The sequence below is a fragment of the Nerophis ophidion genome, linkage group LG14 (genome assembly GCF_033978795.1).
Source record: "Nerophis ophidion isolate RoL-2023_Sa linkage group LG14, RoL_Noph_v1.0, whole genome shotgun sequence".
NCBI classification, from domain to species: domain Eukaryota; kingdom Metazoa; phylum Chordata; class Actinopteri; order Syngnathiformes; family Syngnathidae; genus Nerophis; species Nerophis ophidion.
This window is the reverse complement of record NC_084624.1, coordinates 47,051,095-47,163,716: the sequence shown is the minus strand read 5'-3', so window position 1 is coordinate 47,163,716 and position 112,622 is coordinate 47,051,095. Positions and strand designations below refer to the sequence as shown.

At 39.6% G+C, this 112,622-nt stretch overlaps 6 protein-coding genes across 7 annotated transcripts; 2 read left to right on the top strand and 4 right to left on the bottom strand.

The window, feature by feature from the left end:
- Window positions 1-3,032: 3,032 nt before the first annotated feature.
- Window positions 3,033-8,475, bottom strand: zgc:113691 (uncharacterized protein LOC503529 homolog). The gene has a single exon (XM_061921141.1). The coding sequence runs from the start codon at window positions 8,118-8,120 to the stop codon at window positions 7,383-7,385; it is 738 nt and encodes a 245-aa protein (XP_061777125.1). The 5' UTR covers window positions 8,121-8,475; the 3' UTR covers window positions 3,033-7,382.
- Window positions 8,476-13,543: 5,068 nt separating this feature from the next.
- On the bottom strand, window positions 13,544-35,344 carry yipf1 (Yip1 domain family, member 1). Of its 2 annotated transcripts, none has more exons than XM_061920888.1 (10): window positions 35,269-35,344; window positions 34,930-34,991; window positions 32,276-32,421; window positions 30,224-30,304; window positions 30,066-30,153; window positions 29,828-29,944; window positions 29,579-29,745; window positions 27,743-27,925; window positions 21,696-21,802; window positions 13,544-17,937 (listed from the first exon to the last, which is right to left on the bottom strand). In XM_061920888.1, exons 2-9 carry the CDS (start codon window positions 34,958-34,960, stop codon window positions 21,716-21,718), a joined length of 900 nt encoding a protein of 299 aa, XP_061776872.1. In that variant the 5' UTR covers window positions 34,961-34,991; window positions 35,269-35,344; the 3' UTR covers window positions 13,544-17,937; window positions 21,696-21,715. The 2 variants fall into 2 exon arrangements, with proteins under 2 accessions (XP_061776872.1, XP_061776873.1); XM_061920889.1 differs by having other exon boundaries at window positions 35,166-35,313.
- Window positions 35,345-37,846: 2,502 nt separating this feature from the next.
- lrrc42 (leucine rich repeat containing 42) lies at window positions 37,847-55,366 on the top strand. Its single transcript, XM_061920886.1, has 7 exons — window positions 37,847-38,487; window positions 48,768-48,899; window positions 48,967-49,088; window positions 51,733-51,818; window positions 51,883-51,996; window positions 52,083-52,167; window positions 54,982-55,366. Exons 1-7 carry the CDS (start codon window positions 38,084-38,086, stop codon window positions 55,281-55,283), a joined length of 1,245 nt encoding a protein of 414 aa, XP_061776870.1. The 5' UTR covers window positions 37,847-38,083; the 3' UTR covers window positions 55,284-55,366.
- Window positions 55,367-55,430: 64 nt separating this feature from the next.
- Window positions 55,431-66,589, bottom strand: tmem59 (transmembrane protein 59). Its single transcript, XM_061920887.1, has 8 exons — window positions 66,374-66,589; window positions 66,147-66,252; window positions 61,992-62,086; window positions 61,699-61,851; window positions 61,560-61,629; window positions 61,365-61,485; window positions 58,130-58,247; window positions 55,431-55,928 (listed from the first exon to the last, which is right to left on the bottom strand). Exons 1-8 carry the CDS (start codon window positions 66,527-66,529, stop codon window positions 55,767-55,769), a joined length of 981 nt encoding a protein of 326 aa, XP_061776871.1. The 5' UTR covers window positions 66,530-66,589; the 3' UTR covers window positions 55,431-55,766.
- A 1,800-nt stretch (window positions 66,590-68,389) lies between these two features.
- Window positions 68,390-80,927, top strand: tceanc2 (transcription elongation factor A (SII) N-terminal and central domain containing 2). Its single transcript, XM_061921140.1, has 4 exons — window positions 68,390-68,780; window positions 69,187-69,328; window positions 74,789-74,982; window positions 80,568-80,927. The coding sequence occupies exons 1-4, from the start codon at window positions 68,682-68,684 to the stop codon at window positions 80,754-80,756; spliced, it is 624 nt and encodes a 207-aa protein (XP_061777124.1). The 5' UTR covers window positions 68,390-68,681; the 3' UTR covers window positions 80,757-80,927.
- Window positions 80,928-81,650: 723 nt separating this feature from the next.
- On the bottom strand, window positions 81,651-101,915 carry cdcp2 (CUB domain containing protein 2). The gene is made up of 7 exons (XM_061919519.1): window positions 101,849-101,915; window positions 96,128-96,475; window positions 95,714-96,055; window positions 92,302-92,658; window positions 88,900-89,078; window positions 88,523-88,828; window positions 81,651-82,230 (listed from the first exon to the last, which is right to left on the bottom strand). Exons 1-6 carry the CDS (start codon window positions 101,913-101,915, stop codon window positions 88,526-88,528), a joined length of 1,596 nt encoding a protein of 531 aa, XP_061775503.1. The 3' UTR covers window positions 81,651-82,230; window positions 88,523-88,525.
- Between the last annotated feature and the right edge of the window lie 10,707 nt (window positions 101,916-112,622).

Genomic DNA, 112,622 nt, shown 5'->3' with positions numbered 1-112,622 from the left:
GAAAAAACACTTAATGGAACGGTTTAAAAGAGGAGAAAACAGGGAAAAAAATGAAAATTAAATTTTGAAACATAATTTATCTTCAATTTCGACTCTTTAAAATTCAAAATTCAACTGAAAAAATTAAGAGAAAAACTAGCTAATTCGAATCTTTTTGAAAAAATTAAAAAAAGAATATATGGAAAATCATTAGCAATTTTTCCTGATTAAGATTAATTTTTTACAATTTTGATGACATGTTTTAAATAGGTTAAAATCCAATCTGCACTTTGTTAGAATATATAACAAATTGGACCAAGCTATATTTCTAACAAAGACAAATTATTATTTCGTCTAGATTTTCCAGAACAAAAATTTAAATAAAAAAATTCAAAATACTTTGAAATGAGATTTAAATTTGATTCTAAAGATATTCTAGATTTGCCAGAATATTTTTATTTTATTTTAATCATAATAAGTTTGAAGAAATCTTTCACAAATATTCTTCATCGAAAAAAACAGAAGCTAAAATGAAGAATTAAATTAGAATGTATTTATTATTCTTTACAACAACAAAAAAATACTTGAAAATTCATTTAAATTGTCAGGAAAGAAGAGGAAGGAATTTAAAAGGTAAAAAGGTGTATGTGTTTAAAAATCCTAAAATCATTTTTAAGGTTGTATTTTTTCTCTAAAATTGTCTTTCTGAAAGTTATAAGACGCAAAGTAAAAAAAAAAAAAAAATTATTCAAACAAGTGAAGACCAAGTCTTTAAAATAATTTCTTGGATTTTCAAATTCTATTTGAGTTTTGTCCCTCTTAAAATTAAAAATGTCGAGCAAAGCGAGACCAGCTTGCTAGTAAATAAAAATAAAAATAAAAAATATAGGCAGCTGACTGGTAAGTGCTGCTACTTGAGCTATTTTTAGAACAGGCCAGCGGGCGACTCATCTGGTCCTTACGGGCGACCTGGTGCCCGCGGGCACCGCGTTGGTGACCCCTGGTCTATACCATTCCTGATCTGCCGCTTGTTGCCACCTAATCTTAGGGCAAACATTGTTTAAAAAAGACAAAATGAACGGCTAAATGGGAAATACTTTACGAAACATAAATAGATCTTCTTTTTCGGAATTTTAATACATCCATTTTCTTCTGCTTATCCAAGGTCGGTTCGCTTGGTCAGCAGCCTAAGCAGAGAAGCCCAATCAATCAATCAATGTTTATTTGTATAGCCCTAAATCACAGTAGTCTCAAAGGGCTGCAAAAGCCACAATGACATCCTCGGTTCAGAGCCCGCATAACGGCAAGGAAAAACTCACAACCCAGTGGGATGTCAACGTGAATGACTATGAAAAAACCTTGAAGAGGACCGCAGATGTGGGTAACCCCCCCTCGAGGGGAGACCGGATGCAATGGACGTCGAGTGGGTCTAGCATAATATTGTGAAAGTCCAGTCCATAGTGGATCTAACATAATAGTGAGAGTCCAGTCTATAGTGGATTTAACAAAATAGTGTGAGTCCAGTCCATAGTGGATTTAACATAATAGTGAGAGTCCGGTCCATAGCGGATCTAACATAATAGTGTGAGAGTCCAGTCCATAGTGGATCTAACATAATAGTGTGAGAGTCCAGTCCAAAGTGGATCTAACATAATAGTGTGAGAGTCCAGTCCGTAATGGATCTAACAAAATAGTGAGAGTCCAGTCCATAATGGATGTAACTTAATAGTGAGAATTCAGTCCATAGTGGATCTAACATAATAGTGTGAGAGTCCAGTCTGTAATGGATCTAACATAATAGTGAGAATTCAGTCCATAGTGGATCTGACATAATAGTGTGAGAGTCCAGTCCATAGTGGATCCAACATAATAGTGAGAGTCCGGTCCATAGTGAATTTACAATAATAGTGAGAGTCCAGTCCATAAGTCCATAGTGGATCTAACATAATAGTGTGAGAGTCCAGTCCGTAATGGATCTAACATAATAGTGAGAATTCAGTCCATAGTGGATCTGACATAATAGTGTGAGAGTCCAGTCCATAGTGGATCCAACATAATAGTGAGAGTCCGGTCCATAGTGAATTTACAATAATAGTGAGAGTCCAGTCCATAAGTCCATAGTGGATCTAACATAATAGTGTGAGAGTCCAGTCCATAGTGGATCTAACTCCTAGGGGAGGCCAGATGCAATGGACGTCGAGTGGGTCTAGCACAATACTGTGAAAGTCCAGTCCAGACTTCCCTCTCCCCAGCCACTTCGTCTAGCTCTTCCCGGGGGATCCCGAGGCGTTCCCAGGCCAGCCGAGAGACATAGTCTTCATAACGTATCCCGGGTCTTCCTTGTGGCCTCCTACCGGTTGTACGTGCCCTAAACACCTCCCTAGGGAGGCGTTCGGGTGGCATCCTGACCAGATACCCGAACCACCTCATCTGGCTCCTCTCCATGTGGAGGAGCAGCGGCTTTACTTTGAGTTCCTCCCGGATGGCAGAGCTTCTCACCCTATCTCTAAGGGAGAACCCCGCCACACGGCGGAGGAAACTCATCCCGGTTGCTTGTACCCGTGATCTTATCCTTTTGGTCATAACCCAAAGCTCATGACCATAGGTGAGGATGGGAACGTAGATCGACCGGTAAATTGAGAGCTTTGCCTTCCGGCTCAGCTCCTTCTTCACCACAACGGATCGATACAGAGTCCGCAAAACTGAAGACGCCGCAGTCGACCTCACCATCCACTCTTCCCTCACTCGTGAACAAGACTCCAAGGTACTTGAACTCCTCCACTTGGGGTGAAATCTCCTCTCCAACCCGAAGATGGCAGTCCACCCTTTCCCGGGCGAGAACCATGGACTCGGACTTGGAGGTGCAGATTCTCATCCCAGTGGCTTCACAGTCGGCTGTTTTTGATAAATTTCTTTGACAATGTTTAGTCATTTTAATGACAAAAACAACACAGACTGAATTACAAGGTAATTTACTTACAGCAGGGGTGTCCAAACTTTTTCCAATGAGGGCCGCACACTAAAAAAATCAAAGCAAGCGGGGGCCATTTTGATATGTTTTTATTTCAAAAACCAATACAATATATGTGTAAAAATATACATTTAGGCTTCCACTCAGGCTTGATCCCAGGGACCTCAAAGGATTTTGGTCAAAAAAATATTTAAAATGTGTCATTATTTTGTATTATTGGTTTTCAAGGTTTATAGGCCTACTGAAATGAGATGTTCTTATTCAAACGGGGATAGCAGGTCCATTCTATGTGTCATACTTCATCATTTCGCCATATTGCCATATTTTTTCTGAAACGACCTATTAGAGAACATCGACGATAAAGTTTGCAACTTTTGGCTGCTAATAAAAAAGCCTTGCCTGTACCGGAAGTAGCAGACGATGTGCGCGTGACGTCACGGGTTGTGGAGCTCCTCACATCTGAACATTGTTTACAATCATGGCCACCAGCAGCGAGTGCGATTTGGACCGAGAAAGCGACGATTTCCCCATTAATTTGAGCGAGGATGAACGATTCGTGGATGAGGAAAGTTAGAGTGAGGCACTGGAAAAAAAAAATTAAAAAAGCGACGGCTCCGGGTGGCGGCAGTGGGTGCATTTCAGATGTAATTAGACAGATTTACTAGGATAATTCTGTAAAATATCTATATAGTAATATATAGTATTTTAGTGAGATTATACTGTCATACCTGAAAGTCGGATGGCTGCGGTGAACGCCAGTGTCTCTGAGAGACGCAGAGGAGCCAAGATCACAGCTGCCTTTTTGACAGCTACAGGAGGAGGTCCCATAATCCACTGAAGTGTCCAGTAAGAGCCGACTTAATATCACGATTTTCCCGTAAACTTGCTGGTTTACGTAGAGAAACATGTTCGCTTGACCGCTCTGTGTTAAAGCTTCACAACAAACAAAGAAACACCGGCTGTGTTTCGGTGCTAAAGGCAGCTGCAATACACCGCTTTCCACCAACAGCATTCTTCTTTGACGTCTCCATTATTAAATTAACAAATTGCAAAAGATTCAGCAACACGGATGTCCAGTTATATCTGTCAATTTAACGTCATTAAAGATTTAAGTTGTATGCCCTTTTTGTCAAAGAAAATCCTGTTTTGTTATGGAAAAAACAACAACAAAATATGCAATAGTTTCCCCCAATCGAATTTTAAAGTGGAATATTTGAGATTATAAAATAATTGGAGCCATAAAAATGTCAACACATTGATTTCATTTTGTTATTATTTTTTAGCAATGACGCACACAAAAAAATCGCACTAAAATTATTGGGGATCCAAAAGGGTCCTACTCATTAAAAAAATATATATATTTTTTTTTACTGTTTCCTTTAAACACAATTGTCTTAAAATCACCTTCAGATCCATATGTCAATTATAACTTTTATTGTTGTTTATGTTTTTTTTTTGTTCTTATTAGGCCCTTCTTTAGAAAAAAAAAACAACTTAGTTTTTTATATGGCAAACACAAAATATGCAAGATTTTCCCCCAAAATATCTCAAAGTGGAATATTTAATGTGACATTGATTTTGATTACCGTATTTCCTTGAATTACTGCCTGGTCCAACTCGCTTCCCAAAATAATTAGCGCATGGTAAGTAGTACCGCCGGGTCAAACTCGTCACGTCACGAGTGACACTTCCCCTGTCATCATTTTCAAAATGGAGGAGGCTGATTTCAATACCGGTAATTTGAAATTGCATAAAGGGAAGAAGATTAAGAGCTATTCGGTAGAATTTAAGGTCCAAGCTTACATCACACTCAAATTTTTACTGCATACTTTTGGTAAGTGCCGGAATGAGAAGAGGTTTTAAAATAATTAGCGCATGCTTACTTTTACCGCATGCCTTTGGTAAGCGCAGGAGTGAGAAGAGGTTTTAAATTAATTAACGCCAAGGAAATACGGTAATTATTTTTTTTTTAAAGAAAATACCACTTTTTCTGTTTTTTATTTTTTTAAATCGTATTTTTAGAATGTGCTGAAGGCTGGGATTTGAACTCACAACCTACCGATCACAGGGCGGACACTCTAACCACTAGGCCACTGAGTAGCTCCAGATCTATCTGTCAATTATAACTTTTATTGTTGTTTATGTTTTTTGTGTGTTCTTATTAGGCCCTTCTTTAGAAAAAAAATAATAATTGTTTTTTTATATGGCAAACACAAAATATGCAAGATTTTCCCCCAAAAATATCTCAAAGTGGAATATTTAATGTGACATTGATTTTGATTACTTTTTTTTTTTAAAGAAAATAACAGCCTGCATGGCAGCTTTGTGTTATTAGAGTAAAAATTGCAACATTTTCTTGTCACATTTCCCCTGTTTACTCTTTTATACCACTTTTTCTGTTTTTAATTTTTTTTATCGTATTTTTAGAATGTGCTTAGGGCCGTTAAAAAAATACCCACGGGCCGCAAATTAAAATTAAAGTTAAAGTACCAATGATTGTGACACACATACTAGATGTGGCGAAATTATTCTCTACATTTGACCCTTGATCACCCCCTGGGAGGTGAGGAGAGCAGTGAGCAGCAGCAGTGCCACGCCCAGAAATCATTTATGGTGATTTAACCCCCAATTCCAACCTTTAACGCTGAGTGCAAAGCAGGGAGTTGATGTGTCCCATTTTTATAGTCTTTGGTATGACTCAGCCTGGATTTGAACTCACGACCTACTGATCTCAGGGCGGACACTCTAACCACTAGGCCACTGTGTAGATCCAGATCCATCCGTCAATTCTAACTTTTAGTGTTATGTTTTTTGTTTGTTTTTATTAGGCCCTTCTTTAGAAAAAAAAACAAATTTGTTTTTTATATGGCAAAATATGCAAGATTTTCCTCCCAAAATATCTCAAAGTGGAAGATTTAATGTGACATTCATCCCTACATCTGTAAGTGAAAGTTAAAGCTCTACTATGCAAAGCGAAAGCCATTTATCAACAACATCCAGAAACGCCGCCGGCTTCTCTGGGCCCGAGATCATCTAAGATGGACTGATGCAAAGTGGAAAAGTGTTCTGTGGTCTGACGAGTCCACATTTCAAATTTTTGGAGAAATATTCGACATGGTGTCATCCGGACCAAAGGGGAAGCGAACCATCCAGACTGTTATCGACGCAAAGTTGAAAAGCCAGCATCTGTGATGGTATGGGGGTGCATTAGTGCCCAAGGCATGGGTAACTTACACATCTGTGAAGGCACCATTAATGCTGAAAGGTACATACTGGCTTTGGAACAACATATGCTGCCATCTTTTTCATGGACGCCCCTGCTTATTTCAGCAAGACAATGCCAAGTCACATTCAGCATGTGTTACAACAGCGTGGCTACGTTAAAGAAAAAGAAGAGTGCGGGTAATTTCCTGGTCCGCTGCAGTCCAGACCTGTCTCCCATGGAAAATATGTGGTGCATTATGAAGCGTAAAATAGGACAGCGGAGACCCCGGACTGTTGAAGGACTGAAGCTCTACATAAAACAAGAATGGGAAAGAATTCCACTTTCAAAGCTTTAACAATTAGTTTCCTCAGTTCCCAAACATTCATTGAATTTTTTAAAAGAAAAGGTGATGTAACACAGTGGTGAACATGCCCTTTCCCAACTACTTTGGCACGTGTTGCAGCCATGAAATTCTAAGTTAATTATCATGTTTATGAGTTTGAAAATCAAATATGTTGTCTTTGTAGCACATTCAACTGAATATGGGTTGAAAAGGATTTGCAAATCATTGTATTCTGTTTATATTTACATCCAACACAATTTCCTAACTCATATGGAAACGGATTTGTACTAATAAAAGTGCCAATCAATTGTTTTCAATAGGCGTATGATATCAAACTCCTAGTTCAGAAGGGTTAAATGTGTATTACATTTGTATAAAAGCAAATGCCATTGCATATATATAAACATAAGCACTCTTGTAAAGATGAACTAACGGGGCTATGAATGAGGCAGCTGCGACTCTCTTGTCTCCTCCGTGGCTTCCCTCAGAGACACTGGCGGTCACCACAGTACTCCGACTTTCAGGTATGACTATATAATCTCACTAATACACTAGTAACACAATAAGCAGATAAGGGATTTTCCAGAATTATCCTAGTAAATGTGTCTAATAACATCTGAATCGCTCCCACTGCCCTTTTTTTTTTCTTCTTCTAGTCCTTCACTCTCACTATCCTCATTCACAAATCTTTCATCTTTGCTCAAATTAATGGGGGAATCGTCGCTCTCTCGGTCCGAATCGCTCTTGCTGCTGGTGGCCATGATTGTAAACAATGTGAGGAGCTCCACAAGGCCACTGAGTAGGTTAGAGTGCCGCACTTTGGACACCCCTGACTTACATCTACACAACAACATACATGTATGAATAAGAGCAATGTGCAGAAATCAGTTCTGAATCCCTTTAATCGTATCATGCATGAAAGACTTCTCGTCATAATGATACCCCATCCCGTAAAAATCCACAGCCGTCTTTTGGTCGTTGGTAACGGACTTGGACTCAAAAGCATCGGCCGGAAGCTTTTGTGTTGAGCTGATGGACATGTCCGTCTGGACGGCTTTATGGACGGTCGCTTTCTGTCCCGTTTTGAGCGCGATGGCGGGCAGAGGCTTCTGCTCCCGCTGGGTCTTCTTGTCCTCCCACAGTTTCAGCAGACGGCGCTGGTTGTTGGTCATGTCTTTGAGGTTGTGCTGCAGGGACTGCACCTGCTCCTCCAGAAGCGTCTTGGAGGTGACCGCCTTGGCCAACTCGGACGTCAGGTCGTCGACGGTCAGGCTGAGCTTCCCGGTCTTCTCCACCAGGGCGTCGCACTCTCGCTCCTTGTCGCGGAGGTCTTGGATGACGTCCTTGGTGGTCTTGCCGTGGAACCCGGGGCTGCACTCCAGGCCGATTTCCGTCCGAAGCGCCTTCGCTTGCTTCCTCAGCTCCTTGTGGTCCGAGGTCAAGGTCTTCAGTTTCTGCTTGAGGGCCTCGGTGGAGCGCGTCCTCGACTCGTGCTGCCTCAGCTTGTCCCTGAGGACGCTCTCCCTGTGCACGGCGTCGTCCCGTTCCTTCCTGCACTTCTCCAACAGCTTTAAGGTCTCAAATTTGGACGTTCGCTCGCCTCTGCCGTTCGAAGACGCCATCCCAGCGAAAACGATTCACAGCACGGAAACAAACCCAACCTCACAAAGACATTTTCGGCTCTGTATTAGTCCGTCCTTGAGCATTGTGCGGTGAATTCCGCCACCGACGGCGAGGCGAGCCTGATACTGAAGCAGGGGACATTCCTCCCACAGGGTTTTCTAGCAGTGTAACTCAAAGCTGGGGCTAGAATGACCATTAATTAGGACACCAGCTTGGACACAGTTTCAAGTGACAGAATTGATGTTAATTCATCTAAAAACGAATTATTTTTTTTCTGTCCTGTCCAGGTTCTCAGGCAAATCATATAGTTGACAGCTGTTCAGGTTTACTTTACAAAAGAGAAGTGTGGGCTGCTTCTCTTGTTGCCTTATTAGGGTCCTTGGCCCATGGCAAAGGACTCCACAGGAGTGACGAGGGGAGGACGCCATTATGAATCCAGAAGTGCTAGAAAACTAAGTTAGAGGTAAGAAGTGCCATAATTGACCCAGGTGACGAGGGGAGGACGCCGTTATGAATCCAGAAGTGCTAGAAAACTAAGTTAGAGGTAAGAAGTGCCATAATTGACCCAGGTGACGAGGGGAGGACGCCGTTATGAATCCAGAAGTGCTAGAAAACTAAGTTAGAGGTAAGAAGTGCCATAATTGACCCAGGTGACGAGGGGAGGACGCCGTTATGAATCCAGAAGTGCTAGAAAACTAAGTTAGAGGTAAGAAGTGCCATAATTGACCCAGGTGACGAGGGGAGGACGCCGTTATGAATCCAGAAGTGCTAGAAAACTAAGTTAGAGGTAAGAAGTGCCATAGGAGTCCTTTGCCATGGGCCAAGGACCCTATTGAAACTGCTGTGTTTGATTATTATTCCGCACCTACGCGCTGTAATTTGACCCCCTTAACATGCTTCAAAACTCACCAAATTTGACACACACGTCGGTATAGCAAACATTCCCAACATATTAAGCAACCAATCCCCCAAAATGAAAATTGCGCTCTAGCGCCCCCTAGGAAAAAATTACAGACAAAACTGCATGTAACTTCTGTTAGGAATGTCATAGCGACATGAAACAAAAACTCCCATGTAGGTCTGACTTAGACCCAATTTTCATACACTCACTTCTTTCAGCAAAAATCTACAGGAAGTTGGCAAAAACCCCTTCAAAATAAAATTTTCGCACAAAATGCAATTTTTGCCTCTTTGCGCTGTAATTTGACCCCTTTTAAAATGCTTCAAAAGTCACCAAACTTGGCGCACACATAAGGACCGGCGAATATTGCGATCTAATGAAAAAACCAAACCCCAAAACTCAAAATTGCGCTCTAGCACTATTTTTGAATAAAACACTGAAAAAACTGCTCCTAGGAAGAAAACACAGACAAAACTGCTTGTAACTTCCGGTAAGAATGTCGGAGAGACATGAAACAAAAACCTCTATGTAGGTCTCGCTTAGACCTACATTTCATAGATTGACAACCCCCAACAAAAATCAACAGGAAGTTTGCAATCCCCCCTTCAAAACAAAAGTTTTGCAAAAACCGGTCACCTTTCTTCAAACATTATCTCCTCTGAGTGCGTTTGTTGTTTTGGCTTCAAAACTCGCACAGGAGAGAGATTGAACCCTTCTGATTAAAAGTATGATAAGTTCTCAGGTTTTGATTTTACGTGCCTTCAAAGAACCCCTGTGCAAAGTCTCCTAAAAAATGTCATTTTTGCCTCTTTGAGCTGTTATTTGACCCCCTTAAAATGCTTCTAAACTCACCAAACTTGACACACACATCAGGTCTGGCAAAAATTGCGATCTGATGAAAAAACCTAACCTCAAAACTCAAAATTGCGCTCTACCGCCCCCCTAGGAATACAACACGGACAAACTGCTCCTAGGAAGAAAACACAGACAAAACTGCTTGTAACTTCCGGTAGGAATGTCAACGAGACATGAAACAAAAAACACTATGTAGGTCTCACTTAGACCTACATTTTAATAATTAACATACTTTAGCAAAAATCAACAGGAAGTTTGATATTTTCACTTCAATACAACAACTGCATTACTTTCACAATGCATTAGATTCTCAAAATATTGTCTCCAAGGCGTCTTCTAACGCTTATCCGGCCGTGGGTCTCGGGGGCAGCAGCCAAAGGCGGACCCGACCAACGCTGCTTGCAGCTTTAATTTGTATTTGACTTTACTAAATGTATTTATATTACAGATGCGCGGATAGGCAATTATATCATCCGCATCTGCATCACCAAAGTCGTCATCCACCCGCCATACACCCGAACCAACATTTTATCAGGACCGTACCCGCCCACCAACCGCCCGCTGAAATACATCAAGGGTTGGCCGCCTTTACCACTCACAGAGCTATTTAAACCTGTTTCAAAGAGCAATGATGACGATTGGACTAACCAATAGCGTTCATCCAGATGACAAGAATACGGGCGTGCTGTGAAGCCATTGCCTTTAACACCTTTAACAAACAACATGTACGAACCTGTGTGTAGCTTCCGCAATTACACGTACAAGATTGAAAGGCATACTGTGTGATATAAACAACTTTAACACTTACTAATATGCGCCACGCTGTGAAGCCACACAATACAAGATTGACAAACGCATTTCGGGAGAATATCCTCACAGGAACACAACAAATACCCACAATCCTTTGTATCCGTGAAACACCTGAATATGTTTTACACCCCCGCCCACCTTACCGACGCACGGGGGGGAGGTGGCGGGGTGTATAAAATAGTCAGGAAGTGTCATGCATACAAATGATTCTGGGTATTTGTTGTGTTACTGTGAGGATGTTCTCCCGAAATGTGTTTGTCAATCTTGTTGGGTGTGGCTTCACAGCGTGGTGCATATTACTAAGAGTGTTAAAATTGTTTATGTCACAACCATTAGTGTACTTTGTGTCGCCCAGTATGCCTTGCAGTCGTGTGCGTGTTGCCGTGGAAACCACACACAACATGATGCTAGACTGACAAGCAGATCGTACATGTTGTAGTAGGCGACAAAGCCAATGGCTTCATAGCACGCCCTAATACTTATTATCTGAGTGACTGCCAGCAGTCATTCAAGAGAATAATAGCGTCTCTTATTGTCTTCTTCGCTTAATGACGCGTGTCTTAAATGGCTCTTTGAAAAGACAAAATATACTGATCACAGAACCACGCATATCAAATATTTCCGGATGGTTCAACCGCCACCCGCCCGAATCTAATTAAAAATCTATTTTTTCGTCATGTCACCCGCCCGACCCGCGGTTTATCCGCGGACTCCGCGGATGAGACCGCAAACCGCGCATCTCTAATTTATATTATTATTTGTAAAAACCGGAGCAGGAGGAAGATAGAAAGAGAAAAAAAAGGAAGACAAAGGGGGGAAATTGTGGGGACAAGAAGGGGATAAGACAGAGACAACAACAATAACAATAGCGCAACATCAGCAAATAGGATATGTACAAATACGATGGTAAAAGTGATACCAAAGAAGCAGTTAGCGAAATAAACAATAATAAGTGAATTTAATTATATTTATACAGCGCTTTTCTCTAGTGACTCAAAGCGCTTTTACATAGTGAAACCCAATATCTAAGTTCCGTTTAAACCAGTGTGGGTGGGCCCTGTGAGCGGGCGGGTAGAGTGTCTTGCCCAAGGACACAACGGCAGTGACGAGGATGGTAATAGAAAGAAGCACCAGTGTGACCCCAGGACGCAGGGAATGTAGGTAATGTGAAGGTAAAGATATGTTGAATGGGTGAAGGCAGGAAACACCAGCAAAAGTCGGTCCCGTCCATCGCTGCTTGCAGCTTTAATCATTATTTGAAACTTGATTTTGCATGTCACTATAAAGTTATATAAGCCTTGCTTGTTCAATATTCGATGCAAAACTTGTTTGGGTCCCTATTAAAAGGTTAAGTTGTTTAAACTTGGCTTTGTTCAGTTTTATATTTTGGCCCCCTCTGTATTTGAGTTTGACACCCCTGACTTACAGCGTGTGGAGGAGCGGACGGCGTCCACAAAGTACGCCCGAACATGACATGACTAACCAACAATGTCCCCCACAAAGAAGGGTAGCGCCCGCACAATTTAAAATAGTCTGGATTGTGGAAACAAAGCAGTTTGCGGGGAATAGCACTCAAAGGATCTTTCTCTCTGGCACTCATGGAGGGCGGACACTCCCCTTTCCTCTCCTGCTTGCTTCTTTGACTTAACTTTCTTGTTGCCTCTTTTTGCACTATCCTCTCCAAATCTAAACATTGGAACTATTTAACTGGCCTCAACAAAATTGACAAGATCTTGGGTTTGGGGGAACCTGCTGTTGTGACGAAGCGGTTGTTGCTGGACACACCACGGACTCTTGGGAGAAGAAGGAGTGGCGCGTGCCTGGCGACCCTTTTCTGTCGAGGACGTGAAGATATCCACCTATTGGGAATTATGACAACAGGACATCTGCTGACTGGAGTAAATGTTGCTCTGGTTTGTCGACAAATTGGAAGTTGCTGGCAGTCTTCAAAGTACCCCAAAGCTGCCACAAATGATTGGAGGATGCGGGAAGAACTGTGGATCGCATCGGACTGTCTACCCCGCAGTTTTTGAGAACCATTCATAGACAATTTAGATTGAAAGGCAAATTTTATTTTCACCCGCAAACAAAACATTCTAAGTTGGATTGTTTCCCTGCCGTCGAGACTCTCCAGAAGGACAGTGCAGCGAAGACACAACAAACTCCCTTCTTGTCTCTCATGAACACACACCTGTTGTTGTTGACTTTAGACTAGCGACTGCACAACAGCGGAACAGAGACACACTACTAAAATATACGCCATACATACACACCCCACACCCCCAACCCAACGCCCTCGACGCAAATCCCATAGGATTGATAAATGGATGGTCAGCGCCTGAGAGCTGCGTCCTGCCACCATGACCCCGCACTCCCTTCCCTCTGTTGCTAGATATCTCGAGATGTACGTTGTAATATGTATATGTGCTTTTATGGAGGTTTTTTTCCCACTCCAGACTGGGCCCCCTTAGGAGCCCAGTCTAGATTGTATTTTTTTTACTCATCCTTCCCCAGCGTTTACCGTTTTCCCATCTTTTACCTCGCCTTGTGGCGACCCATCAGCGTTCCTGTTCTGTAACCCTGTACACTGTTTGTTTTTGTCTGATCTTCAACGGGTTTGTGCTGAAAACAAAGTTTCGTTGTATTTGTGCAATGACAATAAAGACCTACCTATCTATCTTTCTAGGAAGAAATGAAACAGCAACAGGAAAATACCAACAAAACAGGAAAAAACACTAAAATAGGAGCACAAGACAAGAACTAAAACGCTACACATAGGAAAATGGCAAAAAAGACCAAATAAGTCAGGGTGTGATGTGACAGGTGGTGACAGTACACCTACTTTGAGACAAGAGCTATATTGATGCATGGTCTTTTATTCTTTAAAGTCAAATCCAACAATTGCAAGAACAACTTTTTTTTTTATTGTCAACTGAGTTTCGTTTTTTTTAGTGATTTCTGCTGGTGGTGTCCCTCAGGATTTTGTCAATGAAAAAAAAATGTGTTTTGGCTTAAAAAAGGTTGCATTCAGTTTGCTTAATAATCAATGATTAAAAGCAAGGAATCCACATTCTTTTGTTGCAAGACTTTAAATGTCCATTAATTAGTTCCCTGAATATCACCGATTTATTGTTTTGTTTTTAATCAACACAAAATAATCAAACAAAACATGCGCAGAGGAGCACAAGAGCCACACTGGGAGAAAAAGGAAATATTTATTGCATGACAATAAATTAAGTGAATGGAAGACTAATGCTGTAATGTTTACATGAAAAAAAATCACACATACAGCGTCACCTGCTGTTTGGAGATAAGAGCTGTCTCTTGTTGTATTTTAAGTAGCAAGCAAACATCCGGTTTTACTCACGAGCAATAGCGTATTGCAAGAAATCGACATAACTTTGCCTTCCAACTAATGGAAGGGAGAAAGTGAGTGTGAAAGATAGTCCTGAGAAGCAGCAACATTAGTTTGAGATACGAGTTTTTGGAGTTAAGAGCTCAGTCACAGAACCAATTAAGGGTATGTTAAGGTACTACTGTCCCGTATATCCATCCATTTTTCTACCGCTTGTCCCTTTCGGGATTGTGGGGGGGCTGGGTGCTATCTCGGCAGCATTCGGTAAATATTTTTTCTTACTTGAAAAAAGGCATAATATTGCATCTGTCCATCCATTTCCTACCGCTTGTCCCTTTTGGGGTTACAGGGGGGTGCTGGAGCCTATCTCAGCTGCAATAATGAAGTAATATTCTGGCAAATAAGGCATGGATTCTAATTTATACAACTCATTAGATCATGCTTGTAGAATTGAACAATTGTACAGTGTTATTGTTGTATAATTAGTCATTTTATTTGTAAAATGTTGAGGTTTGGGAGGGATTGTTGTATACTTATTAATTGTATTTGTAAATTGTTGAGGTTTTGGAGGAATAACATTAAGCCTTGCTCTTAAATCACAACTTTTTCCTAATTAAATGAATATTGCTCTTAAAAGTGTGGCCCTGATACTCCTTTGTACTTATGGTATTTGTTGACAGTGTTAATAATCATATTATCCATCCATCCATCCATTTTCTACCGCTTGTCCCTTTTAGGGTTGCGAGGGGGGGGGGGGGGGGGGGGATTCTGGAGCTTATCTCAGCTGCAAGAGTAAAGTAATATTCTGGCAAATAAAGCATGGATTTTAGATCATGCTTGTAGAATTGAACAATTTTACAGATTTATTGTTATATAATTATTCATTTTATTTGTAAAATGTTGAGGATTTGGAGGAATAACATTATGCTTTGCTCTTAAATCACAACTTTTTCCTAATTAAATGAATATTGCTTTGATAAGTGTGGCCCTGATACTCCTTTGTACTTATGGTATTTGTTGACAGTTTTAATAATCATATTATCCATCCATTTTCTACCGCTTGTCCCTTTTTGGGTTGCAGGGGGGTGCTGGAGCCTATCTCAGCTGCAAGAATTAAGTAATATTTTGGCAAATAAGGCATGGATTCTAGATCATGCTTGAAGAATTGAACAATTTTACAGATTTATTGTTATATAATTATTCATTTTATTTGGAGGGATAACATTATGCCTTGCTCTTAAATCACAACTTTTTCCTAATTAAATGAATATTGCTTTTATACGTGTGGCCCTGATACTCTTTTGTACTTATGGTATTTGTTGACAGTGTTAATAATTATAATATCTATCCAGCCATCCATTTTCTACCGCTTGTTCCTTTTGAGGTCACGCGAGGGTGCTGGAGCCTATCTCAGCTGCAAGAGTAAAGTAATATTCTGGCAAATAAGGCATGGATTCAAATTTATATAACTCATTAGATCATGCTTGTAGAATTGAACAATTGTACAGCTTTATTGTTGTGTAATTAGTCATTTTATTTTTTCAAATGTTGAGGATTTGGACGGATCGTTGTATAATTATTTATTTTATTTTTAAATGTTGAGGTTTTGGAGGGATAACATTATGTCTTGCTCTTAAATCACAACTTTTTCCTAATTAAATGAATATTGCTCTTACAAGTGTGGCCCTGATACTCCTTTGTACTTATGGTATTTGTTGACAGTGTTAATAATCATATTATCAATCCATCCATCCATTTTCTACCGCTTGTCTCTTATGGGGTTGCGGGAGGGTGCTGGAGCCTATCTCAGCTGCAAGAGTAAAGTAATATTCTGGCAAATAAGGCAGGGATTCTATCTATATCATGCTTGTAGAATTGAACAATTTTACAGATTTCTTGTTATATAATTATTCATTTTATTTGTAAAATGTTGAGGATTTGGAGGGATTGTTGTATAATTATTTATCTTATTTGTAAATTGTTGAGGTTTTGGAGGGATAACATTATGCCTTGCTCTTAAATCACAACTTTTTCCTAATTAAATGAATATTGCTTTGATAAGTGTGGCCCTGATACTCCTTTGTACTTATGGTATTTGTTGACAGTGTTAATAATCATATTATCCATCCATCCATTTTCTACCGCTTGTCCCTTTTGGGGTTGCGGGTGGGTGCTGGAGCCTATCTCAGCTGCAAGAATGAAGTAATATTCTGGCAAATAAGGCATGGATTCTAATTTATATAACTCATTAGATCATGCTTGTAGAATTGAACAATTGTACAGATTTATTGTTGTATAATTAGTAATTTTATTTGTAAAATGTTGAGGATTTGGAGAGATAACATTAAGCCTTGCTCTTAAATCACAACTTTTTCCTAATTAAATGAATATTGCTTTTATAAGTGTGGCCCTGATACTCTTTTGTACTTATGGTATTTGTTGACAGTGTTAATAATGATAATATCTATCCATCCATCCATCCATTTTCTACCGCTTGTCCCTTTTGAGTTCGCGCGGGGGTGCTGGAGCCTATCTCAGCTGCAAGAATGAAGTAATATTCTGGCAAATAAGGCATGGATTCTAATTTATACAACTCATTAGATCATGCTTGTAGAATTGAACAATTGTACAGATTTATTGTTATATAATTATCAATTTTATTTGTAAAATGTTGAGGTTTTGGAGGGATAACATTATGCCTTGCTCTTAAATCACAACTTTTTCCTAATTAAATGAATATTGCTTTTATAAGTGTGGCCATGATACTCTTTTGTACTTATGGTATTTGTTGACAGTGTTAATAATCATATTATCCATCCATCCATCCATCCATTTTCTACCGCTTGTCCCTTTTAGGGTTGCGGGGGGGGGAGAGATTCTGGAGCTTATCTCAGCTGCAAGAGTAAAGTAATATTCTGGCAAATAAGGCATGGATTTTAGATCATGCTTGTAGAATTGAACAATTTTACAGATTTATTGTTATATAATTATTCATTTTATTTGTAAAATGTTGAGGATTTGGAGAGATTGTTGTATATTTTTTTATTTTATTTGTAAAATGTTGAAGTTTTAGAGGAATAACATTATGCTTTGCTCTTAAATCACAACTTTTTCCTAATTAAATGAATATTGCTCTTAAAAGTGTGGCCCTGATACTCTTTTGTACTTATGGTATTTGTTGATAGTGTTAATAATTATAGTATCTATCCATCCATCCATTTTCTACCGCTTGTCCCTTTTGGTGTTGCAGGGGGGTGCTGGAGCCTATCTCAGCTGCAAGAATGAAGTAATATTCTGGCAAAAAAAGCATGGATTCTAATTTATACAACTCATTAGATCATGCTTGTAGAATTTAATAATTGTACAGTGTTATTGTTGTATAATTAGTCATTTTATTTGTAAAATGTTGAGGTTTGGGAGGGATTGTTGTATACTTATTAGTTGTATTTGTAAATTGTTGAGGTTTTGGAGGAATAACATTATGCCTTGCTCTTAAATCACAACTTTTTCTTTATTAAATGAATATTGCTTTTATAAGTGTGGCCCTGATACTCCTCTCTACTTATAGTGTTTGTTGACAGTGTTAATAATCATATTAAATAAATTTGAATACATTCATCAGCACAGAAGATTATGTGGTATCCCAAAACCATACACATTAAATAAATAGATGCCTCCAAAAGATGAGTTATTTTGGCTGATTAAGGTCAGAAGCCCCCCCAGTAGAAACAACATACTTGGTACCAGTGTTCATTGTCAGCCATGTAACCAGGCATGGAAGCCAGGCTTTCAGGTCTTGGTCTAGTTAGTAGGTGCGAGTGCAGGTGAAATCCAGACAGCCTGTGACTTCATCACCACAGCAACCCGATTCTCAGTAGTGAGGCAACAGGAGAACCTGCAATATGGGAGAGGAGAGGGGAAAAAAAAAAAGCACTTGATGAGGCAGAATTCATGTGGGGAAGTGAAGTGTTGAATTGCACATGAACTTGAGACGGGAGAAATGGGCCACAAAGTTTGGAGCAAGTGAGGTTAACATTTGGCCATTAAACTGTTGTACATGTATTTAACCCTTGTGTGATGTTCCTATTGTTGTTACTCAGCCAGTCTGGTGGATCACACACTTTTATGTTCAAATACTGAACAGATATTTGTTTACCTTATCCCGAATAAACATCACATGTTTAAAATCACTTTTAAACCGTCTTGGGCACAAAAAAGCAAGCATGTTTGGCAGTAAACTTCCCCAATTTAAATGAGAACAGGATGAAAAGAATTTTATTTGGCTCACATCTAAACCAGAATGCTCACCCCGGTGACCTCGACCCCCTCATGCCTTATTTGATCAGAGATCATTATCCATGCGTTTGTTACGCCTCGTCTCGATTACTGTAACGTATTATTTTCGGGTCTCCCCATGTCTAGCATTAAAAGATTACAGTTGGTACAAAATGCGGCTGCTAGACTTTTGACAAGAACAAAAAAGTTTGATCACATTACGCCTGTACTGTATATACCTTTATATACATATATACATACATATATACCTGTACTGTATATACCTTTATATACATACATATATACCTATACTGTATATACCTTTATATACATATATACATACATATATACCTATACTGTATATACCTTTATATACATATATACATACACATATACCTATACTGGCTCACCTGCACTGGCTTCCTGTGACTATAAGGTTTTACTACTTACGTATAAAATACTACACGGTCTAGCTCCATCCTATCTTGTCGGTTGTATTGTACCATATGTCCCGGCAAGAAATCTGCCTTCAAAAGACTCCGGCTTATTAGTGATTCCTAGAGCCCAAAAAAAGTCTGCGGGCTGTAGAGTGTTTTCATTTCGGGCTCCAGTACTCTGGAATGCCCTCCCGGTAACAGTTCGAGATGCTACCTCAGTAGAAGCATTTAAGTCTCACCTTAAAACTCATCTGTATACTCTAGCCTTTAAATAGACCTCCTTTTTAGACCAGTTGATCTGCCGCTTCTTTTCTTTCTCCTATGTCCCCCCCTCCCTTGTGGAGGGGGTCCGGTCCGATGACCATGGATGAAGTATTGGCTGTCCAGAGTCGAGACCCAGGATGGACCGCTCGTCGGGACCCAGGATGGACCGCTCGCCTGTATCGGTTGGGGACATCTCTACGCTGCTGATCCGCCTCCGCTTGAGATGGTTTCCTGTGGACGGGACTCTCGCTGCTGTCTTGGATCCACTTTGAACTGAACTCTCGCGGCTGCGTCGGAGCCACTATGGATTGAACTTTCACAGTATCATGTTAGACCCGCTCGACATCCATTGCTTTTGGTCCCCTAGAGGGGGGGGGGGTTGCCCACATCTGAGGTCCTCTCCAAGGTTTCTCATAGTCAGCATTGTCACTGGCGTCCCACTGGATGTGAATTCTCCCTGCCCACTGGGTGTGAGTTTTCCTTGCCCTTTTGTGGGTTCTTCCGAGGATGTTGTAGTCGTAATGATTTGTGCAGTCCTTTGAGACATTTGTGATTTGGGGCTATATAAATAAACATTGATTGAATGATTGATTTAAACCCCCACTTACAAAGCTTGTTTTTTTTAAAATCAACAATAAATCTAAATTGGAACAGCAGATTAACTCTGTTGTATGATCCAGTTTTTATCATACAAGACATTTAGCAAAAATGCAATCAATTTTATTTTTATTTATTTAAGCACGTTTAGACTACTGCAACTCCCTCCATGTTGGTAAGAACTCAATCTCTCAAACCCAAAAACTCAAACTCAAGAACCTCAATCGCTCGATTGCAGCTAGTCCAAAATGCTGCTGCTCACCTTTTAACTAGGCCAAAAAAACATGAGCACATTACCTCCATTTTAGCATCCTTTCACTGGCTTCTGGTTCTTTTTGTGAATTAATTTTAAAATGACATAATAATTAGACATTATTTAAGACTTTATCGTGCCCGGAAAAAGGACAGTTTGCCTTTTCTGTGGGATTAATGAGATTTAAAGGTCTATTGTTAGTCCGATGTTGATGTGATAAAACCTCTTGATGATGTCAAACACGTAGCGATACAATATACTGTCTCTCACAATTGAAGTGTACCTATGATGAAAATTACAGACCTCTGTCATCATTTTAAGTGGGAGAACTTGCACAATCGGTGGTTGACTAAATACTTTTTTGCCCAACTGTACATTCTTGGCAGGCATTCACATTTTGCCACCACACCCCTAAAGGGACATGAGGGAAAGTCCTAGCTGGAAATACAGCCGAATTAACTCCTGAACTGGCATTTTCGCACACACCTCAAACCAGCCGCACACATCCGATGCTTTCTCGTGCGCACGAGATATGTATAAAAAAATGTATAAATACAAATTTTCCCCATGTCCCTTTAGGGCAGGGGTCGGGAACTTTTTTGGGCTGAGAGAGCCATGAAAGCCAAATATTTTAAAATGTATTTCCGTGAGAGCCTTATAATATTTTTTAACACTGAATACAACAAAATGCGTGCATTTTTAAGTAAGACCAACATTTTTAAAGCATAATAAGTCTCCTATCCCTTTTATTCTGAAGCTAACCAATAATAAATAAAACACTTCTCACCATTAATGCGACTTCTTGAACAGGTGTGGTAGAAAACGGTTGGATGGATTAAAATGCATGAGAATGTTTTATATTTTGAATGTTATTTTTAACACTGTGATTATGTTGGAATAATTATGCATATATTATCACACAACCTTTTATGCTTAAGGGCCGTTGCTATAGTTATTGTCAATTGTGCTGAAGTGGTATTTTTCTTTGTCCGTGCAAAGCTGGCAATCCAAATAGATTGCAAGCCAGTCTGGTATCAGTGTCTGTGTCCAGGAACGGCCTGCTGACTACCAATGGTGACGTCAAGAATCCTGAACACTTCCGTTATGCTGAGGAGACCAAAGTGGCGTGGGAGGAAGGAAGACTGTCGGATGACCTTGTTGAGGAGCAACGTTTTGACGCAGACAGAGCAGAGACAAGGCGATATCACCAGCGTCAACACATTTGCATTTTTGTATAATCATATATTGTGTCTAACTGGAGTTGTCGAGATTACCCCCTTCCCTCAGCGACAGCGACAATGATGTAAACAGGGACCTCACAAATAGATAGAGGAATCACGCGGGCTGGACTTTTAGAACGTAGTTTGGATCTGTAACTAGAATACAGCCCAAAACACGTGTCTCCTCATTGAGCCAAATTGAACTCTGTCTCTGCATGATTCCTTGCTTCTCGTCTGTTTAACAGATGTCATCAGTGTTTGAACCTGACAGATTACCAGCAAATATATTAATTTCTTATCATGTTAAGCAATGTCTGCTAAGATTGATCTGAGAGCCAGATGCAGTCTTTAAAAAAGCCACATTTGGCTCGAGAGCCATAGGTTCCCTACCTCTGCTTTAGGGGCTCCGTAGGATTAAGTATTTCAAAACAACATTTTACTGAGAGTAAATATTTTTATTTTCCTTGGCATCCCTTTAATTATGTATAAGAATTTAATGTCTACAAAGTAAAGCCTGTGCCTCACCGGCCATGAACCACACCGCACGTCCTTCTTTGGAGCTGATAGTGAAGAAACGCACAATATGGACAATATGCGATGTGAATACCTTTAAACAATGGCAGCTTCTCATGTTGTGGCATGTGCATGGACCCCTGCTGTCGGTACCAACTTATCGGGTATCATCACCGGCGCTGCTTTGCTGAAAAAATAGGCCTAAAAAAAAAAAAAAGGAGAAAGAGATCAACAAAAAGGATCATGGGCAAAGTTTCATGTTGTCAGTGTAACTTGCAGACGCGGCATTAAAGTGAAGACTAATTACACCACTCCGAGGAGACATGCGACACCGCGGACTTGACACAGCTGAGAGCATCAACATACTAGAACAGGGTCACAGTTTCCGACGAAAGCCAGGTCAACGTGACAGGGTCACTTCCTACAGACACGGGACCAGCAGGACGATGAGTCGGCAGGTTGAATGAGTCGCTCGGTTGAGATTAATTGTATTCATTAAAATTTTAAAAGGTGAGGCCCATTTAATAATAATAATAATAATAATAGATTTTATTTGTAAAAAAGCACTTTACGTTGAGCAAACAACCTCAAAGTGCCTCAGTGTCAAAAAATAGTAATAATAAAAATAAATGAAATATAAAACTAGAAACAGCCCAATAGCTACAGCCAGCATGCATGTCTATAGAAAGGCTTTTTTAAAAAGATGGGTTTTTAAGCCTTTTTTTTAAAAGCATCCACAGTCTGATGTGCCCTCAGGTGGTCAGGGAGAGCGTTCCACAGACTGGGAGCAGCGGAGCAGAAAGCCCGGTCTCCCATTATTCGAAGCTTTGTCCGTGGAGGTTGCCCCTTCCTTTCGGAGGGGCAACGGAAAACCTAACGAGAAGCGTAACACTAAATGAGGAACTAAATTGATCTATTATTAAATGTGAGGTATGGATGGAAGTTGACTCTTACCTATTTTAAATTTGACATTATTACAGTTGTGATCAAAATTATTCAACCCCCACACAATTTTGGTGTTTTAGCAAGTTGGACATTTATTCCGTATTTTGTTTATAGTCATATCAAATAAAGATGTGTCAAATAGACAAATGCAACTTAAATTGTAACACTGTATTTTACAAAATAGCAAAAGAGGACATTTTTCTTAATATCTCATTGACAAAATTATTCGACACCTTGAAGATCATAACTCTTAAGAACAGAATTTGAATAAGGTCTTTTCAATCAGGTGTTGAAAACACCTGTAGATGTGATTAGAACCATAACGAGCAACAATTAAACTGATTGAAAAAGACTGTGATGCTCAGCTTCTTGTAGATGGTCAATGGTGTATTTGCAACATGGTGAAGTCCAGGGAGTGGTCAAAGAAGTCAAGAGAGGAGGTCATTTCTCTTCATAAGAAAGGATATGGATATAAGAAAATAGCAAAGACATTGCACATTCCAAGAGACACAGTTGGGAGCATAATTTGCAAGTTTAAAGCTAAAGGCACAGTGGAAACACTACCTGGGCGTGGTAGAAAGAGGATGCTGTGTGCGTACAGTGGTGAAAAACCCCCGGGTAACAGCTGAGGAACTACAACAGGACATTGCAGAGGGGGGAACGCAGGTTTGGTCCCAGACAATAAGGCACTACGAGATGAAGGCCTCCATGCCAGGACTCCCAGGCGCACCCCACTTCTGACTCCCAGGCACAAGAAAAAAAGACTCCAGTATGCCAAAAATCCTCTGGACAAACCCCAAAGGTTTTGGGAAACTGTTCTATGGAGTGATGAGACAAAAGTGGAAGTCTTTGGGCCTATGAATCAACGTTATGTCTGGAGGAGAAAAAATGAAGCTTACAAAGAGAAGAACACCTCGCCTACTGTTAAGCATGGTGGGGGGTCAATCATGCTCTGGGGCTGTTTCTCTGCCTCAGGTACCGGGAATCTCCAGCGCGTTCAAGGCATCATGAATTCTATTTCCTAGCAGGATATATTAGCTGCAAATGTCATGAAGTCAGTGAGGAAGCTGAGGCTTGGGAGACGTTGGACCTTCCAACAGGACAAGGATCCCAAGCATACCTCCAAATCAACATCAGAGTGGTTGCAGAAGAAGGGCTGGAAGACTCTGGAGTGGCCTTCACAGTCGCCAGACCTAAATCCTCCAGAAAAGCTGTGGTGGGACTTGAAGAAGGCAGTTGCAGCACACAAGCCCAAGAATATGAAGGAACTGGAGGCCTTTGCCCAAGAGGAATGGGCTAAAATAGCTGTAGATGCTTGCAAGAAGCTTATGTATCACCTTTGAAGGATGTCATTACTGCCAAAGGCTGTTCTACTAAGTACTAAAGATGCATGGAACTAGGGGGTTGAATCATTTTGTCAATGAGATATTAAGAAAAATGTCATTTTTTGCTATTTTGTAAAATACAGTGTTACAATTGAAGTTGCATTTGTCTATTTGACACATCTTTATTTGATATGACTATAAACTAAATACGGAATAAATGTCCAACTTGCTAAAACACCAAAATTGTGTGGGGGTTGAATAATTTTGATCACAACTGTAAATGTATTTATATTATCATTTGGTGCAGCCGGGCCGGAGCAGGAGGAAGATAGAAAGAGAAAAAAAGGAAGACAGAGGGGGAAATTGTGGGGACAAGAAGGGGATTCGACAGAGAGACAAAAACAACAACAGCAAACACAACAATAACAACAACAACAATAGAGCAGCATCAGCAAATATGATATGTACAAATATTATGGTAAAAGTCACAGCAAAGAAGCAGTTAGCGAAATAAATAACAGTACAGAAATGACAATGAGCATTAATACAATACAACTGGAACAATACAAATACCAATAGAAATATCACCATTGATAATGAACAATACCAATAATTTACCTCTATTATCAACAATACACTTGTTCAAATGCAACAATACATACACGTAACGATAAGTACAGATACAAAAGAATGCAGAAAAATGGAGGAGAAAGAAAGAAGCAACCTATATAAACCTTGTAGAATGTTATAGTAAAAATAGGTTAAGCTTTGTCAGTATGCCATGTGTTACCCAGTTTACCCTAGGGCAACAACGTTAAAGTTATGTTTGATGAAACATGATTATGTGCATGAGTGTATGTATGTATATGTACTTGTATATGTACAATACATGTGTGTTTGTACAGTGAATGTATATGTACAGTATGTGTATGTTTGTATGTATATGTACAGTACATGTATGTTTGTACAGTGAATGTATATGTACAGTATGTGTTTTTATGTATATGTACGTGTACAGTATGTGAATATGTATGTTTGTAAAGTGAATGTATATGTACAGTATGTGTATGTTTGTACAGTGAATGTATATGTACATGTATGTGTATATGTATGTCTGTACAGTGTTTATGTATGTGTACATGTATATTTGTACAGTGAATGTATATGTACATGTATGTGTATATGTATGTTTGTACAGTGAATGTATATGTACATGTATATGTAAATGTATGTTTGTACAGTGTTTATGTATATGTACATGTATGTTTGTAGAGTGAATGTATATGTACAGTATGTGTATGTTTTTATGTATATGTACATGTACAGTATGTGAATATGTATGTTTGTAAAGTGAATGTATATGTACATGCATGTGTATATGTATGTGTGTACAGTGAATGTATATGTACATGTATGTGTACATGCATATGTACATGTGTATGTTTGTACAGTGAATGTATTTGTGCATGTGTAAATGTATGTTTGTTCAGTGTTTATGTATGTGTACATGTATGTTTGTACAGTAAATGTATATGTACAGTATGTGTATGTTTTTATGTATATGTACATGTACAGTATGTGAATATGTATGTTTGTAAAGTGAATGTATATGTACATGCATGTGTATATGTATGTGTGTACAGTGAATGTATATGTACATGTATGTGTACACGTATATGTACATGTGTATGTTTGTACAGTGAATGTATTTGTGCATGTGTAAATGTATGTTTGTACAGTGTTTATGTATGTGTACATGTATGTTTGTACAGTAAATGTATATGTTCAGTATGTGTATGTTTTTATGTATATGTAGATGTACAGTATGTGAATATGTATGTTTGTAAAGTGAATTGTATATGTACATGCATGTGTATATGTATGTTTGTACAGTGAATGTATATGTACATGTATGTTTGTACAGTGAATGTATATGTACATGTATGTGTATATTTGTACAGTGAATGTATTTGTACATGTGTAAATGTATGTTTGTACAGTGTTTATGTATGTGTACATGTATGTTTTTACAGTGAATGTATATGTACAGTATGTGTATGTTTGTACAGTGAATGTATTTGTACATGTGTAAATGTATGTTTGTACAGTGTTTATGTATATGTACATGTATGTGTATATGTATGTTTGTACAGTGTTTATGTATATGTACATGTATGTTTGTACAGTGAATGTATATGTACATGTATGTGTATATGTATGTTTGTACAGTGAATGTATATGTACATGTATGTGTATATGTATGTTTATACAGTGAATGTATAAGTACATGTATGTGTATATGTATGTTTGTACAGTGAATGTGCGTGTGGATGTACGAACTTTGAGTATGTAGGTATGTACTGTCTTTGTGTGTGTATGTGGGAGCGTGGGTACCTATGTATGTATGAATAACGGTGTGTATGTGAGTATATGTGTATTTGTATGTACAATATATTTGACTCCCAGAAAATGTACTTTAAGATGCATATTCCTATAATTTCGCAGCGATTTCACATGCCTGAAGTGTCTTGACACTTAAAAATTATCAACAAAGTGCAATGCGTAAAAAGCAGCAACAATTGAAAAATAGACAACAATGATATAATATAAAACGTGCATGTTAACACAAATTAATAATAACACATATTTGTTTTTAAATGTATGTATATTTTTTTTTTTGCGTTTTCAAACAACATATGCAGCATAGTATATTATGCAAATGATATGATGATGTATATAAAACCACGCCTCCACCGCCACTAGTATTTTGGCAATCTGGAAGAAATCCTGATACTTGCTCATTCATCATCTAACTCAGGGTCGGGAACCTTTTTGGCTGAGAGAGCCATGAAAGCCAAATATTTCAAAATGTATTTCCGTGAGAGCCATATAATATTATTTAACACTGAATACAACTAAATAAGTGCATTTTCAAGTAAGACCAACATTTTTAGAGTATAAAAAGTCTCTTATTCTTTTTCATAACATTGTTATTCTGAAGCTAACCAATAATAAATAAAACGTCATGTCTGTTGATCATGTTTTTGTTTGGCCATGTGCTGTTTGTCTCTTGGACTCTTTAAGTTCCTGTTTTTTTCCACTCCCTTGTCTGGTTTCCTTGGTTACTCATTTTGTCCACCTGTCTCTGGTGGACAAAATGCCCGCTCACCTGCTTCCCGAGCACTAATCAGAGGCAGTATTTAAGCTTGTCTTTGCCAGTCAGTCGCCCTGGCGTCAATGTGATCTTTTCTTGCTCTGTGCTGACTTGTTTCATGCCTTGCCATAGTTTCGTGCTTCATGCCATGCCAAGTAAGTTTTGTTTGATTTATGTTCATAGTCTGTTTATGCGTTAGCTTTCTTCCTTAGCCCAAGTTGTGCCTCCGCTGTGAGCGATTTTTGTTTGTATCTTTTTTTAGTTTAAATTAAGTCATGTTTTTACCTAAATGCCATGTCCCGAGTAGTCCGTCTGCCTTTCTGGGAGAACGACCCCCCCCATCGTGACATAAAATACTTCTTACCATTAATGCGACTTCTTGAACAGGTGCGGTAGGAAACAGATGGATGGATTTAAATGCATGAGAATGTTTTATATTTTGAACGTTATTTTTAGCACTGTGAATTCCTGCGGAATTATTCCTAATTATCGCGTTAAGCAATGTCAGCTAAGATTTATCCGAGAGCCAGATGCAGTCATCAAAAGAGCCACATCTGGCTCTAGAGCCATAGGTCCCCTACCCCTGATCTAACCAAAAAGGGCTCGGTTTTCCTTTGAGGCTTTCTAATGCATCACAGAGTATGATCAAAGACATACAAAATGAGTTTCCAGCTTTTAAAAAAAAAACAGCATCCTGACAATTATCGCCTGTCTTACCTTGCATCCGACGGCGAGCAGGGCGTTGAGCACCACGATGGCCGACATGACCGCCGCGATGATCTTGGGCTGGTCGTCGCGCACGGCGGGCCAGAAGGTGATGACCAGGACAGAACCGGACAGGAAGAGGGCCACCAGGATGGAGAGCCACCTCAGCCACTCGAAGGGGAATATCCACAGAACCTAGTTGGGATAACATGATCAAATGTGTATACATTAGAGACACAGATGTCCTGTGCAATGGTAATGTACTTTCTAAAAGTATCCACATAAAGTTTCTTATTGGCGCAGGACTGACGGAACATATAAATTAGGGCTGGGCGATGTACTCGATATATTGCGGGTTTGTCTCTGTGCGATATAGAAAATGACTATATCGTGATATTCGGGTATACGTTCTCACGCAGTTGCTTTTAACTGCGGGCATTACACTGCAGGCTCTTCTCACTCTCTCTTGTCTCTCCTTCTCACAGACAAGGGCAACTTTTTACATACGTCACATCAGGGGCGTCACTAGACCTAATACTGTACTGGGGCACACCTGGGGCACAAACAATTAATGTGAACGTGCAAAGTGCGCAAGCAAAAACATTTTTAGCACTTATTTATCATAAAAAATACATAAATAGTGCTTTAAACTATGAAATCATATCAGATTATGTTGTATGGATCTTTGATGAACCACCTGAAATTAACTCATGCATTTGACCTACTTGTGCACTTTTTTACTCCAGACTTCTAAACTGCTACTGGTAAAAGCAAAAAGGAAGAGCAATGAATCTTTTTGAAATATATATTGCAGTAATCATCTGCAAATTTAACATCTACAAAAGTAAAACAAAAAATAAAGCACCCCTACATCTCTGGGTTCTTTTATATTATTTAATTTCCATTTAGGGCTTCACGGTGGCAGAGGGGTTAGTGCGTCTGCCTCACAATACGAAGTTCCTGCAGTCCTGGGTTCAAATCCAGGCTCGGGATCTTTCTTTGTGGAGTTTGCATGTTCTCCCCGTGAATGCGTGGGTTCCCTCCGGGTACTCTGGCTTCCTCCCACTTCCAAAGACATGCACCTGGGGATGGGCCCCTCCCACCTCCAAAGACATGCACCTGGGGATAGGCCCCTCCCACTTCCAAAGACATGCACCTGGGGATAGGCCCCTCCCACCTCCAAAGACATGCACCTGGGGATAGGTTGATTGGCAACACTAAATTGGCCCTAGTGTGTGAATGTGAGTGTGAATGTTGTCTGTCTATCTGTGTTGGCCCTGTGATGAGGTGGCGGCTTGTCCAGGGTGTACCCTGCCTTCCGCCCGATTGTAGCTGAGATAGGTGCCAGCGCCCCCCGCGACCCCAAAAGGGAATAAGCGGTAGAAAATGGATGGATGGATGGAATTTCCATTTATGGTAATGTGGCTAATCCTATTTCAAATACACAAAACTATAAAATATACACAAAACAATAAAGCCAGAGTAGTAGAATAAATGAACAACTGTTGTGTGTCTGTACAGGGAATCATTTTCTGAGAAGTAAATTGTAACGTCTCCTTTTCATTTTTGCAAAGTGGTCAATCACTCTGGACAGACATGGAAATATTACAGTAACTGTTATACAGTTGACCAGTGGTTCCCAACTGCTGGGTCGTGGCATAAAAGTGGATTGTGTGTCATTTTCAGTGAGTCGCAGTCACATGTGTGCATGAAAAAAAAAAAAAGTTTAGGGAGAAAAAAATCTAATTGTGGCAACAAAACCAGATATTTTTAGCCATTTTTCTAGTGACTATTAGTGAGTATTTTAACAAAAGGCAAACCGACTAACAAGTTGGAGGACACACTTACCACTGCAGGAATGTAGATGGACAGGGAGTATCCGTACACACAGACAATCTCCATAAAGGAATATGACACCAAGTTCATAATCTTGTTGCTTCTCCAAAGCAGGAAACCCCAAACAGCGAGCGGCACCAGCCAAGCGTAGCTGAAGATGGCCGTGGCAGCTATGGTCACTGAGGTAAAACATTTACAGCTCATTTAATGGGATTTTAAAAAAAGCTTCCTCTGGAAACGGATCAAGAAAACTATTATTACCTTTTCCAAACTCTGGGCTGTACTTGTATTCTGGTTTGCCCAAGTTAACCAGGAAGGTGGATATGTTTCCACTGATGGCGATGGCAAATACAAGAGTCGTGCAGATCCAGAATGGCCCTGAGAGGAAAAAGAAGGATGAAATCAAACAAATTGATTCAATATTAAGACATAGAAGCTGAACATTTCTGATATCGTCAACAAGAAAAGTGATCTGGGTGGATGTGTTGTGCAAGCGGACCATAGAGATCGGGGTTTCGGCGAAGGTAGACTTGAATGAAGTTCTTTCCGGGCCATGGCAGAATGGAACCAATTATTCTCTCCTTGACCTGAAAAGACACATGCGTCTATAATCATCAAGTAACACTTTCCTTCCGTTTTAATGGAAGTTATACTTACATGACGCGTGTCCACGTTGAAAAACATTTGGTAGTAATCAAACGTCCAGAAAGGGACACTTTTCTTCTGCCCGGAGAGAAGCTTCAAATATAGAAAACAAATATCATGAAACTGATATTTTCACCTACACTGCAAAAACTGAAATTAAATAAGATTAAATATCTCAAATAAGGGTGATATTTGCTTATTTTGTGTCTGATAAGATAATTATTCACACTAAGCAGATTTTATGTTACAGTGTTTTACTTGTTTTAAGTGTTTTGGTCCTAAATGATCTCAGTAAGATATTACAGCTTGTTGAAGTGAAGTGAATTATATTTATATAGCACTTTTCTCTAGTGACTCAAAGCGCTTTACATAGTGAAACCCAATATCTAAGTTACATTTAAACCAGTGTGGGTGGCACTGGGAGCAGGTGGGTAAAGTGTCTTGCCCAAGGACACAACGGTAGTGACTAGGATGGCGGAAGCGGGAATCGAACCTGCAACCCTCAAGTTGCTGGCACGGCCGCTCTACCAACCGAGCTATACCGCCCCACAAGATGCTGAGATGTGATGACCTATATTGAGTAAAACATGCTTAGAACTAGAATATCAACTGTTGCAAAGCTGTGTCATCAACACTCACAAGTATAAAACCGCTTTTTCAAAGTAGTCATTTTTTATTTCATGTGTGAAACAAAAAAAATCATGACTTTGACACAATTGTGTCTGATAATTAAAACAGTTGACAGCCAATTGTACTTTGCCGTTTTATTTTCAATGAAACAATAGAAAATACGTACTCATATAGCAGTACAGTTGATATTTAAACATTTAATATGTGACATTTCAAACTATTTTGAAAAGAAACAGTTCATACACATGCAGGTAAATTTTTCAAAATTATAATTTAAAAAAATGTGCCTGTATATATATGTAAATGTAGATATATGTATATATATATATATATACATATATATATATATATGTATGTATACAAAATGGATACATGGATGATACAGCAGAGGATTGTGGTCGGATGAAACCAAAGTAGAACTTTTTGGTATAAACTCAACTCGTCCTGTTTGGAGGAAGAAGAATACTGAGTTGCATCCCAAGAACACCAAACCTACTGTGAAGCATGGGGGTGGAAACATCATGCCTTGGGGCTGTTTTTCTGCTAAAGGGACAGGACGATTGATCCGTGTTAAGGAAAGAATGAATGGGGCCATGTATCGTGAGATTTGGAGCCAAAACGTCCTTCCATCAGTGAGAGCTTTGAATGGTTGACCAAATACTTATTTTCCACCATAATTTACAAATAAATTCTTTAAAATTCCTACTATGTGAATTCCTGGATTTTTATTTCACATTCTGTCTCTCACAGTTGAAGTGTACCTATGATGAAAATTACAGACCTCTGTCATCATTTTAAGTGGGAGAACTTGCACAATCGGTGGTTGACTAAATACTTTTTTTGCCCCACTGTATGTATGTATGTATGTATATATATATATATATATATATATATATATATCCCTCGTGGACTTATTGACCGAAAGAGCACGCATTTGGCGCGATGATGTCATGTTGTCGATTGGAAAATGCATTTTTAGACAATATAATATGCCTGAGCGGCTAGGAGACCCCGAGAGTAACAAGCGGTTGTCTTGTTGCATTTCCACAAAGAACAATAAACTAGTTTTTGGTATAAGTTTGCTGATTTTAAGAAATGTAATGCCAAGCGCATATCATTATGTCAAGATTATGGCACTAGCATTTACTTAATTTAAGAATATTTTTCAACATATTGAGCAAAAAGGTCTCATTTTTTTTTCCACCAAGAAATGTGCACTCGTTATTAGTGAGAATATGCTTATTTAAAGTTATTTTTGGGTTCATTGAGGTTAGCTAATTTGACTTGTTTTGGAAAGACTTGACAAGCCAAAATTTCTTGTTCAATTGGCAGATAATTTTGCTGAGTTCAAGTAAAATACCCCTAATTTTTTCACGTTTTTGATCACTGTTGCAGTGCAGTTAATGTTTTTTTGTATTTTTTTGCTGTCCAAACCTCCGATTTGTCGTCACTTGCAAGCGGGTCGTCATCAGGAGCGAGACCGGGGGTCTTCCTCGACGTGTCAGAGTTGATGAAATCGTCCTCAATGCTGATGGAGGTGGAATCTTTGTCAGCTGCTAGCAGACTGCTCTCCTCAAATTCTAAAATACAGCAAATTCAGCATTTTTTTTTTCAAAATTGGCAATATTTACTATTACTTTCCACAGAAAAGTATATTCATGTATAAATATGAAAAAAGCAGGGGTGTCCAAACTTTTTCCACTGAGGACTGCACACTGAAAAATGTAAACATGCGGGGGCCGTTTCGATAGTTTTCATTTTCAAATCATAACAATATATATGGATTACATTTTTATTTTTTTTTACCTTTAAGGCTCCCGGGGACCATAAAGGGTCTCTGTCATAACCATGTTAAAAATAAGTCAAAATATTATTTTTATTTGTCATGTAACGCTTACGGTAAATATCAACTTCAGGTTGATATAAAGTTAAAAAGTTTTATGCCTTTTCAGTCAAAGACAACTTTGTTTTTTTAATAAAACTGAAATATGCAGCATTCCCCCCATTGCCCAAAACATTCAGAAAACAATGTTTGATCTGAAGTAATTAGAGCCTTAAAAAGATCAATAAAGCAAGATGCCATTGATTTAAATGTATTATCATTTCTGAGTAACCACAGTGAATAAATAAATAAAATCCCACTGAATATCTTTGGGGTTCAAAAGGTCCGTCACTCATAAATGTATTATTTTTTGTTTTACTTTCAACACTTAAGTTACGAGATCAACTTCAGATATATTGGTCGATTTTACATTTGAACTATTATTTTTTTTTTTTTTCTATGCTCTTTTGTTGAAGAAAACATTTTTATATGGCAACCACGCAATATATGCAATAGTTTTCAAAATAAAATATTTTAAGTGAAATATTTGGAGCCTTGAAAAGGTCAATAATTCATTAGAAGATTTATTTTTTTAAACTTTTTTTTTGAGCAATGGGAAATAAAAGCAAAATAAAGACAAAAGAAAAAAAAACAGCCTGCATGGCAGCTTTGTGTCAACGTCGCAACTTTTTCCTCGTTAGATTTCACCTCATTCCACTTTTTTTAAAGGCCTACTGAAAGCCACTACTAGCGACCACGCAGTCTGATAGTTTATATATCAATGATGAAATATTAACGTTGCAACACATGCCAATACGGCCTTTTTAGTTTACTAAATTGCAATTTTAAATTTCCCGCGAGGTATCCTGTTGAAAACATCGTGGAATTTTGACGCGTGTTTGTGACGTTATTGGTTGGAGCGAACATTTCAGCCAAGCACCACACACGGCTAAAAGTCGTCTCTTTTCACCGCATTATTATACAGTATTTTGGACATCTGTGTTGCTAAATCTTTTGCAATTCGTTCAATTAATAATGGAGACGTCAAAGAAGAATGCTGTTGGTGGAAAGCGGTGGATTGCAGCTGTCTTTAGCACCGAAACACAGCCGGTGTTTCTTTGTTTGTTGTGAAGCTTTAACACAGAGCGGTCAAGCGAACATCAATCAATCAATCAATGTTTACTTTTATAGCCCTAAATCACTAGTGTCTCAAAGGGCTGCACAAACCACAACACAAACCACTACGACATCCTCGGTAGGCCCACATCAGGGCAAGGAAAACTCACGCCCAGTGGGACGTCGGTGACAATGATGACTATGAGAACCTTGGAGAGGACGAAAACAATGGATGTCGAGCGGGTCTAACATGATACTGTGAAAGTTCAATCCAAAAAGGTTCCTAAACAGCCGCGAAGGTCGAGTCCAAAGCGGATCCAACACAGCAGCGACATGAACATGTTTCTCTACGTCAACCAGCAAGTTTTTGGATGGGAAAATTGTGATATTAAGTCTGCTCTTACCGGAGACATCAGTGGATTATACCTCCTCTTACTGCAGCTGTCAAAAAGGCAGCTGCGATCTTGGCTCCTTGGCTTCTCTCAGAGACACCGGCGTTCACCGCAGCCGTCCGACTTTCAGGTATGACTTTACAATCTCACTAAAACACTATTAAAACAATAAGCAGATAAGGGATTTTCCAGAATTATCCTCGTAAATGTGTCTAATTACATCTGAAACGCTCACACTGCCGCCGCCTTTTCTTTTTTTTCACTCTAAATTTCCTCATCCACAAATCTTTCATCCTCGCTCAAATTAATGGGGAAATTGTCACTTTCTCGGTCCGAATAGCTCTTGCTGCTGGAGGCTATGATTGTAAACAATGTGAGGATATGAGGAGCTCTAAAACCCGTGACGTCACGTGCACATCGTCTGCTACTTCCGGTAAAGGCAAGGCTTTTTTTATTAGCGACTAAAAGTTGCGAACTTTATCGTGGATGTTCTCTACTAAATCCTTTCAGCAAAAATATGGCAATATGGCGAAATGATCAAGTATGACACATAGAATGGACCTGCTATCCCCGTTTAAATAAGAACATTTCATTTCAGTAGGCCTTTAATGTTTTTTTTTTACATTTTTTGCAATAGCATTTCCAGAATGTGTGGCGGGCCACTAAACAGTTAGCTGCGGGCCGCAAATGGCCCCCGAGCCACATTTTGGACACCCCTGAAGTGAAGTAAAGACTTGGAGATAAATGACGTCACCCACCTTGGAACTGAAATGGGTCCTTTGCTGCCATTTATACACGATTACGTACAGTCCAGATCGATCTGTAAGAAAGGTATCATTGGCTAAATATTTCGAGTAACACCGAAGTAATGACTAAGAAATATATATATTCAGAGAGTTATTTCATAGACGATGTCAATTCGAATACAAGTAACTATACGAACAAGTTAAGTGTTTCATGTTGGCTACGTGCAGGAAAAAGTGACGTTACGTACCTTATTAAAGACCATACAGCAATATTATTGGGTGTATTGATGAACTAAACACCGAAATTCGACAGCAATATCAAAAACTATTATAAAAAAATGCACAATTTACCTGTTTGCGTTAGCTACGTTGACGGAAGCAGGACCAGGAAATGCCGTGTGTAAATATGTCCGCTTCCGGTTGAGACCTTTCAAAGTAATTGCTTGAGATCAATTTAAGTCAGGGGTCGGCAACCCAAAATGTTGAAAGAGTCATATTGGACCAAAAATACAAAAACAAATCTGTCTAGAGCCACAAAAAATTAAATCCACATTACATACAGATAGTGTGTCATGAAATATAAATTGAATTAAGAGGACTAAATGAGCTCAAATATAGCTACAAATGAGGCATAATGATGCAATATGTACATACAGCTAGCCTAAATAGCATGTTAGCATCGATTAGCTTGCAGTCATGCAGTAACCAAATATGTCTGATTAGCACTGCACACAAGTCAATAACATCAACAACACTCACTTTTGTGCATTCGTTAAAAGTTTGGTGGACAAATCGAGAAAAAAATTGGCATAAAACACGTCTTAGAAAGTCGGAGAAAGTTGTACATGTAAACAAACTACGGTGAGTTCAATGACCGCCAAAATGAGTAGGACAAAACGGCGCTCGCCAAATACTCGAATCAGTGAAGCATGTTTGATATAAACAGTGTGCTTTATAACAATTAGGGAGGTTTGTGTCATGTTTTTCTTCCTGCAGAAACCATATTAAAACAAAACATGTATTGTTTTCCCCTCATTTCTTTTCATTTTTCTTACATTTTTGTAAAAGCTCCAGAGAGCTGAAGAGCCACGGGTTGCCGACCCCCGATTAAGGTCATACATTTTGTAAAATATGACTAACAAATATTAAAATGTATTTTTATAAGTGACACTGGTTGTTTTCGATGTTGTATGTAACGTTTGGTGACGATAAATGAGTTGTTGTTTTTTTAAGTTATGACTTCTATTGTGACGACCAGGAAATGCCGTATGTAAATAGGTCCGCTTCCGGTTGACCTCTTTCAAAGTATTTGCTTGAGATCATTTTTAAGTCATATATTTTGTTAAATATGACCAGCAAATATTAAAATGTATTTTTATTAGTAACACAAGTTGTTTTCAATGTCGTATGTAGCGTTTGGTGACGATAAATGAGTTGTATTATTTAGTTAGGACTTTTATTGTGACAACAGTGAACAAAACACCTTCAACTTGTTATGTTGTGCAAACATTCGGACCTGGGAATAAGGACAAAAACCACATAAATAAACAACACTTTAACGCATGCACGGGCGTACGTGGAAAAAAAAGAACCAAGATCCCATCAAGGCTTCTTCGTGTGGGGGGGAGGAGGGTTGTGATGTAATGCGTGCTCTTTCAAAGTAATTGCTTGAGATCACTTTTAAGTCATATATTTTGTAAAATATGACCAGTAAATATTAAAATGTATTTATATTAGTGAAACTGGTTGTTTTAGATGTCGTATGTAGCGTTTGGTGACGAAAAATTAGTTGTATTATTTAGTTAAGACTTTTATTGTGACGATCAGGAAAGGCCGTGTGTAAATGTGTCCACTTCCGGTTGAGCTCTTTCAAAGTAATTGCTTGAGATCACTTTTAAGTAATAAAAGACAATACAGCAATATTATTGGGTGTATTGATCAACTTAACACAGAAATTCCACAGCAATATCATAAATATTACACAAAATGCACAATTTACCTATCACGTTCGCGTTAGCTACGCTGACGGGAAATGCCGTGTGTAAATATGTTCGCTTCCGGTTGAGGTCTTTCAAATTAATTGCTTGAGATCAATTTAAGTTTCACCTTTTGTAAAATATGACCAGCAAATATCAAAATGTGTTTTTATAAGTGACACTGGTTGTTTTCAATGTCGTATGTAACGTTTGGTGACGATAAATGAGTTGTATTATTTAGTTAAGACTTTTATTGTGACGATCAGGAAAGGCCGTGTGTAAATGTGTCCACTTCCGGTTGAGCTCTTTCAAAGTAATTGCTTGAGATCACTTTTAAGTCATATATTTTGTAAAATATGACCTGCAAATATTAAAATGTATTTTTAATACCTTATTAAAGATTATACAGCAATCTTATTGTGTGTATTGATCAACTCAGCAAAAAAATTCCACAGCAATATCATAAATATTACACAAAATGCACAATTTACCTATCCCGTTTGCGTTAGCTACATTGACGGAAATCAAACCAGGAAGTGCCGTGTGTAAACATGTCTACTTCCGGTTGAGGTCTTTCAAATTAATTGCTAGAGATCAATTTAAGTTTCACCTTATGTAAAATTTGACCAGCAAATATTGAAATGTTTTTTTGGATTGTGACAGTTCTTGTTTTTAATGTCGTATGTAACGTTTGGTGACGATAAATGAGTTGTATTATTTAGTTAGGACTTTTATTGTGACGACCAGGAAATGCCGTGTGTAAATATGTCCGTTTCCGGTTGAAGTCTTTCAAAATAATTGTTTGAGATCACTTTTAAGTCATACCTCTTGTAAAATATGACAAGCAAACATTAAAATGTATTTTTTATAAATGACACTGGTTGTTTTTAATGTCGTATGAAGCGTTAAGTGACGATAAATGAGTTGTTTTTTGTAGTTAGGACTTTTATTGTGACACCAATGAACAAAACACCGTCAACTTGTTATGTTGTGCAAACATTCGGACCTGGGAATAAGGACAAAAACCACGTAAATAAACAACACTTTAACGCATGCACGGGCGTACGTGGAAAAAAAAAGAACCAAGACCCCTTTAAGGCTTCTTCGTGAGGGCGGGGGGTGATGTAACGCGTGCATGAATTAAGTAGCTCGGTGCTAATGGCGTCAAATGTTGTGGTAAAGTTGCAATAATGGCCTCCAACATGGACAGCGGCGTGGTCTACGTGCGGGAACGAGGAAAGCTGCGGCGTGTGGGCGACATCGTCCTCGCGCCGCCCAAGCTGCAGGCGTCGTCGTGCAGGAGGACAAACCCGTTCGTGCAGAGGAAGGAGCACTTTGTCTTCACCTACAACGCGGAGGGCAGCCTGAGGTACAGCAGCAAGTCGCTCTTCGACATCGTCCTCCTCTTCGTGGCGGACAACGTCCACCACGTCGACTCCCTGGTGGGCTTCCCCGAGCAGATCGGGGACAGACTCTTCGCAGCCGCCGAGGAGAACCGGGTGTTTCTCAACCCGGACGTGTCCCCCAAAGCCCTGCAGGTCTTCAGCGATGCCTACGGAGGAATGGTGCTGGGCTCTCTGTGTCTCAGGAACAGGTCAGTTTCAGTCTCAGTCTTTTTTTTTTTAACCTCAACAACATTATGAATGAATGAAATGCTTATATGAGGTCGGGTCGCGGGGGCAGCAGCCTAAGCAGGGAAACCCAGACTTCCCTCTCCCCGGCCACTTTGTCCAGCTCCTCCCAGGGGATCCTGAGGCGTTCCCAGGCCAGCCCAACATGTCTTGGGTCTTACCCGTGGCCTCCTACTGGTCGGACATGCCCTAAAGGCCGACTGAAAGCCACTACTAGCGACCACGCAGTCTGATAGTTTATATATCAATGATGAAATATTAAAATTGCAACACATGCAATTTGGTTTACTAAATTGCAATTTAAAATTTCCTCGCAAAGTGTCTTGTTGAAAACGTCGCATGACGTCACCGACTATTAGGAAATATTAGCGCTGTGCACACACACACAGCTAAAAGTCGTCTGCTTTAACCGCATAATTACACAGTATTTTGGACGTCTGCGTTGCTGAATCTTTTGCGATTTGTTCAATTAATAATGGAGACGTCAAAGAAGAAAGATGGAGTTGGGAAGCTTTAGCCTTTAGCCACACAAACACACGGTGATTCCCTGTTTAAAATTCCCGGAGGTGAAACTTTACTATGGATCAGAGCGGTCAAGCGAACATGTGTAGTGAGTCTTATTCTGCGTTGTGTAGTTTTTTATAAGTAGGAGACACTCCACCATTCCGTCGTTTCATCTTTTATTGGCCACCTTTGTTGGAAACATGAAACACATATACAGGTCTCTACTTTTCAAAAGTCCGATAGAAGAGGAAGTAAATATCCGGAAAAAACGCAGAGTCAATTCCTGCACCGGACATCCGGTTCTTCAAAATAAAACCAATACTTCAAAATATAACACCCTGTCTCGTTCATTATATAGCGCAACAACATCACACTATTACACATGGATCCTGACTACATGTCAACCAGCAGTTTTCGGTGAGAAAATTGTGGTAAAAAGTCGCCTTTTACCTGAGATCAGCTAAGCTTGTGCCGTCCGTACAGCTGCCGTCGACCTCCATCAGACACTTGTGGACACACCCTTCCGACTATCAGGTACTGTTAAACTCACTAAAACACTAGCAACGCAATAGAAAGATAAGGAATTTCCCAGAATTATCCTAGTAAATGTGTCTAAAAACATCGGAATCCGTCCCAATGCAATCACATTTTTTTTTTTTTTACTTTTTTTTTTTTTTCCTAGTCCGTCGCTATAAATATCCTCAAACACGAATCTTTCATCCTCGCTCAAATTAATGGGGAAATTGTCGTTTTCTCGGTCCGAATAGCTCTTTTTGTTGGTGGCTCCCATTAAAAACAATGTAAACGGGTGATGTCATCGTCTGCGACTTCCAGTAAAGGCAAGGCTTTTCTGTTAGCAACTAAAAGTTGCAAACTTTATCGTGTATGTTCTCTACTAAATCCTTTCAGCAAAAATATGGCAATATCGCGAAAATTATCAAGTATGACACATAGAATGGACCTGCTATACCCGTTTAAATAAGAACATCTCATTTCAGTAGGCCTTTAACTAAACACCTCCCTAGGGAGGCGTTCGGGTGGCATCCTGACCAGATGCCCGAACCACCTCATCTGGCTCCTCTCCATGTGGAGGAGCAGCGGCTTTACTTTGAGTTCCTCCCGGATGGCAGAGCTTCTCACCCTATCTCTAAGGGAGAGACCCCACCACTCATTTCGGGCGCTTGTACCCGTGATCTTGTCCTTTCGGTCATGACCCAAAGCTCATGACCATAGGTGAGGATGGGAACGTAGATCGACCGGTAAATTGAGAGCTTTGCCTTCCGGCTCAGCTCCTTCTTCACCACAACGGATCGATACAGCGTCCGCATTACTGAAGACACCGCACCGCCGCGGCTCCCGTGGGAGATTATCTAATTTCACCTACTTGGGATAAAACATATTTATTGCAAACCAGTAACTATAGTCTGCAAATGTGTTGTTGTTGTTGAGGTTTTGTGCCGTCTAAAGCAGTGTTTTTCAACCACTGTGCCGTGAGATACAGTGTGGTGTGCCGTGGGAGATAAGCTAATTTCACCTACAAACCGTGGGGCGGTTTAGCTCGGTTGGTAGAGCGGCCGTGCCAGCGACTTGAGGGTTGCAGGTTCGATTCCTGCTTCCGCCATCCTAGTCACTGCCGTTGTGTCCTTGGGCAAGACACTTTACCCACCTGCTCCCAGTGCCACCCACACTGGTTTAAATGGAACTTAGATATTGGGTTTCACTATGTAAAGAGAAAAGCACTATATAAATATAATTCACTTCACTGTTTCCATATGAGTTGGGAAATTGTGTTAGATGTAAATATAAACAGAATACAATGATTTGCAAATCCTTTTCAACTCATATTCAGTTGAATATGCTACAAAGACAACATATTTGATGTTCAAACTGATAAACTTGATTTTTTTTTGTGCAAATAATTTACTTAAAATTTCATGGCTGCAACACGTGCCAAAGTAGTTGGGAAAGGGCATGTTCACCACTGTGTTACATCACCTTTTCTTTTAACAACACTCAATAAACGTTTGGGAACTGAGGAAACTATTTGTTGAAGCTTTGAAAGTGGAATTCTTTCCCATTCTTGCTTGATCTACAGCTTAAGTTGTTCTTGTTGTCGTATTTTACGCTTCATAATGCGCCACACATTTTCGATGGGAGACAGATCTGGACTGCAGGCAGACCAGGAAAGTACCCGCACTCTTTTACTACGAAGCCACGCTGTTGTAACATGTGGCTTGGCATTGTTGTGCTGAAATAAGCAGGGGCGTCCATGATAACGTTGCTTGGATGACAACATATGTTGCTCCAAAACCTGTATGTACCTTTCAGCATTAATGGTGCCTTCACAGATGTGTAAGTTACCCATGCTTTGGGCACTAATGCACCCCCATACCATCACACATGCTGGCTTTTCAACTTTGGGCCTATAACAATCCGGATAGTTATTTTCCTCTTTGTTCCGGAGGACACCACGTCCACAGTTTCCAAATATAATTTGAAATGTGGACTCGTCAGACCACAGAACACTTTTCCACTTGGCATCAGTCCATCTTAGATGATCTCGGGCCCAGAGAATCCGGCGCCGTTCCTGGGTGTTGTTAATAAATGGCTTTCGCTTTGCATAGTGGAGTTTTAACTTGCACTTACAGATGGAGCGACCAACTGTAGTTACTGACAGTGGTTTTATGAAGTGTTCCTGAGCCCATGTGGGGATATCCTTTACACACTGTCGGTTTTTGATTCAGTACCGCCTGAGAGATCAAAGGTCCGTAATATCATCGCTTACGTGCAGTGATTTCTCCAGATTCTCTGAACCTTTTGATGATTTTCCGGACCTTAGATGGTAAAATCCCTAAATTCCTCGTTGAGAAATGTTGCTCTAAAACTGTTCGACTATTTGCTTACAAATTGGTGACCCTCACCCCGTCCTTATTTGTGAATGATCTAGCATTTCATGGAAGCTGTTTTTTTTTACCAAATCATGGTATTTTGGTGGCTTTTTCTTTTTTTTTTTTTTGGTATTTTCCTGTAGCAGTTTCATGTCTTCCTTTTGAGCGATAATTTCCGCATCTACTTATTATAGCAATCAAAAATATTTCGGTTGTTTTTATCCTTCTTTGTGTGGACATTGTTGATTGTCATGTCATTCTCCGACGTACATAGTCTTTGCTGTCGTCCAACATTCTGTTTTTGTTTACTTTGTAGCCAGTTCAGTTTTAGTTTCGTTCTGCATAGCCGGCCTTCCCTAAGCTTCAATGCCTTTTCTTAGGGGCACTGACTGTTAGAATAATTTTATCTAAGTTATCACAAAACTTTGTGTTACATTTAGTCTTAAGCTCGCCCGGCGGGAGGACTAAAGCTGTCTTTGATCTTACCAAGCAGAAAGCTTGTAAAACTCCACTGTGTGGGATGGGGGGGCGACATGAGGGTGTCGGTGTCTTTGATGTAATTTAATCCACAGAAAGATATTGTCTTGACCTGAGATCTACAAAGCGGAGAGGAAGCAGGGTCAGACCTCCCTCCAGGCCCCTTTTCTTTGAACTGTTTTACGACCTTTTCTCTGAACTGTCTTGTAACCAAAAGGCATGGCTGTTTACGACCCCCCTCCCTTACAAACAGCTGTTGCTATGTAATCAGGGAAAGTGCAAATATTTCGTCCAACCCTGGTGACACCGTAAAAGAGTACAGGTGTACGCCTTTCTCCTCATTGAGCCAATTTTAATTCGATCTCTTTTTAATTCCTTGCTTCTTGTCTTGTTTAATAGATGTAATCAGCGTTTTTGGTTTAAGCATTAGACACGTTTTTACCTGCACCCTGCCTCCCGCTGTTTCCCACATGTACAAAGCAATTAGCTACCAACTGCCACATACTGATATGGAAGAGTATTACTCGGTTACTCTGTCGAGCTACCACGAATTGATTAACGTGGAACCCGACTTAAACAAGTTGAAAAACTTATTTGGTTGTTACCATTTAGTGGTCGATTGTACGGAATATGTACTGTTCTGTGCAATCTACTAATAAAAGTTTTGATCAATCAATCAAAGCCCAAGTTTTGTGTTTGATTAACACATGGTTGTAGGGCTAGACATTTATCGCACTAGGCAAAGATCCTATTTGTGACAGGAGTGATCTGCCATTTTTAAAGACAAACTGCAAAAAGAATGTCCAATGAACCTCTGTGACAGGAATGCTTTTTAAAGATGGTCAAAGATCCTCTATTTGACAGAAATGATCTGCAGTCTTTGAAGACTTATTGGAAAGAAAACTTGTCAAAGAGGACAAGTGTGAGCACTCTGCTGTTTTAAAGGACTTACTGCAAAAAAACTCCAACCTGTCAAAGATAGTGACAGGAACACTGTGCTGTTTTTGAACGTTTACTGCAAAAACACAAGTCAAAGATCCTCTATTAGGCAAAGATCATTTTTCTGAAGAGTAAACCACTGTTTTTAAGGACCTTTTGCAAAAACACTCGTCAAAGATACTCTTTATCAGTGTTTTTCAACCTTTTTTGAGACACATTTTTTTCTTTGAAAAAATCCAGAGGCACGCCTCTAGCGGAAAATATAAAAAAAATTAAACTCAGCAGCCGTTATTGACAGTAAAAAGTCGTTCTGGCAATTGTTGGATATGAATTCAAACCCTAATTAAGCATGCTCTTGTCTCAAAGTAGATGTACTGTCACATGCTGTAAGTCTTTGCTGTTGTCCAGCATTCTGTTTTTGTTTACTTTGCAGCCAGTTCAGTTTGGCTTTCACTGCCTACTTTGTCTTGTTATATTCTTATTTTACTGTTATATTGTTATTCCCATTGTTTTTATTCTTTTTGTAATATTTCTCTATTTTGTTTCCTTTTAAACCCCCATTATTTACTTTTTTCTTTAAATTGATCTCAACTCTGTACACTGCTGCTGGAATTTTAATTTTCCTGAAGAAACTCTCCTGAAGGAATCAATAAAGTACTATCTATCTATCTTTCTATCTATCTATCTATCATCATACCGTGACTTATTTGGAGTTTTTTTGCTGTTTTTCTGTGTGTAGTGTTGTCTATTTCGTTGTTGATTGTCATGTCATGTGCGGATGTACTTTGTGGACGCCGTCTGCTGCTCCACACGCTGTAAGTTTTTGCTGTCGTCCAGCATTCTGTTTTTTGTTTATTTTGCAGCCAGTTCAGTTTGGCTTTCACTAAAGGCCTACTGAAATGAGATGTTCTTATTTAAACGGGGATAGCAGGTCCATTCTATGTGTCATACTTCATCATTTCGCCATATTTTTGCTGAAAGGATTTAGTAGAGAACATCGACGATAAAGTTCTCAACTTTTGGTCGCTAATAAAAAAGCCTTGCCTGTACCGGAAGTAGCAGACGATGTGCGCGTGACGTCACGGGTTGTGGATCGCCTCACATCTGAACATTGTTTACAATCATGGCCACCAGCAGCGAGAGCGATTCGGACCGAGGAAGCGATGATTTCCCCATTAATTTGAGCGAGGTTGAAAGATTCGTGGATGAGGAAAGTGAGAGTGAAGGACTAAAGGGCAGTGGGAGCGATACAGATGTTATTAGACACATTTACTATGATAATTCTGGAAAATCCCTCATCTGCTTATTGTGTTACTAGTGTTTAAGTGAGATTATATGGTCGTACCTGTACAACCTGAAGGTCGGCCCCGCACCTTTTTTCAGCACCAGTCGACGGGTGGTGGCGATGCCCATCTCTGCCCTTCGCAAGGGACCCTCTTCGAATCACGATCTTTCGAAATGATCGCTGCATAATACACTCTACTTTGTGTGTGTGTGGTCCAATCCAACCGTGTTCGCTTGACCGCTCTGTTCTATAGTAAAGCTATACCGTCATCTTTTGGGAATGTACACAATGAAACACCGGCTGTGTTTGTGTTGCTAAAGGCGGCCCACCTACAGCTTTCTTCTTTGATGTCTCCATTGTCAATTGAACAAATTGCAAAAGATTCAGCAACACAGATTTTTGCGATGAAAACAGACGAGCTAATAGCTGGGAACGATGCTGGAACAAAATGTCCTTTACAATGCGTGACTTCACGCGCACGCGTCATCATACCGAGACGTTTCAGCAGGATATTTCGGCGCGAAATTTAAAATTGCAATTTAGTAAACTAAAAAGGCCGTATTGGTATGTGTTGCAATGTTAATATTTCATCATTGATATATAAACTATCAGACTGCGTGGTCGCTAGTAGTGGGTTACAGTAGGCCTTTAAGCTTCAATGCCTTTACTTAGCGGCACTCGCCTTTTGTTTATTTTCGGTTTAAGCATTAGACACATTTTGATCTGCACGTTGTGATCACCACAACGCATGTTCCCGACATCCAATTAGCTACCTGCTGCCACCTACTGATAATGGAATAAATAAATAAATAAATAGGTCAGGGGTCGGGAACCTTTTTGGCTGAGAGAGCCATGAAGGCCAAATATTTCAAAATGTATTTCCGTGAGAGCCAGATAATCTTTTTTTTTTAACACTGAATACAACTAAATGCGTGCATTTTTAAGACCAATATTTTTAAAGCATAATAAGTATCTTATTCCTTTTAAAAATGGTAAAAAAAAAAAGGTAAATGGTTGTACTTGTATAGCGCTTTTCTAACCCTTTTTAAGGAGCCCAAAGCGCTTTGACACTATTTCCACATTCACCCATTCACACACTGATGGCGGGCGGGAGCTGCCATGCAAGGCGCTAACCAGGTCCCATCAGGAGCAAGGGTGAAATGTCTTGCTCAAGGACACAACGGATGTGACTAAGGTGGCAAAACGTGGGGATTGAACCAGAAACCCTCAGATTGCTGGCACAGCCACTGTCCCAACTTCGCCAAGATAATAACGTTGTTATTCTAAAGCTAACAAATAATAAACATGATACTTCTTACAATTAAAACGCGACTTCTTGTACAGGGGCGATAGAAAATGGATGGTTGGACAAAAATGCATGAGAATTTTTGTATAATTTGGACGTTATTTTTAATTACTTATCGTGTTAAGCAATGTCAGCTAAGATTTATCTGAGAGCCAGATTCAATCATCAAAAGAGCCGCATCTGGCTCTAGAGCCATAGGTTCCCTATTCCTGAAATATACTACCGTTCAAAAAGTTTGGGGTCACATTGAAATGTCCTTTTTTTTGAACGAAAAGCACTGTACTTTTCAAAGAAGATAACTTTAAACTAGTCTTAACTTTAAAGAAATACACTCTATACATTGCTAATGTGGTAAATGACTATTCTAGCTGCAAATGTCTGGTTTTTGGTGCAATTTCTACATAGGTGTATAGAGGCCCATTTCCAGTAACTATCACTCCAGTGTTCTAATGGTACTATTTGTTTGCTCATTGGCTCAGACGGCTAATTGAGGATTAGAAAACCCTTGTGCAATCATGTTCACACATCTAAAAAACAGTTTAGCTCGTTACAGAAGCTACAAAACTGGCCTTCCTTTGAGCAGGTTGAGTTTCTGGAGCATCACATTTGTGGGGTCACTTAAATGCTCAAAATGGCCAAAAAAAGAGAACTTTCATCCGAAACTCGACAGTCTATTCTTGTTCTAAGAAATGAAGGCTATTCCATGCGAGAAATTGCGAAGAAATTGAAGATTTCCTACAACGGTGTGTACTACTCCCTTCAGAGGACAGCACAAACAGGCTCTAACCAGAGTAGAAAAAGAAGTGGGAGGCTGCGTTGCACAACTGAGCAAGAAGATAAGTACATTAGAGTCTGTAGTTTGAGAAACAGACGCCTCAAAGGGCCCCAACTGGCATCTTGATTAAATAGTACCCGCAAAACACAAGTGTCAACATCTACAGTGAAGAGGCGGCTGCGGGATTCTGGGCTTCAGGGCAGAGTGGCAAAGAAAAAGCCATAGCTGAGACTGGCCGATAAAAGAAAAAGATTAAGATGGGCAAAAGAACACAGACATTGGACAGAGGAAGACTGGAAAAAAGTGTTGTGGACGGATGAATCCAAGTTTGAGGTGTTTGGATCACAAAGAAGAACGTTTGTAAGATGCAGAACACCTGAAAAGATGCTGGAAGAATGCCTGACGCCATCTGTTGAGCATGGTGGAGGTAATGTGATGGTCTGGGGTTGCTTCGGTGCTGGTAAAGTGGGAGATTTGTAGAGGGTAAAAGGGATTCTGAATAAGGAAGGCTATCACTCCATTTTGCAACCCCATGCCATACCCAGTGGACAGCGCTTGATTGGAGCCAATTTCATCCTACAACAGGACAATGACCCAAAACACCTCCAAATTGTGCAAGAACTATTTAGAGAAGCATGCAGCTGGTATTCTGTCGGTAATGGAGTGGCCGGCGCAGTCACCAGATGTGAACCCCATTGAGCTGTTGTGGGAGCAGCTTGACCGTATGGTAGGCAAGAAGTGGCCATCCAACCAATCCGACTGGTGGGAGCTGTTTCTAGAAACGTGAGGTGCAATTTCTCCAGATTACCTCAACAAATGAACAACTAGAATGCCAAAGGTCTGCAATGCTGTAATAGCTGCAAATGGAGGATTCTTTGACGTAAAAAAAAAATAAAATTTCAAATACAAATCATTATTTCTAACCTTGTCAATGTCTTGAGTCTATTTTCTATTCATTTCACAACGTATGGTGGTGGATAAGTGTGACTTTTCATGGAAAACACTAAACTTTTGAACGGTAGTGTAGGTTGTACCTTTTAAGGTACTCAAAGCGCTTTGACACTACTTCCACATTCACACACTGATGGAGGGAGCTGCCATGCAAGGCGCTAACCAGCACCCATCAGGAGCAAGGGTGAAGTGTCTTGCTCAGGACACAACGGACGTGACGAGGTCAGTACTAGGTGGGGATTGAACCAGGGACCCTCGGGTTGCGCACGGCCACTCTGCCACTGCGCCGCGAGTCTCGCACGGTTACTCTGCCGCTCTCCAGACAGCACAGACACTCAATAAAAGCACATTGTTTGCGGATGGTGAAGAAGGAGCTGAGCCGGAAGGCAAAGCTCTCAATTTACCGGTCGATCTACGTTCCCGTCCTCACCTATGGTCATGAGCTTTGGGTCATGACCGAAAGGATAAGATCACGGGTACAAGCGGCCCAAATGAGTTTCCTCCGCCGTGTGGCGGGTCTCTCCCTTAGAGATAGGGTGAGAAGCTCTGCCATCCGGGAGGAACTCAAAAGTAAAGCCGCTGCTCCTCCACATGGAGAGGAGCCAGATGAGGTGGTTCGGGCACCTGGTCAGGATGCCACCCGAACGCCTCCCTAAGGAGGTGTTTAGGGCACGTCCAACCGGTAGGAGGCCACGGGGAAGACCCAGGACACGTTGAGAAGACTATGTCTCCCGGCTGGCCTGGGAACGCCTCGGGATCCCCCGGGAAGAGCTAGACGAAGTGGCTGGGGAGAGGGAAGTCTGGGTTTCCCTGCTTAGGCTGTTGCCCCCGCGACCCGACCTCGGATAAGCGGAAGATGATGGATGGATGGATGTTTGCGGATTATAATTACTGGTTTGCAAAAAATACTTAAAACCCAATTAGGTGAAATGACATCATCTCACGGCACAGTTGTTGAAAAACACTGCTCTATATGACCGGAGTGCTCCGGGCCTCTAACAAGATTTCGAAACGAAGTCAAGAGCTGCTCTGACGTAATTCCCGGTCTTTGTTTTGGCCAGTAGAACAGAAGAAGCACGAAGTACTAATCGAATGACATCTACTCATGTTCCCTGCAGGTTTCCTCTACTCAGCGAGAGGATGGATGACATCAAAACATTCCAGAGTTTGAAATGTTTAGACCTGTTCGGCTGCAGATTAGGTGACAATCACGAGATCTTCCAGCACCTGACGTCCACCTCTCTGGCAAGGTGATGAGCGCACCACCACTGACCTTTTCGTTGACCCGAAGATAAACGCCCGGTTTCTGCCCTCCAGCTGCCTGGTACAGCTCTTCATCGGCGCCAACGGCCTGTCAGACGTGGGCCTGCAAAGACTGACGGCGCCAGTAAGGATGAAGAGGAAGGGACTGGACTGCCTTCAGTACCTGGATGTGTCACGTCAGTCGACATTTTCATTACGTCACACAATAAACCGCAACGACATTATCTACTGACCAGCATCTACACCACAACATCAGGGAACTTGTGTCCTTGTAAAATGACCATATTTGGTCATTTTTTGTCCTACAGGAAGTAAGAGTTAGAAGCTTCTTGTTACACAGATATTTGGGGGTGTAACGGTACACAAAAATGTCGGTTCGGTACGTACCTCGGTTCGGTTCATTTTCGGTACAGTAAGAAAAAAAACAAAATATAAATTTTTTGATTATTTATTTAACAAATTTGCTAAATCTTCCCCCCAAAATATTTTGATGTGAAGTAATGGGAAACTTGGATAGGTCAATAATTCATAATAACATTGATTTTGATTCAATATTATGTTCTGAGCAATGACAGTTTGAAAGAAGTGAAGTGAATTATATTTATATAGCGCTTTTTCTCTTGTGACTCAAAGCGCTTTACATAGTGAAACCCAATATCTAAGTTACATTTAAACCAGTGTGGGTGGCACCGGGAGCAGGTGGGTAAAGTGTCTTGCCCAAGGACACAACGGCAGTAACTAGGATGGCACAAGCGGGAATCGAACCTGCAACCTTCAAGTTGCTGGCACGGCCGCTCTACCAACCGAGCTATGCCGGTGACATTGCTTAACACGATAAGTAATTAAAACAGCTTTGTTAATTAGACAACGTTGCAACTGTTTCTAAATTACATTTAGCCTTTAAGCTTTTTTATTTCACTTTTGTTTATTTTAAAAGTATTTTTAAAATGTGCCATGGGCCTTTAATACATTAGGTGTGTGCCGCAAATGGCCTCCGGGGCACACTTTTGACACCCCTGCTATGGATATTAAAAAATGAAATCAGAGCCTGGCGACGCATGCGCGTTTATCATAACTCTCTCGCTCTGTCTGTCTCTGTCCCTCCCTCACGAATGCTGCTGTGTGCACAAATTGTCTTGTTTTGAACCCCTTCTTCACCTTGAACGTACATTGAAAATACACGCAACCCTAACTTAAAATGCCGAACATTCGAGGCATTTAAGAAACTCCACCCGGACAGCCCAGCAAAAGAGGACATGTCCGGTGAAAAGAGGAGGTATGGTCAGTCTATCATAGCCCAGTCGTTGCTAGCATGCCATGTGTTGTTGTTTTTTTGATTGATTGAAACTTTTATTAGTAGATTGCACAGTACAGTACACCCCAATAAGTATTTCAACCTGTTTTAAGTCGGGGTCCACGTAAATCAATTCATGGTGCCTCGTAGGGGTGCAACCGATCAAAAAACTCACGGATTGGATAATTTTTTTCGGATCAGCAAAAAAAAAAAAGACAAGACAAATAAACAGAAGTTTTGCCATTTTGTGTTGTAACACTTTTAAATTAAAATATATAAAATCTAGTTCAAGTGCACAAGGCATAATATCTTCTTTTTAAAATAATTAATGAAAAACTGTGCCACATAAAAAGGGATTTCTCCTTTCCTCCACTGCTTGTGTCAGTACCTGCACAAGGTGACTCAGGTAGAGGGGGCGTGTCTTCTCATCTCCCACTCTGCTGTCATGAAATGATGATAATTTTGCTTAGTTCGAATAAAATACCCCTCATTTCTGTAATTTTTTTCTTGTTTTTGAACACTGACTTTTTGCAGTGCAGTATTTACATGTCCGAGAGGTTGAAGTGTGATGATAATCTGTCATTGTCTTTCATCTTCCCAGAAAAGAGGCGCCATAGATTAATTAAATTAATATTTACAATGGGCAAACATTTTTCAAGCGTAAAATATACATGTAGAATGTCTACAACTTTTATTTTTCCCTATAATTATTATGAATACACTGCAAAAAGTTAGTGTTCAAAAACAAGAAAAAAAATACAAAAATGAGGGGTATTTTACTTGAACTAAGTAAAATTATCTACCAATAGAACAAGATAATTCGGCTTGTCAAGACTTTCCATAAGAAGTAAAATTAGCTAACAATCAATGAACCCGAAAATACCTTAAAAAAGTATATTCTCATTAATAACAAGTGCACTTTTCTTGGTAGAAAAAACATTTAGACCTTTTTGCTCAATATGTTAAAAAGTATTCTTAAATGAAATAAATCCTAGTGCCATTATCTTGACATAATAATATGCGCCTGGCATCATGATTTTTTTCATGCTTGAAATAAGAAATATTCTAATTTCAAGCACGTTTTACTCAATATAGGTCATCACATCTCAGCAACAAGCTGTAATATCTTACTGAGATCATTTAGGACCAAAACCCTTAAAACAAGTAAAACACTAACATAAAATCTGCTTCGTGAGAAGAATTAAAACAGTTGACAATAATTTCTAATGATGTGCTTCTAGTTTCTACTTTTAAGTATGTGCGTAAACGTCAATACAGATTTTAATTTCTAATTTGTGCTTTTTGAAGAAATCACAAGTTGATTAAAAGTTATTGGAAAAAAATAAGTCTCAAAACATTGCAACGTTTGCCATAACTGTGTGAAAAAGCTGCTGCGAATTCAGGCACTTTTGGCCGCAACTAACGCAAAATAATTCGGCAGAATCTTGGAGGGACTGACTACATATTTTTCTGTTAGGTGTTTGATAATATTGTGTGTTAAAACATGCATTCTCTTTCCAATCCAGACAATCCGATCTCAGAAAGGGCTCTCAGGTATCTTACATGTCTCCCCAAACTTGAAAAACTTGACGCTTCCGGGACAAGTATGAAGGTGAAGCTTATTAGCGTCATTATTTGTGTCGCACTTGGGATTAAACATTTATAGTTTCCTGCAGTTTGGAGCGGTATTGAAGTCGACCATTTGGGAGATGCTGGGCCTGACTTACTCGGAGAAACCACTGGACGCCTTTGATCACTCCGCATGTAAAACACAAGGATGGGCAGAACAGGTCATTAAAAAAAACAAACATTGTTTTCCTAGGTTTTTGCTGGTTTGTGTGATATCTCATAAATAAAACGTGTTGATGATTACCAGGTGGTGAACCAGTGGGAAACCAATGCAGGGCTAATGCCCAAACAGAAGAAATTGGAAGAATCGAGATTGTCAGCGCTCTGCTTCTGTAAGTCTAAACTATATTGTTTTATTTTAGTAGAGTATTGGTGTACTTAGTTTAAATTAGAGATGGGCACTTTGCGTAAATTTACTATCAGGGAATACAAAGTGCAACATGGCTGACGGGGAGAAGACTTTAATATAGTATTGGTCTACTTCAGGGGTGCCCACACTTTTTCTGCAGGCGAGCTACTTTTCAATTGACCAACTCGAGGGGATCTACCTCATTTATATTTATTTATTTATGAAAGAGACATTTTTGTAAACAAGTTAAATGTGTTTAATGATAATACAAGCATGTGTAACACATATAGATGTCTTTCTTTCACAAAGACAAGAATATAAGTTGGTGTATTACCTGATTCTGATGACTTGCATTGATTGGAATCAGACAGTAATGATGATAACGCCCACATTTTCAAATGGAGGAGAAAAAAAGTTGTCCTTTCTGTACAATACCACATGAAAGTGGTTGCTTTTTGGCATCTAATTCATCCAGCTTCCATACACTTTACAAGAAAAACATTGGCGGCAAATTCCGTAGCTTGCTTGATTGACATTCACGGCACCCGAGGGTCTTGTGAGATGACGCTGGCTGCTGCCAGTTCATTATTATGAAAAAATGACAGAGAGGAAGGCCAGAAACACTTTTTATTTCAACAGACTTTCGCGCCGTCCCTTCCGTCAAAACTCTAAAGGCCAACTGCACATTTCCTATCTTCACAATAAAAGCCCTGCTTCATGCTGCCTGCGCTAACAAAATAAGAGTCTCGGAAAGCTGGTGTGCACAAGTGGTGTGCACGCCAGCTTTCTGAGGGATCGCTCGTGCACGCCAGTTTTCCGAGACTCTGTATTTAGTTAGCGCAGGCAGCATGAAGCAGGGCTTTTATTGTGAAGATAGGAAATGTGCAGTCGGCCTTTAGAGTTTTGACGGAAGGTACGGCGCGAGAGTCTGTTGAAATAAAAAGTGTTTCTCGCCTTCCTCTCGGTCATTTTTTCATAATAATGATCTTGCAGCAGCCAGCGTCATCTCACAAGACCCTCCGGTACCGTGAATGTCATTTAAGTGACGTCTTGGTGAAGATTGATGATCACTCATTTTTAGGTCTATTTTTTTAAAAAGCCTGGCTGGAGATCGACTGACACACCCCCCGCGGTCGACTGGTAGCTCGCGATCGACGTAATGGGCACCCCTGGTCTACTTAGTTAAAATTAGAGATGGGCACTATGAGCAAATTTACCATTAATTGTTAAATTCTTTTTAAGATATGGTCGTTTTTATGTTTAATAATGTATCAAAATAATATTTTTAGAGGTGACTTTTTTTCCCTATAAATCTGCCGAATTTGTGACGTTTATCCCAGTTGTGTTGTCAGCGGATATCTGCATGTATGGTAGAAATTTACCTGCATTGTGGTTTGACGCTGTAGTCAATAAGCTTCCTATCTATCATGCTTATGTGGGCCTACCGAGGATGTCGTGGTGGTTTGTGCAGCCCTTTGAGACACTAGTGATTTAGGGCTATATAAGTAAACATTGATTGATTGATCTTTTGGGGCAGACTGGCTTGTACATGCACATGCACCCTCCGCTGTTGCCATTTCTAATAAAAAATAGCGTACAGTTTTAAATCATCTGTCAGTAGAATCGATTTGGAGACGCTAAAAAGTACAAGGCTGACGGGGAGAAGACTTTTTAATATAGCGGAAAACAGGCTCATACAGAAGGGAATTCAATCAGTTTTCAATGATTCCTTCCCGACTCGCCGTGGTCCTGCCCCCAATAACCAGTGAGTGTCACTGAATCATCATCGTTCAGTGGGACACATGGTCAACTTTGTCGTTTGTTTACTCGGTATCTGTGATTCACGTCGTCAGACACTTGTATCTAAGTTATCACAAAACTTTGTGTTGCAATGAGTTCCCGGCGAGAGGACAAAAGCTGTCTTTGATGTTACCAATCAAAAGGCTTGTAAAACTCCACTGTAGGATGGGAAGCAACATGAGGGCGACCTTTTCTTTGACTGTTCTGTAACCAAAGGCGATGGCTGTTTACGACCTCCTCCCTTAGAAACAGCTGATGCCATGTAATCAGGGAAAGTCCAAATAAGAGGAGGCGTACAATCTTTCGTCAGTGTGTTGAGACACTGTACCCTTGCCTACGCATTTCTCCTCATTGAGTTAAATTTGATTCTGTCTCTGTTTAATTCCTTGCTTCTTGTCTTGTTTAATAGATGTCATCAGTGTTTGAACCTGACAATTGCATTTATACTAAGAGGAGCATAATTACATATTAAATGGTTTATTCTCTTAATTTAACTAGCCTAGCATGAGAGAGTCATTGACCGAGTTAATGGCGACAGGAACCCATGAGTGCCGATTCAATTAAAAAACTAGCGGGTTTTGAACAATTCGTTAATGACTTGCACGTCACTAGTGGCCACCGTAATTTATAAAGTTTAGCTCATGACGCATAAAGTTAAAAGATGCGTACACATTACTGGATACTAAGCCTTTTTGACTTTGTATGTTTAAGTAATATGTAACTATAGTTATTTGATACTTGTTTATGTTGACAAATGTGGGCTGTTTTAAACTGCAATATTTTCCAATTAAGGACACTTATTACATATATCTAGCTTGTGTGCTTAGCTGTTGTGTAGCTGCAAGCTCCTTGTACCCTAAAGCCTACCCTGTTTTACTTGACTAAAATACAAGGAAAGACCAACCTTATGTGTTTGGTGAAGGGTGTTTTGATGTTAAAATACTTGTTCTCAAGTCAATAAATAATTGAACTATATCACTAACTCTTTGTTCTTTAGTCGGAAGGCAGAAGTTTGTCCGAGAGGTGCTGAACGCCGCCTCCTTGTCGCGTGAGAAACAAGCAACTGCAGATGCCACCTCGGAGAAGGAGCAACGCCTGCACTTTTACAAACCTCCAGGAGGAAGCGGCGGCCCCACAGACAACAACACTTCCTCGTCCTCAACTAACGACCAAGATAGGACGTCCAAAAGGAAATGCTTGCCGAAAAGATGGGGCGGCTCGAAGACAAGTCCGCCGCCGAATCGCGTGTCCTCGTCAGTGCTGACCGCGGCAGACATGGACTTGTTGGACAGCTATTGAGACGTCTGTTTTTTTTTATTGCATTGTTTTACATTTTTCTAATGTTTTTTTTCTTCTTTAAATAAAGCTATTTTGTATGCTTGTTTTGTTGTACTTCTACTCATTATGTCAGTATGATGTACTGAAATATTTTAAAAGGAAGTTCCCTTTTTTCGAAATTTAAAAGCATTTTATTAAATATGTCATGTACACATCACAAGAACAGGACACTGCTACCATATTGCCTCATTATACCAAACATTGTCTGTATAACCAAAAGTTACATATTTTCAATAAAATAAACCAACACACAAAATTAAAGGGAAGGTAAACACTCGCGTATTTTAAGTTTTGTACTGTTTTAGTACCATAATGTGGCCCACTTATGATTTGTATAGCATTAACTCAATCATAGAAAATGTTTTGCAAGTACGGTTTCTTTCATAGCACAAAAAGTTGCAGCAGGAATCAACTTATTAAAAAAAAACAAAAAAACACTAGCTTTTAAATGTCGGACTGACCGAGGTTCACCTTGGCAGGGAGAGGCCCTGCCTCTTCCTCATCTGCTGCTTCCAGACCTTTCGCAGTGATGACCAGGGAGGACGACAGGTAGGGAATCAGTTTCTTCTCCGTGATGTAGTCCCTATCGCCGTAAATGCTCAATTTCTGAAAAGTTGGAAACATCACTATTATTGTGGTGTATTTTCGCCTACTCCACTCACTCATTTCATAGTAATGATTTATTAAACTGCAAAAACTGAAATTAAGTAAGATTAAATATCTCAAATAAGCATACTTGCCAACCCTCCCGGATTTTCCGGGAGACTCCCGAAAATCAGCGCCTATTCCGAAAACCTCCCGGGACAAATTTTATCCCGAAATTCCGGCACAGCTGGAGGCCACGCCCCCTCGAGCTTCATGCGGACCCGAGTGACGTGTCGACAGCCTGTTTTCACGTCCGCTTTCCCACAATATAAACAGCGTGCCTGCCCAATGACGTCATAACTGTAGAATGATCGAGGGCGAGTTCTTGGTTTCTTATGTGGGTTTATTGTTAAGCAGTTTCATTAACGTCCTCCCAGCGCGGTAACAACACACAACAACAGCAGTCACGTTATCGTCTACCATAAAGCAGTTCGTCCGCCGTAGACAGCAATGTTGTGACACTCTTAAACAGGAAAATCTACTGCCATCTACTGTGCATGCATACGTCACAATAACATCTACGGCTATTACAGCCCTGTGAAATTTTTTTAATTCAAGTACCCCCTAATCAGAGCAAAGCATTTTTGGTTGAAAAAAAAAAAAAGATAAAGAAGTAAAATACAGCACTATGTCAACAGTTTCTGATTTATTAAATTGTATAACAGTGCAAAACATTGCTCATTTGTAGTGGTCTTTCTTGAACTATTTGGAAAAAAGATATAAAAATACCTAAAAACTTGTTGAAAAATAAACAAGTGATTCAATTATAAATAAAGATTTCTACGCGACCCCAAAGGGAATAAGCGGTAGAAAATGGATGGATGGATAGCTGGAAATATACTCTTCCCCTCTTAACCATGCCCCCACCAACACCCCGCTCCCCGCCCAACCCCCGACTACGCCCCCCACCTCCGGAAATTGGAGGTCTCAAGGTTGGCAAGTATGCAAATAAGGGTGATATTTGCTTATTTTCTGTCTGATAAGATAATTCCTCTCACTAAGCAGATTTTATGTTAGAGTGTTTAACTTATTTTAAGGGTGTTGGTCCTAAATGATCTCACTAAGATATTACAGCTTGTTGCTGAGTTTTTATGACCTGTGTTGAGTAAAACATGCTTGAAACTAGAATATCAACTGTTGCAAAGCTGTGTCATCAACACTCACACGTATAAAACTACTTTTTTAAAGTAATAATTATTATATTACTCTGGTACTCTTGTTTTGTTCTGTATATTGTACAGTATTTTGTATATTTTACAGGATTTCTTATTGGTTTTATTGGGTAGTAGTCTGTTTATTTCAATTCTTACTTTTTATCGTTATTACTACTTGTGTGCTTTATTTTTATTCCATATTTGTTCCCACTACCGCACCTTAAGTTGGAGTCCTTAATCTCTAGTTGTATGCAAATATAATGACAATAAAGTCTATTCTTCTTGTATTCTTCTATAAATACTGCTCCATTACTGATAAGAAAACAAGGTCTGAATGTCATTAAAACAATTGTGGGGCGGTATAGCTCGGTTGGTAGAGCGGCCGTGCCAGCAACATGAGTGTTCCGGGTTCGATCCCCGCTTCCGCCATCCTTGTCACTGCTGTTGTGTCCTTGGGCAAGACACTTTACCCACCTGCTCCCAGTGCCACCCACACTGGTTTAGATGCAAAAATTAGATATTGGGTTTCGCTATGTAAAACGCTTTGAGTCACTAGAGAAAAAGTGCTATATAAATATAATTCACACTAATTCACAATTACCTCCATCTTTTGACACTCCTTCAACTCCTGTCCTTACGCGCTAAAAATATTTCATTAAAAAAATGCAGGAGTGATGTGACGTGAAAATCATGAATGTTTTAAGTTTCAAATGCCGCATTATACTGTAAAATTTGAATACCTTAGTATTTTTTATTCTTTAGGACCAGTTTACTTTTTAAAACACAATCACAATTTTCGACAGGATATATACTGTGAGTAAGGGGGTCCCCCACTCCATCTCTCCCTCAGTTTGGGTCTCCGTGGCGTGGGAATGTCTAAGGTACACGTATTAAAAAGTAAAAAAAAAACTTCTATCTCTCTGTGATTCATCACAATTAATTACAAGTTAACTATGGACCAAATGCAATTAATCTCCTGTTTTAATAAGAGATGAAAAAGGTACCGACCTCAGGAGCCACGTGCTGGTCCACAGCGGTCGCCACAGTGGCACAGCAGATCCAGATGAGGACCATCACCGACAAAACCAGAGTGCTGGTAAGAATCCAGCCTGGCAGCCAAGGGTTCCTGTACAACACACCATGGAGAAGCAAAAGAAGCAATGTTGGAACAATGGCAAGGAGCAAACCACTCAGCCAGCTTCAAAGGGGAACTTTTCGTATTGTTCAATCCCGGGATCGGGATCTTTCTGTGTGGAGTTTGCATGTCCTACCTGTGACTGAGTGAGTTCCCTCCGGGTACTACGGCTTCCTCCCACCCCCAAAAACATGCACCTGGGGATAGGTTGATTGGCAACACTAAATTGGCCCTAGTGTGTGAATGTGAATGTGTGATGTGACGTGGTGACTAGGGTTGGGTATCGAGTATCGATTGGAACCGGGACTAACTTTCCGATTCTCCTGGAATCGTTCAAAAGTTTAAATTTTGATTCCTAGTTTCGATACCCAGTCCGCCGACCGGAAAAAAATAATAAGTCCGCCGACCGGAAGAAGAAGCCGCTGAACACCAACGAAGAAGCGCCCACCGCCGGAAGTGTTAGCATAGCCGAGCGAGTCAGTCAAGCATGGATAGCGGGCGTCGGCGGTCGAAAGTGTGGCTTTATTTTACAAAAAAAAAATGAAATATCGGCGAAATGTAACACGTGCGACAGGACTGTTTCGTGCTTAGGAGGGTGCACGTCGAACATGATGAAGCACCTCCGAGTTCATGGAGTACAAATAAACGCGTGTCCCGTCTTTGACGCGCTACGCCGACCGTCCTCCTCTGCCTCTTCCCCTGGCTCCGGCTCCGACGCCCAGCCTGGCACCTCTGTGACTGCACTGCAGTCCGAATCCGGTAAGTAAAACAATATATATGCAATAAATAATGTGATTTGCGCCAACGTTGAGGCAGCTAACAAATTAGCCCGCATATTTTTTCATAGACAATTTACAACCTGCTAGCCAGGCTCCGCAATGTGCTCAGCGTACTCCGTTCACCGTAGCGGCAATGGGGAAGATGTCGGTGCCACAGACGGAAGAGTGCCACAGAAAGGTCACTGCACTCATAGTCAAAAGACTGCATCCCTTTTCAGAAGTGGAATCTCCAACATTTAGGTTAGTTAAGCAATAACGTTAGAGTTAAGCTAATTGATACTGGGCTAAACAGTAACAGCAACATTACATGTTTGTTTATGTTTGCAGGGATATGGTGAAAACTCTCAACCCAAAATACATACCACCTTCCAGGGACTACCTGCCAAACACGTGGTAAAAGAAGAATCGGAGTCGAGAATCGCCAGGAATCGGAATCGAAACAAAGAATCGGAATCGTTCGAATTCAAACCATACCCAACCCCGGTGGTGACAGTACACCTTCTTCGAGACAAGAGCTATAGTGTTGCATGCTTGGTTATGCTTTAAAGTCGTATCCGACGACTTTTTATTTTCAATATCGAGTTTCATATTTTAATGATTTCTGTTGGTGGTGTGCCTTTGGATTTTTTTCAATGAAAATAATGTGCCTCGGTTCGAAAAAGGCTGAGAAACACTGAGTTATTGTGTACTAGTAATGACTTTGTTTTGATCAAACACGTGTTTGTAATAAGAGAAAATAAGGAACTAGTTTAAATATCGTGTTGATATTGTCAAACTGTCAGAAGCCCTCAACATGAATACATTGAAAAATATACAGTGAATACAAGTGATCGTTATCGACTAGGGATGTCCGATAAAGGCTTTTTTGCCGATATCTGATATTGTAAAACTCTTAATTACCGATTCCGATATCAACCGATACCGATATATTCAGTCATGGAATGAACACATTATTATGCCTAATTTTGTTGTGATGCCCAGCTGGATGCATTAAACAATGTAAAAAGGCTTTCCAAAATAAATCAACTCAAGTTATGGAAAAAAATGCCAACATGGCGCTGCCTTATTTATTATTGAAGTCACAAAGTGCATTATTTTTTTAAACATGCCTCCAAACAGCAGCTTGGAATTAGGGACATGCTCTCCGTGAGAGAGCATGAGGAGGTTGAGGTGGACGGGGTGGTGGTCTGTATAGTGGTGTCTCAGAAGAGTTAGTGCTACAAGGGGTTCTGGGTATTTGTTCTGTTGTGTTTATGCTGTGTTACGGTGCGGATGTTCTCCCGAAATGTGTTTATCATTCTTGTTTGGTGTGGGTTCACAGTGTGGCGCATATTTGTAACAGTGTTAAAGTTGTTTATACGGCTACCCTCAGTGTGACCTGTATGGCTGTTGACCAAGTATACTTGCATTCACTTGTGTGTGTGAAAATTCGTAGATATTATGTAACTGGGCTGGCACGCTAAGGAAGTGCCTTTAAGGTTTATTGGCGGTCTGTACTTCTCCCTACGTTTGTGTACACAGTGGCGTTTAAAAAAGTCATACATTTTACTTTTCGAAACCGATAATTTTGAAACCGATACCAATAATTTCCGATATTACATTTTTAAGCATTTATCGGCCGATAATATTGGCAGTCCGATCTTATCGGACGTCCCTATTATCGACCAATCGTGGATGATTGGCAGCATAAAAGCCTCATCGGAACATCCTGACTGACATTAACCTCGGTGGTTAGAGGTAATCTTGTGGTGTAGATTTTTATAAACTCCACTAAAAGGGAGTGGCTGCATTTGAATAGGAGTTGTCAACAACTTAATCATCTCAATCATCATTTTTACTTCTGTACAGCACTTGGTGTTGCAACTTGACTGTGCATAAAACGCCATCAATTTTCTACCGCTTCTTCCCTTTTGGTGTCGCGGGGGCGCTGGCGCCTATCTCAGCTACAATTGGGCGGAAGGCGGGGTACACCCTGGACAAGTCGCCACCTCATCGCAGGGCCAACACAGATAGACAGACAACATTCACACACTAGGGCCAATTTAGTGTTGCCAATCAACCTATCCCCAGGTGCATGTCTTTGGAAGTGGGAGGAAGCCGGAGTACCCGGAGGGAACCCACGCATTCACGGGGAGAACATGCAAACTCCACACAGGAAGATCCCGAGCCTGGATTTGAACCCAGGACTGCAGGAACTTTGTATTGTGAGGCAGACGCACTAACCCCTCTGCCACCGTGAAGCCCCTGTGCATAAAATGCGCTGTATAAATATTTGGTGTATTTGATATATAAAAACGTAATCATTCTGGATTCAAGCATGTTCGCCAACCTTGCGAGGCAGCTGAAGAGGGTGTTCTCGCCGTAGCTGCGATCGACATTCAAGTCCCGGTCTCTCTCCTGGATGAGCGTGCGCTGGTAGTCTTTGTAGACGGGACTGCTCAACACGGAGACTTAAAAAGGTGGGGACGATATAGAATAAATTGACATTGATTCGTGTGGTCGTCACAAACACCGACTGACTTACTTGTCTTCTGTGGTTCCTGCTCCTCCTCTTTCTCCATTTCAAACTGGGAGAACTTGAATTGAGGCCCAGTCTGGCAATCGAGGCAAACACTCGTGTTTTTTTATTTAAACACCTGACGTCTATTACAGTGCCTCCTCACCTGGAAAATGACCACTTTTCCGTCATCCGCCTGGAGGTAAAACGTCCACGTGGAGGTGATGAAGCTGTGGGCCTGACTCATCATGTCGTCCCAAAACCCTCGCACCAAAGTCAGCGGGTACAGCAAGTGAATCCTCGGCACCATGGCTTCCAGCTATACATAAAAAAAATAAATTAAAAAAAAGCTCTGAACTGCTGTGAGAGGAAATACTTGACAAAATGCAAAAAAGCTCAAAACCTTGTAAAATTACTGTAAATATTAGACTGAACTACCCCGGATTTGATGTACTGTACCTGTTCGTAGCGTTGCTCTGCAAAGGGAAGCTGGTTCTCACAGCCCAAGTTGCACGCAAACTGCTCATTAGTCTGTGAGTAGGCTTCATGGCAGGCTATAAAACAGCATTACAAACAAAACAAACAATATGTTAAAAAAGCAGCGTTGACGCGTGCTACTGCAACAAATCCTTTATGCGTTGTGTGCGGTAAAGACGTGACGTTTGCGAACGAGTCAAATTGTTGGACGGCTCTTGAAAGTGAACGATGAGAACCGATTCGCAGTTGCGAGCTATTATGTTTACAAATTACCATTACAATGACAAATGTGAAAATGAGTCAGGGTCAGAGGAATCGCAGCATTAGAGTCACTTTTCTAGTTCAATCTTGTAAAGAAGTTGAAGGGTGGTACAATTTTGAATTCACATTTTTATCTTGTACTATTTTTTTTTTAATGTTGATAATTTGATACACATTGAGACACATTATTCTTATTTATTATTTGCATATTTTTCAGTACCTGCGATCCAAAAAGTTTGTAGGGGCCCAGGCTTAGACCGATTGCCCCCCCATTGTTTACCTGTATCTCAGCTTTTTTTGTAAGGGGCGCCGGAACTTGGCAGACCCGTCAGCAATCCTGTTCTGTCTCCCTGTTTGTCTGATCTTGAACGGGATGGTGCTGAAAATTGTAATTTTCCTGAAGGAATAAATAAAGTACTATCTAATCCAGGGGTCACCAACGCGGTGCCCGTGGGCACCAGGTAGCCCGTAAGGACTAGATGAGTCGCCCGCTGGCCTGTTCTAAAAATAGCTCAAATAGCAGCACTTACCAGTGAGCTGCCTCTATTTTTTAATTGTTTTTATTTACTAGCAAGCTGGTCTCGCTATGCTCGACATTTTTAATTTCTAAGAGAGACAAAACTCAAATAGAATTTGAAAATACAAGAAAATATTTTAAAGACTTGGTCTTCACTTGTTTAAATGAATTCATTTATTTTTTTTACTTTGCTTCTTATAACTTTCAGAAAGACAATTTTAGAGAAAAAAATACAAGCTTAAAAATGATTTTAGGATTTTTAAACACATATACCTTTTTAAATTCCTTTCTCTTCTTTCCTGACAATTTAAATCAATGTTCAAGTATTTATTTTTTTAATTGTAAAGAATAATACATTAATTTTATTTAGCTTCTGTTTTTTCGACAAAGAATATTTGTGAAATTTTTATTCAAACTTGTGATTAAAATTCCAAAAATATATTTTGGCAAATCCAGAAAATCTGTAGAATCAAATTTAAATCTTATTACAAAGTGGATTTTAACCTATTTAAAACATGTCATCAAAATTTTGAAATTAATCTTGATCAGAAAAAATTACTAATGATGTTCCATAAATTCTTTTTTTATTTTTTTCAAAAAGATTCGAATGAGCTAGTTTTTCCCTTCATTTTTTCCGGTTGAATTTTATAGTCGAAATTGAAGATAAACTATGTTTAAAATAAAGTGTTTTCATTTTTTTCCTCTTTTAAACCGTTCAATTAGGTGTTTTTTCATCATTTATTTTCTACAAAAAGCCTTCCGTAAAAGGAAAAAAAATGTACGACGGAATGACAGACAAAAATATCCATTTATATATATATATATATATATACTGGCTCACCTGCACTGGCTTCCTGTGCACTTAAGATGTGACTTTAAGGTTTTACTACTTACGTATAAAATACTACACGGTCTAGCTCCATCCTATCTTGCCGATTGTATTGTACCATATGTCCCGGCAAGAAATCTGCCTTCAAAGGACTCCGGCTTGTTAGTGATTCCCAAAGTCCAAAAAAAGTCTGCGGGCTATAGAGCGTTTTCATTTCGGGCTCCAATACTCTGGAATGCCCTCCCGGTAACAGTTCGTGATGCCACCTCAGTAGAAGCATTTAAGTCTCACCTTAAAACTCATCTGTATACTCTAGCCTTTAAATAGACTCCCTTTTTAGACCAGTTGATCTGCCGTTTCTTTTATTTTTCTCCTATGTCCCACTCTCCCTTGTGGAGGGGGTCCGGTCCGATCCGGTCGCCATGGATGACGTACTGGCTGTCCAGAGTCGGGACCCAGGATGGACCGCTTGCCTGTGTATCGGCTTGGGACATCCCTGCGCTGCTGATCCGCCTCCGCTTGGGATGGTTTCCTGCTGGCTCCGCTGTGAACGGGACTCTCGCTGCGGTGTTGGATCCGCTTCGGACTGGACTCTCGCGGCTGTGTTGGATCCATTATGGATTGAACTTTCACAGTATCATGTTAGACCCGCTCGACATCCATTGCTTTCCTCCTCTCCAAGGTTCTCATAGTCATCATTGTCACCGACGTCCCACTGGGTGTAAGTTTTCCTTGCCCTTATGTGGGCCTACCGAGGATGTCGTAGTGGTTTGTGCAGCCCTTTGAGACACTAGTGATTTATAATAATAATAATGGATTAGATTTATATCGCACTTTTCTATTGTTAGATACTCAAAGTGCTCACAGAGAAGTGGGAACCCCTCATTCATTCACACCTGGTGGTGGTAAGCTACATCTGTAGCCACAGCTGCCCTGGGGTAGACTGACGGAAGCGTGGCTGCCAGTTTGCGCCTACGGCCCCTCCAACCACCACCAATCATTCAGTCATCATTTATTCACCAGTGTGAGCGGCACCGGGGGCAAGGGTGAAGTGTCCTGCCCAAGGACACAACGGCAGCGATTTTGGATGTCAATAGGTGGGAAGCGAACCTGCAACCCTCAGGTTTCTGGCACGGCTGCTCTACCCACTACGCCAGGGGTAGGGAACCTATGGCTCTAGAGCCAGATGCGGCTATTTTGGTGACTGCATCTGGCTCTCAGATGAATCTTAGCTGACATTGATTAACACGGTAAGTTATAAATAATTCCGCTGGTAATCACAGTGTTAAAAATAACGTTCAAAATATAAAACATTTTCATGAATTTTAATCCATGCATCCGGTTCCTTCCGCACCTGTTCAAGAAGTCGCTTTAATGGTAAGAAGTATTTTATTTATTGTTGGTTAGCTTCAGAATAACAATGTTATTAAAAAGAATAAGAGACTTATTATACTCTAAAAATGTTGGTCTTACTTAAAAACGCACGCATTTAGTTGTATTCAGTCTTAAAAATTATATTATATGGCTCTCACAGAAATCCATCCATTTTCTACCGCTTATTCCGTTTTGGGGTCGCGGGCGCCTATCTCAGCTACAATCGGGCGGAAGGCGGGGTACACCCTGGACAAGTCGCCACCTCATCGCAGGGCCAACACAGATAGACAGACAACATTCACACACTAGGGCCAATTTAGTGTTGCCAATCAACCTATCCCCAGGTGCATGTCTTTGGAAGTGGGAGGAAGCCGGAGTACCCGGAGGGAACCCACGCATTCACGGGGAGAACATGCAAACTCCACACAGAAAGATTCCGAGCCCGGGATTGAACCCTGACTACTCAGGACCTTCGTATTGTGAGGCAGACGCACTAACCCCTCTGCCACCGGCTCTCACAGAAATAATTTTTAAAATATTCGGCTTGTATGGCTCTCTCAGCCAAAAAGGTTCCGGACCCCTGCACTACGCCATGCCGCCCCTTAATTAATTTAGGGCTATATAAGTAAACAATGATTGATTTATACATATACAGATTTATTTATTTAAGGTAAATTGAGCAAATTGGCTATTTCTGGAAATGTATTTAAGTGTGTATCAAACTGGTAGCCCTTCAAATTAATCAATGCCCAAAAAGTAGCTCTTGGTTTCAAAAAGGTTGGTAACCCCTGATCTAATCTATCCATCCATCCATCCATCCATTTTCTACCGCTTATTCCCTTTCGGGGTCGCTGGCGCCTATCTCAGCTACAATCGGGCGGAAGGCGGGGTACACCCCGGACAAGTCGCCACCTCATCGCAGGGCCAACACAGATAGACAGACAACATTCACACTCACATTCACACACTTGGGCCAATTTAGTGTTGCCAATCAACCTATCCCCATCTAATCTATTAAAAAAATATTAAAACGCCACTGCAGTAAACAACATAAATAGATATAAGCTTGTACTAAACGAAACGACACACAATAAAGCAGATAACGGAAGTCCGGGCAAGAGAAGAAAAGAAGGTCAAGGGTTCATTTGCAGCTTACTTGATTTACAGTCGGATTTGGTTTGGTTCAAATCTTTGCTGTCACGCACAAACTGGCAAATGGAGAAGAGTCGGCAGCCTCGCTGACAAGCATAGAGTTCCTCCTCCTAGGAAAAAAAAACAAAACAATTTAACCGCAATTGCTTGACATTGTTTGATTAGGACACAGACGGCGGGAGCTAAAACTAGCCGCGGTCACTTTTTGGAAGCTAATTTGACAAGACTCACCCTCGGGTATGTGTGTAAAGTGTACGTCATTTCACACGACCTAATGCAGGACACCGTGCTCCCCAGCACGCTGTCGAACACGTCAGAGGACGCCAAAACGCCCGCTAGGGAGACAAAAAGTCCCAAAGTGACGAAGAGACAGGACGTCTTCCCCATTTTGTCTGCGAAACACCAAACAACAACAACGCCAGCCACTTCCGCCCTTCCTTGCCCCCTCGAGTCATCGCGGGAAGATGACGTCACGCGAGACTTTGAGGAGAACGCTGCGTTTCGTTTGACCCGGGGAAATGATCAGAATTCTGCTCTTTTTGATTTTTTTAGTGTGATTTAAAAAAAAATCTTATATTTATAAATTTCAACATTTACAAACAGACCAGAAACAATAAACAAAATAAGTACAAAAATAGTACGAAACAGCACAAAAACAGCCCAAAATATAACAGTGCCAGGGAGTTGTAAATTCAAAGTAACTAAAATAGAATACAAAAAATAAATAAATAAAAATATATATAAACATATATATATATATATAAATGAGACCATAAACCCTTATGGTAAATGTTTTTTTTTTTTACATTTAATTTATTTAAATCAGATTATTAAAATGTGTAAACAATTTATCAATTTCATTTGCTCCCGCTAAGATTTGCATTTCCGATTCCCCAAAATGCAACACCAGTATAACACTGCGAGCTTTGACACCATAAACCCATACGGGAAGAAAAAATCTTATTTGTTTTACATTTAATGTATTTAAATCGGAATGTTTACATGTTTAAACCATTTAACTAGCTCTACATTATTTATAAATCTCATTTCCACCCGCTAAAGTTTGCTTTTCCGATTCCCCAAAGTGCAACACCAGTAGCACAACACTGTGAGCTTTGAGACCATAAACCCATACGGGGAAAAAAAAACAAAAAAACAAATTTTACATTTAATTTATATAAATCAGAATTTTTACATGTTCAAACCATTTAACTAGCAGTGCATTATTTATAAATCTAATTTACCACCGCTAAAGCTTGCATTTCCGATTCCTCAAAATGCAACACCTGTACAACACTGCGAGCTTTGAGACCATAAACCCATACGCAAAAAAATATATATATATATTTTTTTTACATTTAATTTATTTAAATCGGATTTTTACATGTTTAAACCATTTAACTAGCAGTGCATTATTTCTGAACCTAATTTCCCGCCGCTAAGATTGCATCTCCGATTCCCTAAAATGTATCACCAGTAGCATAACACTGCGAGCTTTGAGACCATAAACCCATACGGGAAAAAACATCTTATTTTTTTACATTTAATTTATATAAATCGGAATGTTTACATGTTTAAACAATTTAACTAGCAGTGCATTATTTATACATCTAATTTCCCCCCGCTAAAGTTTGCTTTTCCGATTCCCCAAAATGCAACACCAGTAGCATAACACTGCGAGCTTTGAGACCATAAACCCATACGCAAAAAAAAAAGTTTTTTTTTTTTTTTTACATTTAATTTATTTAAATCGGAATTTCTACGTGTTTAAACCATTTAACTAGCAGTGCATTATTTCTGAACCTAATTTCCCGCAGCTAAGAATTGCATTTCCGATTCCCCAAAATGCAACACCAGTAGCATAACACTGCGAGCTTTGAGACCATAAACCCAAAAGGGAAAAAACATCTTATTTTTTTACATTTGATTTATATAAATCGCAATGTTTACATGTTTAAACCATTTAACTAGCAGTGCATTATTTATACATCTAATTTCCCCCCGCTAAAGCTTGCATTTCCGATTCCCCAAAATGCAATACCTGTACAACACTGCCAGCTTTGACACCATAAACCCATACGGGAAAAAAAAAATCTCATCTTTTTACATATGATTTATTTAATTCGGAATGTTTTAATGTTTAAACCATTCAACTAGCAAACTAGCAGTGCATTATTTATAAATCTCATTTCCCGCCGCTAAGGGTTGCATTTCCGATTCCCCAAAATGCAACACCAGTAGCATAACACTGCGAGCTTTGAGACCATAAACCCATACAGACAAAAAAAACTTTTTTTTTTTTTTACATTGAATTTATATAAATCGGAATATTTACAAGTTAAACTATTTAACTAGCAGTGCATTATTTATAAATCTCATTTCCCGCCGCTAAAGTTTCCATTTCCGATTCCCCAAAATGCAACACGGGTAGCACAACACTGCTCGCTCGCTTCTAGCCTCAGCGTTCATGCTTTTGTGTATTTGCCATAATTCTCAACATAAATGGGAATTTAAGTAATTCCCTAATTCGTGCTTCAAGATGGACAAGTATGTGGTGCGACTACCTACGGGGGAGAAGCCTAAAAAGTCGAGGAGCAGCCACAAGGTTTACAAGCAAACCACCATAGAATCGCTCAGGGTGAGTTAGGACTTGCATTGATGGCCTCCATCCATCCATTTCCTACCGCTTCTCCCTTTTGGGATGGCGGGGTGGGGGTGGGGGGTGCACTGGAGCCTACCTCAGCTGCATTCGGGCGGAAGGCGGGGTGCACCTTGGACAAGTTGCCACATTATAGCAGATGGACAACATTCACACAATAAGGCCAATTTAGTGTTGCCAATTATGGCAAATTCCATATAAAAGTTAAAGTAGCAATGATTGTCACACACACACACACACTTGGTGTGGCGAAATTATTCTCTGCATTTGACACATCGCCCCTTGTGAGTCATCCCCTGGGAGGTGAGGGGAGCAGTGGGCAGCAGTGCTGGCCACGCCCGGGAATCATTTTTGGCGATTGGTACTGAGCTTGTGTTTTCTGCAGAGGGTGGTCGTCATCGAGGACATCGTGCGCTACAAGTCCACGTTGGAGCTGCCAGGACAGAGCAGGGACAACATACTGAGTGCCTTGACTGAACTGAGCAAGAAGCTGCCATCCAGGGAGGTGCTCAGGACCACTAAGATAGGTAGGCTGTGTTTATTAGTACTATTACTACTATTATTACCGTATTTCCTTGAATTTAAAACCTCTTCTCACTCCGGCACTTACCAAAGGCATGCGGTAAAGGCAAGCATGTGCTAATTATTTTAAAACCTCTTCTCACTCCGGCACTCACCAAAGACATGCGGTAAATTTAGGCCTGCGCTTAAAAATTGGAGTGTGATATAAGGATACCATCAAGAAAAACACATTTAATTAAAAAAAACGTTATTATGGTCTTACCTTTACTTATAAATGAAGTCCATGCGCAGCTCCTTCAGATCAAAAGCATCGATAACTTGTTTATAGAAGTCTTCCTTATCTTTCTTCAGTTTTAAAAGTCTCTGTCTGGATGGAGATCTTCCTTTATTACCTCCTGCTTCGATTGAAAGTCCAGTTTAGAAAACCGTTTTATTTTAGATATGTAATCCCCCATGTTAAAAGTGCAAGCGAGAGGAAAAAATCAACACACGCTGCTTGTTGTCACTTCTTCTGCGGCCGAGTAGTCGCAAGAAGGATCACTAGCGCCCTCTACCACCAGGAGGCGGGAGTCATTTAATGACTCATATTTGACACACGCAGCTACGGTATATCAATAAATCAGCTTCTTACTGTTATTTTTAGCATATTCAATAGCTCTTAATCTTCTCTTTAGGCGATTTCAAATGATTGAAATCAGCCTCCTCCATTTTAAAAATGATGACAGGTGAAGTGTCACCCGTGACGTGACGAGTTTGACCCGGTGGAAAGTCTAGGCATATGCTAATTATTTTGCGAAACGAGTTTGACCTGGCGGAAATTCTAGGCATGGGCTAATAAAATAATATTTTGCGAAACGAGTTTGACCCGGCGGTAATTCTAGGCAGGCGCATATTATATACTCGGCGGCAATTCAAGGAAATACGGTATTATTATTATAAATCCGTTGCAATTTTGAGATTCATCAACGCATGGGCAGCACGGTGGAACAGGGGTTAGTGCATGTGCCTCACAATACGAAGGTCTTGAGTAGTCCGGAGTTCAATCCCGGGCTCAGGATCTTTCTGTGTGGAGTTTGCATGTTCTCCCCGTGACTGCGTGGGTTCCCTCCGGGTACTCCGGCTTCCTCCCACCTCCAAAAACATGCACCTGGGGATAAGTTGATTGGCAACACTAAATGGTCCCGAGTGTGTGAATGTTGTCTGTCTATCTGTGTTGGCCCTCTGATGAGGTAGCGACTTGTCCAGGGTGTACACGCCTTCCGCCTGAATGCCGCTGAGATAGGCTCCTGCACCCCCCGCCACCCTAAAAGGGACAAGGGGTAGAAAAGGGATGGATGGATGCATTGATCGATCCATCCATCAGGGTTTCCTACACATTCATTTATTTGTGGCAGCCCGCCACAAATAAATAAATAAAAATAAAAAAAATGTTGTTTTTTTCCGGCTTTTGACTCGCTCAACCAAAAGCAATGGGACTCTGTCTGTGAATGGAGCTTGTAGTTACATATGATATAAATATGTAAATATTATATAAATATGTACATAAAGTGTTGTAATTATATTCCAACTCCGCGTTCTTCCAACATTAATGCAGTCACATCATGCATTTAACATATTTTCATTATACAGCGTGTCCGAAAATAAATCGTCCCGATACCAGTATAATTTCGATACTTATCAGTAGTGTTCTAAATAAAAGGGACCACAAAAAATTGCATTATGGGCTTTTTTTTATTAAAAAATCTTTCCGGTACATTAAACATATGTTTCTTAACGCAAGTTTGTCCTTAAATAAAATAGTCTACCAGATGAGTCGCCCGCTGGCTTGTTCTAAAAATAGCTCAAATAGCAGCACTTACCAGTGAGCTGCCTCTATTTTTTAAATTGTATTTATTTACTAGCAAGCTGGTCTCGCTTTGCTCGACATTTTTAATTCTAAGAGAGACAAAACTCAAATAGAATTGGAAAATACAAGAAAATATTTGAAAGACTTGGTCTTCACTTGTTTAAATAAATTCATTTATTTTTTTACTTTGCTTCTTATAACTTTCAGAAAGACAATTTTAGAGAAAAAATACAACCTCAAAAATGATTTTAGGATTTTTAAACACATTTACTTTTTTACCTTTTAAATTCCTTCCTCTTCTTTCCTGACAATTTAAGTCAATGTTCAAGTAAATACATTTTTTTATTGTAAAGAATAATAAATAAATTGTAATTAAATTTTTCATTTTATCTTCTGTTTCTTCGATGAAGAATATTTGTAAAATACTTCTCAAACTTATTATGATTAAAATTCAAAATAATTATTCTGGAAAATCTAGAAGAAATAATGATTTGTCTTTGTTAGAAATATAGCTTGGTCCAATTTGTTATATATTCTAACAAAGTGCAGATTGGACTTTAACCTATTTAAAACATGTCAACAACATTCTAAAATTAATCTTAATCAGGAAAAATTACTAATGTTCCATAAATAGTTTTATTTAATTTTTTCAAAAAGATTCGAATCAGCTAGTTTTTCTCTTCTTTTTTTCGGTTGAATTTTGAATTTTAAAGAGTCGAAATTGAAGATAAACTATGTTTCAAAATTTTATTAAAATTGTTTTTCCTGTTTTCCCCTCTTTTAAAAAAACATTCAATTAAGTGGTTTTTTCATTATTTATTCTCTACAAAAAACCTTCCGTAAATAATTTTCAAACTTATTATGATTAAAATTCTAAAAATTATTTTGGCGAATCTAGAAAATCTGTAGAATCTAATTTAAATCTTATTTCAAAGTCTTTTAAATAAAAAAAAAAAAAAAAAATTTGTTCTGGAAAATCTAGAAGAAATAATGATTTGTCTTTGTTAGAAATATAGCTTGGTCCAATTTGTTATATATTCTAACAAAGTGCAGATTGGATTTTAACCTATTTAAAACATGTCATCAAAATTGTAAAATTAATCTTAATCAGGAAAAATTACTAATGTTCCATAAATTCTTTTTTTTTTAATTTTTTCAAAAAGATTCGAATGAGCTAGTTTTTCTCTTCTTTTTTTCGGGTGAATTTTGACTTTTAAAGAGTCGAAATTGAAGATAAACTATGTTTCAAAATTGTGTTTTCATTTTTTTCCTGTTTTCCCCTCTTTTAAAAAAACGTTCCATTAAGTGTTTTTTTGATCATTTACTCTACAAAAAACCTTCCGTAAATACTTTTCAAACTTATTATGATTAAAATTCAAAAAATTATTTTGGCAAATCTAGAAAATCTGTAGAATCTAATTTAAATCTTATTTCAAAGTCTTTTAAATAAAAAAAAAAAAAAAATATCTGGAAAATCTAGAAGAAATAATGATTTGTCTTTGTTAGAAATATAGCTCGGTCCAATTTGTTATATATTCTAACAAAGTGCAGATTGGATTTTAACCTATTTAAAACATGTCATCAAAATTCTAAAATTAATCTTAATCAGGAAAAACTACTAATGTTCCATACATTTTTTTTTTCAATTTTTTCCAAAAGATTCGAATGAGCTAGTTTTTCTCTTATTTTTTTCGGGTGAATTTTGAATTTTAAAGAGTCGAAATTGAAGATAAACTATGTTTCAAAATTTTATTTAATTTTTTTTTCCTGTTTTCCCCTCTTTAAAAAAAAACGTTAAATTAAGTGTTTTTTTCATTATTTATTCTCTACAAAAAACCTTCCGTAAATACTTTTCAAACTTATGATTAAAATTCTAAAAATTATTCTGGCGAATCTAGAAAAGCTGTAGAATCTAATTTAAATCTTATTTCAAAGTCTTTTAAATAAAATAAAAATTAAAATTATCTGGAAAATCTAGAAGAAATAATGATTTGTCTTTGTTAGAAATATAGCTTGGTCCAATTTGTTATATATTCTAACAAAGTGCAGATTGGATTTTAACCTATTTAAAACATGTCATCAAAATTCTAAAAGTAATCTTAATCAGGACAAACTACTTATGTTCCATTCTTTTTTTTTTTTAATTTTTTCAAAAAGATTCGAATTAGCTAGTTTTTCTCTTCTTTTTTTCGGGTGAATTTTGAATTTTAAAGAGTTGAAATTGAAGATAAACTATGTTTCAACATTTTATTTTCATTTTTTTCCTGTTTTCCCCTCTTTTAAAAAAACGTTCCATTAAGTGTTTTTTTGATCATTTACTCTACAAAAAACCTTCCGTAAATACTTTTCAAACTTATGATTAAAATTCAAAAAATTATTTTGGCAAATCTAGAAAATCTGTAGAATCTAATTTAAATCTTATTTCAAAGTCTTTTAAATAAAAATAAAAATCTAGAAGAAAATAATGATTTGTCTTTGTTAGAAATATAGCTTGGTCCAATTTGTTATATATTCTAACAAAGTGCAGATTGGATTTTAACCTATTTAAAACATGTCATCAAAATTCTAAAATTAATCTTAATCAGGAAAAACTACTAATGTTCCATATTTTTATTTTTTCAAAAGTTTTTCTCTTCTTTTTTTCGGGTGAATTTTGAATTTTAAAGAGTCGAAATTGAAGATAAACTATGTTTCAACATTTTATTTTCATTTTTTTCCTGTTTTCCCCTCTTTTAAAAAAACGTTCCATTAAGTGTTTTTTTGATCATTTACTCTACAAAAAACCTTCCGTAAATACTTTTCAAACTTATGATTAAAATTCAAAAAATTATTTTGGCAAATCTAGAAAATCTGTAGAATCTAATTTAAATCTTATTTCAAAGTCTTTTAAATAAAAATAAAAATCTAGAAGAAAATAATGATTTGTCTTTGTTAGAAATATAGCTTGGTCCAATTTGTTATATATTCTAACAAAGTGCAGATTGGATTTTAACCTATTTAAAACATGTCATCAAAATTATAAAATTAATCTTAATCAGGAAAAACTACTAATGTTCCATATTTTTATTTTTTCAAAAGTTTTTCTCTTCTTTTTTTCGGGTGAATTTTGAATTTTAAAGAGTCGAAATTGAAGATAAACTATGTTTCAACATTTTATTTTCATTTTTTTCCTGTTTTCTCCTCTTTTAAAAAAACGTTCAATTCAGTGTTTTTTTCATTATTTATTCTCTACAAAAAACCTTCCGTAAAAGGGAAAAAAATGTACGACGAAAAGACAGACAGAAATACCCTTTTTAAAATATATATATTTATTTATTAAAGGTAAATTGAGCAAATTGGCTATTTCTGGCAATTTATTTAAGTGTGTATCAGACTGGTAGCCCTTCGCATTAATCAGTACCCAAGAAGTAGCTCATGGTTTCAAAAAGGTTGCTGACCCCTGCCATAAAACCCTAATTTAATCCCACCTCTTTTCTATTAATCGATTTTACTGACACATATTATCACTTCATATTCTCATATTGTAACACAATTTACATCAAATTACGACAGTTCCCTTTACAACCCGCCCTTACCCGCCGAATCAGTGTCCCCGTTAAAATCTTACGCGTCTCCTCAGGTCACACCGTCAACAAACTGCGGAAGCATCCGGACCCCGAGGTGAGCGTTGCGGCCGCCAAGGTTTACACAGAGTGGAGGACTTTCATCGAGGAGAATTCCGATAAGCCGTCCATCGAGGTGCGCTCGGACAAGCAATCAGAGGGGCTCAGGAGCAACGCCAGGAGGCTCATGGCCGAGGCCCTGGAGATGAAGGTGAGGACAGGCGTGACCACATCCACTGTCGAGGATTCTTCAAGTGCATTTTGGTTATGTTTATATATTTAACGCCCGGTATGTGCACTTGCACACAGAATTACCGACATCCCATAAACAGATAACACAATACATAACACTGTTTTGATGGTACATTAAATGTTATGTTGTATTTTATTAGGGACCAAATGTCCCTTTGGGACAGAGGAATTTCTAGCCGTTTATTCTTTCTTCCTTATCATTCCGCAGATTTAAGTTGTAATTTGACCCCCTTAACATGCTACAAAACTCACCAAATTTGACACACACATCAGGACTGCCAAACATTGCGATTTAATAAAAAAAACCTAACACCAAAACTAAAATTTGCGCTCTAGCGCCCGCAAGGAAGAAAACACAGACAAAACTGCCTGTAACTTCCAGTAGGAATGTCGTAGAGACATGAAACAAACACCTCTATGTAGGTCTCACTTAGACCTAGATTTCATACACTGACATCCTTCAGCAAAAATAGACAGGAAGTTTGCAATTCCCCCTTCAAAACAAAAGTTTTGTAATAACACTCACCTTTGCCCCTTTGAGTTGTAATTTGACCCCCTTACATGCTTTAAAAATCACCAAACTGGAGACACACATCAGGACTGGCAAAAATTGCGATTTAATCAAAAAATCCAACCCCAAAACTCAAAATTGCGCTCTAGCGCCCCCTAGGAATAAAACACAGAAAAAACTGCTCCTAGGATAAAAACACAGACAAAGCTGCCTGTAACTTCCAGTAGGAATGTCGTAGAGACATGAAACAAAAACCTCTATGTAGGTCTCACTTAGACCTAGATTTCATACACTGACATCCTTCAGCAAAAATCAACAGGAAGTTTGCAATTCCCCCTTCAAAACAAAAGTTTTGTAAAAACACTCACCTTTGCCTCTTTTGAGTTGTAATTTGACCCCCTTACATGCTTTAAAACTCACCAAACTGGAGACACACATCAGGACTGTCAAAAATTGCGATTTAATCAAAAAATCTAACCCCAAAACTCAAAATTGCGCTCTAGCGCCCCCTAGGAATAAAACACAGAAAAAACTGCTCCTAGGATAAAAACAGACAAAACTGCCTGTAACTTCCAGTGGGAATGTCGTAGAGACATGAAACAAACACCTCTATGTAGGTCTCACTTAGACCTAGATTTCATACACTGACATCCTTCAGCAAAAATAGACAGGAAGTTTGCAATTCCCCCTTCAAAACAAAAGTTTTGTAATAACACTCACCTTTGCCCCTTTGAGTTGTAATTTGACCCCCTTACATGCTTTAGAAATCACCAAACTGGAGACACACATCAGGACTGGCAAAAATTGCGATTTAATCAAAAAATCCAACCCCAAAACTCAAAATTGCGCTCTAGCGCCCCCTAGGAATAAAACACAGAAAAAAACTGCTCCTAGGATAAAAACACAGACAAAGCTGCCTGTAACTTCCAGTAGGAATGTCGTAGAGACATGAAACAAAAACCTCTATGTAGGTCTCACTTAGACCTAGATTTCATACACTGACATCCTTCAGCAAAAATCAACAGGAAGTTTGCAATTCCCCCTTCAAAACAAAAGTTTTGTAAAAACACTCACCTTTGCCTCTTTTGAGTTGTAATTTGACCCCCTTACATGCTTTAAAACTCACCAAACTGGAGACACACATCAGGACGGGCAAAAATTGCGATTTAATCAAAAAATCTAACCCCAAAACTCAAAATTGCGCTCTAGCGCCCCCTAGGAATAAAACACAGAAAAAACTGCTCCTAGGATAAAAACAGACAAAACTGCCTGTAACTTCCAGTGGGAATGTCGTAGAGACATGAAACAAAACCTCTATGTAGGTCTCACTTAGACCTAGATTTCACACACTGACATCCTTCAGCAAAAATCAACAGGAAGTTTGCAATTCCCCCTTCAAAACAAAAGTTTTGTAAAAACACTTACCTTTGCCTCTTTGAGTTGTAATTTGACCCCCTTACATGCTTTAAAACTCACCAAACTGGAGACACACATCAGGACTGGCAAAAATTGCGATTTAATCCAAAAATCTAACCCCAAAACTCAAAATTGCGCTCTAACGCCCCCTAGGAATAAAACACAGAAAAAAACTGCTCCTAGGATTAAAACACAGACAAAACTGCCTGTAACTTCCAGTAGGAATGTCGTAGAGACATGAAACAAAAACCTCTATGTAGGTCTCACTTAGACCTAGATTTCATACACTGACATCCTTCAGCAAAAATCAACAGGAAGTTTGCAATTCCCCCTTCAAAACAAAAGTTTTGTAAAAACACTCAGCTTTGCCTCTTTGAGTTGTAATTTGACCCCCTTACATGCTTTAAAACTCACCAAACTGGAGACACACATCAGGACGGGCAAAAATTGCGATCTAATCAAAAAATCTAACCCCAAAACTCAAAATTACGCTCTAGCGACCCCTAGGAATAAAACACAGAAAAAACTGCTCCTAGGATAAAAACACAGACAAAACTGCCTGTAATTGTTCCAGTAGGAATGTCGTAGAGACATGAAACAAACACCTCTATGTAGGTCTCACTTAGACCTAGATTTCATACACTGACATCCTTCAGCAAAAATAGACAGGAAGTTTGCAATTCCCCCTTCAAAACAAAAGTTTTGTAAAAACACTCACCTTTGCCTCTTTGAGTTGTAATTTGACCCCCTTACATGCTTTAAAACTCACCAAACTGGAGACACACATCAGGACTGGCAAAAATTGCGATTTAATCAAAAAAATCTAACCCCAAAACTCAAAATTACGCTCTAACGCCCCCTAGGAATAAAACACAGAAAAAACTGCTCCTAGGATAAAAACACAGGCAAAACTGCCTGTAACTTCCAGTAGGAATGTCGTAGAGACATGAAACAAAAACCTTTATGTAGGTCTCACTTAGACCTAGATTTCATACACTGACATCCTTCAGCAAAAATCAACAGGAAGTTTGCAATTCCCCCTTCAAAACAAAAGTTTTGTAAAAACACTCACCTTTGCCTCTTTTGAGTTGTAATTTGACCCCCTTACATGCTTTAAAACTCACCAAACTGGAGACACACATCAGGACTGTCAAAAATTGCGATTTAATCAAAAAATCTAACCCCAAAACTCAAAATTGCGCTCTAGCGCCCCCTAGGAATAAAACACAGAAAAAACTGCTCCTAGGATAAAAACAGACAAAACTGCTTGTAACTTCCAGTGGGAATGTCGTAGAGACATGAAACAAAACCTCTATGTAGGTCTCACTTAGACCTAGATTTCACACACTGACATCCTTCAGCAAAAATCAACAGGAAGTTTGCAATTCCCCCTTCAAAACAAAAGTTTTGTAAAAACACTTACCTTTGCCTCTTTGAGTTGTAATTTGACCCCCTTACATGCTTTAAAACTCACCAAACTGGAGACACACATCAGGACTGGCAAAAATTGCGATTTAATCCAAAAATCTAACCCCAAAACTCAAAATTGCGCTCTAACGCCCCCTAGGAATAAAACACAGAAAAAACTGCTCCTAGGATAAAAACACAGACAAAACTGCCTGTAATTGTTCCAGTAGGAATGTCGTAGAGACATGAAACAAACACCTCTATGTAGGTCTCACTTAGACCTAGATTTCATACACTGACATCCTTCAGCAAAAATCAACAGGAAGTTTGCAATTCCCCCTTCAAAACAAAAGTTTTGTAAAAACACTCAGCTTTGCCTCTTTGAGTTGTAATTTGACCCCCTTACATGCTTTAAAACTCACCAAACTGGAGACACACATCAGGACGGGCAAAAATTGCGATCTAATCAAAAAATCTAACCCCAAAACTCAAAATTACGCTCTAGCGACCCCTAGGAATAAAACACAGAAAAAACTGCTCCTAGGATAAAAACACAGACAAAACTGCCTGTAATTGTTCCAGTAGGAATGTCGTAGAGACATGAAACAAACACCTCTATGTAGGTCTCACTTAGACCTAGATTTCATACACTGACATACTGGAGACACACATCAGGACTGGCAAAAATTGCGATTTAATCAAAAAAATCTAACCCCAAAACTCAAAATTGCGCTCTAGCGCCCCCTAGGAATAAAACACAGAAAAAAACTGCTCCTAGGATGAAAACAGACAAAACTGCCTGTAACTTCCAGTAGGAATGTCGTAGAGACATGAAACAAACACCTCTATGTAGGTCTCACTTAGACCTAGATTTCATACACTGACATCCTTCAGCAAAAATCAACAGGAAGTTTGCAATTCCCCCTTCAAAACAAAAGTTTTGTAATAACACTCACCTTTGCCTCTTTGAGTTGTAATTTGACCCCCTTACATGCTTTAAAACTCACCAAACTGGAGACACACATCAGGACTGGCAAAAATTGCGATTTAATCAAAAAAATCTAACCCCAAAACTCAAAATTGCGCTCTAGCGCCCCCTAGGAATAAAACACAGAAAAAACTACTCCTAGGATAAAAACACAGACAAAACTGCCTGTAACTTCCAGTAGGAATGTCGTAGAGACATGAAACAAAAACCTCTATGTAGGTCTCACTTAGACCTGCATTTCATATATTGACAACTCCCAGCAAAAATCAACAGAAAGTTTGCAATTCCCCCTTCAAAACAAAAGTTTTGTAAAAACCGGTCACCTTTTTTTCAAACATTGTCTCCTTTGAGCGCGTTTGTCGTGTCGGCTTCAAACTACCACAGGAGAGAGATTGAACCCTTTTGATTAAAAGTTGATGAAAGTGTTTTTATTTCTTATTATATTGTATATGTATTGTGTTTTTTTCTCTCTTTTTCTTTGAAATTTTAATTTTACTGCATTTTTCAAATCATGGCCAGGGGACTACAGATGAAAACTAGCCTTCTGGCTAATTATGGCTTTTTTTTTTTTTAATCATGTGTAGTCATTTGTTTTATGAAATTGCATTGTCCCCTTTGAAATAAACAAATATTAATCTTAATCACAAACACTGATCCCCTCTAGCTGACATATTTATTTTTGGTCCTCTGGGTGACAGCCGGCTAGTAGCTAACTGTATTGATTGATTGATTGAAACTTTTATTAGTAGATTGCACAGTACAGTACATATTCCGTACAATTGACCACTAAATGGTAACATTGATATTTACTCCGTCTCTTCCGCAAATGAGATAAACAATATTGATATTTTTCGATAATGTGTTAATAGTTTCACACATAAGTCGCTCCAGAGTATATGTCGCACCCCCAACCAAACTATGAAAAAAACTGCGACTTATAGTCCGAAAAATATGGCATATATACTACTTATTTTGAGCATCCCTATTGTTGATATTGTTAAACTGTCAATAGCGCTCACCATAATAAATAAATGGAAACATTTCCAGCTAATGATCAGAAATGGGCGGTATAAAACCCTGATCGGAACATCCCTAGTTCATATCGAGCAGCAACCACATGATACAAGTCGTCTTTTAGAGATTTGTGTTAAAAGCAGACCGTTTGTTAAAGCAATATTAATTAATACAATCAATATTAATACGTTTTTTGTTCTCCTACCAGGAGGACAGCGGACTGGTGGACAACATGGAGCGAGAAGTGTTCCACCAGAGCGGCAGATTGGTCAGCAGCTCATACAGGAGGACAGTCAGAGCGCTGGTGTTCGCCTTTAGGCACCAACCTGACCTCAGAGCTCTCGTGAAGAAGGACAACGCCTCAGTCGGCCAGCTGGTGACCAAATATAAGAAATAGCCTTTTAATAGATTTAAAAACCTCATTTTTAAAACCTATTTTTTATTTAATGTCATGCTTCCTGTAATAGGTTTTTATCGTGCGCTTGTTTTTATACTGTACAGAAAATGTGAATTGAAAAAAATACACTATTCAATAGGAACATTTGCAATAATAAAATCATATACGGTACATTTTTGATTTGTACTGTATATATTTTCTGTTGTGTGAATGTTGTCTGTCAATCTGTGTTGGCCCTGCGATGAGAGGGAGACTTGTACAGGGTGTACGCTGCCTTCCGCCCGATTGTAGCTGAGAAAGGCACCAGCGCACCCCATGACCCCAAAAGGGAATAAGCGGTAGGAAATGGATGGATGGATATTTTCTGTAAATGGAAGATGCAAAAAAACAACTCCATAGCCTTTCATTACAACTTATTCATATTTTGTATTGAATTACACCCTAATTACCATAAACATCTATTAATCAGACATGAAGCAAGGAACCTTGCGGAGACAGAGTTCAATTTAGCTCATGAGGAGAACGCATGGGGCTGCACACTTAGTCACAGTCTCGCCCTACGCTCTAAGGCAGTGGTTCTTAAACTTTTTTCAGTGATGTACCCCCTGTGAACATTTTTTTAATTCAAGTACCTCCTAATCAGAGCAAAGCATTTTTGGTTGAAAAAAATAGATAAAGAAGTAAAATACAGAACTATGTCATCAGTTTCTGATTTAATAAATTGTATAAAAGTGCAAAATATTGCTCATTTGTAGTGGTCTTTCTCGAACTATTTGGGTGAAAAAAAGATATAAAAATAACTAAAAACTTGTTGAAAAATAAACAAGTGATTCAATTATAAATAAAAATTTCTGCACAAAGAAGTAATCAACTTAAAGCGCCCTCTTTGGGGATTGTAATAGAGATCCATCTGGATTCATGAACTTCATTCTAAACATTTCTTCACAATAAAATACATCTTTAACATCAATATTTATGGAACATGTCCACAAAAAATCTCATAGTTGCATTTTATTTTCACAGTTTATGAACTTACATTCATATTTTGTTGAAGTATTATTCAATAAATATATTTATAAAGGATTTTGGAATTGTTGCTATTTTTACAATATTTTTGAAAAATCTCACATACCCCTTAGCATACCTTCAAGTACCCCCAGGGGTATGCGTACCCCCATTTGAGAACCACTGCTCTAAGGTACAGCTCCCGCGTCACTCTATTTATTCAGGAGTTCCATAGTCAACATCACTAAGGCCGCCTCCAAAAGGAATGCTCACATATATTATGCAAAGCAGGTCCAGTACGCACGATATGTGATGGAATGTGCTGGGCCTCGTGATTTCCTTGTTTTTTGCTTCGTCTGCGTGCTGTCATCTTATCTTCGTTGAGGTCCTTGAAGTCCTTGGCTGTTAGCGGGCTAAAACAAAGATGACATCTGCGGCTGAGGTCCCCCCTCAGACAAGAAGTTTTGTCCTAGCACAGATAGAATAAATGTAGCTTGAGCACAATAGCTAATAACTATAACAACAGACTTTAAGCACACAAAAGTTGTGTGATAATATACATACATGATTATTCTAACAATGCGCCAATCAACACTACACAATTAATTTAAAAGCCATAAGAAGAACCTTAAAATTGATCCCGAAACACTTGGGGAGCCAATGCAGGGATTTTACAACTGGTGTAATTTGAGCCCGCCTTCTGGTCTTCGTCCGGACACGTGCCACTGAATTTTGGAGTAATATCAAAAGGTGCAATAACATTTTTAGGGAGACTAGTAAGCAGGGCGTTACAATAATCTTCAAGACTTGTAATACAAGCATGCAGAGAGAATTGGGCGATCATCTTCAGATGGTAAAAAACTATTTTTGTTATATACACAATTAACCTGTGAGACATTTGACAACCAAACAATTAAACAAGGCGACTCTGTAAAGAATCTGGGTATTATCTTCCACTCAACTCTCTCGTTTCAGTCACACATTAAAGTCCTACTGAAAGCCACTACTAGCGACCACGCAGTCTGATAGTTTATATATCAATGATGAAATATTAACATTGCAACACATGCCAATACGGCCTTTTTAGTTTACTAAATTACCATTTTAAATTTTCTCGGGAGTTTCGTCTAGGAAACGTGTAGTGATGACGTGTACGCAGGACGTCACAGGTTTTTAGGAAGTAAGAGCGCTACGCACACACACAGGTAAAAGTTGTCTGCTTTAACGGCATAATTACACAGTATTTTGGAGATCTGTGTTGCTGAATCTTTTGCAATTTGTTCAATTAATATTGGAGAAGTCAGTAGAAAGATGGAGTTGGGAAGCTTTAGCCTTTAGCCACACAAACACACGGTGATTCCTTATTTAAAATTCCTGGAGGTGAAACTTTACTATGGATCAGAGTGCGGTCAAGCAGACATGGATCCCAACTAAATGTCAACCAGCAGGTTTCGGTGAGAAAATTGTGGTTAAAAAGTCGCCTCTTACCGGATATCAGCTGAGCTTGTGTCATCCATACAGCTGCCGTCGACACCCGTGAGACATGGCGTCAAGACACCCGCGGACAAACCCCTCCGACTATCAGGTGATATTAAACATACTAAAACACTAGTAACACAATAGAAAGATAAGGGATTTCCCAGAATTATCCTAGTAAATGTGTTTAAAAACATCAAAATACGTCCCAATGCTGAAGCAATTTTTTTTTCCTAGTCCGTCGCTATCAATATTCTCAAACACAAATCTTTCATCCTCGCTCAAATTAACGAGGAAATTGTCGTTTTCTCGGTCCAAATAACTGTTTTTGTTGGAGGCTCCCATTAAAATCAATGTGAATATGTGAGGAGCCTCCACACTTGCGACGTCATCATCGTCTGCGACTTCCGGTAAAGGCGAGGCTTTTTCAGGAAGTACCAAAAGTGGCGAACTTTATCGTCGATTTTCTCTACTAAATCCTTTCAACAAAAATATGGCAATATCGCGAAATGATCAAGTATGACACATAGAATGGACCTGCTATCCCCGTTTGAATAAGAAAATCTCATTTCAGTAGGCCTTTAAGAGTGTTACTAAAACGGCCTTCTTTCATCTCCGTAATATTGCTAAAATTCGTTCCATTTTGTCCACTAGCAAAGCTAAGATCAGTATTAATATGTTTGTTACGTCTCGATTACTGTAACGTGTTATTTTCGGGTCTCCCCATGTCTAGCAATAAAAGATTACAGTTGGTACAAAATGCGGCTGCTAGACTTTTGACAAAAACAAGAAAGTTTGATCACATTACGCCTGTACTGTATATACCTTTATATACATATATACATACATATATACCTATACTGTATATACCTTTATATACATATATACATACATATATACCTATACTGTATATACCTTTATATACATATATACATACATATATACCTATACTGTATATACCTTAATATACATGTATACATACATATATACCTATACTGTATATACCTTTATACACATATATACATACATATATACCTATACTGTATATACCTTTATATACATACATATATATCTATACTGTATATACCTTTATATACATATATACATACATATATACCTATACTGTATATACCTTTATATACATATATACATACATATATACCTATACTGTATATACCTTAATATACATATATACATACATATATACCTATACTGTATATACCTTTATACACATATATACATACATATATACCTATACTGTATATACCTTTATATACATACATATATATCTATACTGTATATACCTTTATATACATATATACATACATATATACCTATACTGGCTCACCTGCACTGGCTTCCTGTGCACTTAAGATGTGACTTTAAGGTTTTACTACTTACGTATGAAATACTACACGGTCTAGCTCCATCCTATCTTGCCGATTGTATTGTACCATATGTCCCAGCAAGAAATCTGCGTCCAAATAACTCCGGCTTATTAGTGATTCCAGAGCCCCAAAAAACTTGGCAGGCTATAGAGCGTTTTGTATTGGGGCTCCAGTACTCTGGAATGCCCTCCCGGTAACAGTTAGAGATGCTACCTCAGTAGAAGCATTTAAGTCCCATCTTAAAACTCATTTGCATACTCTTGCCTTTAAATACAACCCCCTTTTAGACCAGTTGATCTGCCGTCTCTTTTCTGCTCTGGCCCCCCTCTCCTGCGTGAAGAGGTTTTTAAATGACGCGCTAACTGTCCAAAGTCGGGACCCAGGGTGGACCACACATCTTTGCATCATTTGGGGATGTCTCTGCACTGCTGACCTGTCCCCACTCAAGATGATCTCCTGCTGGCCCCACTATGGACTGGACTCTCACACTATTATGTTAGATCCACTATGGACTGGACTCTCACTATATTATGTTATAAATAGTAAATGGGTTATACTTGTATAGTGCTTTTCTACTTTCAAGGTACTCAAAGCGCTTTGAGACTATTTCCACATTCACACACTGATGGCGGGGGCTGCCATGCAAGGCCCTAACCAGGACTCATCAGGAGCAAGGGTGAAGGGTCTTGCTCAAGGACACAACGGACGTGACGAGATTGGTAGAAGGTGGGGATTGAACCAGGAACCCTCAGGTTGCTGACACGGCCACTCTCCCAACACTGTTAGATCCACTCTGGACTGGACTCTCACAATATTATGTTAGATCCACTCTGGACTGGACTCTCACAATATTATATTAGATCCACTCTGGACTGGACTCTCACTATTATGTTAGATCCACTACGGATTGGACTCTCACAATATTATGTTAGATCCAGTATGGACTGGACTCTCACTATTATGTTAGATCCACTATGGACTGGACTCTCACACTATTATGTTCAATCCACTATGGACTGGACTCTGACACTATTTTGTTAGATCCACTATGGACTGGACTCTCACTATTATGTTAGATCCACTATGGACTGGACTCTCACACTATTATGTTAGATCCACTATGGACTGGACTCTCACACTGTTATGTTAGATCAACTGTGGACTGGACTCTCACTATTATGTTAGATCCACTATGGACTGGATTTTCACAATATTATGCTAGATCCACTCTGGACTGGACTCTCACACTATTATGTTAGATCCACTATGGACTGGACTCTCACACTGTTATGTTAGATCAACTGTGGACTGGACTCTCACTATTATGTTAGATCCACTATGGACTGGATTTTCACAATATTATGCTAGATCCACTCTGGACTGGACTCTCACACTATTATGTTAGATCCACTATGGACTGGACTCTCACACTGTTATGCTAAAACCACTATGGACTGGACTCTGACACTATTTTGTTAGATCCACTATGGACTGGACTCTCACAATATTATGTTAGATCCACTCTGGACTGGACTCTCACACTATTATGTTAGATCCACTGTGGACTGGACTCTCACTATTATGTTAGATCCACTATGGACTGGACTTTCACAATATTATGTGAGATCCACTCTGGACTGGACTCTCACACTATTATGTTAGATCCACTGTGGACTGGACTCTCACTATTATGTTAGATCCACTATGGACTGGACTTTCACAATATTATGTGAGATCCACTCTGGACTGGACTCTCACGCTATTATGTTAGATCCACTGTGGACTGGACTCTCACTATTATGTTAGATCCACTATGGACTGGACTTTCACAATATTATGCTAAATCCACTCTGGACTGGACTCACACTATTATATTAGATCCACTGTGGACTGGACTCTCACTATTATGTTAGATCCACTATGGACTGGACTTTCACAATATTATGCTAGATCCACTCTGGACTGGACTCTCACTATTATATTAGATCCACTGTGGACTGGACTCTCACTATTATGTTAGATCCACTATGGACTGGACTTTCACAATATTATGCTAAATCCACTCTGGACTGGACTCACACTATTATATTAGATCCACTGTGGACTGGACTCTCACTATTATGTTAGATCCACTATGGACTGGACTTTCACAATATTATGCTAGATCCACTCTGGACTGGACTCACACTATTATATTAGATCCACTGTGGACTGGACTCTCACTATTATGTTAGATCCACTATGGACTGGACTTTCACAATATTATGCTAGATCCACTCTGGACTGGACTCTCACTATTATGTTAGATCCACTATGGACTGGACTTTCACAATATTATGCTAGATCCACTCTGGACTGGACTCTGACACCATTATTGGACCTCACAAGGTTTCTCATTGTCATCCCATTGGGTTGAGTTTTTCCTTGCCCTGATGTAGGATCTGAGCCGAAGATGTCGCCATGGCTTGTGCAGCCCTTTGAGACGCACACATGATTTAGGGCTATATAAGTAAACTTTGATTGATTGATTGAGTCTCTAAGTATTCACATAACTAGTAGGCAAAATCCTGATTTGTATGAATTAAACCAGATGGCAGTAGCCCCGCTAAAAAGTACGAGTGGTCCGCGACTTTGCTGAAACTCATCCGAGTTACGTTCTCATGCACTCCAAGTCACGCAGATGTAAATAATTGCCTGCTCTAAACTAATTAATTGGGGTACATAGACACTGATAAACACTGTCTATATAAATTAAGAGCTTACTTTAGTTCCTAATTAGAAGATGTCTAGTGGGATACATTATGGTTGTCTGCAGCCAGGCATCTGCTGTGTTGTTCCCATTGGCATGGCGCAGTTGGGAGAGTGGCCTTGCCAGCAACATGAGGGTTCCTAGTTCGATCCCCACCTTCAACCAACCTCGTCACGTCCGTTTTGTCCTTGAGCAAGACACTTCACCCTTGCTCCTGATGGGTGGTGGTTAGGGCCTTTGCTTGGCAGCTCCCACCATCAGTGTGTGAATGTGTGTGTGAATGGGTGAATGTGGAAATAGTGTTTTGGTACCTTGTAGGGTAGAAAAGAGCTATACAATTATTACCCATTTATCAATCAATCAATGTTTACTTATATAGCCCTAAATCACTAGTGTCTCAAAGGGCTGCACAAACCACCACGACATCCTCGGTAGGCCCACATAAGGGCAAGGAAAACTCACACCCAGTGGGACGTCGGTGACAATAATGACCCAGTGGGACGTCGGGGACAATGATGACTATGAGAACCTTAGAGAGGAGGAAAGCAATGGATGTCGAGCGGATCTAACAGGATACTGTGAAAGTTCAATCCACAATGGATACAACACAGTCGCGAGAGTCCAGTCCAAAGAGGATCCAAGACACAGCAGCGAGAGTCCCGTTCACAGCGGAGCCAGCAGGAAACCATCCCAAGCGTAGGCGGACCAGCAGCGCAGAGATGTCCCCAGCCGATACACAGGCGAGCAGTACATGGCCACCGGATCGGACCGGACCCCCTCCACACGGGAGAATGGGACATAGAAGAAAAAGAAAAGAAACGGCAGATCAACTGGTCTAAAAAGGGAGTCTATTTAAAGGCTAGAGTATACAAATGAGTTTTAAGGTGAGACTTAAATGCTTCTACTGAGGTGGCATCGCGAACTGTTACCGGGAGGGCACTCCAGAGTACTGGAGCCCGAACGGAAAATGCTCTATAGCCCGCAGACTTTTTTTGGGCTTTGGGAATCACTAATAAGCCGGAGTCCTTTTAACAGATACAAAGCTTGTACTGGATGCCGTGAGTGTACCTAATGATGTGGCCTATTGATATGTGTTTTAACCAATTGCTGGATGTCAGGTGGTAGACATGGTGGTGTCGTTAACGTACCTGTTAAAGGAGCACCAACCAGACGATGGCTATCACCATGAGAATGACGGCCAACACGCAGATGCTGATGAAGACAATGTCGCTGAGGTCGTGGGGCTCGGAGTGCGGGCGGCCAGCGTGCCCGCCGCCGGAGTCGCCGTGCAGTGCCCGCTGCTCCAGGCGTCGCTCCTCGGCCGAGACAATGGAGACAGACGCCACCTTCTTCATGGCGTCGCACTGCACCTTGTACTCCTGAACGTTGCGCTCGTCGCCGTCCGAGAAGTCGATGTAGAGCTTGTTCACCAGCATGGTAACGTTGCGGTGTTTCTGCAAGGTGGACGCACGCCGAGGTCATTCTCCGTCACCAGCATTTGACTTTTGTCTTGATGGGGTGTCACCTGGCTGGCGGTGCCGCAGTTGACGAACTGCGCCAGGATCTTGTAGGAAGTGGCGGTCAGCTGGGCGGTGCAGGAGGGGTTGCCCAGGTAGATGCGTTCCCGGTCCAGCTGGGGCAGCGACTGCTGGGGTATCAGGATGGTGAACTCTGACCTGGTGCAGCTCACGTTCACAGGTACAACTTGGGGGGGGGGCACACACACACTTAACTGGACATGTCATCAGCTACACTTCAAAAAGTCAGTGTTCAAAAACAAAAAAAACAAAAAAACAAAAATTTGGTTGTTTTTATTTGGACCGAACACAATTATCTGCCAATAGAACAAGAAAATTTACCCTGTCAAGACTTTCCAAAACAAGTAAAATGAGCTAACCTCAATGAACCCAAAAATACCTTAAGATAGGTACCGCATTTTTCGGAGTATAAGTCGCACCTGCGTAAAACAACTTGCACTGAGCCTAGTCTATAAAATCCGCTACACCTCCTTGATACCGAAGTACATGTCAAACTACTTCCTTAACGTAAATGACCGCCATAACCACAACACCAGGGGGAGCTCCACAAACCACGTTAAACCCAGATTTCGATCTAACAAAGGTCTTAACTCATTCTCTTTCTATGCCACATGAATGTGGAATGCACTCCCAACAGGTATAAAAGTAAGTGCATCTCTATATTCCTTCAAAACCGCTCTAAAACAACAACACCAGGCAACTTCAACACTTTACTAATACCCTCCTCCATTCACATCCCATCTCCCCGGATTATAAACAACTCAAATGTACTTCTAATGTATATACTTGTTCTTATGCTATGTGAACTCACTATGTTCTCTGCTGGCTGTACATATCCTACTAAATAAGACCTACACTGTTTCAATGTCCACATTTCTCTGTTGATGCAATTGTTGATGACTGAAGTACTGATATCAACCAAAGCTCCTCATCCCACCCCCCGGATTGTAAATAATGTAAATAATTCAATGTACATACTATGATGATTAACTTGTGTGATGACTGTATTATGTTGATAGTATATATTTGTACCATGAATTGATTAACGTGGACCCCGACTTAAACAAGTTGAAAAACTTATTGGGGTGTTACCATTTAGTGGTCAATTTTACGGAATATGTACTGAACTGTGCATTCTACTAATAAAAGTATCAATCAATCAATGCCGGAAATGCATAATAAAGAATGAAAAAAACATGTATAAGTTGCACTGGAGTATAAGTCGCATTTTTGGGGGGAAATTTATTTGATAAAATCCAACACCAAGAATAGACATTTGAAAGGCAATTTAGAATAAATAAAGAATAGTGAACAACAGGCTGAATAAGTGTACGTTATATGAGGCATAAATAACCAATTGATAAGGCGCCTGGTATGTTAACCTAACATATTATGGTAAGAGTCATTCAAATAACTATAACATATAGAACATGCTATACCTTTACCGAACAATCTGTCACTCCTAATTGCTCAATCCCATGAAATCTTATATGTCCAGTCCCCTACGTCAATCAGCTAAATAATATCATTTGATATTTTACGGTAATGTGTTAATAATTTTACACATAAGTCGCACCCCCGGCCAAACTATAAAAAAAACTGATTTATACTCCGAAAAATACGGTATATTCTTACCAATAACAAATGCACTTTTCATGGTAGAAAAAAAAGAGATCCTTTTGCTTAATATGTTGAAAAATATTCTTAAATTAAATAAATGCTAGTGCCATTATCTTGACATATTGATATGCGCCTGGCATTACATTTCTTGAAACCAGCAAACTTATACCTAAAACTAGTTTACCATTCTTAATGGAAAGGCAAGAAGGCAACCGCTTGTTACTCTCGGGGTCTCCTAGCCGCTCAGGCAAATCATATTGTCTAAAAATGCATTTTTCCATCGACAACATGACATCATCGCGCCAAGACCGTGCTCTTTCAGTCAGTTAGAGCGCATATATACAGCCCGGCCCAAAAATGTTTCAAGGTAATTTGAAAGAATTCACCTGAATGTGCATGAATTATCTCTGTTCAAAATTGTTAGAAATGTCACATGTTAAATGTTTAAATATTAACTGTTAGTTTACTGCACTTTGCCAACTGTACTACTATATGAGTACGTATTTTCTATTGTTTCATTGAAAATAAAACAGCAAAGTCCATTTGGCTGTCACCCGTTTTAATTATTAGACCCAATTGAGTCAAAGTTGTGATTTTTTATTTCATGCTTGAAATAAGAAATTACTACTTTAGAAAAGTAGTTTTATACTTGTGAGTGTTGATGACACAGCTTTGCAACAGTTGATATTCTAGTTTCAAGCATGTTTTACTCAATATAGGTCATAAAATCTAAGCAACAAGCTGTAATATCTTAGTGACATCATTTAGGACCAAAACCCTTAAAACAAGTAAAACACTCTCACATAAAATCTGCTTAGTGAGAAGAATTATCTTACCGGACAGAAAATAAGCAAATGTCACCCATATTTGAGATATTTAATCTTACCTAAATTTCAGTCTTTGCAGTGTATACCTGCCTGATTTAATACCACATCACGCAAAAAAATATGCTTTCTTTTAAAGATGTAAATGCCCAGTTTTTATGGATCTATTATATATATATATATATATATATATATATATATATATATATATACACACTGTTTGCCCCAGCAAGACAATGCCAAGCCACATTCAGCATGTATTACAACAGCGTGGCTTCGTAAAAAAAAGAGTGCGGGTACTTTCCTGGCCCGCCTGCAGTCCAGACCTGTCTCCCATCGAAAATGTGTGGCGCATTATAAAGCGTAAAATACGACAGCGGAGACCCCGGACTGTTGAACGACTGAAGCTCTACATAAAACAAGAATGGGAAAGAATTCCACTTTCAAAGCTTCAACAATTAGTTTCCTCAGTTCCCAAACGTTTATTGAGTGTTGTTAAAAGAAAAGGTGATGTAACACAGTGGTGAACATGCCCTTTCCCAACTACTTTGGCACGTGTTGGAGCCATGAAATTCTAAGTTAATTATTATTTGCAAAAAAAAAGTTTATGAGTTTGAACATCAAATATGTTGTCTTCGTAGCATATTCAACTGAATATGGGTTGAAAAGGATTGGCAAATCATTGTATTCCGTTTATATTTACATCTAACACAATTTCCCAACTCATATGGAAACGGGGTTTGTATATGTATGGTTTGATGGCGGAATGTTTGAATTAGTAGAGAAATGTGAAACTTGGGAACATTTTTCATTGATTCATAAAATGTGGAATTCCTGAAAATGTTCAATTCATTTTCATTCATTGTGAAATGAAAAAAAAAAAAGGACCACACCTGTAGTATTTCTGGGTATTGGCATTCCAAAGATAAATGGGATTTTTTTTACCTCCAAGATAAGACGCCGTGAAGCCTCTGTGTGCCTCATCTCTGTCCGTGCTCAAAACCACCAGCATCTTGTTGCCCCGGGAGACGAGAGACGGCGGCCTCTCCCCGCCACACCAGCTCCCCAGCAGCGGCGCATCCGTCTGCCGGCCGCCGTCGTACACGGCCAACGAGTCGTAGTCGCATTCACCCGTCAAAGTGTTGCGGCCCTCCAGGTCCACGACGGGGAAGAAGAGCTTGATGCGGTAACCGGCCGCCAGCGAGATGCTCCAGTGGCAGTTGATGTTGTTGGGGTAGATCTCAGGGAAGTGAGGGCTGCTGAAATTACCGCTCACGGCCGACAACACCTGCTGGCATTCACCTGGTGATCAACATACGATAACGATGGTGAAACTGGCAACAGGGAAAAACAACTCTGCGGAAGTTACAGTGGGAGTAACGCAACGGAGCCCCAGTGGCTTAACGGAGCCAATTACCTCTTAAACCAGGGATTGTAGGTTGGAAACCCATCTGGATTTAGCAGTTGGACTTTCATCTGGGTTTTAAATTCAATGCAAGTTGCTGTGAAATATGTGATATTGATCAGCAATCTGCAAGAATGTCAGCGTCGTTCTTTTTTAGCCGAGTTCTATTTTCATTCCATCACAGGATGTGATAAGTCTCACACAGGACGTCATCTTTTTCCTACTTCCCCTCTTCAATTTGGCACCTTCTCTGCTATCTATTGATCCGTCAGTCAGTCAGTCACTCGTCCATCCAGATTGGCAGTTTTTCTGTCTCTTCATACTTATCTGTGTCTATCTGTACAACTTTTTGCCTGTTAATCCATCTTTCTATCCATTCATTTGTTTGTCTGTCAGTCATCCACCTTTCCTATTCCATCCATGCATCCGTCTGTCCAGCCACCCTTTGGTTGGTCTTGCATCGATCCGTTTGTTAATTTCTTTAAGTCCGTGCATCCATATTTATCCGCCTTTCCTTCATTCTGTCTTGCATCCATCCATTGGTGAATCAGTGTGTCAATCAGTTCATCCGTTCATCCACTTGTCAGTCCGTCTATCCAACTTTGTGCGTGTCTGTCAATGCATTTATTTGTCCATTATGTCTGTTCATCTATCCACCTTTTTGTCTATCCATCAATCAGTCATCTACCTTCATCCCACCATCCATGCATTCATCTGTCCATCCACCCATTGTTTATTTTATGTCTTTCAACCATACATTTGTAAATCAATGTGTCCATTAGTTCATGCCTTCATCTATCTGTCATTCAGTTTATCCAACTTTCTGTCTGTCCGTCCGTCCTTCCATCCATCCGTCCAGCTCTGTGGCTTGGTCTGTCCATCCATTTTTCAGTAAATACATCTTCCACCGTCCTGGGCATGACGTTTAAGTGCATCCGGCAGTGGAGGCTCCTTTAAGGGGTCTTAGGGCACTAGGAGGTTAACCTCTTTACTACTGTCACCCTAGGTGGCCCTTGCCAAAGGCCTAGTACCTGACTTCCCCCTAGCCAGGGATACGGTGAAGACCTCAACGGCGGAGCTGGCGGAAGACGGTAGATTTAAGAACCACCACAACGGCTGCGATGGTGGAAGAAGGCACCCCCACATCCATGTGGGCCCAGTTATGGGGAAATAACAACCCAAGGCCTCAACGGTGAAACAGGCGGAAGATGATTGCTAACCCTATGGAGCGTCACAACGGCTGGGATGGCGGGTGAAGGCTGCAGCAGAAAAGGGTACCCAGTCGTCTTGGACTCCATGCCACTGGACCATGACCCGGATCTGTCAAGGATCGTGTGGTGACTGTCTGTGCACCAGTCTACCCACGTTAAACAAAGTCACCCACAGGCATCCTCCATAAAAGGATACCCCTCTACCAGGAGGATTGTCATACTCACTTCTAGTGACCGCCAATGACATCTTCCAACCGGCTCTGAAATTCCGTCCATCATCTGTCTTCCTAGGTTTCCATCCATTCATATTTCTTTCAACACTCCATCTTTTTGTGTATCCTTTAAGCATACAAATTTCTGTCTATTATACATGTATTTGTCTCCCCATCCATCATTTCTGCCCTCCTGACCGTCCTATCAATTCACCTTTCTGTCTCTCCATACATCCATTTGTTTGTCTGTCAGTCATCCATCTCTATCCCTCCGTCCATGCAAGTGTCACCCCAGTCATCCATCATTGAGTATTTCCTCCATCTGATTGTCCATTTCTCTCCATCCATGCATCCATAGTTTTGTTCATCCCTTTATCCAATTGTCAGTCAATTTTCTGTCCATCCGCCCTTCCATCCATCTATGTTGCTTGGTTTAGCCATCCATCTTTTGTCATAGACCTATTCATCCATCCATTTGTTTGTCTGTGAGTCATCCATCTCTACCCCTCCATGCATGCAACTGTCACCCCAGTCATCTATCATTGAGTTTTTCCTCCATCTGATTGTCCATTTCTCTTTAACCGTGCATCCATAGGTCTGTTCATCCCTTTATCCATTCGTCAGTCAACTTTCTGCCCGTTCATCCTTCCATCCATCTATGTTGCTTGGTTTAGCCATTCATCTTTTGTCATAGACCTATTCATCCATTTGTCAGTCAATCCATTCTCCAACCAGCTTTGTATTTTCGTCCATCCATCCGTCTTCCTGTCCCACTCTTTCATCCATCCGTTTGTCCATTTCTCTGTCCATGCATCCGTATCAATTTTCTTTCTGTCTTTCATCCACTTATTTGTAGATCTGTTCATTTGCCCATCTCATCCCTCAATCCCTCATCATCATTTATCAGTTAAAGTTAAAGTCCCAACGATAGTCCCACACACACTAGGTGTGGTGAAACTACCCTCTACATTTGACCCATCCCCATGTTCACCCCCTGGGAGGTGAGGGGAGCAGTGAGCATCAGCATTGGCCGTGCTCGGGTATCATTTGGTGATTTAAACCCCAATTCCAACCCTTGATACTGAGTGCCAAGCAGGGAGTCAATGGGTCCCATTTTTGTAGTCTTTGGTATGACTCGGCAGGGGTTTGAACTCCTGACCTCCCAGTCTCAGGGCGGACACTCTAACCAGAAGGCCACTGAGCAGTCCTTCCTTCCTTTCATCCATCCCCTTTGCTTGACCTATCCATTCATCCATCCAGCTAGCAATCAATTCATTCTCCAACCAGTTCTGTAGTTCCATCATTTAATTTCTTACACAATTATGTCCCACAATTGCTAACACCATGTGCAATGGTATTTTGTCTCACTCTTCCTCTATCTTCTCTCTTAAAATCTAGTCAATCGAGGCAAATGACCGCTTCCCCCACCACTTACTCTCGGTTCCTGAATGATTGTTTTTCTATTGGGAGCAGATTTGTTGCATATCAGTTGAAATATTATAGATCATCTGACATCCAGGAGGAGTTACCTGAGTAGTAGTAGGCCTTAAAGCCACGGCCAGCGATGTTGAAGTCTGATTTGAAGACCACCATCAGCTGGCTAGAGGTGGAGATGGACGTTGGGGGTTTGTCAGCCCCGCAGTAGGTGCCAAGGTGTCGATGGCCGACGCTGGGGCCGTCAAACATTGCCACGTAGTCAAAATTGCAGCCCTTGTTGTCTTCCATCTGGAAGTCTAGGAAGACCAAGGTGACCACGCTGCTGTTGGACACCTGGATGAACCAAGTGCAGTCTGCGTTGTTGCTGTAGTCCTGAGGGTAGCCTGGACTGGAGATCACACCTGATAGGCCGGTCAGGACCCCGCCGCACATATCTATGGACACATAGACCCTCTTTGTTGACTCATTTAACCACATTTATTTTGATAATGCTCGTATGCAATCACCTTTCCTGTAGCCAACGCTGAAGCCCTTGTGGACGACGTGGCGGTCCGAGTGGAAGATGATCGACATGACGTTCCAGGACGAGGTGAACGGAGGCGGGGCGCCGTCTCCGCAGAAGGTGCCGAGCAGGTTGCCCTCGTCGCCGGGGACGCCGTTGTAGATCTTGACGTGGTCGTAGGCACAACCGGCGTGGAACTCCAGCTCAAAGTGGTGGAAGTTGAGCAGCACAGAGGAACCTTCCGGTACCACGATGAGCCAGGAACAGTCAATGTTGTACGGGTAGAGGCCTGGGAAGTTTGGGCTAGAGAGGTTGCCAGAGGGTGCAGAGAGGATGCCGCCACATTTGACTCCTTAAAAGTGACAAAAACACCATTGTCATTATAGTAAGTACACTTTTGTACATGTTTGTAAGCGATTTTACGTATTTCATTTTGCAGCGCCATTTACAAAAATATATTTAGATACAGTGCATCCATCCTTCTATTTTCTACCGCTTGTCCCTCTCATGGGTGCTGGAGCCTATCCCAGCTGCACTCGGGCGGAAGGCAGTGTACACGTTGGACAGACAACATTCACATTCACACACTAGGGCCAATTTTAATGTTGCCAATCAACCTATCCCCAGGTGCATGTCGTTGGAGGTGGGAGGGGCCTATCCCCAGGTGCATGTCTTTGGAGATGGCAGAAAGCCGGAGAACCTGGAGAAAACCCACGCAGTCACGAGGTGAACATGCAAACTCCACACAGAAAAACCCAGAGCCCAGATATCGGACTCAGGACCTTCGTATTGGGAGGCACGAGCACTAACCCTTCTCCCACCGTGCTGCGTAGATACAGTACAGTGTACACTAAATAAAACTACACTTTAATAAAGGCCTTAGTGGCCACATGCGTGGACAGCACCTTTTAGATCTTATTTCCAAAATTGTGTACACTACTGAATTGGGGTCTTATGGCCACTTATGTGGACACTTATACTGCCATCTGGTGGTGTCAGAAGAGTATAACATACAATGGAATTTTGAAAAAAAAAGGAGTAAAAATAAAAATTAGCATGTCACTAAACACAAAGTACACATTTGTGTACTTATGGACTAAGTACATTATATCAAAATATGATTTTTAGTTTTATTCTAATTAGGGTCCAATGAGCCCAAATAGCAAAAAGAAATAAAAAAAAATAAAAACGTGTTAACAAACAGCTTGGGCCTTAAGAGGTTTAGTAAGTTTATTTGTGTCGGATAATAAACATTCTGTATATTTAGATCAGAGGTGGGTAGAGTAGCCATACATTTTAACCAAGTAAGAGTACCATTACTTTAGAATAATATGACTCAGGTAAAAATAAAAAGTAGTCATCAAAATAATTACTAAGTATTACGTGGAAATACTACTCAAGTTTGGAGTAACTTGTGAGTAACTTCTGATATATTTAGTAAACAGCTAAAATGATGTATAAAGCAAACCTGCTACCCAATAATGTACAAGAAATCTTCTCAACAAAAGAGGAGAAATATAACCTTAGAGGAAAATCACATTTTAAACCTGTTTATGCCCGTACAACACTTAAAACCTTTAGTATATCAGTATGTGGAATTAAATTATGAACCGGATTAACTAAAGAAATCAAACAAAGAAGCAATATGATTCACTTTAAGAGACTGTTCAAACTACAAGTGTTCACAAAGTACACAGAACAAGAATTACGATCAACATCTTGAACCCTTTTTTTATTGAGACATAGATTATTCATGTTTACTTACATAAGAAATAAATACTATAGTATTTTTTCACTGTTCTGTAACAGAGAAACAAGGAAATTGGATAAAATTGCTATGGTATTAATAAGCTCTGCTTTTTCCTACTCCTCTTCGGACGTGCTGTAAAGAAACAACTGGAAATGCGTGATGCATTATGTTGTATTGCTTGCATGTTCCAAAAAAACTGAAACTGAAGTGAAATGATATAAACTTGAACACGCATTAAACAAGAGAAGTATCCCACACTTCTCTTTATAAAGTAAATCTGAACAGCCAATATGGGCATCTACATCAACTGTATGATTAGCCTGAGAAGCTGGACAGGACAAAAATAATAATAATACAATAAAATAAAACAGATATTTTAGCATCCTTGCCAGGTGTTGGACTTGTTCTGCTTCAGTATGATGCAGACTAGCAGTGAGCCGCTCACTAACTATGTTAGCTACCTCTCTTTTGTTTCTAATGTATATTTTCTGCTGGATGTACTCTATTTTATGCTGCAGCGGTTACATATACTGTAATATTGTACATATGAATAATATAAATACAGTCTATTATACAGCATTATTCACATGTGAATAATATAAATACAGTCTATTATACAGCATTATTTACATGCATATAAAATATACACAGTCTATTATACAGCATTATTCACATGTGAATAATATAAATACAGTCTATTATACAGCATTTTTCACATGCGAATAACATAAATTCAGTCTATTATACAGCATTAGTCACATTTGAATAATATAAATTCAGTCTATTATACAGCATTATTCACATGAGAATAATATACAGTATTATACAGCATTATTCACATGCGAATAACATACATTCAGTCTATTATACAGCATTATTCACATTTGAATAACATAAATTCAGTCTATTATACAGCATTATTCACATGTGAATAACATAAATATAGTCTATTAAACAGCATTATTCCCATGTGAATAATATAAATGCAGTCTATTATACAGCATTATTCCGATGTGAATAATATAAATACAGTCTATTATACAGCATTTTTCACATGCGAATAACATAAATTCAGTCTATTATACAGCATTATTCACATGAGAATGATACACAGTATTATACAGCATTATTTACATGCGAATAACATAAATTCAGTCTATTATACAGCATTATTCACATTTGAATAATATAAATTCAGTCTATTATACAGCATTATTCACATGTGAATAATATAAATACAGTCTATTAAACAGCATTATTCACATGTGAATAATATAAATACAGTATATTATACAGCATTATTTATATGTGAATACTATAAATACAGTCTATTATACAGCATTATTCACATGTGAATAATATAAATACAGTCTATTATACAGCATTATTCACATGCGAATAATATAAACAGTATTATACAGCATTATTCACATGCGAATAACATAAATTCAGTCTATTATACAGCATTATTCACATTGAATAATATAAATTCAGTCTATTATACAGCATTATTCACCTGTGAATAACATAAATACAGTCTATTATACAGCATTATTCATATGTGAATACCATAAATACAGTCTATTATACAGCATTATTCACATGTGAATAACATAAATATAGTCTATTAAACAGCATTATTCCCATGTGAATAATATAAATGCAGTCTATTATACAGCATTATTCCGATGTGAATAATATAAATACAGTCTATTATACAGCATTTTTCACATGCGAATAACATAAATTCAGTCTATTATACAGCATTATTCACATGGGAATAATATAAATACAGTCTATTATACAGCATTATTCACATGCGAATAATAAAAACAGTATTATACAGCATTATTCACATGCGAATAACATAAATTCAGTCTATTATACAGCATTATTCACATTGAATAATATAAATTCAGTCTATTATACAGCATTATTCACCTGTGAATAACATAAATACAGTCTATTATACAGCATTATTCACATGTGAATACTATAAATACAGTCTATTAAACAGCATTATTCACATGTGAATAACATAAATATAGTCTATTAAACAGCATTATTCCCATGTGAATAATATAAATGCAGTCTATTATACAGCATTATTCCGATGTGAATAATATAAATACAGTCTATTATACAGCATTTTTCACATGCGAATAACATAAATTCAGTCTATTATACAGCATTATTCACATGAGAATGATACACAGTATTATACAGCATTATTTACATGCGAATAACATAAATTCAGTCTATTATACAGCATTATTCACATTTGAATAATATAAATTCAGTCTATTATACAGCATTATTCACATGTGAATAATATAAATACAGTCTATTAAACAGCATTATTCACATGTGAATAATATAAATACAGTCTATTATAGAGCATTATTCACATGTGAATAATATAAATACAGTCTATTATACAGCATTATTCACATGTGAATAATATAAATACAGGCTATTATACAGCATTATTCACATGTGAATAATATAAATACAGGCTATTATACAGCATTATTCACATGCGAATAACAAATTCAGTCTATTATACAGCATTATTCACATTGAATAATATAAATTCAGTCTATTATACAGCATTATTCACATGCGAATAACATAAATTCAGTCTATTATAAAGCATTATTCACATGTGAATAACATAAATACAGTCTTATTTATATTATTCACATGTGAATAATATGAATACAGTCAAATGCAGAGGACAAGTTTCGCCACACCCAGTGTGTGTGTGACAATTATTGGTACTTCAACTTTTTAAATTATACAGCATTATTCACATGTGAATAACATAAATACAATCTATTATTGATGTTATTCACATGTGAATAATGCTGTATAATAGACTGTATTTATATTATTCACATGTGAATAATATAAATAATAGATTTTTTTTTATGTGAATAATGCTGTATAATATACTGTATTTATATTATTCACAAGTAAAAAAAACAACTAAGTGTTTATTGTTTATTGTGAGTGAACTGTGGTGCTGAATTTCCCCCAGGGATCAATAAAGTACTTTCTATTATATTCTATGGTAATTTGTTATGCATTGTATTTATATGGCAGAGGGGTTAGTGCGTCTGCCTCACAATACGAAGGTCCTGCAGTGCTGGGTTCAAATCCAGGCTCGGGATCCTTCTGTGTGGAGTTTGCATGTTCTCCCCATGAATGTGTGGGTTCCCTCCGGGTACTCCGGCTTCCTCCCACCTCCAAAGACATGCACCTGGGGATAGGTTGATTGGCAACACAAAATTGGCCCTAGTGTGTGAATGTGAGTGTGAATGTTGTCTGTCTATCTGTGTTGGCCCTGCCATGAGGTGGCGACTTGTCCAGGGTGTACCCCGCCTTCCGCCCGATTGTAGCTGAGATAGGCGCCACCGCCCCCCGCGGCCCCGAAAAAGAATAAGCGGTAGAAAATGGATGGAAATATAATATAATATAATATATCAGTGTATTATATACTGTATATATAATGTGTAAATATTTCATATATGTTATATTTTATATTGCTACTATGGTACATTTTTTGTCTACTTAATACCTGCATTATCCTTTCCATCTTTACCCTTTCCATCCTTTGAAACTGAGCTACTGTGTGGAACAATTTCACTTGTGGATCAATAAAGTTTGTCTAAGTCTTAAAAAAAAAAAGAACACGCATGAAATAAAAGTACAAAAAAATAATAGAATAAATTGCCAACAAATCTACTAGACAAGCATTGTTTGTAAGGGACCAGTATAGTTAAACACATGCTTGTTCGTTGTTTCCTTGTCAGCATAAAACAGAATTTGATTTACAACATTTAACCGTCAGCAGTATCCCGGCTCGTCTCTTAACTCCAATCTCCGTCCAACGTTGGTCTTAAATATAAGACAGAGCCAAGCCATCAAGCTGGCGGCGCCGCCTCTCCGTTACGATAACAAACGACAGCTCACCTCGTCCCGCCGCGGCCTTGTCGACCAGCAGCAGGAAATGAAGAAGCGAGGCGACCCTGGGACTCATATTATTGTTGATTTAGCCACCAAACGTATAAAAGAGGCAGCCGAGACGGGGGCGGCATGACGGCAGCACGGGATGACACGAAGCACTTAGCTGCTGAGGGACGCTGCTGAAAAATTCATCCCCTCCTCTCCCGGGTGGACAAACCTGATCCCCACCTGAGTCTGGCTTTGGCCGCCTACCCCTCCGGCCTCACTAATTTTTAATGAGAGCAATCCTATGAGAGGTGTGTCAGCACACCGTTTTTTTTTTTAATGGCGGTCACAGCAAGACAGAACGTATGTCAGCAATGTCATCAATAGCAATACAACATTGCGAGCAGCAAGCCAGATTTTAATGGTGTTGTAACAATACCAATATTTTGGTACCGGTGCTAAAATTATTTCAGTATGTGGAGAGGCAGAGCCGACGGTCTGACGGAGCGGCAGGGCATGCTGGAGAACGGCCCAAGATGGCGCCAAGGAGGCGGAGAATGTGGACGAGCGGAGAGGCGGGGTGTGCCGGGAGCGACGCCACAATCGAGTTCAGGTGCGTGGATCACACAATCAACTTATCTCCTCTCAATGTATAAAAGGGCAGAAGGAGGAGGAGAGCCCGCAGAAGCGACCGAAGAGCAGAAGCAACGAGCAGACGAGGACGGCGGTGGCTGAAAAGCGGGCCGTGAGCGAGCAGTGGAGAGGAGCAGCTGAAAAGCGATCCGACCTGAAGACAAAGCTTTATTTGAAAGAAATAAAGAAGTCAAACCTGCTCAAAGCAATGTCCTTCCTGAGTGGTCCAGAGAACCCGAGCAACGACAGCAAAAGTCATCCACACAGTACTTTTCTAAATAAAGAGGACCACAAGAAAATTGCATTATTGGTTTTATTTTAACAAAACATTTTAGGGTACATTAAACATATGTTTCTTATTGCAGTTAAGTCCTTAAATAAAGTAGTGAACATGGAAATGGTTTAAATGTTGAAATCATTTAAACGCAGAAATGGTTTGAATGTTGGAATGGTTTGAATCTTGAAGAGTTAGAATTTCCAGGAAAACCGGAATTTGGTTTGGAACTTGGGAAAGTGCTAGTTTGAATGTCCAGGATGAGTGGAATCTGTTAATGTTGGAATGATTTGAATAGGTTGAAAAATGGGAACTTCCTGGAAAATTGGGGATTTGGGGAAAAGCGGGATATTTTGAATTTCTAGAATGGTGGAATGCGTTGAAGAATGTGGCAATTGTGGAAGTTTGAAAAATGGCCAATTCATTTTGAATGGGGAAAATGCACCAAAAAAAAGGGAATTATGGAAGGCACAGAATTCCTGAACAAGCTGAATATTTAGAATGTCGGATTGGTTTGAATGTTGAAGAGTTGAAATATGTCTGGATTGGAAAAATGTCCTATTTTGGGGGAACTTCCAGGAAATTTGTGAATTTTGGGAAAAGCGGGATTTGTTTAATGGCCAAAAATGGCCAATTCATTTTGAATGGAGAAAATGCACCAAATAAAAAAAAAAAAGGGAAATCCGGGAATTGTTTTTTAGAATTGTTGAACCGGAGCACAGAGTTCCTGAACAGGCTGAATATTTTGAATTTTGGAATGGTTTGAATGTTGAAGAGTTTGAATTTCCAGGAAAACCGGAATTTGGCCCTGAACTTGGGAAAGTATTAGTTTGAAAGTCCACTATGTCTGACACATCAACATGTGTGTTATATTTATACATGAGAGCATTTTTGTTGTAAATTGTTAAGTCCATTTTCCATCCATTTTTCCTTCGCTTATGCCCTTTGGGGTCACGGGGGGCGCTGGTGCCTATCTCAGCTACAATCGGGCGGAAGGCAGCGTACACCCTGGACAAGTCGCCACCTCATCGCAGTAAATTGTGAGGTGTGTCTGTTAAAATCATGGTTGTGTTTTTACAAATGATGACAGACGTGAACAAGAGCATTGTATTGTGTTTTTGTGATGATGTAAATGAGGTGTGGTTGTTAGAATAATTGTTTCTAAACTATCACAAAAACTTTGTGTTACTTTGAGTTCCCAGCGAGAAGACCAAAAGCTGTCTTTGGAACCAACCAAGAGTAAGGCTTGTAAAACTCCACTGTGTAGGGGGGGAAGCAAGATGAAGGTGTTCCTGTGTCTTTCATGTATTTAGAATCAAACAGAAAGATATTGTTTTTCCCAAGGACTAAAAAGCGAAGAGGAAGCAGGACTAGAGTCCCCTCCAGGCGACGTCCTTTTTCAACTGTTTAGCGTTAAACAATTACAGTTGGTACAAAATGCGGCTGCTAGACTTTTGACAAGAACTTTTGATCATATTAGGCCTATACTGTGTATGCCTTTATATACATATATACATACATATATACCTATAATGTATATACCTTTATATACATATATACATACATATATACCTATACTGTATATACCTTTATATACATATATACATAAATATATACCTATACTGTATATACCTTTATATATATGTATACATACATATATACCTGTACTGTATATACCTTTGTATACATATATACATACATATATACCTATACTGGCTCACCTGCACTGGCTTCCTGTGCACTTAAGATGTGACTTTAAGGTTTTACTACTTACGTATAAAATACTACACGGTCTAGCTCCAGCCTAGCTTGCTGATTGTATTGTACCATATGTCCCGGCAAGAAATCTGCCTTCAAAAAACTCTGGCTTGTTAGTGACTCCCAGAGTCCAAAAAAAGTATGCGGGCTATAGAGCGTTTTCTAATCGGGCTCCAGTACTCTGGAATGCCCTCCCGGTAATAGTGAGAGATTGTACCTCAGTGGAAGCATTTAAGTCCCGTCTTAAAACTCATTTGTATACTCTAGCCTTTAAATAGACCCCCTTTTTAGACCAGTTGATCTGCCGTTTATTTTCTTTTACACTCCCTTGTGAAGGTGTGGGGGAAGGGGAGCACAGGTCCGGGACCCGGGTTGGACCGCTTGCCTGTGCATCGGTTGGGGACATCTCTGCGCTGCTGACCCGACCCCGCTTGGGATGATCTCCTACTTGCCCCACTATGGACTGGACTCTCACTATTATGTTAGATCCACAATGAACTGGACTCTAGCTATGATGTTAGATCCACTATGGACTGGACTCTCAGACTATTATGCTGGATCCACTATGGACTGGACTCTCACACTACTTAGGGGCGACATGGCGTAGTGGGTACAACGGCCGTGCCAGAAACCTGAGGGTTGCAGGTTCGCTTCCCACCTATTGACATCAAAATCGCTGCTGTTGTGTCCTTGAGCAGGACACTTCACCCTTGCCCCCGGTGCCCCTCACACCGGTGAATGAATGATGAATGAATGATAGGTGGTGATCGGAGGGGCCGTAGGCGCAAACTGGCAGCCACGCTTCCGTCAGTCTACCCCAGGGCAGCTGTGGCTACTGATGTAGCTTACCACCACCAGGTGTGAATGAATGATGGGTTCCCACTTCTCTGTGAGCGCTTTGAGTCTCTAACAATAGAAAAGCACGATATAAATCTAATCCATTATTATTATTATTATTAAGGGGGTCCATTCCGATGACCATGGATGAAGTACTGGCTGTTCAGAGTCGAGACCCAGGATGGACCGCTCGTCGGGACCCAGGACTGACCGCTCGCCTGTATCGATTGGGGACATCTCTACGCTGCTGATCCGCCTCCGCTTGAGATGGTTTCCTGTGGACGGGACTCTCGCTGCTGTCTTGGATCCGCTTTGAACTGAACTCTCGCGGCTGTGTTGGAGCCACTATGGATTGAACTTTCACAGTATCATGTTAGACCCGCTCGACATCCATTGCTTTCGGTCCCCTAGAGGGGGGGGGGGGTTGCCCACATCTGAGGTCCTCTCCAAGGTTTCTCATAGTCAGCATTGTCACTGGCGTCCCACTGGATGTGAATTCTCCCTGCCCACTGGGTGTGAGTTTTCCTTGCCCTTTTGTGGGTTCTTCCGAGGATGTTGTAGTCGTAATGATTTGTGCAGTCCTTTGAGACATTTGTGATTTGGAGCTATATAAATAAACATTGATTGATTGATTGATATTATTACTATTATGCTGGGTCCACTATGGACTGGACTCTCATACTATTATGTTAGATCCACTATGGACTGGACTCTCACTATTACTTTATTCCTGATGGGTGCTGGTTAGCGCCTTGCATGGCAGCTCCCTCCATCAGTGTGTGAATGTGTGTGTGAATGGGTAAATGTGGAAGTAGTGTCAAAGCGCTTTGAGTACCTTGAATAAATGGTAAATGGGTTGTACTTGTATAGCGCTTTTCTACCTTCAAGGTACTCAAAGCGCTTTGACACTACTTCCACATTTACCCATTCACACACACATTCACACACTGATGGAGGGAGCTGCCATGCAAGGCGCCAACCAGCACCCATCAGGAGCAAGGGTGAAGTGTCTAGCTCAGGACAAAACGGACGTGACGAGGTTGGTACTAGGTGGGATTTGAACCAGGGACCCTCGGTAGAAGGTAGAAAAGGTAGAAGGTAGAAAAGCGCTATACAAGTACAACCCATTTATTTATTTATTATCTTAGATCCACTATGGACTGGACTCTCACTATTATCTTAGATCCACTGTGGACTGGACTCCCACTATTATGTTAGATCCACTATGGACCAGACTCTCACTATTATCTTAGATCCACTATGTACTGGACTTTCACAATTTTATGTCAGACCCACTTGACGTCCATTGCTTTCGTTCTCTCCTTGCCCTTATGTGGGCTCTGTACCGCGGATGTCGTTATGGCTTGTGCAGCCCTTTGAGACACTTGTGATTTAGGGCTAATCAAATAAACACTGATTGATTGATTGAACGGTTTTACAAACGTCTCTTTGAACTCTTTTACGAACCTCTTCTTTGAAGTGTTTTATACCACATTTTCTTTGAACTGTTGACGACCTCATCCTTTAGAAGCAGCTGTGGTCATGTGGTCAGAGAAAGCCATATAAAGGAGGACTAGTACAATCCTTCGCCAGAGCGTGCTGGAGTCTGTACAACAGTAGAGCGTCCCGGCGTTTCTCCTCAATTGAGTCCAAATTGAATTCTGTCTCTGTTTAATTGTTGCCTCTTGTCTTTTTTAATAGATGGCATCAGTGTTTGAATCTGACATCTGGCTGTATTGTATATCAAGTAAGTGGCCATGAAAGGGCATTTTATGACGTTTCTTCATTTGATTACATGCTATAGTATAATTTTATTGTCATCATTTTATTGCATGTATCCTTTTAATTTAGGTAGCCAGTGACTTAGCTATAATCTGGTCCAGAACATATCTGTGAGTTTACTGTCTCTGTGCATTGTCCCTTCAACCTCACGTCAAAAGCAAAAGGAAATACTCGCCTCAGCCTGCCGGGTGGCGCTGTTGCACTGCACTTGATGGCTCCTCCTCGCTTCCTTTAAAGTCATGCCAAGCTGCACGCTGAAATAAATAAGAATATGATTAAAATCAGTCAAGTGTTTTTTTCACACACACACACGCACGCACGGAGCAGAAATTCCTGGAACTGACTACCCTGCCTTTGAATCCTAATTCCGTCCTCGTGGTCGAGGAAAAAGCTTGTCATTGTTAAAGGATTCGGATTGCCGGGCAGCGTCGGAAATGTGCTGCGGGAAGATAGGGCCTGTTCGGGGGCAATTAAATCACCTCAAGTAAATACTCCAGAAACAAATAGGCTTGAAATGGCTGCAAAAAAAAAAAAAAATGAGTGAAAGAGGAGCTGAGTGAAATATGCAGCAGCTCTCTTTCTTCTTTCCTGGAGTATCACTCGGAGCCCAATTGAATATTACTGAAGTATTAGTGCCGGGGAAATTCTGATGCTTTGTATCCTGCGGTGCAAACGATGCATTATTGAGGTAATAACGGCTCGTCTTCATGCTTGTGCACGGCAGCTTTGGCATATGATTTGAATAACAAGAGAGCTGATGACAAATAGCTTCTGCCGGCGGATGACATTTGACTAAACGCCGCCCAAAATGCGTACACGTGCACACATGAACGCTGGTGGAGCTCCTGGTAGACGCTCCCGATTGCGGGATGAACATGCTCACATGCAGAGAGGACGGCGGTTTGGTTAGAACAGGGTTTTTCAACCACTGTGCCGGGAGATCGAACTTGCCAACCTTGAGACCGCCGAATTCGGGAGAGGTTGAAATATATATATATATATATATATATATGTCTTGATTGCCCTCTCAACGGAGGTTGCTTACAGACATCAGTCGTTTACCAAGCAAAGGTAACACGCAAGGACATTAACACATCCGACACGTACGTAGGATTAACCGAAGGAGCGTTCAAAACAAGATGGAATAATCACAACGCCTCATTTAGAAACCAGACTTTGCGGAATTCTACAGAACTCAGCAAACACATTTGGAACCTCAAAGACAATAATGTTGAATATTCAATAACATGGCAAATTCTTGCATCCAGCACACCTTACAACAGTGGTAATAAAAGATGCAACCTATGCTTAAAAGAGAAACTGTTTATTATATATCATCCAGATCTATCATCCCTCAACAAGCGCAGTGAAATCATTTCAACATGCCGCCACAGACGGAAACACCTCCTAGGTAACACATGAGCCAATCACCACACCCTACGCCTGCCTGTACCCACCCACTCTGTGCCCTATATAAACCATTGTATGTCAATGCTTCCATTAAAATCTCCTGATGATGATTTTCCCCACACCTACACACACATACATACATATATATATATATATATATATATATATATATATATATATATATAGAAAATTTGCAGGCAGCATACTCTTTTCCCCTTCGAGCTGTCCTGGATGAAATGAATTTTTTTTTTTCCATTCATTTTGGAACTTGCAAGTGTTACAGGCCTCGGACTAAGTAGCCTGGTCCCAGTGTTTGGAATGGTGTGTCCTGTTTTATAGGAACAAAAAGAAGACGCAAATTGCTTGATTGCATTCTCAACGCAGGGCGTGGCTTGACTCTTTTATTAAACGTTTCTTGATCTCTTTACTCTCATTTACATTTCCATTGTGCTTTGAATCGCATCCAAATGGTTTCGATAATGTCATTTCAATTCCACATTTGTTCATTTACGTCGTTAAACAATTACATCTCTACTTTTGAAATGATAAAACAAATCCACAAAACACTTGAGAGGATTGATCATTAAATATCCCAACACTATTTTTCTGACATAAGCATCATGTAACGCAGGGGTCGGCAACCCAAAATGTCGAAAGAGCCATGTTCGACCAAAAATACAAAAACAAATCCGTCTGGAGCCGCAAAAAAATTAAAAGCCATATTACATACAGATAGTGTGTCATGAGATATAAATTGAATTATGAGGACTTAAAGGAAACTAAATGAGCTCAAATATAGCTACAAATGAGGCATAATGATGCAATATCTACATACAGCTAGCCTAAATAGCATGTTAGCATCGATTAGCTTGCAGTCATGCAGTGAAAAAATATGTCCGATTAGCACTCCGCATAAGTCAATAACAACAAAACTCACCTTTGTAAATTCATGCACAACGGTAAAAGTTTGGTGGACAAAATAAGACGTGGCATAAAACACATCCTAGAAAGTCGGAGAAAGTTATACATGTAAAAAAGACTACGGTGAGTTCAAGGACCGCCAAAATTAGTAGGACAAAACGGCGCTCGCCAAATACTCAAATCGGTGAAGCATGTTTAATATAAGCAGTGTGCTTTATAACAATTAGTAAGGTTTGTGTCATGTTTGTCCTCCGACAGAAACCATATTAAAAAAAAATATGTTTTTGTCCCCCTCATCTTTTTCCATTTTTAATATATTTTTGAAAAAGCTCCAGAGAGCCACTAGGGCGGCACTAAAGAGCCACATGCGGCTCCACAGCAACGTAGCGGTACTGTTGCTTTAATACAGCGGTTCTCTACCTTTTTTCAGTGATGTACCCCCTGTGAAATTTTTTTTACTTCAAGTACCCCCTAATCAGAGCAAAGAATTTTTGGTTGAAAAAAAGTGATAAAGAAGTAAAATGCAGCACTATGTCATCAGTTTCTGATTTATTAAATTGTATAACAGTGCAAAATATTGCTCATTTGTAGTGGTCTTTCTTGAACTATTTGGAAAAAAAGATATAAAAATAACTAAAAACTTGTTGAAAAATAAACAAGTGATTCAATTATAAATAAAAATGTCTACACACAGAAGTAATCATCAACATAAAGTTCCCTCTTTGGGGATTGTAATAGAGATCCATCTGGATTCATGAACTAAAGGCCTACTGAAATGAGATTTTCTTATTTAAACGGGGGATAGCAGGTCCATTCTATGTGTCATACTTGATCATTTCACGATATTGCCATATTTTTCCTGAAAGGATTTAGTAGAGAACATCCACGATAAAGTTCGCAACTTTTGGTCGCTAATAAAAAGCCTTGCCTTTACCGGTAGTAGCAGACGATGTGCGCGTGACGTCACGGGTTGTGGAGCTCCTCACATCTGAACATTGTTTACAATCATGGCCACCAGCAGCGAGAGCGATTCGGACCGAGAAAGCGACAAATTCCCCATTAATTTGAGCGAGGATGAAAGATTCGTGGATGAGGAAAGTGAGAGTGAAGGACTAGAAAAAAAAAAAAACTAGACGGCAGACCGATTCTGATGTTATTAGACAAATCTACTAGGGTAATTCTGGAAAATCCCTTATCTGCTTATTGTGTTACTAATGCTTTAGTGAGATTATATGGTCGTACCTGTACAACCTGAAAGTCGGAGGGGTGTGGCCACCGGTGTGATGACCGCCAGCGTCTCAGAGGGAAGCCACGTTTCTCGACGAGGCGAAGGCAGCTGGTGAGGCCGGGCTGAGATTTATTTTTTCCCCTCCTCCACGGTGGAAGCATCCGACGGACGGGGGCGGCCGGTGGGAGGAGGCCAGAAAGACCGCGGCTGCCTCTTTGGCAGGTGCAGGAGGAACGATGCAAGCTCTCCGCTCATGTCTACGGTAAGAGCCGACTTATTACCATGTGGTAGGGAACCATGTTTGCTTGACCGCTCTGTTCCATAGTAAAGCTTTACCGTCATCTTTTGGGAATGTAAACAAGGAAACATCGGCTGTGTTTGTATTGCTAAAGGCGGCCGCAATACACCGCTTCCCACCTACAGCTTTCTTCTTTGACGTCTCCATTAATAATTGAACAAATTGCAAAAGATTCGGCAACACAGATGTCGATAATACTGTGGAATTATATGATGAAAAGAGACGACTTATAGCTGTAAACGGTGCTGGAACAAAATGTCATCTACGATGCGTGAAACAGGCGTCATCATACCGCGATGTTTTAGCATGATACTTTCGCGCGAAATTTTAAATTGCCGTATTGGCATGTGTTTAAATTTTAAGATTTCATTTTGATATTTAAACTATCAGACTGCGTGGTCGCTAGTAGTGGCTTTCAGTAGGCCTTTAATTGTAAACGTTTCTTCACAAAAAAATAAATCTTGAACATCAATATTTATGGAACATGTCCACAAAAAACCTAGCCGTCAACACTGAATATTGCATTGTTGCATTTCATTTCACAGTTTATGAACTTACATTCATAGTCATCATTGTCACCGACGTCCCACTGGGTGTGAATTTTTCCTTGCCCTTATGTGGGCCTACCGAGGATGTCGTAGTGGTTTGTGCAGCCCTTTGAGACACTAGTGATTTAGGGCTATATAAGTAAACATTGATTGATTGATTGATATTTTGTTGAAGTATTATTCAATAAATATATTCATAAAGGATTTTAGAATTCTTGCTGTTTTTAGAATATTAAAAAAAAATCTCACGTACCCTTTGGCATACCTTCGCGTACCCCCGTTTGAGAACCACTGCTTTGATAAACCTCTTAATATTACATGTTTGTACTGTATCCTGACATTGCCTCGTTTTAATACTGCTGCTTTTTGGAACGCTTTTTTCTATATTGTCAATGACAGTGACACTGCCTCTACCTTAAATGACCTAGAAAATAACTTAAATCAGGACCTGGAGAGAGTGTCACGCTGGGTAAATGATAGTAAACTTGTTGTGAATATTGACAAAAGAAAAAGCATTCTTTTTGGATCCAGGAATATGCTTGTTGAAGACCCTCAGCTTCACATTTCAATGTTAGATATACCTATTGTGCAGGTCAAAAAAGCAAAACTGTTTGGTGTGCTGTTAGACAATCAACTGTCATGGTCCGATCATATCGATAGTATTTTAATGAGAATGGGAAGAGTTTTAGCCATGGTCAGAAAGTGCTCCACCTTCTTGACATCCTCAACAATGGGTCAAGTTATACAGTCCTTGGTTTTCTGTCATCTTCATTATTTTCCTATATGGTCCGCTACAACTAAGTCAGCCTTTCCTTACCGGGAAGGCTGAGGAGTGTGATCCCACGATAGTCCCACGATAACCCCCCCGGATTGTAAATAATGTAAATAATTCAATGTACATACTATGATGATTAACTTGTGTGATGACTGTATTATGCTGATAGTATATATTTGTAGCATGAATTGATTGACGTGGACCCCGATTTAAACAAGTTGAAAGACTTATTCGGGTGTTACCATTTAGTGGTCAATTGTAAGGAATATGTACTGTACTGTTCAATCTACTAATAAAAGTTTCAATCAATGCCGGAAATGCATAATAAAGA

What these genes read in the sequence shown, in the direction of transcription:
- cdcp2 (XM_061919519.1), bottom strand. Translation starts at nt 101,915, where the DNA reads ATGAGTCCCAGGGTCGCCTCGCTTCTTCATTTCCTGCTGCTGGTCGAC. An exon ending in CAAGGCCGCGGCGGGACGAG is followed by an intron (nt 96,476 to 101,848) that starts GTGAGCTGTCGT and finishes GTCACTTTTAAG; the next exon opens with GAGTCAAATGTGGCGGCATC. An exon ending in TAAGGCCTACTACTACTCAG is followed by an intron (nt 92,659 to 95,713) that starts GTAACTCCTCCT and finishes GTTGATCACCAG; the next exon opens with GTGAATGCCAGCAGGTGTTG.
- tmem59 (XM_061920887.1), bottom strand. Translation starts at nt 66,529, where the DNA reads ATGGGGAAGACGTCCTGTCTCTTCGTCACTTTGGGACTTTTTGTCTCC. An exon ending in GCAGGAACCACAGAAGACAA is followed by an intron (nt 61,486 to 61,559) that starts GTAAGTCAGTCG and finishes CACCTTTTTAAG; the next exon opens with TCTCCGTGTTGAGCAGTCCC. An exon ending in ACCAGCACGTGGCTCCTGAG is followed by an intron (nt 55,929 to 58,129) that starts GTCGGTACCTTT and finishes CCAACTTTTCAG; the next exon opens with AAATTGAGCATTTACGGCGA.
- zgc:113691 (XM_061921141.1), bottom strand. Translation starts at nt 8,120, where the DNA reads ATGGCGTCTTCGAACGGCAGAGGCGAGCGAACGTCCAAATTTGAGACC.
- tceanc2 (XM_061921140.1), top strand. Translation starts at nt 68,682, where the DNA reads ATGGACAAGTATGTGGTGCGACTACCTACGGGGGAGAAGCCTAAAAAG. An exon ending in CCACCATAGAATCGCTCAGG is followed by an intron (nt 68,781 to 69,186) that starts GTGAGTTAGGAC and finishes TGTTTTCTGCAG; the next exon opens with AGGGTGGTCGTCATCGAGGA. An exon ending in GCTCAGGACCACTAAGATAG is followed by an intron (nt 69,329 to 74,788) that starts GTAGGCTGTGTT and finishes GCGTCTCCTCAG; the next exon opens with GTCACACCGTCAACAAACTG.
- lrrc42 (XM_061920886.1), top strand. Translation starts at nt 38,084, where the DNA reads ATGGCCTCCAACATGGACAGCGGCGTGGTCTACGTGCGGGAACGAGGA. An exon ending in TCAGTACCTGGATGTGTCAC is followed by an intron (nt 49,089 to 51,732) that starts GTCAGTCGACAT and finishes TTTCCAATCCAG; the next exon opens with ACAATCCGATCTCAGAAAGG. An exon ending in CACAAGGATGGGCAGAACAG is followed by an intron (nt 51,997 to 52,082) that starts GTCATTAAAAAA and finishes GATGATTACCAG; the next exon opens with GTGGTGAACCAGTGGGAAAC.
- yipf1 (XM_061920888.1), bottom strand. Translation starts at nt 34,960, where the DNA reads ATGGCAGCAAAGGACCCATTTCAGTTCCAAG. An exon ending in TCAACGTGGACACGCGTCAT is followed by an intron (nt 30,154 to 30,223) that starts GTAAGTATAACT and finishes GTGTCTTTTCAG; the next exon opens with GTCAAGGAGAGAATAATTGG. An exon ending in TGCTCGCCGTCGGATGCAAG is followed by an intron (nt 21,803 to 27,742) that starts GTAAGACAGGCG and finishes TTTTTTTTTTAG; the next exon opens with GCCTATTTTTTCAGCAAAGC.